This window comes from Antedon mediterranea, chromosome 7 (genome assembly GCF_964355755.1).
Source record: "Antedon mediterranea chromosome 7, ecAntMedi1.1, whole genome shotgun sequence".
Classification (NCBI taxonomy): Eukaryota; Metazoa; Echinodermata; class Crinoidea; order Comatulida; family Antedonidae; genus Antedon; species Antedon mediterranea.
In genome coordinates, this window is record NC_092676.1 from 3,171,291 (window position 1) to 3,315,469 (window position 144,179).

Consider the following 144,179-nt stretch of genomic DNA (forward strand, 5'->3'; position numbering starts at 1 on the left):
ATATTTCATCAGGAATCGTCATCCAACCCGTCTCGGAACCAATTGCCATTACTATAATCGGGGCCCAGCAACAGAAATCAGTGAAAACTATCAGGCCTAGTTTTCTCGCCATTTTTAACTGTTCTTTTCTCTGCTGTCTTCTGTTGACAGTGGCCCCCGATCTCTTCACTGACAAGAAAATTGTCAGATAACTAAGTACAATTACAAAAAAGCCGACGCCATTAAAGGCAACAAAAATGGCAACAGCATACTCCCAACCTGGCCACCGACTTCTGGTTAAAGGTAGTGCAAGGCACACACTTTCCTTTCCATAATAATTGTCACCAAAATACGATAAGTTTAATTCCTTGGCTGTCACTGGAAGAAAACTCAGCACAATCCAGAATAGCCATCCGAAGCTGATAATGATTCGACATTTTGTACGATTGAGGCGTTTCGTACTAAATGGATTAACAATGTTAATAGCTCGATCCACACTCAGCAGCATCAGTGTAAACACTGAACATTGCCCAGAGAGTGTAGAAATAGCCCCTGCAAAACTGCAAAGAACACTATTTCTCCAAACTCTGGAAACCTTTCCGTATCTTCCTCTGTAATGTATATCCACACTCGCAATGATGATCAGATAGACTGCCATCAGCAGGTCAGACACGGCGAGGTTGGTGATAAGTGTAGTTTGGACTTTGTTAACATTGTTAATATCATTATCTTTTTTAAACTTTCGTGAAACGATAACAACAACATTCCCAATGACCGAAGATAACCCGATAATCATCATCAGCACACGGAGAAGTTCATTTTTTAGCAAGTCTTCACACGATGCAAATGCATCTGAAGGTTCGCAGACATCGATGGCGCCCACAAGGCAACAGAGACTAGAGTATTCCGAGTACCTAAAAGAATCAAATATAGCAACATAATAAGTGATAAGTTATTATTTTTTTGTATCTTAAAAGAAAATGTTATTATATTTTGAGAAATTTTTAAAAATACTCAAGAACCAACATTCTTAAGTTTTGAAATTTGTCCACATTTTTAAGTCACCCACCTGCATTCTTGAAATACCCACATGCAACTAATTCAAGTTTACGTGTCTCCCTTTTATTTTCCAGTCCCGAACTGCGACTGGATTAACAGAATGCTCCTGTGACTTAAGCACAAATTTAGTGGCGCATTTGTGAATTTCAAAAACATGCAAAATTAAATTTTGAAAAACAAGAGAGATCTTTATCGTCGTAAGTTTCCACTATCATCATGTTGATTGTAAACTAGTCCGTGTGGTGGCAGTCTTTCACAGATGGTTTTGGGGATTAGTAAAATACTTTTATTTCTATTTTTATTTTTTTTTAAACTAGATTTTTTAATTTATTTTTTTCAACAATTAATTTATTTTTACCAGGGAGTTACTTGGATTGCCCAAATTGTGAAAAATCATTACTTACAATTCGTTTAAGCTTATCAATTGTTGAAAGGTCCTATCCCTGTAAACCTGTATCTTGTTGCCTTTTAATTTTCTAAAAAAACAATAAATTCAAACTCAATAAGTTTGTTTTAACACTTCTTAATTCCTTCATTACTTAATATATATGCTGTACATATTAACATTTCTTATTTTAATACTGTACAGAAGGAATAATAAGTTTAGATTTGTGTGTGTGTGTGTGTGAACAACACAAATAGGTTAATGCTAAACTATCAAACTTTATGTGAAAACCATATGGACACAATGATATCATATTACTAGCATATTCAGCACATCACACATTTTGTCCTTGTGTAGATTAGTGTTTAGTTACACATTGCACTGATTATATAAGCATGTGTTCGCAGTTGCGAATCCATGATATCCGAACTGTGGAACACTATTGAATTAGTGGTAAATCACACGCACTAATATTGTTAAGAATAATTCAATTGAGGCAGTCAAAGGGGAATGTTCCCCCTGATCCTGATACAAACCAAATCAATTCAGGTCATCGTAATTATGTGTTGTGTACATTCAGGAAGGCAACCACATGCAAATTATATCTTACATAATGTTAACTTACAAAATTAAAAGTGATGAAGCAAAAGAAGAGAATGCCTCAGGATCTATGGTAGTTATAGCGTTGTTATCTAAGTTCCTGTTTAAAGATAAATTAATAGACATTTAATAAATATTTGTTTATTGAAAAATATGTTTTATTTAAAAATGTTATGTCCCCTATCAAATCAGACTTTGAATAGGCCGTTTTGTTATTTTAATAAAGTTATTCACTTCCATAGAATAAAAAAATTAAAACAAATAATGTTTTCATTTATAAAAAGACAAAGTAAATGGTTAAATTCAACAATTTATATTTTGCTTAATATATATATATTTTTTTGGTCAAAGTGAATTTGAATATTTATGTGACAATTAAAAACATTGTTTTTTTTAAATATTTGGACAATGTATCTTTAAGACTATATTACGATTTAAAATGTTATACTGAGAGTAACAAGCATTCCTGCTTGAAACTACGGTAGTTATTATACAGTAGAGGTAATGATGAAAGAAAAGTCTATCTGGAGCTGACTACACCACAGACTCATTCATTCATTCATTCATTCTTTATTTAGCCTTTAAAATCGAAATACATTTAAAACAAGGTAACAAAAACAAGACAGGGTGGAAATCTAAGGAGGCAAGGATAAGCAAAAGCAATTTAAATCGCTGTAGCTCGCAGGCTTGCTTATCCATCCTTAGACTAAAAATAAAATAATTTATAGTAATTAAAATCATATAATAATATATAATTTGTTTGATTCAGTCTTATGGTAAGATTTCATTCTTTTTAAAGTCACGGAAATATCTTTAAATCAATTAATCAATTATAATTAATGTTGTTCATTCGAATTCCATTGACTGACACAGGTGTTTACTCAATGTTTGTTAGGGCAGTCCATGAAATTCAGTATTAACTGGAATAATTATATATAATAACCATAATTTAGGAAGTATTGAAAAAAATCTCGAAATGATTTCAAACATTGGTACCAGTGTTACAGCAATGTTAGGGCAGTCCATGACATCCAGTATCAACTGGAATAATTAGAATAGTTCTAAAACCTTAAATGATAAATAATACAAATTATGGTCTTGCTAGTTTGAGCAGTAAATTAAGTTAGTTGCAAATCATCTATTGATTTAATATAAACACTGCATTTACTCCTTTTATTTTTGTTTGTTTTCAGTTTATAAGTTCCATTTACAGCTTTGTTGGCAACAAAAACCACTCCGCTACTAAGTCTCAAGCTTTACTTGCCCACCCTGTAAATGTTTTGCTTTATCCTAGAGAATAGTAACCCTTTTATAGTACAAAAGTGTTATTTCAGGCAAGTCGACCAGTGGCTCCAGGTTCATCATCATAAAATAGGCATAATTTTACAAACATTTAATTGAAAGATTACACTATAAAATACATATTGTACAATGTAGTGATTTGGGATAAATTTGTTAAGATATTATACTCACAGTTCTGTCAATGCTGTCAAACCATTAAATGCATTTGCTGGCAATTTATTTATTTGGTTATTTTCCAACCTCCTAAAATAAAGAATACACAGTCAAAAGAAATTAAAATATATTTTGTACGATTTTCTTTTCCTATGACTTGTTTTAGATATGGTCCATAATACAGTTGAAATCTCCTGTGGACACCACTTGTAAATGGACACCTCATAACGGATACTCACATAAAAGTCTGTGTGTCCTTTTTATTCAATATAGTGCATTGGTAAGTACCATTAGGGAAGAGTGGAATTACTTTCCCTGTTACCATCTTAAATCATCTCAAACATTTCCATAAGAGGACAGGAAAAACATTTTATTTGTATAGATAACTTCTAAAAACTGTTTATTTTCTAAAAATAATTTTAAATACTGAAATCTATGTTACTTTACTTTAAAATAGCCTTTATGTTGGAGAATTAGACGCTATACATTATTTGTTATAGTACAAGATTAAATTCATTCATTCATTCATTTTATTTGGTCCAATATAAAAATACATCAGAAATTCCTCAACAATCAATATAAAAAATCACTGATAAAATATCAATTCTAATTCTCCGACTGGGCAATTATCACAAAATTTAATGCAATATTGTGTTTTGTCTGATTGTGAAATCTACTTTTGACTTACTGTATAACAAAATTTAAACATGAACTCATTTTTTATGTAGTAATTCAATCATAATTATAAAGTACATATCAATAAAAATACTCACAGCAATGTCAATGCAGTTAAACCAAAAAATGCATTTGCTGGCAATGTGCTTATCTTGAAATCTCTCAACCACCTTCAAGATAAAACAATTTAGTATTAACCAAGTAGCTACGGTGGCTGATTTCCGCCAAAGAAAAAAATTATTTTATAATAATAACGCCGTATTAGGGCGTTATAACGCCGTAATAGGGCGTTTAAACGCCGTAATTAGGACGTTATAACGCCGTAATAGGGCGTTATAACGCCCTAAATATACAATCTGTTCACACGTACATGCGCGTAGTACTTCTCGGTGCATTCACAGATTTTAGAAAGTCACGTGGTACATTACTTTTATTATGTGTATGGAGTCGAGTCATGTGCTTAAAAAATGTATAACATTCACAAGGTTTTAAATATCAAAACAATCAATTTGTTTAAAGGTTTTGTTAAGATAACGCAGTCTTAAAGTTACTGCAAAGATGATTTTAAACAACAAAATGTAAAAACAATGCATTAATACTATAGAGAATCGCTGTACAAAATAAACGCGTAGAGCCAGCCAGAGCCGTTAAATTAAATAGATTAAAGCTATTTTTTTTTGGTTTAAAATCATCAAAAAATAGTGTTATTATTGTTTTAACAAAAACCTTTAAACAATTGATTCAATCCATTCAAAGTCGCAACTCTAGGGTGGCTGATTTCCGCTAAAGAATTTTTTTTTTATATAATAATACGGCGTTATAACGCCCTAATACGGCGTTATAACGCCCTAATTAGGTCGTTATAACGCCGTATTATTATAAAAAAAATAATTTTCTTTGGCGGAAATCAGCCACCGTAAGTAGCAGACCATGTATTACGAAATAATTTTCATGTTTTGCGATATGTATTACATATTATTATGTCTATTTCGTGAGATCCCTACCTGTATAGACTCTACATGCCATTATTCCCAATATGGACACCCCTCGAAAGGAAAATGGAATAGTCCAGGCGCCGTAGAGGGCCGTACAAACGTCTCTCACGCGCGCGCGCATGCATGACATCGTCCTCATATTCCAAGATCCACGTGATCACGGCGAGGGGAGGCGGGAGGGATTGCTATACAGGTAGGTAGGTATCTCACTCATACATAGACTACACCACTGTTGGTTTGTGTAATCATATACCATCTTGTAAGTGGCCATGTTTTTTTGTTGGTTTTAGTTTGGAAAAAAAATTATTACAAAAAGTTTCTAAAATTTTGTTTTATTTGAAATTTCTAGAAAGTTTGTAGGAATTCAGGGTAAAAAAATACTCACAGTTGTGGCAGTGATGTCAACCCATTAAATGCATAGGCTTCCAGTGTACTAATTTGATTAGTTTCCACCCAGTAAGGACTAAAGAAAAAGAAAGTTCAGTAAGAATAAATTGCAGTATTCAAAACTATATATACTACTATAAACTATAATTTAAAACCATTAGTTACCATTAAAGATTAGATCTAAGAATTCTAATTCTCCGACTGGGTAATTATCACAAAATTTAATTCAAAATTGTGTTTTGTCTGGTTGTGAAATGTTACTTTTCTTTGTTTTCCACGAGATTACGCTGTATTGAGATAGGTGGACTACATTATACATCGCAATTCAGTTATTTTTGTAAACACACATATCCCCACCCCCCCCCCCCCTCTGTTTTTTAATGGTGGTGGTGGAGGGGGATCCTGTTGTCACCGCTGTAATTCAATAAATGAAACAGGTACTGAAATGGTACTGAATGAAGCTTCATTTTATGAAAACCACATAAAAATAATCATGATTATTGAAAGAAAATTAGACATTGGTATAAGAAATGCATTAAAAAAGTAGAAATAACAAAGCAATTTCAATAAATATGTAAATAATGTTTAGGTAAGTTTTGATTTTTAAAGAATAGGTTTAAGCAGCAAGACAAGAAATATGATATGAACTAACTTTAATTTTATAGCCTTGTTTTGTTCACATTCATTTATTCATTCATATTCAATATCATAAGTAAAAAATAGAAATTTTGTTCTCAGAGCCCACTGTTTAAGCTAAATTATGTTACAAAATAAAATATAACAGTTTATTATATTCAACCATAGGTTGTAACAGTAAATAAAAATATAATTATATTTTATTTATATTACCAACCGAATGGATCTTTTAAAGGGTAAATTATGTTTGTTGTAGCCATTTTTTTATAGGCATGTTGCAAGTCATGACAAAATATCTTCTATTTTTTAACAGCAAACTGTAGTGATAGTAGGCCTAGTGTCACTAAACCCTGAACGGAATGATAATAATGAAATGGCAAAGATTACAACTGTGTAGCATTTTTTAATTCATTTTTGCTGTACATACATTGAACTAATGAATTATTAATCAAAAGAAATTCATAAGAGTAACTATAAAAAAAATACCTGTAATCAGTGATTTGGCCGACGTGCAATATCCTTCAAAGTAAGAGAAATACAAAGTAATTGTTATTATAAAAAAAAATATTAGGCTAGTCAATCTAGCATTTTGAGTGAAACAAATTGCAAACAGAGATTTTTTTTTTTTTAATGGTTACATATGATAAGGTGATTATTTTTTTAGCATCACACCTCTGACACTCATCCCGAAGGTATGCAAATTAGCTTAAATATGCAAATTAGGGTGAAATTACAGGGTTACCATATCTTAAAAACTACTAATCGTAGAGAGTTCATTTTTGCACAGTCTGGTTCAGAATATATATATTTATATTTGCTCTAATGAGACATTTTACATAAAAATGTCCGGAAGTACCAAATTTTGACCCTTGACCCCATTTCTCAATATTTACATAAATATGTGATTAAAATGTCTGTAGAGACTTTATTTTGGCCTCAATGACTTGGATATTGTTTTTCAATACCCACCATAGAACTGTATTATAATTCCTAAAATCACAACTTCGTCACGCACCTCGAAAGTATGCAAATTTAGGGAGTGAAATTACAGCGTTGCCATATCTCGAAAACCGCTAATGCTAGAGTGTTGATTTTTTCACTAAAATATTTAAAATGTATATATTTATATTTGCTGTAATGAGATATTTTACAAAAAAATGCCCGGAACTATGACATTTGACCCTCGACCCCATTTCTCAATATTGCATATAAATGAAAACTAAAATGTCTGTAGAGACTTTGTTTTGCCCTCAAATGACTCGGATACAGGTTTCTAATAGCCAACATAGGAATGTTTAGTAAATCTCAAAATCACACCTGTATCACTCACCTTCAAAGTATGCAAATTATTAGTACAAGTTACATGAAATATGCAAATTAGGGGGTGAAATTACAGGTTCCTATATGTATCGAAAACCGCTAAAAACTTGTTCAGAATGTACATATTTATATTTGCTCTAATGAAACATTTTACGAAAAAATGACCGGAAATACAACAATTGACCCTTGACCCTATTTATCAATGTTTGCATACATAATGCGACTAAAATGTCTGTAGATATTTTTTTTGGACTCAAATGACTCGGATACAGTTTTCCTATCGTCAGCATAGGACCTCTTTGTAATTCCCAAAATCACATCATTGTCACATACCTTGAAAGTATGCAAATTATTAGTACAAGTTACATGAAATATGCAAATTAGGGGTGAAATTACAGTCTTCCCATATCTCGAAAACCATTAATGCTAGAGAGTTGATTTGAATTCAGAGTTGATTCAGAATGTACATATTTATATTCGCAGTAATGAAACATTTTACGCAAAAATTGTCTTGATTGAATTATGACATTTGACCATTGACCCTATTTCTCAATATTTTCATATAATTCAACTAAAATATCTGTACAGACTGTTTTGGCCTCAAATGACTCACAGATACAGGTTTTCTATAGCCAGCATAGAACTGTTAGTAATTCTCAAAATCACACCTTTGTTACTTCCCTAGAAAATATGCAAATTAGTAGTACAAGAGGTGAAAGTTGCCATATCTCTCTATCGGTCATTAGCGTTTTTCGAGATACATAAGGCTGTAATTTGCATATTTCATTTAACTTGTACTAATAATTTGCATACTTTCGAGTTGCTTGACTTTTGGAATTACTAAACGATCCTATACTGGCTATAAAACCTGTATCCAAGTCATTTGAGGCCAAAACAAAGTCTGTAGGCCTACATACATTTTAGTTGCATTATATGCAAATATTGAGAAATAGGTTCGAGGGTCAAATGTCATACTTTCGATAATTTTTTTTTTCAATAATGACCCAGATACAGGTTTTCTATAGCCAGCATAGAACTGTTTAGTAATTCTCAAAATCACACCTCTGTTACTTCGCTATATAGCCTGTACTCCTAATTTGCATACTTTCGAGGTGCTTGACTTATACTGGCTATATAAAACCTGTATCCGAGTTATTTGAGGCCAAAACAAAGTCTGTACATACATTTTAGTTGCATTATTTGCAAATATTGAGAAATAATAATAATAATATCCTGGATTTATATAGCGCCTAATGTTGTGAAACCTCTAAGCGCTGTACATAAACTAATACGAAAAAAGGGAATTCCAACCATGCCAAAACGAAGACGTGATTTTGGAAATTACAAAGCGGTCCTATGCTGACTATAGGAAACATGTATCCGAGTTATTTGAGTCCAAAACAAAGTCTCTACAAAAATTTTAGTCGCATTATGTATGTAAACATTGATGGTTTTCGATATATAGGAACCTTTAATTTCACCCTCTAATTTGCATATTTCATGTAACTTGTACTAATAATTTGCATACTTTGGAGGTGAATGATACAGGGGTGATTTTGAGATCTACTAAACAGTCCTATGTTGGCTATTAGAAACCTGTATCGGAGTCATTTGAGGGCAAAACAAAGTCTCTACAGACATTTTAGTTTCATTTATATATGCAATATTGAGAAATGGGGTCGAGGGTCAAATGTCATACTTCCGGTCAATTTTTTGTAAAATGTTTCATTGGAGCAAATAGAAATATGTACATTCTGAATACGGCTGTGAAAAAATCAGCTCTCTAGCATTAGTGGTTTTCGAGATATAGGACAACTGTAATTTTTTCTCCTTATTTGCATATTTTATTTAAATTGTACTACTAATTTGCATACTTTCAAGGTGTGTGACAAAGGTGTGATTTTGGGAATTACAAAGTGATCCTATGCTGGCTATTAGGAACCTATGTCTGGGTCATTTGAGGGCAAAATAAAGTCTCTACAGACATTTTAGTCACATTGTATAATGCAAACATTGAGAAATGGGGTAACCCTGTAATTTCACTCTAATTTGCATATTTAAGCTAATTTGCATATCATCGGGATGAGTGACAGGTGTGATGCTCAAATTTTGATCTCTTCATCATATATGACCATTTAAAAAAGAAAAATCTCTGTTTGCAATTTGTTTCACTTTGGGCTGTTTTTTTTTGCTAGATTGACTAGCCTATATATACTGTACGGTATATATATGTTTTTTGATAATTCAAAACAAAATAACTACATAAACAAAATGTAGTAAATCTTACTTAAATGATATTTAAATTGTAAAATATTATTTAATTTTGATTTATTATATTATCTTACAAAAAATAAAAAAAATTCATAGTGAATTCATTAAAAAGAAGTTGTTTATTTTTGGGGTTGGTGTGTGGGGAGTGGTTTAAACTTATAATCACATAATAATATAATTATATATTAATTATTTTGTTATAGTTGTCCTACAATGTAAAATACAATTTCTAATTTAACTTTTTAATTAAACTAAATTGTAGTACAGTAAATACATTATACTGCATGTAATCCATCTATTGTATACTTTAGTATGTCAAAATATAATATGTTAAAATAAAAATTTGGTAAATATATTTTAATAGTTTATTTCCTAAAACAAAATGTTTACACCAAATTCAAATCATTAGCAACCATAATAAATGTATTATCTAATATGTAATACAGATTCAGTTTCAATTGTTATATCTTACAAAAATAAATAGTTCAATCATGGTGTATACATTTAAAAAATGTTGATTTTAAAATTATTTGAAATAATTTGATAAATTTAAAAATGTTGATTTTAAAATTCTTTTTCTGTAAATAGTCGTAATTTACACATTAGTCCATTTTTACAATTGAACCTACAATGAATGCACTCCATTGTATAAACATTTTAATGTCAAAATATAAAATATATATGTAAATTTTAATTTCAAATCACTACATAAACAAATACTAATTATTTAGTAACATTTGTTATAATGATATTTATATTGTGACATTTACAATAAAAATTTATTTTGAATTATTTTTATTTAAAAAAAATAAAATTTGTGGATGGGAAAAAAAACTATTGATTTTTAAAGATATTTTTTATAAGATCACAAATTGTGAAATTATGTAATAATTTTAATCCATTATCATTGTTTAACCAACAAAGTAAAATAATTTGTAATTTAATTCTAAATTAAACCTTCAATTCAATTCAATAATACATTTATTTAAGATGGTCACAATATATAACAAACAATATTACAATAAACAATCATAAACAATTAATATAAGACCATCTTAGGGATCAAAATTAGAAGTAGAACTTGTCTCACATTGACCCCTAAAATAATAATAATAATTCAAACAAAAATAAGAACGGTACAGTATAAATATACAAATACAACGCATACAATTAAATAAATTATACAGTGCGCAACATATTTAGTAGGTTTGGTAACAAGATAAATAAAGGATTTTTATATGCTTTCTAAATGAATTTACAGTATATAAATGATTGATGGCAGTTGAATCTAGATTATTCCAATACGTTGGTCCTAAATGGCTTTTTCTAAGTTTAACAAATGGAACATACAATTTATGTGGATTTCTTATGTTATAGGTATGATCTAATAAACGATTTGAAAATAACATTGAAACAGACTTTGGTAGTAAACCAGTAACATATTCAAACATAAAAGAAGTAACTTGAAGTTTATGAAGGTCATATATTTTTTAAATTTTAAGTTTTTTAAACAAAGGTTCTGATGCAGATGTAAATTGTTCAAAGTTTAATAATCGAACAACACGTTTTTGTAACCAAAATGGTAAAAGTAAGCAAACATAAGCAATACACTTACAGTGTTTCCAATGCTGTCAAACCAGCAAATGCATTGGCTTGTAATGTACTTATTTGGTTCCTGTACAAATCCCTTAAAAGTAAAAAGAATGCACAGTATAAGTATAATCACAATATCCAAGCTGTTTTTAAATTATTTTATTTTTTCTGTCACCTCAAATGTTGAAATGTCTACATTCCTGTACATTATACAGTAGTTATACTGCATGTACTCTATTGTATGTACTTTAGTTATGTCAAAATATATTATGTTAAAATAAAAATGTGATAAATATATTTAAATTCACATTTTTGAATTGTTATATTTTACAACAATAGATAATTCAATCATGGTAGATAAATAAAAAAAAATTCTAAATTAAAACCAACTAAATAAACTGATTGAAACAACATAAAATTACTCTAAACCATCAGCTGTAGTTCAACATTAACAACTGCACCCCCCCTCCCCCTCTGGTCACTATTATCATGGACCTTTAAATTAGCATGAATCTATATAAATTCTTTCTTTCTTTGGTTGCAGAATATTTGTTGTATCAATCAACTTATGTTAACCCGATTAAATTTCAATTATTATCATACAAAAATAAATAATTCAATCATGATGGATACATTTTAAAAATGTTGATTTTAAAATAATTTTTTTTTGCTATACATACAAATATAAAATATATATTTATATTTTAATAATTTTTTTCTCATAAGACAAAATTAATACATAAACAAATATTAATTATTTAGTAACATTTGTTATAATGATATTTATATTGTGACATTTACAATAACAATTTATTTTGAAATATTATTATTTAAAAAAATAAAATTCATTCATGGTGGATGAGAAAAAAACTATTGATTTATAAAGTTATTTTTTACAAGATCACAAATTGTGAAATTATGTAATAATATTAATCCATTATCATTGTTTAACCAACAATGTAAAATAATAATAATTTGTAATTTGATTTCTGAATTAAAACCAAATTGTTAAAAGTAAGCAAACATAAGCAATACACTTACAGTGTTTTCAATGCTGTCAAACCAGCAAATGCATTGGCTTGTAATGTACTTATTTGGTTATAGTCCAAATACCTTAAAAGTAAAAAGAATGGACAGTATAAGTAAATCACAATATCCAAGCTGTTTTAAAATTATTTTAGTTTTTCAGGAATCAAACCTCAAATGTTGATATGTCTACATTCCTGTAAATTATACAGTAGTTATACTGCATGTACTCTATTGTATGTACTTTAGTGATGTCAAAATATACTATGTTAAAATAAAAATGTGGTAAATATATTGAAATAAACTAAATGTCTACACGAAATTAAACAATTTTTTTTTTAGCAACCATAAATGTACTATCTAATATACAATACAGATTCACCCCAATTGTTATATCTTACAAAAATATATAGTTCAATCTTGGTGGATACATTTAATTGTTAATTGTAAATAATCATGAGATCATAAGGTACATATTAGTCCATTATTACAATTGATCATACAATGCATTGTATTGTATCAACATTTTAATGTATACAATGTATATTTAAATTTTAATCATTTTTATTCTTATAAGACAAAATTAATACATAAACAAATATTAATTATTTAGTAACATTAATTATAATGATATTTATATTGTAAATATTTACATTTAAAGATTAATTTTTAATTATTATATATTACAGAAAAAATAAAGTTCATTCATGTTGGCTGAACTAAAGACTAGTTTTAAAGATATTTTTTATAAGATCACAAATTGTGAAATTATATAATAATATTAATCCATTATCATTGCTTAACCAACAATGTAAAATAATTTATAATTTAATTTCTAAATTAAAACCAAATTGGTAAAAGTAAGCAAACATAAGCAATACACTTACAGTGTTTTCAATGCTGTCAAACCAGCAAATGCATTGGCTTGTAATGTACTTATTTGGTTACCGCTCAAATACCTTAAAAATAAAAAGAATGCACAGTATAAGTAAATCACAATATCCAAGCTGTTTTTTAATCATTTTGTTGAAATGTCTACATTCCTGTACATTATACAGTAGTTATACTGCATGTACTCTATTGTATGTACTTTAGTTATTTCAAAATATACTATTTCAAAATAAAAATGTGGTAGATATATATTTTAAACAAAATGTCTACAACAAAGTCAAATTGTTTTCAATTGTTATATCTTACAAAAAAATAAATACTGTAGTACAATCATGGTGGATAAATTTAGAAATTGTTGCTTTAAAAATGTTTGTACTGTAAATAATAATGAAATGATAGAATATATTTTATTATTAATGTAAAATAATGTGTAATTGTATTTCTAAATTAAAACCAAATAAATAAACTGATTGAAACAACATAAAATTACTCTAAACCATCAGCTGTAGTTCAACATTAACAACTGCACCCCCCCTGGTCACTATTATCATGGACCTTTAAATTAGCATGAATACACAGTCAAAAGAAATTAAAATATATTTTGTACGATTTTCTTTTCCTATGACTTGTTTTAGATATGGTCCATAATACAGTTGAAACCTCCTGTGGACACCACTTGTAAATGGACACCTCATAACGGATACTCACATAAAAGTCTGTGTGTCCTTTTTATTCAATATAGTGCATTGGTAAGTACCATTAGGGAAGAGTGGAATTACTTTCCCTGTTACCATCTTAAATCATCTCAAACATTTCCATAAGAGGACAGGAAAAACATTTTATTTGTATAGATAACTTCTAAAAACTGTTTATTTTCTAAAAATAATTTTAAATACTGAAATCTATGTTACTTTACTTTAAAATAGCCTTTATGTTGGAGAATTAGACGCTATACATTATTTGTTATAGTACAAGATTAAATTCATTCATTCATTCATTTTATTTGGTCCAATATAAAAATACATCAGAAATTCCTCTTATATACACTGCAGAGATAATAACAATATACGTACATGCAGAAAACAATCAATATAAAAAATCACTGATAAAATATCAATTCAAATTCTCCGACTGGGCAATAATTATCACAAAATTTAATTCAATATTGTGTTTTGTCTGATTGTGAAATCTACTTTTGACTTACTGTATAACAAAATTTAAACATGAACTCATTTTTTATGTAATATTTCAATCATAATTATAAAGTACATATCAATAAAAATACTCACAGCAATGTCAATGCAGTTAAACCAAAAAATGCATTTGCTGGCAATGTGCTTATCTTGAAATCTCTCAACCACCTTCAAGGTAAAACAATGTAGTATTAAGCAAGCAGCAGACCATGTATTAAGAAATATACCTGTATAGACTCTACATATGCCATTATTCCCAATATGGACACCCCTCGAAAGGAAAATGGAATAGTCCAGGCGCCTTAGCGGGCCGTACAAACGTCTCTCACGCATGACATCGTCCTCATATTCCAAGATCCACGTGATCACGGCGAGGGGAGGCGGGAGGGATTGCTATACAGGTAGGTATCTCACTCATACATAGACTATACCAACACCACTGTTGGTTTGTGTAATCATATACCATCTTGTAAATGGCCATGTTTTTTTGTTGGTCTTAGTTTGGAACAAAAATTATTACAAAAAGTTTCTAAAATTTAGTTTTATTTGAAAATTCTAGAAAGTTTGTAGGAATTCAGAGTAAAAAAATACTCACAGTTCTGGTAGTGATGTCAACCCATTAAATGCATTGGCTTCTAGTGTACGTATTTGATTAGTTTCCACCCGGCCAGCCCTAAAAAAAAATAACGTTCAGTAAAAAAAAATTGCAGTATTCAAAACTATATATACTACTATAAACTATAATTTAAAACCATTAGTTACCATTAAAGATGAGATCTAAGAATTCTAATTCTCCGACTGTGTAATTATCACAAAATTTAATTCAAAATTGTGTTTTGTCTGCTTGTGAAATGTTACTTTTCTTTGTTTTCCACGGGATTACACTGTAGTGATATAGGTGGACAACATTATACATCGCAATTCAGTTATTTTTGTAAACACACATATCCCCCCCCCCCCCAGTTTTTTAATGGTGGTGGGGGAGGGGGATCCTGTTGTCACCGCTGTAATTCAATAAATGAAACAGGTACTGAAATAGTACTGAATGATGCTTCATTTTATGAAAACCACATAAAATAATCATGATTATTGAAAGAAAATTAGACATTGGTATAAGAAATGCATTAAAAAAGTAGAAATAACAAAGCAATTTCAATAAATATGTAAATAATGTTTAGGTAAGTTTTGATTTTTAAAGAATAGGTTTAAGCAGCAAGACAAGAAATATGATATGAACTAACTTTAATTTAATAGCCTTGTTTTGTTCACATTCATTTATTCATTCATATTCAATATCATAAGTAAAAAATAGAAATTTTGTTCTCAGAGCCCACCGTTTAAACTATATTATATTCAAAATAAATATAACAGTTAATTATATCTCAACCGAATGAATCTTTTTAAAGGGTAAATTATGTTTGTTGTAGCCATTTTTTTATAGGTATGTTGCAAGTCATGGCCAAATCTCTTCTATTTTTTTCAAAAGCAAACTGTAGTGAACAGAATGAAAATAATTAAATGCCAAAGATTATACATATGTGTTATCCAAATTGCATGGCATTTATGCATTGATTTTTGCAGTAGATATATTGAACTAATGAATTATTAATCAAAAGAAATTCATAAGAGTAACTATAAAAAAAATACCTGTAATCAATGATTTGCCCGACGTGCAATATCCTTCAAAGTAAGAGAAATACAAAGTAATTGTTAATATAAAAAAAAAATATATATATATATATTTTTTGATAATTCAAAACAAAATAACTACATAAACAAAATGTAGTAAATCTTACTTAAAGGATATTTAAATTGTAAAATATTATTTTACAACTGAAAATTTATTTTGATTTATTATATTATCTTACAAAAAATTAAAAAAATTCATAGTGAATTCATTAAAAAGAAGTTGTTTATTTTTGGGGTTGGGTGTGGGGAGTGGTTTAAACTTATAATCACATAATAATATAATTATATATTAATTATTTTGTTATAGTTGTCCTACAATGTAAAATACTATTTCTAATTTAACTTTTTAATTAAAACTAAATTGTAGTACAGTAAATACATTATACTGCATGTAATCCATCTATTGTATACTTTAGTATGTCAAAATATAATATGTTAAAATAAAAATTTGGTAAATATATTTTAATAATTTATTTCCTAAAACAAAATGTTTACACCAAATTTAAATCGTTAGCAACCATAATAAATGTATTATCTAATATGTAATACAGATTCAGTTTCAATTTTTATATCTTACAAAATTAAATAGTTCAATCATGGTGTATACATTTAAAAAATGTTGATTTTAAAATTATTTGAAATAATTTGATAAATTTAAAAATGTTGATTTTAAAATTCTTTTTCTGTAAATAGTCGTAATGTACACATTAGTCCATTTTTACAATTGAACCTACAATGAATGCACTCCATTGTATAAACATTTTAATGTCAAAATATAAAATATATATGTAAATTTTAATTTTAAATCACTACATAAACAAATACTAATTATTTAGTAACATTTGTTATAATGATATTTATATTGTGACATTTACAATAAAAATTTATTTTGAATTATTTTTATTTTTAAAAAATAAAATTTGTGGATGAGAAAAAAAACTATTGATTTTTAAAGATATTTTTTATAAGATCACAAATTGTGAAATTATGTAATAATTTTAATCCATTATCATTGTTTAACCAACAAAGTAAAATAATTTGTAATTTAATTCTAAATTAAACCAAATTGGTAAAAGTAAGCAATCATAAGCAATTATATACTTACAGTGTTTCCAATGCTGTCAAACCAGCAAATGCATTGGCTTGTAATGTACTTATTTGGTTCCAGTACAAATCCCTTAAAAGTAAAAAGAATGCACAGTATAAGTAAATCACAATATCCAAGCTGTTTTTAAATTATTTTATTTTTTCTGTCACCTCAAATGGTGAAATGTCTACATTCCTGTACATTATACAGTAGTTATACTGCATGTACTCTATTGTATGTACTTTAGTTATGTCAAAATATATTATGTTAAAATAAAAATGTGGTAAATATATTTTAAATTCACATTTTTGAATTGTTATATTTTACAACAATAAATAATTCAATCATGGTAGATAAATAAAAAAAAATTCTAAATTAAAACCAAATAAATAAACTGATTGAAACAACATAAAATTACTCTAAACCATCAGCTGTAGTTCAACATTAACAACTGCACCCCCCCCCCCCCCTCTGGTCACTATTATCATGGACCTTTAAATTAGCATGAATCTATATAAATTCTTTCTTTCTTTGGTTGCAGAATATTTGTTGTATCAATCAACTTATGTTAAACCGATTAAATTTCAATTATTATCATACAAAATTAAATAATTCAATCATGATGGATACATTTTAAAAATGTTGATTTTAAAATAATTTTTTTTTGCTATACATACAAATATGAAATATATATTTATATTTTAATAATTTTTTTTCTCATAAGACAAAATTAATACATAAACAAATACTAATTATTTAGTAACATTTGTTATAATGATATTTATATTGTGACATTTACAATAAAAATTTATTTTGAAATATTATTATTTAAAAAAATAAAGTTCATTCATGGTGGATGAGCAAAAAACTATTAATTACTAAATTAAACCAAATTGGTAAAAGTAAGCAAACATAAGCAATACACTTACAGTGTTTCCAATGCTGTCAAACCAGCAAATGCATTGGCTTGTAATGTACTTATTTGGTTATCGTACAAACCCCTTAAAAGTAAAAAGAATGCACAGTATAAGTAAATCACAATATCCAAGCTGTTTTAAAATTATTTTAGTTTTTCAGGAATCAAACCTCAAATGTTGAAATGTGTACATTCCTGTGCATTATACAGTAGTTATACTGCATGTACTCTATTGTATGTACTTTAGTTATGTCAAAATATACTGTGTTAAAATAAAAATGTGGTAAATATATTTAAATTCACATTTTTGAATTGTATATAAAATATATATTTATATAATTTTTTTCTCATAAGACAAAATTAATACATAAAAAAATACTAATTATTTAGTGACATTTGTTATAATAATATTTATATTGTGACATTTACAATAAAAATTTATTTTGAAATATTATTATTTAAAAAAATAAAATTCATTCATGGTGAATGAGCAAAAAACTAGTTATTTATTTTTATTATTTTTTATAAGATCACAAATTGTGAAATTATATAATAATAATCCATTATCATTGATTAACCAACAATGTAAAATAATTTGTAATTTAAGCAATACACTTACAGTGTTTCCAATGCTGTCAAACCAGCAAATGCATTGGCTGGTAATGTACTTATTTGGTTACTGCCCAAATCCCTTAAAAATAAAAAGAATGCACAGTATAAGTAAATCACAATATCCAAGCTGTTTTTAAATTATTTTAGTTTTTCTGTCACCTCAAATGTTGAAATGTCTACATTCCTGTACATTATACAGTAGTTATACTGCATGTACTCTATTGTATGTACTTTAGTTATGTCAAAATATACTGTGTTAAAATAAAAATGTGGTAAATATATTTAAATTCACATTTTTGAATTGTATATAAAATATATATTTATATAATTTTTTTCTCATAAGACAAAATTAATACATAAAAAAATACTAATTATTTAGTGACATTTGTTATAATAATATTTATATTGTGACATTTACAATAAAAATTTATTTTGAAATATTATTATTTAAAAAAATAAAATTCATTCATGGTGAATGAGCAAAAAACTAGTTATTTATTTTTATTATTTTTTATAAGATCACAAATTGTGAAATTATATAATAATAATCCATTATCATTGATTAACCAACAATGTAAAATAATTTGTAATTTAAGCAATACACTTACAGTGTTTCCAATGCTGTCAAACCAGCAAATGCATTGGCTGGTAATGTACTTATTTGGTTACTGCCCAAATCCCTTAAAAATAAAAAGAATGCACAGTATAAGTAAATCACAATATCCAAGCTGTTTTTAAATTATTTTAGTTTTTCTGTCACCTCAAATGTTGAAATGTCTACATTCCTGTACATTATACAGTAGTTATACTGCATGTACTCTATTGTATGTACTTTAGTTATGTCAAAATATACTGTGTTAAAATAAAAATGTGGTAAATATATTTAAATTCACATTTTTGAATTGTATATAAAATATATATTTATATAATTTTTTTCTCATAAGACAAAATTAATACATAAAAAAATACTAATTATTTAGTGACATTTGTTATAATAATATTTATATTGTGACATTTACAATAAAAATTTATTTTGAAATATTATTATTTAAAAAAATAAAATTCATTCATGGTGAATGAGCAAAAAACTAGTTATTTATTTTTATTATTTTTTATAAGATCACAAATTGTGAAATTATATAATAATAATCCATTATCATTGATTAACCAACAATGTAAAATAATTTGTAATTTAAGCAATACACTTACAGTGTTTCCAATGCTGTCAAACCAGCAAATGCATTGGCTGGTAATGTACTTATTTGGTTACTGCCCAAATCCCTTAAAAATAAAAAGAATGCACAGTATAAGTAAATCACAATATCCAAGCTGTATTTAAATTATTTTAGTTTTTCTGTCACCTCAAATGTTGAAATGTGTACATTCCTGTACATTATACAGTAGTTATATTGGATGTACTCTATTGTATGTACTTTAGTTATGTCAAAATATACTATGTTAAAATAAAAATGTGGTAAATATATTTAAATTCACATTTTTGAATTGTTTTACAACAATAAATAATTCAATCATGGTAGATAAATTTAAAAAAATGTTGATTTTAAAATTCTTTTTACTGTAAATAATTAAATTATGGAATCATAATGTACACATTAGTCCATTATTACAATTGAACCTACAATGCATGCATTGTATTGTATCAATATTTTATGGAAAAATATACAATATATAGGTAAATTTTAATAGTTTTTATTCTCATAAGACAAAATTATTACATAAATAAATATTAATTATTTAGTAACATTCATTATAATGATATTTATATTGCAAATATTAAAAATCAAAGATGAATTTTGAATTATTATATATTACAGAAAAAATAAAGTTCATTCATGGTGGATGAACTATGAGACTAGTGATTTTTAAATATATTTTTATAAGATCACAAATTGTGAAATTATATAATAATATTAATCCATTATCATTGCTTAACCAACAATGTAAAACTATTTGTAATTTAATTCTAAATTAAACCAAATTGGTAAAACTAAGCAAACATAAGCAATACACTTACAGTGTTTCCAATGCTGTCAAACCAGCAAATGCATTGGCTTGTAATGTACTTATTTGGTTCCTGTACAAATACCTTAAAAATAAAAAGAATGCACAGTATAAGTAAATCACAATATCCAAGCTGTTTTTTAATCATTTTGTTGAAATGTCTACATATACTGCATGTACTCTATTGTATGTACTTTAGTTATTTCAAAATATACTATGTCAAAATAAAAATGTGGTAGATATAATATTTAAACAAAATGTCTACAACAAAGTCAAATTGTTTTCAATTGTTATATCTTACAAAAAAATAAATACTGTAGTCCAATCATGGTGGATAAATTTAGAAATTGTTGCTTTAAAAATGTTTGTACTGTAAATAATAATGAAATGATAGAATATATTCTATTATTAATGTAAAATAATGTGTAATTGTATTTCTAAATTAAAACCAAATAAATAAACTGATTGAAACAACATAAAATTACTCTAAACCATCAGCTGTAGTTCAACATTAACAACTGCACCCCCCCCCCCCCTGGTCACTATTATCATGGACCTTTAAATTAGCATGAACCTATATAAATTCTTTCTTTCTTTGGTTGCAGAATATTTGTTGGGTCAATGAACTTATGTTAAACCGATTAAATTTCAGTTATTATCTTACAAAAATAAATAATTCAATCATGGTGGATACATTTAAAAATGTTGATTTTAAAATAATTCTTTTTGCTATACATACAAATTTAAAATATATATTTATATTTTAATAATTTTTTTCTCATAAGACAAAATTAATACTTAAACAAATACTAATTATTTAGTAACATTTGTTATAATAATATTTATATTGTGATATTTACAATAAAAATTTATTTTGAAATATTATTATTTAAAAAAATAAAGTTCATTCATGGTGGATAAGCAAAAAACTATTAATTACTAAATTAAACCAAATTGGTAAAAGTAAGCAAACATAAGCAATACACTTACAGTGTTTCCAATGCTGTCAAACCAGCAAATGCATTGGCTTGTAATGTACTTATTTGGTTCCTGCTCAAAGACCTTAAAAGTAAAAAGAATGCACAGTATAAGTAAATCACAATATCCAAGCTGTTTTAAAATTATTTTAGTTTTTCTGTCACCTCAAATGTTGAAATGTCTACATTCTTGTACATTATTACTCTATTAGTGATGTCAAAATATGTTATGTTAAAATAAATGTGGTAAATATAATTATTTTAATAATTTATTTTTATAAATCAATTGTTTGGTCAACCATAATAAATGTATTATCTAATATGTTAAACAGATTCAATTTAAATTGTTATCTTACAAAATAAATAGTTCAATCATGGTGGATAAATTTAAGAATTGTTGCTTTTTAAATTTGTTTTACTATAAATAATCATGAAATCATAAGGTACATAATTATTAGTCCATTATTACAATTGAACCTACAATGCATGCATTGTATTGTGTCAACATTTTATTGATGTCAAAATAAAAATTATTAAAAGTAAATATTCATCTCAAAACGTATGAATGTATAGTTGTACATGATATTGTTCACTATAGGTTTAATTATGTTACTCTGCACCTTATATCTTAATTTGTGTTTTATTTAGGGTTATCCCTTTGTTCTTATAATTATGTGATGCCACTGCCCTTTTTTAACACTCAAACAAATAAAGACTTGGTTATACTGATCGGTTTGATAAATGTGTATTTATTGAAGTCTGTGACATTTGTTGAATTTGAATATAATTATCAATTATCAAAGACAAAATTACTACATAAACAAATACTAGTTATTTAGTAACAATGATTTTGATATTTATATCGTGAAATTATACAATAAAGGATTTCGAATTATTATATCCTCCAAAAAAAAAGTTCACTCATGAACAAGAAAATGAATTGTTTTTAGAGTTATTTTTATAAGTATAAAGATAATAAAATTATATAATAATATTAATTCATTATCAATGTGTAAATGTATTTATAAATTAAAAACAAACTGGTTAAAATAACCAAACATGTAAATTTGCCTTTGTTCCACACACAAAAGAATCACAAAAAGCTGGTAAAAATCACAAAATACAAACAATATAGTATAAACTAGCAAATGTGAAAAATTAAAACATTAAAAATAATACAGAGCACTCTACTCTCATTCAGAATGTACACGTCACATTACTTATTTTAACTACCTTATTTATATATATTCCAAATAGATGATTGACTGATTGGGAGTATGCACATAGCTGACCATGTTATAATTTTTGGAAAACTAAGGCCTACCTACCAAATACCTACAATCGTTTTAATCATTTTTTTTTTAGTCTATCACATTCTTACGTAAAATGTCGTATACGGATATTGACCAGATTAATGATGAGCACGTAAACTGATTGAAACGACCTAAATATACTGTAGACCGCCACAAGACCAGTAGTTTCACATTAACAAATTCCACCCACTCCCCCTCTGTTCAATATTATCATGATCCTACTGTATAAAGCATGGACCTATTATCAAAGAAATATAAATTTTGCTCACAGTATGACATAAATTTAGTTAAATTTCAAAATATCGGCAAAAGATGTTCTACTTACAATGTTGTTATTGGATCATACACATTGTACTTAACAAGCTCTGTATGTATATTTGCATTCCATGGATTACATCTAGTGTTATTATAACAATCATCCCAGGAACACGTCGGGACATTACATGTGCAAGATGCTGGGCATCCGACTATAGGCCCTAATGATTTTGTAAAAAAAAAACAAGCAGTAACTAAAAGTACTGTACTTTGTTTCTATTTTACATAGTAGAACACTACGATAATGATGAATACTGGTGGTGTGATAACAATGAGTATTTAAAGATGAACATAAATTCTTATAATTCGATACAGGTGAAATAAAATCATGTCTTATTTAAGTTTCAATTTTACACTGTTTAATTTAACGGTATTGTTTATTTCGTCGTGTTAAACAATTGAATATTATGAAAGGAGAATAAACGACGCCAAAAGTAGTTTAATCTCTTTTTTCTCTAACTGGGTAAACTCTTGAAAATAGAACTTATTTTTATATAATTTATAAAACAAAACACTCCCTCTTAGTCAATAGTGTATTGTAATACCGCCTGTTAGTACTGAAGTTTGTAAGTGTGAAATTGTCCTTACATTGACAAATAACACTAGCATCCTCATCGTGTCCACAATCGTGTACACTCATTCCATTACATTGTAAAATTACAATACAAGTTTAAAACATTTCTTTATTTACATGCATACTGTTATTAATCCTAGTTGAGTGTTAGTAGCAGCGGCAGTATATTATCAGGGCATCGGCAGCGGCAGTATATTATCAGGGCATCGGCAGCGGCAGTATATTATCAGGGCATCGGCAGCGGCAGTTGCAGTAGTAGTAGTAATACACGGTATTCTTGGAGTGAGGGGTAATAATATTCTGCCTTACAAATAAGTAAATAAATAGTTTGCGGAAAATGTTTACTAAAGCCAAAAAATGAAATTATTATTAATTAATTGTATTAATTACTGCTATTATTTTTAAATTATAAAGTACGACAAATAGAAATCGTATGTGATAATAGGCATACAGAATGGAAGAGATGTCCGGCGATTAAAACCAGTCAAATCTTATAAAGTGTGACGTAACAATCGTATGTGATAATACGCATACAGAATAGAAGTGATGTCCGGCGATTCAAACCAGTCAAATCTTATAAAGTGTGACGTAACAATCGTATGTGATAATACGCATACAAAATGGAAGCGATGTCCGGTGATCAAAACCTGCCGAATGTTATAAAGTGTGATTGTTATAATAAAGTGAATGAAGAATTGAAGTGATGTCCGGCGATTAAAACCAGTCAAAACTAATAAAGTTTAGACAAAAATGTTATTAAAAACGATTATTTTTCCATATCGGGCCTCTCTTTATGGAAATCCAAAAAACACTTAAGCAAGATTTAATTTAGCATATAATGAGTTAGATGTTTGGGAAATATTCTGCAACAGTAACAATAATGATAAAATGTTATATATTCTGGGAACTACAATAATACTTTAATGTGTTTTGACAAATTTAGGGAAAACGAAATGATCTTAAAACTGTACAGCTCGCAGAGAACATTGGTGCTGCATTTTTCAGTTGTTGCTCCCCCAACATTGGAACCTTTTTCAAGCTTATTCGCGAATCGTTTCGGTTTGACGTTTGACGCGCGTGTAAAATGCTCAGTGGGAACCGGTCTTAAGTGTGTGGATACATCGAAAGATGAACAAAATAGTGCAAAATATTAGTTCTTGAACAAATGGAAAAAACTCTCGCAATTTTACTATTTGTTCATTAAAAGGTAAACTATTGACAACATTAACTAAAGAATTTGATCACAGTACCGTATATAAAAAATCTAAAATGTATAGTTCGAAAAAATATTTTCATTTCATTTCAATAAAACATTATAGAACAATGTTGTAAAATAAGGATTAGCCACAAATTCTGAAAAGGTCATCAAATATTATAATGCCTTACAATATTATAATATCTATTAAAAATGATAAATATTAAGAGAAGTAATCATACCGGAATTTGAACCAACATCAGCACAACTAGAAAACGATAACTCCACCAATATTATTACCACTTTAAAGACAAACATCTTTTTATGCAATTCAGTACCGTGATGTGCGTAGTAAACTTTATCTCCGAAAGTCATCTCAACGTTTGACATAATATTGTTTCTTTTAGTATTGTTGCAAAAGAGTTTTAAATAATTAATATAAATCAGTTCACCAGCTGTATTACTTTGCTTAGTGGTTGATATTAATATTTAATTGTTTTGTTCGAATAAGTAATTACATAGATTGAAGATAAACAGTAATGAATGTGAATTTACTATGTGTACTGTTATTATGAATACAATGTGACTATAACAGGAGTATTAGTTAGACACTGGTAGTGTACTAACCCTTATTTACTTATGTATATAACAGGAGTATTAGTTAGACACTGGTAGTGTACTAACCCTTATTTACTTATGTATATAACAGGAGTATTAGTTAGACACTGGTAGTGTACTAACCCTTATTTACTTATGTATATATCAGGAGTATTAGTTAGACACTGGTAGTGTACTAACCCTTATTTACTTATGTATATAACAGGAGTATTAGTTAGACACTGGTAGTGTACTAACCCTTATTTACTTATGTATATATCAGGAGTATTAGTTAGACACTGGTAGTGTACTAACCCTTATTTACTTATGTATATAACAGGAGTATTAGTTAGACACTGGTAGTGTACTAACCCTTATTTACTTATGTATATAACAGGAGTATTAGTTAGACACTGGTAGTGTACTAACCCTTATTTACTTATGTATATAACAGGAGTATTAGTTAGACACTGGCAGTGTACTAACCCTTATTTACTTATGTATATAACAGGAGTATTAGTTAGACACTGGTAGTGTACTAACCCTTATTTACTTATGTATATAACAGGAGTATTAGTTAGACACTGGTAGTGTACTAACCCTTATTTACTTATGTATATATCAGGAGTATTAGTTAGACACTGGTAGTGTACTAACCCTTATTTACTTATGTATATATCAGGAGTATTAGTTAGACACTGGTAGTGTACTAACCCTTATTTACTTATGTATATAACAGGAGTATTAGTTAGACACTGGTAGTGTACTAACCCTTATTTACTTATGTATATAACAGGAGTATTAGTTAGACACTGGTAGTGTACTAACCCTTATTTACTTATGTATATAACAGGAGTATTAGTTAGACACTGGTAGTGTACTAACCCTTATTAACTTATGTATATAACAGGAGTATTAGTTAGACACTAGTAGTGTACTAACCCTTATTTACTTATGTATATAACAGGAGTATTAGTTAGACACTGGTAGTGTACTAATCCTTATTTACTTATGTATATATCAGTAGTATTAGTTAGACACTGGTAGTGTACTAACCCTTATTTACTTATGTATATAACAGGAGTATTAGTTAGACACTGGTAGTGTACTAACCCTTATTTACTTATGTATATAACAGGAGTATTAGTTAGACACTGGTAGTGTACTAACCCTTATTTACTTATGTATATAACAGGAGTATTAGTTAGACACTGGTAGTGTACTAACCCTTATTTACTTATGTATATAACAGGAGTATTAGTTAGACACTGGTAGTGTACTAACCCTTATTTACTTATGTATATAACAGGAGTATTAGTTAGACACTGGTAGTGTACTAACCCTTATTTACTTATGTATATAACAGGAGTATTAGTTAGACACTGGTAGTGTACTAATCCTTATTTACTTATGTATATATCAGTAGTATTAGTTAGACACTGGTAGTGTACTAACCCTTATTTACTTATGTATATAACAGGAGTATTAGTTAGACACTGGTAGTGTACTAACCCTTATTTACTTATGTATATAACAGGAGTATTAGTTAGACACTGGTAGTGTACTAACCCTTATTTACTTATGTATATAACAGGAGTATTAGTTAGACACTGGTAGTGTACTAACCCTTATTTACTTATGTATATAACAGGAGTATTAGTTAGACACTGGTAGTGTACTAACCCTTATTTACTTATGTATATAACAGGAGTATTAGTTAGACACTGGTAGTGTACTAACCCTTATTTACTTATGTATATAACAGGAGTATTAGTTAGACACTGGTAGTGTACTAACCCTTATTTACTTATGTATATAACAGGAGTATTAGTTAGACACTGGTAGTGTACTAACCCTTATTTACTTATGTATATATCAGGACTATTAGTTAGACACTGGTAGTGTACTAACCCTTATTTACTTATGTATATATCAGGAGTATTAGTTAGACACTGGTAGTGTACTAACCCTTATTTACTTATGTATATATCAGGAGTATTAGTTAGACACTGGTAGTGTACTAACCCTTATTTACTTATGTATATAACAGGAGTATTAGTTAGACACTGGTAGTGTACTAACCCTTATTTACTTATGTATATAACAGGAGTATTAGTTAGACACTGGTAGTGTACTAACCCTTATTTACTTATGTATATAACAGGAGTATTAGTTAGACACTGGTAGTGTACTAACCCTTATTTACTTATGTATATATCAGGAGTATTAGTTAGACACTGGTAGTGTACTAACCCTTATTTACTTATGTATATAACAGGAGTATTAGTTAGACACTGGTAGTGTACTAACCCTTATTTACTTATGTATATAACAGGAGTATTAGTTAGACACTGGTAGTGTACTAACCCTTATTTACTTATGTATATAACAGGAGTATTAGTTAGACACTGGTAGTGTACTAACCCTTATTTACTTATGTATATAACAGGAGTATTAGTTAGACACTGGTAGTGTACTAACCCTTATTTACTTATGTATATAACAGGAGTATTAGTTAGACACTGGTAGTGTACTAACCCTTATTTACTTATGTATATAACAGGAGTATTAGTTAGACACTGGTAGTGTACTAACCCTTATTTACTTATGTATATAACAGGAGTATTAGTTAGACACTGGTAGTGTACTAACCCTTATTTACTTATGTATATATCAGGACTATTAGTTAGACACTGGTAGTGTACTAACCCTTATTTACTTATGTATATATCAGGAGTATTAGTTAGACACTGGTAGTGTACTAACCCTTATTTACTTATGTATATATCAGGAGTATTAGTTAGACACTGGTAGTGTACTAACCCTTATTTACTTATGTATATAACAGGAGTATTAGTTAGACACTGGTAGTGTACTAACCCTTATTTACTTATGTATATAACAGGAGTATTAGTTAGACACTGGTAGTGTACTAACCCTTATTTACTTATGTATATAACAGGAGTATTAGTTAGACACTGGTAGTGTACTAACCCTTATTTACTTATGTATATATCAGGAGTATTAGTTAGACACTGGTAGTGTACTAACCCTTATTTACTTATGTATATAACAGGACTATTAGTTAGACACTGGTAGTGTACTAACCCTTATTTACTTATGTATATATCAGGAGTATTAGTTAGACACTGGTAGTGTACTAACCCTTATTTACTTATGTATATATCAGGAGTATTAGTTAGACACTGGTAGTGTACTAACCCTTATTTACTTATGTATATAACAGGAGTATTAGTTAGACACTGGTAGTGTACTAACCCTTATTTACTTATGTATATAACAGGAGTATTAGTTAGACACTGGTAGTGTACTAACCCTTATTTACTTATGTATATAACAGGAGTATTAGTTAGACACTGGTAGTGTACTAACCCTTATTTACTTATGTATATAACAGGAGTATTAGTTAGACACTGGTAGTGTACTAACCCTTATTTACTTATGTATATAACAGGAGTATTAGTTAGACACTGGTAGTGTACTAACCCTTATTTACTTATGTATATAACAGGAGTATTAGTTAGACACTGGTAGTGTACTAACCCTTATTTACTTATGTATATAACAGGAGTATTAGTTAGACACTGGTAGTGTACTAACCCTTATTTACTTATGTATATAACAGGAGTATTAGTTAGACACTGGTAGTGTACTAACCCTTATTTACTTATGTATATAACAGGAGTAATAGTTAGACACTGGTAGTGTACTAACCCTTATTTACTTATGTATTTTATGCATATAATATATGTATATACATATATATACATACGCATATTATGTATATGAAGTCAAACCAAAGAGAGAGAAAAATATTTAATTTAGTTTCATACTTAATTAATGGGAAACAAGTTGATGAGCACTAGTCTAGGTTCCAGACGGGATTATACTGAATATTAATAAAAAGATACAGATACGGATAAGGATACAGATTCATTTATTGTCCAAAAATGGAAATTACAGTGCTCATAAATTATAAATTATCAATTATTAATTATTAATTATCTTGACTTGCCTAAAATAAATAAATATATAAGGGGGGAATATCTAATAAATGTTTTGTTATAATGCCTTATCCCATCTGGGTAGAACGAGTACTTGTAACGGTCCGTCTGCGCATTCACCGTCCTCATCCTACCACTTCTAACGATAACGGAGCCGATAATGTCGTTATGAAGAGGATGGTTGGTGTCTTCCAATATAGCATGGAACACATCGGCAAGACGTTCGTTGTAGAAAGAGTCAAGCGTTTGCACAGACGAACCAATTACTTTCCCCGCTCTACCCAGCACCTTTTTAATTCGATCGTTATCACCTTTACTGATATTCCCAGCCCAGCCCAAAATACAATAACTCCAAATAGATAACATAACTGATGTAGATATTTTGGCACATAAGGCGTTTCATACGTATTGACTTGAAACTATTTCACACAAACATCTAAAGAGCCAACTGGTGGACTAACATAAAAAAGAAGGACTTGGGGCAAGTCTAGTTACACACTTACTATTTACAAAGATCTTATGCCAGACAATAAATTGTACACACCTTTACTTAAATATTGTCATATTATCATATTATTATCATTAGCCGGCCTATAATAACCAGACACAAAAAAAAAAAGCCTGATTCGGAGTCATCTCATTCATAATGAAAACCACAGTTGTTGTTCAGTGTAATGTAAAAAAGTAATAATTCAATATATATTGCGTTATCATCATCTTATAGAGTCATAGTAACTAGTTATGTCAAACAATAAAAGGGTCGAAATTTGGTAATTTTTCGAAAAAAGGGATTTTTTTTTTAAATGGCCAAAATACCAACCTTTTAAAATTCAATTATTATGCCATATATGCACATATATTGCGTTATCATCATCATCAGAGTAACTAGATATGTCAAAAAATAAAAATGGTCAAAATTTGGGCATTTTTCGAAAAAAAAAATCCCTGTACAGGGATTTTTTTTTCAGAAAATGGCAAAATTTCGACCCTTTTATTTTTCGACAAAACTGTGTAATATGGCTTTATAAGTTGTTGCAAAGCAATATATGCGCACATATAGCCATTTGATCGCATAAATATTGAATTTTAAAAAGTCGATATTTTGGGCATTTTACAAAAAAATTCCTGTACTATAGTAAGGGATTTTTTAAAAAAATGGCAAAATTTGGACCTTTTTATTTTTCGACAAAACTGTGTAATATGGCTCTATAAGTTGTTGCAAATCAATATATGCGCACATATAGCAATATTATCGCATAATAATTGAATTTTAAAAAGTCGATATTTTGGGCATTTTTAAAAAAAATCCCTGTACTATAGTAAGGGATTTTTTAAAAAAATGGCAAAATTTCGACCTTTTAATTTTTCGACAAAACTGTGTAATATGGCTCTATAAGTTGTTGCAAATCAATATATGCGCACATATAGCAATATTATCACATAATAATTGAATTTTAAAGGTCGATATTTTGGGCCTTTTTCCGAAAAAAATCTCTGTACTATTAGTACAGGGATTTTTTCCAGAAAATGGCAAAATTTCGACCTTTCTATTTTTCGACAAAACTGTGTAATATGGCTCTATAAGTTGTTGCAAATCAATATATGCGCACATATAGCAATATTATCGCATAATAATTGAATTTTAAAAAGTCGATATTTTGGGCATTTTTAAAAAAAATCCCTGTACTATAGTAAGGGATTTTTTAAAAAAATGGCAAAATTTCGACCTTTTAATTTTTCGACAAAACTGTGTAATATGGCTCTATAAGTTGTTGCAAATCAATATATGCGCACATATAGCAATATTATCGCATAATAATTGAATTTTAAAGGTCGATATTTTGGGCCTTTTTCCGAAAAAATCTCTGTACTATTAGTACAGGGATTTTTTCCAGAAAATGGCAAAATTTCGACCTTTTTATTTTTAGACAAAACTGTGTAATATGGCTTTATAAGTTGTTGCAAAGCAATATATGCGTACAAATAGCGATATCATCGCATAAATATTGAATTTTAAAAATTCGATATTTTTGGCATTTTTCAAAAAAATCCCGGTACTATAGTAAGGGATTTTTTACAAAAATGGCAAAATTTCGACCTTTTTATTTTTCGACAAAACTGTGTAATATGGCTCTATAAGTTGTTGCAAATCAATATATGCGCACATATAGCGATATTATCGCATAATTATTGAATTTTAAAGAGTCGATATTTTGGGAATTTTTCGAAAAAATCCCTGTACTATAGTAAGGGATTTTTTTCAGAAAATGGCAAAATTTCGACCTTTCTATTTTTCGACAAAACTGTGTAATATGGCTCTATAAGTTGTTGCAAAGCAATATATGCGCACAAATAGCGATATTATCGCATAAATATTGAATTTTAAAAAGTCGATATTTTGGGCATTATTCGAAAAAATCCCTGTACTATAGTAAGAGATTTTTTACAAAAATGGCAAAATTTCGACCTTTTTATTTTTCGACAAAACTGTGTAATGGCTCTATAAGTTGTTGCAAAGCAATATATGCGCACAAATAGCGATATTATCGCATAAATATTGAATTTTAAAAAGTCGATATTGTTGGCATTTTTTGAAAAAATCCCTGTACTAATAGTAAGGGATTTTTTCAAAATTATGGCTCTATAAGTTGTTGCAAAGCAATATATGCGCACATACAGCAATATTATCGCATAATAATTGAATTTTAAAAGGTCGATATTTTGGGCCTTTTTCCGAAAAGATCTCTGTACTATTAGTAGGCCTACAGGGATTTTTTCTAGAAAATGGCAAAATTTTGACCTTTTTATTTTTCGACAAAACTGTGTAATATGGCTCTATAAGTGCTTGCAAATCAATATATGCGCACATATAGCAATATTATCGCATAATAATTGAATTTTAAAAGGTCGATATTTTGAGCATTTTTCGAAAAAATCCCTGTACTATAGTAAGGGATTTTTTACAAAAATTGCAAAATTTCGACCTTTTTATTTTTCGACAAAACTGTGTAATATGGCTCTATAAGTTGTTGCAAAGCAATATATGCGCACATATAGCAATATTATCGCATAATAATTGAATTTTAAAGGTCGATATTTTGGGCCTTTTTCCGAAAAAATCTCTGTACTATTAGTACAGGGATTTTTTCCAGAAAATGGCAAAATTTCGACCTTTTTATTTTTCGACAAAACTGTGTAATATGGCTCTATAAGTTGTTGCAAAGCAATATATGCGCACAAATAGCGATGTTATCGCATAAATATTGAATTTCAAAAAGTCGATATTTTGGGCATTTTTCGAAAAAATCCCTGTACTATAGTAAGGGATTTTTTACAAAAATTGCAAAATTTCGACCTTTTTATTTTTCGACAAAACTGTGTAATATGGCTCTATAAATTGTTGCAAAGCAATATATGCGCACAAATAGCGATATTATCGCAAAAATATTGAATTTTAAAAAGTCGATATTTTTGGCATTTTTAAAAAAAATCCCTGTACTATAGTAAGGGATTTTTTACAAAAATGGCAAAAATTTCGACCTTTTTATTTTTCGACAAAACTGTGTAATATGGCTCTATAAGTTGTTGCAAAGTAATATATGCGCACATATAGCGATATTATCGCATAATTATTGAATTTTATAAAGTCGATATTTTGGGAATTTTTCGAAAAAATCCCTGTACTATAGTAAGGGATTTTTTCAAAATTATGGCTCTATAGGCCTAAGTTGTTGCAAAGCAATATATGCGCACATACAGCAATATTATCGCATAATAATTGAATTTGATATTTTTGGCATTTTCCGAAAAAATTCTTGTACTATAGTAAGGGATTTTTTACAAAAATGGCAAAAATTTCGACCTTTTTATTTTTCGACAAAGCTGTGTAATATGGCTCTATAAGTTGTTGCAAAGTAATATATGCGCACATATAGCGATATTATCGCATAATTATTGAATTTTAAAGAGTCGATATTTTGGGAATTTTTCGAAAAAATCCCTGTACTATAGTAAGGGATTTTTTTCAGAAAATGGCAAAATTTCGACCCTTTTATTTTTCGACAAAACTGTGTAATATGGCTCTATAAGTTGTTGCAAAGCAATATATGCGCACATATAGCGATATTATCGCATAATTATTGAATTTTATAAAGTCGATATTTTGGGAATTTTTCAAAATTATGGCTCTATAAGTTGTTGCAAAGCAATATATGCGCACATACAGCAATATTATCGCATAATAATTGAATTTGATATTTTTGGCATTTTCCGAAAAAATTCCTGTACTAATAGTACAGGGATTTTTTCAGAAAATGGCAACATTTCTACCATTTTATTTTTCTTGTTAAAGCCTCATTTTACTTTGTTCATAATATAAACTATTTTCTTTATATTATATCTATTTACATTTCAGTTTTTAAAATACATGGCCAACCAATCATCGATTGTTATTTTGACCAATTAGATCCTTTCTAGTATGATTATGTTATTTATGTTTGTTGGTGTTGTTACACATAATAAGAAAGAAGGAATATAACATGAATGGTTTCTGATAGAAAATTGCGTTATTTTTACATTATGATTGTGGAGATAAAACGGAAATTCAACTGTAATTTTTTTTAATGCAATTATTCCACTTATTTTAAATGTAAACTGCTGTCCATATAATAATAATAATAATAATAATAATAATAATCCTGGATTTATATAGCGCCTAATGTTGGAAAACGTCTAAGCGCTGAACATTATTACCCTGGTCATTTCTGCATCAATTATGTATGGAAACATACTCCCATAATGCAGCTAGTTACCAGCGCAAAGTTTTGTCTTGATCTAACCGGACACCCATTTATACACCTGGGTAGAGAGGCAAACGTAAGTAAAGTGACTTGCCTAAGGATAAACACAATGCGGCAGAGTTGGATTCGAACCATGCTCTCACGATCAGTAGTCCACTGCGCCACACACCCTCATAACAGGGGAAAAAATTGTGGAATAATTCCGAAATATCTGGTGCATCAGAAGCGCAGCTTAATATTGTAAAGTCAAGTAACATATCGATTTACAATTAAGTCCCCACTTGACTTACTTAAACAAGAATGTACGTATGACAGATAACTTGACCAACCACTACAAATCACACGAGAACGCGACAGTTTGGATGATCCATCGTCTAACTGACAAACTGACTGACCGATACGCTTTTGAATGATGCATAAAACACTCTCTATTATGTATTATGAATAAATCAAATATATATAGCGATATTCTAACGGTAACAAAAAGATTATATATAAATAGCTGCTGGACACTCGTCTCTTTGGGGAGACGCGTGCGCACTGGATCGTCTCTTGAATCCATTTTGTTCTAATATTTCTCCATTCGCTCTTTTGTTAAACACTGCTGTACTCTCGGGTAATGCGGTTACTGGTAACGACAGACGCCGGTTAGAATTGATTTCTGTGAATGTCATTGGTCTACGCTTACCTAATTGTTGTTTTCCAAAATAGTTGTCAGAAAAAACTTCCGGGTCGGGAAGCTTTTGCTCATTAAAAACTTCCGGGTCGGGAAGCATTTGCTGGCTTGTGTATGGGCGCATGCTCATTGGTTTGCTTTTAGATTTGATGTCATCGATTGTCGAGTACACGTCTTCTCTGGTGTATGGCTGCATACGATATGAATCAATTTCCGTTGTGGATCTATCAGGCTGAGATTGTGATCTACGGTAAAGTGACGATTTAGCTGGATTTGTTCTTTTTACGGTTGCATAAACTGGTGTAGTCATCTGAGTAGGTATATTAACTAAATCGATTATGTCATCTGGTGTTGTGTCAAATCCTTCTCTTACGGCCCATCCATTGGTATTGTCGTGTTCTCTGATGTCATACACATTGCCCTGCTTTCTGATGTCATCACTGCCCATACTACTCCGTTCAACATGTAAAACTTTTCCATCATCAGGGTGTTCAGATATAGCTGTGAGGTGCTTGTTTATGTTTGTTCTGTTAACTAATCTTGGGACAGGGATAGGTTTAACAGAGTCGGTAGCACCGCCCAAAGCAGGCTCAGACACTGAACGACTTATCGTGCGTATAGGTTTGTCATCATCAGGCACTGTCCATTTTAGCTTAGCCGGCGCCTTTTTGTCAACGCCATGTTGATCAATGGAATCTGCAGACGTTGATGGCCGTTCATCACTTTCACTACCGATTTCATGAAGGCTTGTGGTGCTACCTTGCACAGGCATTAACCACTTCAATTTACTAGTATTTGTTGGAGGCGCAGTACTAACTACTTTTACAGCGTCTACCTCATTTTCAATAACAGGTACTGTTGGTTTAAATTTACTAATCACTTTGACGTCGTCTGGTTTAGGTAATGTTGTCACAATGTGAACATTATCAATGAAAATAGGAATAACCGTTTTAGACTCTTCTGGGTTTATTCCATTTGTCGACTGGCTAACGTTATTGACAACCTTAGATGAAGGCTTCACCACATCACCATTTGCCGATGAAGCATCATCAAAACCGTAATTAATCTGGGCCAATGAATTCCTATCCCATGTTACTCGTTTCTTTTTGTTTAGATCATTCTTGATTTCTAATTTCTTCTCATCGTCGTTTTGCCAGTTTGGCCGTGCGGCTACAAGCGTTCGCCAACATATTAAGTTGCATATTACACTGACTGTTTTTAGAGCTACAGTGACTCCGAAAAATGCTAGCCTAAAATCATCCAAGTTGTAAATTGAACACGAACCTTTCTCACCGCACGTTTTCTCCCAGAAAATACAACTAGAGTCGATTGCAGCTCCGAATATAAGAGGCGCTGGAATCATACCTATAAGAAAACAATCAAAGATGCAACTTGAATGAGTGTGTCACAATTGTAAAAAGTATTTATATATTTTTTTTATTGAAATGAGGACGGCAGGAATGCATCGTTATATCCATCTACACTGTTCTTTGGTTCCCACACAAGGACGCCGTATGCGCAAAGACATATAATTTATCTAACTTTTCTGATAAACTGTGATTGGTCTAATTTCTGGCATAGCGTGTACTGTACGTCATAGCTTTGCCTAGAAAGCATAACCTCAATCTGAAACTTACCGAATAATCGCATAAAGATTTCTCGCATACCAATTGCCATAGCCTTGTCATCTTCATCTACAGATCTGAAAGACAACACACCATAGACCTAATTGTTACAGGCGTTTATTTTCAAATTATTATATACACCAGTCATATGCTCACTATGTCGGTCGGTCTGTAAACACTAACTTGAGCACGCGACTGCAGCCATGTATATGGCCTTGTTTGAAGTGGCTCTTCTTTGTGAAATTAGATAAAACATTTGTATAGGCTTACCTTAAAGTTACCATAGTTTGCGGCACCTCTTCCATACTGTTTGTACAGGCTATGACAAATAACAGCACAACAAATGGTGCTAGTGCATTACACGTCTTGCTGCACTGAGATGAATCCACCACACCTCCTGATTCAATGCAAGAACACGACTGCAATGACTATGGCGACAAAATAGAAAATACTATTGGTTATGGGCAGCAATTTGGGCCAAAATTAATGTGGGCCAAAATTAATGTAGGACTCATGTTTAAAAAGCTCGAAAAGTGTGCATGCCATGTCAATCCACGCCTAAAGGTCAAAAGACCACCAAGTTAGGAAACGTTCGTCGTAAATGAGAATTTATCTTAAAGAAAGATAAGCAATAAGCAGCTCATACAAGACAATTCTCAGTTCTCTCACAATGAACTGTTTGTGAAGTCTCCAAGCAACGTCATTAACCAAATGGCTGGATTCGAGAAGGAAACATTTACAGTTAAAGACATTTAATTTAAAATGACAACAAAATTGTCGACAAAGTGTCCTCTTACCTGTTCTGCTTCGTCGGTACAACCAGCGTGACATGGTGAGAAATACGTCACACCGTCATCGCCACAAACTGGATCATACACTTCATGACAACTACAATTTGCATTGCATTCAGCAGTAAGCGTGACGCTATCACTATATAACAGAAACAATGGAAACAAATAGTAAATCCACAATATAATCCGTAAACAAAAACTCATAGAATTGTTTTTCCCTTTCACAACCAAAATTACGTCAGGCCACGAACAGTTTAGGACACTGGAAAACTTTTGTTTGCAAACTCGAGCAAACCCGAGTTTGGCAAGAGTGTAGTTTTCCAGTGTAGTTGTCTAGTGTAAACCAGTTTCGAGTTGTAGAAAACTTATTTGCAGAAGACTAGGCTAGGAAATAATCTTTGTAGCGAATTTTTTGCGTGTGGTACTGTTGTCTAGTGTACTTTTTAAATAAAAAATTAACGTCATTGCGAAATAGGGAAGCATATCACCAACAACCGTTTATCTAAACTGTAATTGGTCAAATCACTTTGTGCTGCGCTTACGTCATCCTTGCGTTGAGTTCTAGTGGAAACAATGTCCTCACTCACCTATTCTGATCGTACGCAGATGATATTCCAGCTATAGGTCCGCTACTGCACCCTAGTCCCAGCATAATTAACAGACCCGTTAACGTGATTAAACTTGTAATGAATAACACTTTTGCAGATTCTGTGATTCCAGCCCTTATCTTCTTTATCAAGTAGCCACCGACAAGCTGGCCAAGTCCGAATGCTGGCACAGGTACTAAACCTTAATAAAAAAAATATAGATATATTCTTAGTAACATGGAATTGTATATTTCACGGAATTGTATATTTCACGGAATTGTATACAACAAAGGAAAGATTGACTGTAGAATGAACGAAGAAATAAGCCTAACTTCGGAAAACTTTATAATACCACATGTTCGCCGAGGAATCAAGATGACTCACCAGGAGAATTGAAACGCTTGTCGAGGAATCTCAGCGTGTTTTATGTAACTACACCTGAGTTGATCATCAGATTGATCATCATGTGACATACCAGTTCCAGTTTGAGAGCCTGGATGTGAAGTTTGTAACTTCATTAAAAGTGCCCCCCCCCACCCATTTTTTATTTATGCCCCCGTATAAACTCTAACGTGTGCCGCTGATATTCCGGGAAGGGACATTCATTGTCTTTCGTAGGCTCGTTCCACTTTTATTCTCATATAATATTCTTAATATAATAATGAATTAATAATAGATATATTCATATAGTGCAAATAAAGGATGTCTCTATGCGCTCGACAATAAAGAGAAAGAGTGGAAACCAAAAGGAAGAGAACAAAAAGACAAGCTAGCACCCAAACCGGAGTATGGGGATACATCATCACCGCTAACTGGAGATCAGTGTGTAAGTACCCCAGTAAGCATCGGTTAAGTCTTGATCTGTTCAGGGATCCGGTGCCTCCTAGCCTAGTCAGAAAACAACAACAGGCAAGAAATATACATACAATACTTCATCTTACTCTCTGTAGTAAAATCGTTCACATTGTGTATTTACTTAACATTGTAACAGTTGAGGGAATGCTTTTGAACAGTAAAAGAGAGCTGACGTTGGGATTATTCCTTAGAGTTTTTGTACAGGTAATATATTTATGGCGGTCAAGGTCAATGGAAATTGGGTTAACATAGAGTAATTACATTAATGTCATGACGACAATATACAGTAATATAACTGTGGAAACCTAGTGGAAATTTCAAATAGTTCAAATTTATTAGAGTAAAGGGACTATAAAAATAAACGGAAACCAGTAAATAAACGTCGATGACAACTACTTGTTACATATATTGTAACCGAATACTAACGTTATTATCTGTTTACTATCGAATAATTTCTTATGACCTCAAATATTTTACTACTGTACCACACATCAATTCATTCATTTATTTAGAAACAGTTCCAAGAAATAAAAGAAGTATACATTTAAAATAACCTAAATGGTTGCAATGAATAAGAACTGTTTCTGGGAGCAGAAAAAGAAGTATTGATACGAAAAAGAAGGACATTGATACTATGACGACAGTTGAATCAATGTACACGATATTTAGCCACGGAAACAACGGGTGAAGCAAAGAGTTAAGCGTTTAGGGAGAAAGGCGTATCCTTCCATTTCTCGTCCCGTTTTTATGGGGCCTAAAGGAAATCCACATTGCTGATTTGTTTTTCTTTATATTGTGTAACCTTGTACTTTTGTCGTTTTCTTTGTAAAGGTTCTTACAACTACAAAAAAAAAAGGCCATTTTCTTGGTATAATCCACACACTTTCTATAAAAAATATATACTTGAATTGAAAAAGGAGAGAGGCGATTTCCAGATAGATGTTATTTTTTTAAAAAAATGGTGACTACTTTGATGCGGATTGATACATTAATGCGCTATATCAAACAGCATTTAGTTATTTTGTCAAAAATAAAATTTAAAAATAATATATACTAGAAAAAGACATGAAAAAGCAATACATTAGAAAACGTCAATGAAATTAAACATTAAAAGCAGAAAAACATGAGATTCACTTTCATATCTAATTAACTTGTGCAGATTGATTCGAAGACAACATTATGTTCCCAAATTTTGATTGACGTAATATATTTACAACTTACCAGTAAGAAGGTTAGCAGTTGCTGTCGACAGTCCAAATTGAGTTTCAAAATACTTCGGAATAAAACTTGTTATTCCAAAAACAATTGCCACTGTTGTTACAAAGCCAATGTTTACTGTCATAAATGGTAAATTCCTTAACAGCCGCCAAGTAGAACGTGGTAAACCTAGAATGATAATGATTTATGGAAATAATTGTTTAAAGCTCTGTCTACACTATCAAACTAGTTTGACAACAAAAAGTGTGAAAGTGCAAAGATATGGTACTGATATGACGTCATCATGTCTATATATCATCACATCACATAAAGTGTGATAGTGTGGGCAGAGCTTTAGACGTAGACCTACTAGATCACATTTTAAATACGTGTGCAAACATCAAGATGAAGTTTTAATCAACTTACCACAACTCGTGGAGATCTTGCGTTTTGTATTAACCGTTTTTGGTGGCCTCTCTAGCAGCTGTTTTGGAAAACTGAAAAAAGGCAACGCAGAAACAAAGATGATAAAACCAGTGATAATGATTCCAATCCACCATGCTCCTGCCCAGTCTTCATCGTCTGACGTCAGTGGAATGGTATCGGTGTCAACACGGTAGAAGTCAATCCATAGCTTGATAAAAAAAGACGAGGCTACGAAGGACAAGATTGAGCCTACGCCGTACATACTGTTGATGATGCCTTAAAAGAGAAACAATGCTATGTCTGATTTGGTACTATTTTAAAAAAAAGATTAAAACCACAGTATTTTTATTTCTAATTTATAAAACTGCAAAACTAACAATGAATAATTCTACGGTAAATTTTACAGTACATTCTTGTTTTTATAGCAAGCGTTTTTCTGATAAATTTCAAATGAAACTTTGTTAAAAGGTACATACCAATATAGAATGCTGAGTTGCCACTATTTGTGTTATCGTCAATGTAGGAGAAGCCCAGGGGCTTAACAGGCGTCCATGCCGCTCCTGCTATAGCTGCGCCAACAGCTAGCAAAATGTAGGCTTTCGAATTATCATCATTTTGATCTTGTTCATCTAACGAACAATCTAAAGATAAAGTGTTATTATAATAACTATATTTTCCGAAATAAAAGAAATTGTAATACAACGAACATGTAATAACGTACGGAATAAATATAATATATGTCTGTTGAATTTATTAACCCAGTTAAACTAAACGAAAAAATAAAACCCACAAAATTTTAAATAACACAAACCTCAATTTATCTAATCACTTCGTTAATGTAAAAAATAAATAGATTAGTTTTGAAAATCATGCGGCCTACCTTCATAATCACTCCTATTCAAACGGCAGCGGTTTTCGTTCGGGTGCGTATATAAAGCATACTCTCCGTAAATGAATTGAGGTAGAAAGATTATGATTGTTCCAATAGTTATAAAAAGGAGGCCGATACCAATCCACTGTGGTCGGTTTCTTGAACGTTTACCGCCAAAATAAACTACGAATAACTGAACAGCCAGAGCACCTAAGTTGTATACGGTACCTATCAATGCAACCTGGAAAAGAACAAAACAAATAATTTATTCAATTTAATTTTATTTCGGAACTAGTCCAAATAAACAATACAAATAACAACAACACAAATAAATAGATGCAAAAAGAGATTGGACTAAAAACAAGGTTAGAAAATAAACAACGAAAAAATAGACAATTAAGAATATTTTGGCCTAGAGTAGTTGGGTCCATTTTCTATATACAGTTTTGAATTTTTAAGCATTTACATTAAGCTTTAAATTTCCCCTTATTTAAAGAAATAAATAGATGCAAAAAGAGATTCGACTACAAACAAGGTTTGAAAAGTACTGTAAAAAGAGATAATTATGAATTTTCTATACAGTTTTGGATTTTAAAGCATTTACATTGTTAAATAAATTATATTAATTTCTTCGTATCTAAAGAACTGAACAATGCACGATGTTCAATTACTGGAAAGGATGGCGCTGGTTTAGACAAATCTATTGTACTGTTATATATTATTTCATTCAAATTACTGTTAATTACAAACAAACATTGTTATTTGCCTTTACACAGACGAGCGGTAACGGTAACAAAAAATAATGGATTCTATGTTATTCCTTATGACGATTTTCACACAAAGCGGAGCGGACGGACGGTTTCCGCTCAGGATAGATACAGATTCTACGTAGGACAAGCTACGCGGTTTTCCGCTTACCGTTACCGCTCGTCTGTGTTATTTGCCTTTTAAACCTTGAAAGCTATAACAGTAGATTTGCAGTGAACCGTTTCCTCCTCCATAAATCTAGTATCTTTTATTAGGTAGCCGACAAAAATAAAGCCGGATTACGCCGCCAAAATAAAACTATTTTGGAAGGGTTACGTGGGTAATTAACTATCCGATACTGTATCTAGGCAACATTTATAATTCCTGTATTATCATAGACAAATTCGTAAGCTCTGTCGACACTGACAACAAAATGTGATGTGCTCATATATGGACATGATGATGTCATACCACTACCATATTTAAGCATATTACGGTACCATACATATTTGGGCACATCACACTTATATTCGGCATTACATATTACTACTGGATATGAAGATTTACTATGATTATAACTTATCGTAATTGTAACTTTTTTTATAAGCTAGCAATTTAAAAGAAAACTATATGTTATTGTAAACCTTTATTTTTCATTATTTGTTGTAATAAACTATTTTGTGTTACGCTAGCGACCAGACAGGACAACAAACAAACACAGATAAACTTCATTTATTATAATGACAAATATTTAAACGTGTATATTGTTAAATTTGTTGTAATAAACTATTATTTGTAATACTGATCCTTCATATTTAAAAAATTCTTTGTTGCAACTCTCGAAATTCCTTGTTTATGGTCAAGTACTGTAGGCCTACTGTACAAGGATGTTTTGTACGATACGATAGTATTTATTGTCATTTAAACAACATTATAAGAGTTTTAATAAAGTTAACAACTTCCGTAGAAAAAAACCGATTATAAATTCAACAAAAACTCCATTGGCCAATTTTACTATTTGTTTGCTTTAAATTACAGTTTTTTCATGTAAAAAAATTTGTTTTGTAACTAATTTTTGGTCAAACTGGCATAATGGCATATTTAAAAAAAAATGTCAATAATTATTTGTTAAGGGGGACAATACATCTTTAAAATGTTGCAGAAATCCTAAACAATACAGAGGACATTTAGCACATTTTAATGATCATAGTGGATATGAAACTGAACACTATGTAAAATAATGTGGTAAACTATACAGGGCAGGGTCCCACGGAGAACATTCTCAACATAACAACGTAAAGTTGGAATGTGGTGCTAATAATAATGTGGGTTTAAACAGAGAGGATACAAAGAGATAAAAATGTTTAAAGATGTATTGTCCTCCAAAAACATGAAAAATGAAGATGAATTAATCTGACTATGAATAGGTTATTTGTAGTTTTAATAAAATGAATCACTTCCAAAGAAAAAAAAAACAAAAAAAAAAATGTTTTCACCTATAAAATAACATAATAATAATAATGGTTAAATGTAACCAAAAAACTGGCAGCCAAACACTGTTTGCTTTAAATTTCATTTTTTCCAGGTAAATAATTTTTTTTCCGATCCAATTTTTGGTCAAAGTGGATAACTATTATGTGGTATTAAAATGGCATATTCAACAACAAAAATTAAAAACATTTTTTTTAAGGGAACAATTATACATCTTTAAGGAAATACCAAAAAAAAATGTGCAGTTCATGTTTTGTAGTGCGGTATCAAAATTAGTATTTTACTGGCAAGGTTTCAAAGTACATTTGAATTGACTCGAGGAAGAGGTCATACGAATGAGAGATGCTGGTGCATCAGACGGACTTTCTTGTTTTTGTTTAATAATGATGGCTAAGATAATGATTACGATGAAGATGATTATAATAATAATGTAAACGATTTAAATAATTATGAGGTTAACTGAGATGCTAAAGAAAAGAAAGAAAAGAGAAGAAAGAAAAAAGGTGAAAATAAAAAAGGAGAACGAAAAGAGAGGTTGATGATGATGGCATATTACGTAATGGCATTTGCATTTAGCGATAACATTATTTTTAAGATACAAATAAAAAACTTACCTTGGATAAAGAAAGATTGTAACGCGTTTCCAGCGTGGTAACACTACTAGATATGGATCCAACGAAGAACGCGTCAGCAAAACTAACGGCACACATACAGAAAACGAATGACCTGATGCTGTTTAGACACTTAGGCCATCGCTTTGGACACTGCTCTATCCAACCACAATAAACTCCACTAGAAGAATCGTTCTTGTCCGTCATTTCAAATGGTATGGCGTCAATTTGTTGTCAACCCTAAAAACTTGATAACCTATACTACTGTATATCAGACTTTTATCATCAACGTATAAAACTAAGAAGTTATGCAAATAAATTTACATACAAATGTCCCGTAACATACAGGTTTCATAGCTGGCTAGATCTAACGTGTACCAGTATGGGGCACTGACAGTGCACTGACGCTCTAACAATAGACATGAGAATTTACGATGCAACGATACCTCAAGTTCGAACCAATGGATTCTATGGTCCAGTGAAGCGAAAGATTTACACTTTCAAAAAGGGCTAAGTTTGGTGAAGGACAAATCGCGTTGTATTTGAGTAGGTAATTGTATATTTTGGTGTTTAGTAGATTTACGAGCTTCAGTTCAGGGAACACATACGCCGGTTAAATACACTTTTGATATCATAAAAATCTTTCATTTTACTTCTTGTCTGGTACAACGCCTTCTCATAGTTTTTCAAAATATGCCAATCATATTCATTGGTCCATTTAATAGAGGAAATTTAATATACAATCAACTCAACCTATACAAGTAAAATGAATGGAGTAACTAACTTAAAATATACGGTACCTTTCGACACATCGCGACTGTGGTTGTTGAACTGGGAATTCACTAGTATTATTGTGTGGTAAACATAAACGATAATATAATTGAAGAAAAACTACAAATATCACTTCCAACTAATACAATATAATACAATATATAACAATAATTTACTAAAATAGAAATTTAAAATTAAAAAATGTATTCACTTTTCGTAAAGTTTGGTTCCACGCAATGCAAAATAAGTAATAAAGAGTTGACCAATCACAAGCGAAAGAATGGATATAATAAAACAATATAATAATTCATCGCTTGCGATTGGTCACTTTCGGTGCGTGTAAGTCCTTTAGTTGCACCATACGTTAAAAAAATTCGTTAGGAATCACAAACATGGAATATTAAGCATTGGTTTTGGCAAACACAGTGTTTCAGTGTTTCGTTCATTGAAGAATAGATAATAAAAAACAATGACAAACAAAATTGTTTCTTTTTGACATGACTCATCGTCCACCGTAATCTAGTTATCACTGCATCTTTTAATCATATACATAACTTCTATAATTCTATCCATCCGTTTACCATTCTCATACAATTCACTTTATAAGAACACTCTTTTTGTGTATTAAACGTCAATTATTTTACACAAACAATACATAAAATAGCGATAGATTTACACAGTTGCGAGTTCTTTTGTTTTGGATAATACTCGAACTTGAACTTGGTATATTATCGGCGGCACGCGAACTTTATGAATCTGCAAAGCTTTTCATAGTAGAGGAACGCAAGATGGAAGAACTTCTCGGCGTTTATTGTGCTTATTTAACGAATTGTTTCCAAAATAGATTGAATCAGGACAGAACTTTACTTTTTCCTGATTCAATTGAAATGAATGAATTAAAATGAAATAACTTTATCCTAAAACTTGGTTGTCTTTATTTTCAACCAAAACAGTGTAATTTAATCATTAATTTCAAGAAATCCATTATGAACACAAGTGAAACGTTGTGTGTATTATACGCCTCTGTTTTGAATTCTTAGTGGGAACAGAGCTTTAGTTTCATTAACAAAACGGCGGCCGTCCATGGTACGCAACTGAATGTGGCTATCAAGTACTGTATATAGGAATCAAAATTATCTATAGTTATTATAACAAGTTGATTGTAATTGTTTGTAACTACTGTACTGTGGAGTATGTATTTCAAGCTAACGGTTAAATTTAGGAAGACTTTTGTAATAATTATACAAGCTATTTGAGAATAATGTTTCTAGTTTTTCAAATATACTAGGCCTATTTGATCGTAACCTGTAATGTTGAGTATAGCTTATTCTCACAGGCGAAACTAGTCTGTTTGAAACTTCCATTCAATAAACTAGGCTTAGTTTTTTGGTTGTAACCCGTAATTTGGTTGTAATTTCATAGTTTATGGTCACATAGGCGAGACATACTGAGTTTAAAGCTTCCATTCAATCATTTTGTTACTAAACTCTAAGCGACCTTCGAGTTGATCTACTTTCAGCTGATTCCTTAATAAAATGGATCATAATTAATAACGAACGTTAGATACATTAGACAATAATGCTGCGTGTAAGTTCAGATAGCGTTCATCGGTTTTGAAGTTTTCGTTAGCGATACATATTACAATCCAGGATTTGACACTTGTATTAGACGACTACAAAAGAAGTCGCTACCGGTTTTGTGTTTAACATTTTGTTATAATCTCTTGAAATAACGGATATAAATTGTTTCATGGTCTAATGTATAACAATTGTCGTTAAAACTAGGATGGTTCAATATTACACATATCGAAATCACGTAAACACATTTTTATTATTTAAAACATAAATACTTGTCAAATTATTCTACTTTTTTTCTTTTAAAAATATTTTTCTCTTACTTGTAATTTTCTTCTCAACCGGACAAAATGAGAATAATACGAGGTTAGAATATTGTGTTAACGGAACGAAATCATAATTTTGCATAATTCTTCTGCTAAGTTTCATTAATCAATATTGCCATTTGTTGTTGAGGATAGTTAATGCAGGGAAAAGTGTAATTTCACTCTTTGCCAGGTTAACGATAATGACAATCTATAGCAATGAGCATGTTGACATTGGACGGGATAGAACGATGACGTGATGATACACACATGATAATAGAGATTGTTAACGACGGTGATGAATAGGGACTTTACGAAACAGGACGGTGAGAGGGGAGGTCGACGGATGTCCCGTGGCTGTTTCTTAAAGTCCCTAATATGTTGGCGGAGGCGACGACAATGATGAGATAATCATGACGTCAACAGAGATGGAAATGATGACGATGACGCCAATGGAAATGATAAGACGATGATGATGATGACGAAATGATGTAAGATATAAATGATACTTCGAAGATTATTACAACGTATGATAGAAATGTCAACGATGATATTATACATAATGACGACGACTATGATTATATTTTATTTTAATTATTATTATTTGTTTCGCGGCAGTTGGCGGTAATATAACAGATCGTGACGACCGGAACGTGTCCTTCCACGTTATACGAGCATTCAGGTTACGTTAAATTACCGTTTTCTTCGGTTATCGTCCCGAAAAAAAAACAACCGGCTAATGACGACAACGAGACGATGATGAAAATAACAATTATGAAAACGGCGATTATGTAAATGATGAGCACAATGATGATAATAATACGATATAATATATCATGACTGAAATGATGAAGATGAATATGTCATTAGTATAAAGACAATGAATAATATGCACATCATTGAATGTTATATAGTGACTGGTGACCGATTTACAGATCAATGTAACTAATGTATTGATAAGAGTTTAAACAATTTTCTTCCAAGAATAACAGTTTGTACCTGACTGGCGTGTAAATCACAAGTCCCGGAGCGCCACCTTGATCACCCAACAAGGACCAAATCAGGGGGGTCAAATCACCAATGCTTTATTACCAGTAAAACTATATACAACTTAATTGGGACTAACTTACTATGCCCTGTTTACATAAACTAATATATTTTATATAGAATTAGGTTAATCATAATTCGAAAGACCTACTAGTCTAGAAAGAAAAAAGTAATTTAGGAAATCTACCACCTCCTCTGCGATGGTTAACAAGGACGCGAGCGTATCACCATGACAACTAAATACTAAATAATTGTATTATTAAGGGTGCAGTCTTGAAATGACGTTGGTGTTTATAGGGTAAACTTGAGTACCATAACAGATATGATACTAAAATATCATAGTAAAATTTCAACTGTTGAGAGTCGTACGTCAAAACAATGTAAATAGCCCAAAAATGTCCATCAGATTTCAACAATCGACAAACTAGTCTTGAGCAGTTTGTGATTTAACTCCTCGTGAAACGAACCTGAAGTAGTGTGTTGCCTTAGTAGGCCTAGTACTGCAATTGTACATAACTGTAATGTAGTTATATTTTTAACACCCAATGAAGATTATTCTATTAATTAATATAATGATTGTTTTGTTTTATTTAGTGGAGTCGACGTTTCTAGCTCAACTAGTATACGTATGAAACGCCATATGTGCCAAACTATTGATCTTTTTTAACTAATATTAAGTCAAAACTCCGCCTGGAACCCAGACTAGTTACAATATAATCCAGTTCCGGTGAATACCGGGCATTGTTAGCACAGTACAATTTAAATAACACAAACAAATTAATCTACGTCAATCAAGTTTATTCTCTTAATTAAAAACAGTTTTCTATTTTAATTGACAGTTATCAAGTATTCACTCGATCTTACTTTATTTTATTGCACTTTTATGTGATTTACTTCTAATAATTCGAAAACAAAATTGTGTGAACCCTTCACCTACCGATTTCATTCGGTTTTTATAAACCTTTTCTAAATAAAATAGTCCTACTTTAACACTACATTATCAACGTTAAATCTAATAAATTTGTTTTTACCATCTACAGACAAGACAATGAACAATCATAAACGTGTTTAGGCCTACATCAACATGTCATTATATACGACACAATTATGACAATATATTTATATTATATTTTATATTTGATATGATCTTATTGCTGTATTTGACGTATTTCCACTCCATAAACGACATCTCTCCCCACTTCATGACGTACCGTATTTATTCGAATAAACGCCCAGAGAGTACAAGGGCTAGACTTTATTCAAGGGAGGAGTTTATTCTTTTGGGTGCAACATGGCAACAAGTATACTCAATTAAATTATTCGAATAAATACGGTAATTTCAACCTATACTCCCCGTGATTCTTAATGCGTAGTTCCCATTACAGACGCAACATAACGACGTAACGCAACGTAAATAATTTGCCCAATCACAAGCAATGGATTATTCGAACTGTCGCTTGTCATTGGTCAACTCCCTTGCGTTGCGTCTACGTCCTTACGTTGCGTCCTAGTGGAAACCAAGCTTAATATAGGAGAGTCACCGTATTAGGATGAATTTCTCTAATAATGAGTACCGTATCCCTTGTGACTTTATTAGTGTCCAAAAGCAAGGGTCTTAACACTGTAAGCCTACTAATACGGTTCCATCCATTAGGATTAAGGACAAAATGGTCCAATTGTTTGCGAATTATACCGATATCATCCCGTTTGAATACGATAAAGAAATTATTATATCAGTGTACCACCCTAGTGCATCACCTGTCTGTACGACATATACAATATTGCAAAGGCTTATACCGAGATAAATAATATATATATATGTCAATTATTTTGTATACAATATTACACTTGAGTTGAATTGACATTAAAGCATGTTGCTGCTTGTATAATTAATTTGTCTTAATTGAAATAATTATTTATTGATATCTTACGTCCGCTTCTAAGCACGCACACATTAATATAGAAAACATCCTCGCGTCGTATAAGTTACATGAAATCTATACTAAGATCTAAAACCGGTGGTGGGGGCGCGTGCGTATATCTTGACGTCATAGGCAGTGGAATATTAAATGCAATACAACAGGAATCTCTAAAGCTCTGTCTACACTATCAAACTAAATAAATGTGATGTGTCCATATGGACATGATGATGTCATATCAATACCATATTTGGGTATATCACTACCATATTTGGGTATATCACTACCATAATGGGCACGTCACACGTTTTTTGTTACTAGTTTGATAGTGTAGACATAGACCAGTCGTATTTGAGGTGTAGGTGTCACTTTTTGCAGAATTTACTTCATGTACTTTTTCTGGGGTAATTTTGGCTGTAGAATACGAATATGAATGTTGATCGCGACGGGAAGGGGGCGTTTTTGAGATATGAAGGGTCAAAGGTCAAATTAGGTCAAATAAGTCATTTTATGAAGAGGAAATCGTTTAGATATGTTAAATGCAACAGAAATGTGTTGTCTAGTTGATATAGTCCAAATAAACATCATATCCAAAATTTATCGAAATCGGACACCGGAAAGTGGGTTAATTGGCATAAATTCAAAATGGCCGCCATTTACCATTTGAAGTTCCCATATCTCCTCAACGGTTGGTTTTAGACCACCTAAGTGCATTACGAGTAAATATAAATGTGACATTAAACTTTCAAACTAGCATATTTAAATTACCATATGACGTAACTATGACGTCATAAGGTAGTTGTGACGTCATATATTATGTTATAACTGCTTAAATGACATTATCCTATGCTAAAAAAAATGTAGAAACCGCAGGAAAACAATTTTCTAACATTTTCCTGTTGAAATGAACATGATACGGTCAGACATCAAAAAGGTTAATTAGTATAAATTCAGAATAGCCGCTATATAAATGTGGTATTAAACTTTCCAATTAATATTTAAATTACCATATAACGTACCTATGACGTCATAAGTTAGTAAAGCATGATGTCAAAAGAATGCGCAATTGGCATATTCTAAGAAAAAATATGTTTTAAATCTCATGAAAATAGTAAAACATCCAGGTTAAGATCATCAACTGTGTATCCGCATGGGCTCTATCCATCCATATCTGGGAACACAGGTACTTTTTGTCGAGTCGGGGAATACTGTAAAAATCGTTGGCGTTCACTTCGTAGCCTCAGCGCCTAGAAAACCGCGACGTTCCATTGACCGCGAGTACGTCGGAGGGCTATTATGCATTCATTATTGCCAGCTATCCAACTATTAAACAATAGGTACGCACTTGTCTGGCGGTATCCCTTTGTACGAATCGTTCAACGTTGTGTCCAAACGCGTGATATCATATTCCATCCAGGGACCAAAATGTGTCGTAGTATTACTTTCCAGGCGAAGTTTACTGACGGTTACGTTATGTACTGTGTATCGACGTATGCTACAGCAAAAACGAATTATGTTAATCTGATACGTTTGTAATGAGTTTAATGTCGTTTAATTCCACCCTTACCTAAAAGCCATCCTAAATCTGGAGGGGCGAAGCAAATTTGGTTAAATGACACCTCTAGATGGCCGGAAATGGTATACTCTCGCACATAACATTCATGATAAATAGCACCTCTAATTAGTCGGAAAAGACACTCTCATGCAGCATGCTACCAATGAGCAAAACGATCGTATTCGTACCTTTGATCATTCACTTGCGTTCAAGTTCAATGTGAACGTACGTACGTCTAGGGGAATCCCCAAAAAAAGCACTTTGTGTGAGAAGGCAAATTCAATGCTTATTATAGCTCTACCTATATTTATTTACAGCAATTTGAAGAAATTAAATATTAATCAATCTTCTAATAGTAACCCACACTCTAATAATAGTAACCCTCCTTTTAATAGTAATAGTGTAACCCAGTCAATAGTCAATCTATAATAATAACAACCCACTACTCTGATAGTAATAAGGAGATAATGGATGTTGATCTCGGGTGTGGGGAAGGATTGAGTGTTTTTGAGTTTATAAGTTAGTTAGATAGTTAGTTCTGTTCAAACAAATGTGTTTATCCGTACTGTTTTATTATTTTGCTATGAGCTGCTGACCGGAATAGTTGGGGTGGGTTACTATTTTCAAGTAATAGTAACCCACTACTCTAATAGTAATCCCCTTCTAGTAGTAACCCACCCTAAAAAACAATCAAAGAATAATATAATAACCCAGGGTTACAATTAGAAGATTTACGGTATACTTTATGCATGCTGACTGCCGTGATCTAAACAATATAGGTACGTACGCTATTGTCTGGCGGTGTCCTTTGTACGAATCGTTCGTGCCCCAGCTCACTTTATGAGTACGATACACGCATCAATATCATGTTACATCCAGGGATTTCAGGTGAAAATCGGCAATTCATTTGCAACTCGTAAATTTACAGACACGTATCGCTCGACATACGCTCATACAGTGAAGAAGGTATCGAGTTATTCACGAACGAATTTTTCAAATTAACCTTTTGTACTGTGTGGGGCACGTATTTGGAGGATTTTCAGAGATGAGGGTGAGGTATTGGGCATGTCGGGAATGGGGGTTCGCCCGAACCATAAAAACCCCTCTGGCTACGCGCCTGTACATATACATAGAAAATGCAATAGTTCATCATCAAAATACAGTATTACTATTATGGAATCAAACCACCAAACACGCAAATTCCACATTTATCAGTTGGTCTTTGACATTTTAAACCATAATTATTATATGATGCTGGCTGTTTATTTTGTAGAATACATTTGGTATGATATAGCCATGTTTATTGGAATTATGTTGGTTCAGGGACAGAGAAACATTGTTTTATGTGATTTTCTACAGCTAGTTCTTTAGGGCAACCTTATTTTCTTTTATTGTTTAAAACATGATCTCAGTCAGAGAGGAAATATGTTCATGCTAGATGCAGCTTTCGTAATAAATAATACATTCAATATCGTTGTAGTATTTTCACAATGTTTCCACCTGAACAATGATGTCACCTGTGAGAAATCGTTGGTTGATAGGGTTGCTGAATGTATTGTTATAATCAGCTGAATATACGGGTAGTAGTACACAGCATTTATTAGATTTATGTATACAAAAATAAATGTTTTAGCTGTAAGACTACACACACGACACCATAATACATCTACACCTACGCTATTATTATGCCAGCTAGTTACTACACCAGTACTAGGCCTAGTAGTATAGTAGTAGCCTACTCTAGAAGCCTGTCAGTAATAATAATATAAGTTCTAGGCCCTTACACCACCTAAAAATCGGGGGGAAAAATTTAAAAACAGTAGTACACATGTTTATGTAAAGCTAGCGCTGCATGCAAAATAAGCTAGAGAAAGATGTTTCATGTATACGGTCACAATACGCTAGGCTAGTAAAAGCCTACCCACTATTCACTTGAGCGAACTTTATATGCGGTCATCGCGGTTTAAACGTCCTTTGTTTACATACGTCGTACGCTGGAAGCATTCATATTCGGGCCTAGACAATATCATTTTTGATCACTGAAAACGCGAAAATGAAAAGTTCTAACTAACTTTATACTACACAGTGTATTACTAAAACAATTTCAGCATATAAAACCGATCAGATTTATAAATTATTTTCACATTTACGTGAATAAAAATAACAGCAACGAAGTCTTTTTTAATCCAATTTACTCATAATTATGTAGAAAGTGCGCCCTCTATTGTCTAAATTTGTTTTATTTTGATTAATTTCGGCTCTCAAAAATCAAGATTTTAAACGTTTATATCTTTAAAAAGCCCCCACGTTAGTCCGATCAACAACCAGATTCGTAATCTACGTCAAAAAATGCACTAGAAAAAGTTGGTTTGGAAAATTCTGCAGAAAAGTGACACCTGCCTCCAGATCCGACTGGTCTAACAGAGCTTTATACTGTATTAAACGTAAATAATAATGTACCAGGGCACCAAGATTGGAAGTTTAACAAAACGTGCCGAGCTGCACCCAGCATAAACATGTTCTAAAGCGTGGTTCTCACTAGCAACGTAACGTAACGCAAACGACGCAACGTAAGAAAATTCCCTTCCAATAAATGTGTTTACCCCCGTCTCCGTGAAATCAAACCTGTGATGTTTGCAGCACTATTGCGTCTTCGATTCCCACTTGTGATTACGCAATACAGCACTTTGCATCGATACGTCGTTGCGTTGCGTCCTAGTGTAAACCACGCTTAAGAACATATTCGTGACAAAAATACAATGAATTTTACGGAAAAAAAAATTAATTGCGTCAAACCTTTAAAAAATTGTTTTACACCGGATTTGAACGAGTAAACTCTTGAACCAGGAAAACACATTAACAATACTAATACGGCGATTAACAGTCTGTACAATTTGTTACAGCCCTATATTTTGTATCTTTTTGTCTCTCTACAAAATAGCCAGACTTGCATGGGAAATATGACCCAGATGTTCGTAACGTCAGACATGTATTGTACAACTATTGTTCCATTACTGTTTTTACAACGCTGTCTTTCCTATTCGCAGCTAGAACTATTTTTAAAATATCATAATCGGTAATAAAATCATATTTGAACACGCTTTGTACTTTTACGATGGAAAGAATAACTATTAAATGTCTTTGAATTTGACACGCTTCTTAATTTTTCGTAGTTGCTATAGTTGTTGTTAGACTGTAGTAGCAAATATTGGATTTATGTATGAATTAGTAAACGTATATTGTTGTGATGTGACTTTACTCTTTTATGGTACGAAATGACTTATTTGCATATCTTCCACCTGCGGGTTGGTTTAAATAGACAGGGGAGGGAGGGGGGGGGGGGGGTTTCCGGACGGGAGGTTGTGCACAATGGATGAATAAAGTGAACGGTACTGAGTAAAATGTGTTGCGTATAATGTTCAAGTAGGCAACTCCCTGGTCTAAGCATAACAATATTTGTAGTTCATTAACGAAACGCTGTTACATGTTGATAACACGGCATATTAAGGCCTATGTAAAATTAGATACGGGGCCTAGTTTTCTTTTTCGGCGGACGAGGTTACAAACAGTTGAAAGGGTAATTATTAAAAATTGCTCTCTCATTTACCAATTCCGAAAAAAAAATAGACCATTTTTGTACCAAAAACAAATGTCGAACGCATAAAAAGGTCAAAACTGTACCGATAAAAACAGAAAAATAAAGTAAAGATCATAATAGTCCTGCGTGTCACTTTCATTTGTTAGTAAATACAATTAATTAAATGAAATTCTTTCTGCTTGATGTTGAGATTACTTCGAACAAACAAGGTATCATAACGGGTTAGTTAAGGTAGTATACGTATAGTACATGATGGAACCACCACAAAGCGATTCGTTACCATGGTGTAAAGGAGGATTACACCATTTTTTTTGGCACTTGTAACACAATAAATGTCAGTGGATATTTATATCTCCTCGGATCCGCCTACAATTATCTGTCGTCGTCGAACAAAAAATATAGGCCTATCATAAAATAAAACAAAACGTGTTTTTAAGACCACCGAAAAAATTCAACCCGATGACGTACAACATAAATTCCATAATATTAAATGGTTGAATGTATTAATATTTAAATATTTTGCGAATGTGTACATCTGCGTCGGATACTAAACCTAAAAGTACAATAAGTTTACCATGCGTTCGCAACAGATTCGATTGCGTTTCCACAATCTGAAAGCGTTAGCGGTTGACGCGTGCGATCATTTTCGACGGACGATTTGATTCGTCGTCTGTTAATCCACTGTAACAAAAAAGGTCTGCTTTAATTTTGTTCAAGCATATGTTTTTGCATAGCCTAGTGGGTGCGTGGGCATTTAAATTTCTTCTATATCTACAATAACCTTTCGTTAATAGTATAGTTATGTTAGCACAAATACAGCACACACCAAAACCTAACCTTATACAATAATAATTGCTGACTGTACTGTATGTGTAAATTACCCAGTATTATTGGCAAATTCTGTAATACAGTATCACATGTGTCGTCTGTATCATAGCTTTGTCTAAACTTAACATAATATAGGCGTCACATGTGATACCTTTTTTGTGTTTTGTGTAAAATTATTGTACTACCAAAGCCATTCTACTGTACGTAACCTTTTAAGCTCTGTCTACACTATCAAATTTTATGTGACAAAGAATGTAATATTATGGACATAATGATGTCATATCACTACCATATTTGGGCATATCAACACCATATTTAGGCATATCACTACCATATTTGGGCATATCACTACCATATTTGGGCACATCACACTTTTACTGCAGTATCTAGATTAGGAAGACTGAATTGACTGTTCAATGTTTAGCTACCAGTAATCTTACTTATAATAACAACTTCATTTATCATATTATTACTAAGATCAATTTTAATATTTATCTATAAAAAAATTATATCAAGGAGATTTATGTTCTCTATTGTAAAATATTTGAACAATCTTAAATAATTTATTTTAAAAAAAAGGGAATTTTAAAACACAATATTTGTGCACCATTCCTAAGAAATTTACATAAAAAAGCACCAGAGAGAATTAAGTACTATTGGATAAAAAATAAAATTATAATTTGTTAAAATTATATAAAAAAAAATTTAAAATAGAATAACTAAATTTGACAATAATATTAATATATAGAATATAGTGGAAAAATATTATGCCTATAGGTGTATTAATTATTTCTTAGTTGCCATTAACCGTCGTAATAATTCAGTAACCTTACCCTGGAGGGCCTCCTTCTGTCGATCCGCAGCAAGGAGTTCTTCTTGTAAGTGTTCTAGTGTTGCTAGTAAGGACGCCCTCTCCTGTTCTAGGGTACTTATACCTGAACTCATCAGCTGTGCTTGTTCCTTCAACTGTAGGTTCTCCATCTCGAGCTGGTTGTGGTTCCTCATGAACTCCTGATCAATAAAGACAAGTGGTCCGTCACATCGGTCACTGGTACGATCATGAACCTCATCTAAAACACAAAGAATTATTATTCGTTTTTTTTTATTCCCCTGGTTATTTTAAAGCTTTGTCTACACTAGAAATGTGATGTGCACATATACGGACATGATGATGTCATATCACTACCATGTTTGGGCATATCACTACCATATTTGGGCACATCACACTTTTTTTGTCAAACTAGTGTAGACAGAGCTTAACTCACTCTAGGTTATCATTCATTGGTGACCAAATAAATATTATTATTATATTATATTATCATTACTATTATTATATATTATTATCATTTATTTTATACTTCGCTCGCGTACCCTCTAGGTCGTGCCCACAAATGGTTCTCAAAGACGCAGTAATTTCAGCGTAAAAAAAACTGATGATTTCAAATGTACGTACCGCAGGACTATAATACATTGTCGTTTACAGAAACGAATAAATAGACATTTATTAATTGTTTGTTTTTTTTCTACTGTTTGCAACAATTTTTTTTATCAAACTTAAGTTTATTTTAATTTTATTATGCTGTCGGAAGTTCGGCAAAATAATTTATGACATCACCTTAAACACTTCGGTGTCACTCAAGGACTTATGAAAGTTGAAAAAGCTCTCGAAAAAAAACGTAAAAGCAGCAGCTGAAATAAACTATTTAAAAAATTGCTAAAACGTTCGGCATGTTTCCAAATGTAAAATATTAATATTATAAATAAATAAATGAATATACCTCGTATATGAAATACTCCGTCAGGAGACCTTTCTATCGTCATTCGTGTTATATTTACATCAAGTGGAATCGGAGGAGGGCTTGTAATGTACACTAACGGCATGTCGTCCTAAAAAGTATTAAAAATATAATAAAATAATTTAATATTGCAAATAAAAAAAACAAATCAAAATTGTTTTATATACAAGGATCGTTTATATATACTGCATTGATACGGTAAACGTGTCGCCGCGGTTAATGCAGGCATACGTGGTGCGTGACTGAGAAGAGGGCGCTGTCAAGACTTCCCCATTGAGATAAACTTGATGGTTCCTCTTGATGACTTGCTTATAGAGCTATTATTGTAGTAGGCTCTCTAGTCGGATATAGTGCCTCTATGGTAATGCCGCTATATGATGGCTGGGAGAAAGATGTTGGGGTTAAGGGTGTATATTGGGGGTTGGGTGTGGGTTGTTGGTTATGACAGGAGGGTGCATGAACAGTTGTAATGACTTAAGCTCTGTCTACACTATCAAACTTTATGTGACAAAAAATGTGATGTTCCCATACATTTATGGACATGATGTCATATCACTACCATATTTAAGCATATCACTACCATATTTGGGCACATCACAGTTTTTTTGTCAAACTAGTGACTAGTGTAGACAGAGCTTAAAAGGGATTTTGTCCTTCGTAGAATGAGGTGATTTTGTCATTTTACTGATTTTTTTTTGTATGTTGAATACCAATTAAAATACCTGTAATTGTATTTTTGTGTTTTTCAGTTCAATCTTCATCGGCATTGCTTCTCCAACAATCTCGTCTTCAACAAACCCAGTCAAGTTGGAGATGGTTGACTTTTGAAATTCAGAAATAAATCCATCCACCTAAATAGTAATAAAAACTTCTTTCACACATTTCATTTACAAACGAAAAATAAGTATATGTAGAGTACAATCATAAATATTTTGATACCTCACTTTAACACCCATACTCCAGTTTTAATTTGCGACCTTGTAACACCCTCCTTAAACCCATGTAGTTTATACCTATAATTAATACACGAGTCCCCTGCTAGTGTGTTCAAGCTATAACCTTGAAGGCATGTACACTGGGTATTCCTTGTTGTCCTATTTTAATTAGCTACTTTACATAAGGTATGTAGACAGATTCATTTTATAAAGAATGCAAGCCAGAAATATACTACCAATGTAGTGATTATTTAGTTCAAATATTATGACCTCTCCCAGGTGGCCATCCCAATAGTTATACAATAATTTTGTCAATTTAGTAAATAGGTTGACGTAAATAGAGGCCTTGTCCTACGATGATAAACAAATAATAAATGTTTATGAGCCAAATATAAATAAATATTTTGATTCATTGAAGAAATATTTATTGCTTAAGACACAAACCTTAATTTTATTATATAATTAATTTGTAGACTAGAGCTAGGTATACAGTAGTAATAGCTAGAGAATGTGCATTGTCCAATGACCAACAACATTTAGCTTCAACCGTACTGTATATACTGTACTGTATCATAGACACATTATCATTACAGTGTCACATGTGTGGATTATGTTAGGTTAGTTACAGCAGTAACTGCATTAGATAACCCATTTTCTCCATACCTGTAATACTGCATACCCCCTATCTGTAGCAGTCTCACAGAATTTCTCAGCTCCTGGTCCGCTGATAAACCTGATCTTAGCGACTGGAGATTGTAGTGTAGCTTGTAGTAACATTTCGCGTTCACTTGCGTCGCTCGTTTTTCTACTCAACTCTGTAAAATTGAATTTATATGAATGCAAAAATGGTGTGCTCAAGACAGTAGAACATCTATTAAGGGGACACCTTTCAGACCTAACAGAGTGTCCCGTTATTAGTGGTGTCCCCTGAACAGAGGCTGGATGTGGTGTTAAATCATCCTCATTTGTTTCACAGGAAAGTGTTCTCTTATTAAATAGGGGTGTCACAAAGGAGGGGTTTTGCTGTATTCCCATTCATTAGCAGATAATTTAAACTGGGTATTTTTAAAAAGCTTGCTGCGAAAAGAATTCAGATACAGTGCCAAGAATATAATTGTTTATATATTCCCGCTCAAAGAATTTCCATAAGTGAATTCACAGAACAAACATTTACACAAGATGCTCTACTGCTAAACAAGGTCTTAATCAAACTATTTGGCAGTGGAATTGAACCCAGGACCCTTGGCCCGGTAAGTGAGCGCCTTTACCACCAAGCTACAACCTGCAATCAATGTACCTGTTTGTCTTTTAGACATATACTGTTCATAGTTCATGTTGCCTTGTTCCTCACGTTCAAATGCACCAATCTCAATTCTAGCAGCCATGTCGTTGTTGTCCAAGTCCACGGCAACATTCACACCGTTTAAACTTACTTTTAAAACAGACACCTGTAAAACAAATTAGGTAATTAACATATTATTAAAGTGCATACTGTATGTTCAAAGGTTCAAAAGATAGCTTTTTAAATTAACTTCTTGCTCAATTCAATTCTCTTCATTAATATATCAAAACAAAATTGATCAAATTTTACGAATTATCCCTGACCATCTCCCACACCCCCACCAAATCCTATAAAATAAACTTACCGTATTTAGTTTATGCTTGCTGTTGCTATACAGTTCCTCCGTAGTAAGTTGTGCCTGTTTAGACTGCTCAGCGCCATCTGCAGATTCTGTGATGTTAATAACAATAACGTTTTTAAGTGTTGTTTCCATATATTCTAATGTTCCAAGATATGACAACAGACCTACATCCCTCAACCTATTTTCTTTACTTTAGATGACGACGTCATGATGATTTAAAATTAAATTTTAACCAAACTGTGCTTGCTTTAACCCATTGACCCCTAAGTTTATTTTGCTCCCCTGGGACCCAAAAAGCATATGTCATATAATTAACCCTAACTTTTTTTCTAAACACAGACATTAAAAAAATTAAAAAACAAAAATAATGCAAAGGACATTTTATTTCCAAATATGTTATCAAATTTGTGTTACAACTTATTTTGGCGGAGTATGGATTATGCAAATTTTAGAAATATTTTAGGAAAATTATTAAAAATTTGTAATTTATCTTTGACTACCAAATGCACAAAAATTAATAAATATTTCATAATAAAACTCATCTCTTCATCAGAACCTATTTCTTCTCTTCAAAATAAGACCAAACTTGACCATTATGAATGACCGGTTTCGAAATTATGAAGAAATTAGTAGACTGACTCATCCGACGATGACCATATGGGGCCTAGGCCTATCGGGAGCCGCCCCGAGAGCGTCCTCGCCGCTGTTTGTTCACCGGGAATGTTAAAAAAAACATCCCGAAAGCGACTTGGAATTCGCGATTCCCACGCGCACCGGCATCCCTCGGGAGCTTAGTCCGGTGTTTTAGACGTGTAGCTTGCAGAAAATTTGACGAAAATGCGTCGAAAACTTATGAAATTAAAACAAGTTTGGTATCAAAATGTTTGTCAAAAGTTATGCTTCAATAAACTGACCTTTGCGCAGAGTTTGAACAAATATTTCATGCCCATAATGCATCTGACATGTCAGGGTTCATATTACAATCAAAGGTAAACAATATGGCGCGGCCCTTGTGAGGACATCTTCACGACTTTTCTCCGGTAGAAAAATCACATTTTTACATGGAAATATGACGATTTAGACACTGTAACTGATACATAATCTTTATTTATTATACATTTATTGTATACAAGCTTCAAAATAGTGATTATTAGAAATAAAGATGGATTTTAGACGATTTTACGTTGTATGTCTAGGCCTAGATTCATTCAACGCGCCTGTCGCGTTTCGAACAGCGTGCTTCGAAAAACGGTTATATTTTCGAATTTTATTTTCAAACTAACTTCAACAATTGTTTTTATATATTTAGAAGCATATTTTTTAAAAAAAAGTTGTGAGTATTTTGTATAATTTGTTGTTACGATTCATGCACAGCAAACTGCGCATGTAAATTCGATTTACTTTTTTTTTGTTGAAAATTTGTTTACAATGACCTTGACTTTTAACCTTTTGAGCGCTTTAAGCGCTTATCGTGGTGAATCGGTTAAAAAGTATTTTTGGCCACTTACCATTTTCTAGTTTTTCATCATGTGACTGTTCGACTACAGCAGCTGATTGCTCAATAATGTCAGGTGATTGGCTACTTATGTCTGGTGACCGACCGTTTAACACTGGTAAAGATTGGGATAGTTCACTACCTATCATTAAACACATTTAAAAATAGTAATGTTATTTTATCTGTTTTCAAGTTTATTTTTCCTGGATGGCCAAATAAATTCATTGTCTATCCAAATACAAAAAATTAGTACTACTTTTAGATGCAAATGAAAATAATTACAAATATATTTACCTAGTCCACTTTCTGAATCCATTTCTACATTTTGCCGATTGACGAAAGTGAAACTGCTATCGCTCGAGTCGCTCTGGATTGAGAGAGTTTCAGTCTCAAACCCTCCTAAGGAAGAGACTTCGTCAAGAGACAGTGCAGACCCCATCAACATCTGTTGTTTCTGCGTAAACGATGCAGAAAGGCTTGATGCCGATATCTTAGCCAGGTCCGAGTGTGAAGCACTTCGTGGTGGCTGATTAGTCATCATGTAAGAGACGTTTAAACTAGAGTTTATCATGATAGGACTTGTCGAACGATTTGTCGAACTCGTGTACAAGACACGCCCATCTGGAAAATCTCGATTTGATATGTCGGTATTTGACAGAGTTCTACTGTGTGTTGGTTTGGTATTTAAATGATGCTGATTAGAGGAATCTATTATGACTTCTGGGTTGTCAGTGGAAACTTTTGGAAGGATTTGAGAATAATTTCTTGTAGACGGTTGAGTCGCCGCTCTTTCTCGAAACTCTGAAAATTCTGTTGGAATATCAATCGTTTGTTTTGTCGTCAAGGTTTTTACACTTAGAACTTCTCCATTTTTCTTTTCTTCTATGAAAAGGTTTTGTGATGTGGTAGTGATGTTTACGGGGATTGAATCTGATAAAGTGTCTATACTTGGACTACTTGGTAAACTGCTAGAAACTGATGCCTCCCCAGGGCACGATCCAGTCGGACTATTAACTGGCTTGGCAGAATTTACATCTTCTACACTCTCTCCACTAACTAAACCTGTTAAGTCTTTATCTTCTAATCCTCCAGCACTATTACCAACAGATATATCCTCACTTGGAGTATCTTCAGACGGAGCTGGAGCCATGAGTAATGTGGCTTCAATATCTGGACAACGGAAGGCGACTATTTTGCTTGATGATGGTATTTCCTTCTGGGCACTAAGCATTAACTGATCCTCTTCCATTTCTTGAAGAAGTCTCTGCACTGAAGTCTGAAGACGGAGTAGAAACAAAACTTGATAGTGTTGGATTACAAGACGCACAACCTCACTGGTGTGTACAACCAGATGCATATCTCCATGCTTAGGTTTACTCAACTCCATCTGGTTGACATCTTTGACATCAGTTTTGTTATTTAAGATAGTATTCTGATCTTGTTTCCTTTCTGGTGAACCAACTCCGTTAGAAGCTTGTTCAGAGCCGTTCTCTAACAAGCTGGTTCTTAGCTGATCAATCTCCATCTGGCACTTCTTTTCATCTGGTGAAAACGGCATATTTTCTGATTTCTGTGGCGTTTCTTGAGATTCTGATATTTTATTTTTATCGTCATTCAATTGCATAGGAAAACTGACCCAAATTGTCAATGGAACGGCATCTATAAAGGGAATTTGTCTGTCTTTGAACTCTACAGGCTTGACAAAGTCTGCCCATATCTGGTCAATCTTCACACACCAGACATCTTTTCTAGAATCTTCTCTAAATGTGTAAGTAGATAACTTCATATGCTTCAAATTTGGATTCACTTTTTTCTCGTCTGATTCCTGTTTTGATTCAAAATTGGAATCAGATTCAGTTCTTTCAGATTTTTCTTGTTGATTTAAATTTTCATTATGTGTTCCGGGAAGAAAGAAATTCGGCTGAAAAGCATGATCCCAGAGGAGCTGCGGTAGACTTGTAAAGTCGCCAACATGGTTTGGAAAGTAGAGGTTGTTGGTAAACAGTCTTGACTTGTACAGCTGTTGCAGTTTAGTGGACAGTTCTGAGCGAGTGGAGTTAGTACCAATCCGACAATTTGACGCCGTTAGTTGAGATAATTGTATCAACAGAGATTCCGGTCTGTCTGGATGTTCTGGAACCGTTGATGTGGTAGGAATAATTATCTATATATTAGACAAAGAGATAAATGTAAAAAATAATGGTATATTAAAGCTTACTTTTATTATTTGTGTTATTAAAAGTTGCATTCACGTCACTTTTACTTCCATAACGCAAACTCTTGCCTTTTATCCTAAACCCAAACCTTTGTCTTTGATTTTCCCTATGGAAGGAATCGTGCTAATAAATATCATTATCAACAATATCAAGTTTATCATTATCTATTTCATCTTACAATAATTATTAATATCATCATCATTATCATCAATATTATAATCATCACTTATATAGTACAACAATAATAAATAATATTGAACATTTTTAAAGTGCTCTTTACCGGAGTCTCACAGCGCAACATGAAAAGAATAACTATTGAAATAGGTGAGTTTTCAGGAGAGATTTGAATTGAAAAGAGGATGGAGTTTAACGGATGGAATGAGGAACGTTCCAGATCTCTGGTGCCTGAGCAAAGAAGCCATTTTAGGTTGGTTCTAGGTGGTGTTAACATATGAGGATCCGTTTTAAAAGGACGACCTCTGCGTAAAATAATTATTAATATTATCACCAATATTATCATCATCACTAATTTGCTTTTGCACATGTGCATATAATATAACAAACTATCTGTTTGCATTAAAAAGGTTAGCATACCTTAGGCATCAAAGCATCAACTCTAATGTCAATATGATCCATACCAATTGTTGGACTAGGATCAGCCTGCAAGTCTTCAGGCTAAAAATAACAATAACAGTCTCATAATGAAATCTTAATCAACTGAAAAATGGCAAAATAATTAATAATGACAATGAAACTAAATTGAACAAAACTTGCTGTTTAAGCTTTGTTCTCACTAAAAAAGCAAGGACGTAGATGCAAAGCAAGCGAGTTGACCACATGCTCGAATAATCCATAGCTTGAGATTGGTCAAATCACTTTGTGTTACATTACGTCCTTGAATCTAATGAAAGAGATTTCTACACAAATATAGTGACTACAAGCATTAGAGCAATGGATCCCTTGTGGAGCCGTGAAATGTGCAAAAAGTCACATTTGTGCAAACAACCACATTTGTGCAAACATTTTACCTTCAAATGTGCAAACAACCACATTTGTGCAAACATTTTACCTTCAAATGTGCAAATCTGTAAAAATGTATAACCTGCAAATGTGCCAACATCACGACGTTAAATGTAAAAACGATCAGTTTTGACGATAAATGTGCAAAAGGTATTCTACAAATGTGCAAATCATATATTCAGTCAAATTCCTATTACATTTTATATTTTTGGTTCGTAGGTCTTTCAGAGTAGAAATAACAATAGGAAAAAGAGTCTAATAAATTTAAAATGCTCAATATCATAATAACTAATTATACTGTTGTATTTTATTATGATCAAAGGCTTTAACCCGTCTAAGTCAAATTCAAGTCGACCCCAAGCCAACTCGCCCACAAGTCAACTCGCCCTGAAGTCAACTCGGCCTCACGTCAACTAGGCCACCTTAAAGTATGAAACGCAAAAAGTGCAAATGAATGGGACAAAATAAGTCTAATGAACAGAAGAAAAATAATAAAAACGAAATACGCATGTTATAAGGATGAATATTAGAATGAATATGAATGTTAGTTGACCGATTAGTTTTTGGCCGAGTTGACTTGAGGCCGAGTTGACTTGAGGCCGAGTTGACTTCAGGGCGAGTTGACTTGGGGCCGACTTGAATTTAGCCGAGGCGATTTTGAGCCTTTGATTATAATAAAATACAACAGTATAATTAGTTATGATATTGAACATTTTATTATAGGCCTACTCTTTTATATTGTTATTTCTACTCTGAAAGACCTACGAACCAAAAATATAAAATGGAATAGGAGTTTGGTTGAAGAATGCTTTGCACATTTGTAGAATACCTTTTACACATTTAACGTCAACACTGATCGTTTTTACATTTAACGGCGTGATGTTTGCACATTTGCGGGTTATGAATTTTAACAGATTTGCACATTTGAAGGTAAAATGTTTGCACAAATGTGGTTGTTTGCACATTTGAAGGTAAAATGTCTACACAAATGTGGTTGTTTGCACAAATGTGACTTTTTGCACATTTCACGGCTCCACATCCCTACTTACCTAGAAGACAGGGACATTTCCTCCTTTATTCTTATCATTTAATAACAAATACAAATATCTTTAAATATTCAGTATTGTTTTTTCGTTTAATATATATTTACCAGTGACTGCTTAATGTTGAAGACAAATTGATTGATCCACAAGATGGTGGTGTAATCCAGAGTGAACTGAAAGGGGTTCAGTTGTACAAAGACATTTGGTGCTGGAACTGAAAGAGCAACACAAGTTTTACAAAGAGGTCATTTTCATATCATCGTAAGTTTCACAATTAACCTATTGATTATTATGGAACTTCAGTATGAGCCCACAAAGCCTATAGTACTTAAATACGCTAAAAAAACAAAAACAAGAAGAATACTATGTACTGTATGTAATTTAACAGAGGGACTCAACTGTCATCTGAACATTGATGTGGAAAAACGAACTAATGTAGTTACAGTTCAAAGAGCATTTGACTGAAGTGAGGGACCACTGCACTACATCAGCCTATCAGATACATCAGTTTGAAGTCAAGCAGACTATACCCGAGTTGCAGCGTATTGAACGTATCAAAGTATATTCTTAAACAGTGCGTAAAGCTCTGTCTACACTATCAAACTTTATGTGAAAAAAATGTGATTTGCCCATATATGGATATAATGATGTCATATCACTATTTAGGCATATCACTACCATATTTGGGCACATCACACTTTTTTTGTCAAACTAGTTTGATAGTGTAGACAGATCTTATGACTTTTACCATGAAATTGAAATTGTTTGCATAAGTTTGCTGTTGTATAGTTTGTACTCTGGAAGTTTAATTTTCTCTTTTTTGGAAAAACAAAAACATACCTGGAAAATCTAATCCATCAGGGAAATAATAGGAAGTATACTCAATATGTACAGACGACATTTCCGGTGGGAGGAATAAAGCTTTTTTGTCGGATGAGAAAAGTCGAGATTGCGATCCTTTCGACGCCCTATCGGAGGTCGATAAATTATAAATTTCAAAGTCACTGATGCGTATAATAGCACAATGCGCCAACAGTTTAATGGACTTTGTTGCAGGAGAAGTTCGCGGTACTGGTGGTGGCTTTGGTTGAACTTTAACCTCATCGGATAAACTAATACTTGATTTCCTAGTGTTATCAAATTTAACCTGAATGTTTGTGTTTTTAGTGTCTGTTGTTGTGTTTGCTCTCACACTCTCATTCAATAGTGTTGTTCCATTTCTGCTATCAGGTCCATTTTGCTCAATGTTGGTATTAGCAGTTTCTCTCTGTTCAGTTTTTCTAGCAGCGGCCTTTGCCTGTTCCTGAGCTTTGGCTATATGTTGCCTAGCGTGTGTATATTGCCGTTTGAAATGTCCAAGGATTGCTTGAACCCATTTATCAGCTGCTTTCATTGCTTCATCATATCGTTCCCAATGCTCCCGACTTGCACCTTAAAAAAAAAATCAGAAATTTGTAACAATACAGGTACGTTTCCATGGACATCTAGAAGGGTTTGGGGTTGTCAGTAAATCACCTTCAAAGAAACCATATCATAAAGTTGTGTGATATGTATGTGAAAAGTTTATTGCAAATACATAATAGGAAAATAAAGCTAAAAAAAGAATGACTTTTCAACTCTATCATGGGGTCATTATGAAGTCCAATGAAGAACTAACTAATTATATAACACGAACCAAGTGTCAAAGTTCAATTATCTAATAGATAATATCCAAATAAGGAAGTAGGCATACCCCAGTAATAATCAGAACATAGAAATTCAACAATAATAAAACATTATGGTGGGCGTTACCATTATATTTATGGGTGTTCAAAAAATGGTATTCATCTTTCAAAACTACAATACTAATTCTGAGAACTGCACCGTTTAAAGTATTTTATAGTTTTATCTAAAATAAAAACAAAGAACTTATAACACAAGAATCTCCTGTTCTTCAATTTGCATTCAAAACACAGTATCGGAAGTACAGGGTTAAAAGGTCAAACTGAGCGACGCCATTTCACAGCATGGAGCAGCTCCCCCTCCAAACTAGGAAGTCAATTACTCTACCCCCCTAGAGTATTAGCAGATCCCCTCTATGATTTTGACTTTCTAATTTGATGCGGGCGCCCTACTCCTCAGTCAATTACTCTATCCCCCCTAGAGCATTAGCAGATCCCCTCTATGATTTTGACTTTCTAATTTGATGCGGGCGCCCTACTCCATGGCTCACAATGGCGCCACCCATAGCTCTATTCTATCCCACAATGCCTTTCGAAATTGTTACGCGCTTCGGACGAACAGGAGATTCTTGTGTTATAAGTTCTTTGATAAAAAGTATATATTCTACTCACTAGCTGTATGGAATGGATAGTAGTCAACAAACAGTTTATGTAGAGTTAGCTGCATAGCTCCACCATCAACACGCCGCTTAAACGATTCTAAGAAAGATAAGAAATTGAACACATTTAGCATGGATTGGAAACATTCTGTATGAAAGGAACACAACACAAAAGGTCTGCAGATATTGCTCTTAAGCTAACTAATTTGACAAAAAAAGTGTGATGTGCCCTAATAAGGTAGCAATATGCCCAAATATGGTAGTGTTATGACACCATCATGTCCATATATGGGCACATCCCATTTTTTTTGTCACATAAAGTTTGATAGTGTAGGCAGAGCTTTACAGAGTTGTGTTTTGTTTTGGTGACATAACACCAGTTATATAACAAAATTTGTATTATGTTCACATATACAAGTATCTCATGTCTTGTTATAAGCATTTATGCCAAATAGTTGACTGGGCTAGTAGTTGTAAAATTACTTGCCCATATCATCTAGAAGGAAGTAAATTAATTTTCACTGGATGATAGTATAATAATAATAATACAAACAAAAAACAATGCATAACTTAACATTCTACAGTCAAAAATATAAAATTAATTTTATATTAAAATAATAAATAAAAGTTAAGTTAAAAGTTAAATGGCAAACAAAAATTATAAAATCAATTGTTAATTTACTATAATAGTCACCAAGGGTAAGTCTTACACATGCATACATGCAAAGTATTAATAATAAACATCTGTAATAATATTGTATCATGCTACAGAAAAAATGTGTTACAACTGCTAAACAGATGTTGGCTGGAAGGGAGTATAACCTATGTCTTAGGGTGGTCTACTGGTAACACTGACATAGTTGTATATTTTTTGTACCAATTACATTACCATGTAGGCTTCTATTAAAACATTTTTAATAATAATAAAACATTTCCATGTATTTTTGTGTTCTATTTTTAGACAAAATTATATTTTCTACATAAATAAAATGGTAAAAAATTGAATGTTGTCATCATAGTTTTTAAGAAACTAACAATAAACACAAAATTGGTTAATAAACCAATAAAATTATATAAATAAAAAAGTTAGTGTAAAGACAAATTATAGATAGGTTTTTCGAATTTTATTTGTAAAAGAATATAAAATCATATTTAAAGATACATTGTCTCCCTAAAAAATATTAAAAACATTTTTTTTTAATATGCCATTTTAATGTCAGGTAATAGTTATTCACTTTGAAATTTGGATTGAAGGTAAAACATATTTACCTGAAACAAATTTAAAGCAAAACATTCTAAATTTGTCTGTCAGCCAATGGTTTTGGTTAAAATTATACGTTTCTTTTGTCTTTTTATAAGTCAAATAATTGTTTTTTTCTTTTTTTTAACAGAAGTGAATAACATTATTAAAACTGCAAAATGGCCTATTTAAAGTCTGATTTTATTAATCTTAACTTTCCATGCTTTTGGGGGACAATACATCTTTAATAAAAACAAGCTATTATCAGTATACAAAGTTAATAAAATAAATATTTAATAATTATAATAATTATATGCATATATATATTTTATTGATTGATAATAATTTAATAAATATTGGAAAACATACTGTTTTTATTGATTAATAAAGCTAGGTTATTGTACAGTATATATATATCAACAAATTATATACAGAACAAACTTAGTTTGCACAAGGAAAAAAAATGCAAAGACACAACACACAATGCAAGTAATTTGACAATTCGTGATGGATTATCTGAACTGTGGCTTGTGATTGGTCAATTACTTGCGTTGCGTGTACGTCCATTTCTTGCGTCCTTGTGGGAACCAATCAAAAGGAGGGATGTACTAAAAACATTTAACTACTGTATACCAATACCTTCATTAGGGTCTTGATTCCACACGGTATAAATAAATCAAACAGATAAAAAAAATAATTAAATGTAGAATCATACGCAGAAGTTTAATTATAGTAAAGCTATGTTTACACTATCAAAATATTTGACAAAAAAAGTGTGATGGCTCAAATATGGTAGTGATATGCCCACATAGTGATATGCCCACATTATGGTAGTGATATGCCCACATATGGTAGTGTTATGACATCATCATACATCCATATGGGTACTGTACATCACATAAAGTTTGATAGTGTTGACAAAGCTTTAGTAGTAGTAGAGCCTCTATTAAGGGGACAACGTCAGGACCAATACATTGTCTCCTTAATAAATTGAGTAGGTCTACTGTACTAGTTCCTATATTGATAAATTACAAACAAACAATTATTGATTGATCTACGTAATTAATTAATAGCTTGATTATTTAATTAATTATTTTAATTCAATATTAGAATGAATCAATTAAGGAAAGAATTAATTAAATGATAAATGAATCAAGAATTTAATTGGCCAATCAATGTTATTGCTAGCTAGGTACTGTATTGTAAAGTAATAATTTATTAATTACAGTACATACAATAGATACTATTAACAGTCAAAACTAAAATATTCAATTTACAGAAACGTAAATGAAATTGATGATGACAATGCAAGTTAAACCAGTCTAAGATTGGGCAATAAATATCGGGAATATTTTTACCACACAAGAAAACATGATCAACATAACGATTTAGCCTGTTTGGGATTGGCCCTAAATATCGTACTAAACATTCGAGTCTGTATTGTATAGAATAAGTGAACATTCATTCTATTGCATGTCTACGTTCATGCAAGACTTTGGAATCGATAGAATGTCGGCATACAGTACAAATGCATACCTACTGTACAGTACTGTACAGTACTTGTTTTTAAAGGAGATTTATGACCCAAACCTTACAGTGTTATATCAAGTTTGTAAAAATATACAAAATTAAAAAATATCGGCCAAATAGTTAGAAAGAAATGTTATAACTGAAAACTTTTCCTGCAAATATAAATAAAAAACAAACCAAAAATAGTAGATGTAAGCATATACAAAACCAAGCAGTAAAAATAAGAGTAGACACATTGTTAATATTACTTTATGTAATACAATGATTCTGATATAATCCCTATAAATACAACAGCTAGTTGAAAGAAAAAAAGAGATCGAGATCTTCTATTAGCTACAAGAAGTACATAAACAAAAATAGTTATCAAGCAATTTAAGAATGGAGAATATTTGAAAGAGATTTCAATAGGTGTGTGAACAAAATGGAGTCTGGCAATTGGTTTAAAACTGCAAGAAAATCCTCTGTGTTTGTTTTATGTATTGTTACACTCTATATGCTATCATTTTTTCTTGTGTACAACAGAGTCATGTTGCATGTACTGTAGAACCAACAGCTAAATATCTCATCTAAAGAGTGCAACATTATCAAGTGTTCCAAACCAAACGGTTGAAACACAAGCAGAGGGGGTGATAATCATTACATATAACAGCAAAGAAACTCTATGGTTTGAAGTGTTGGCATGTTAGATTGGACACCCTGCAGTGATGTCATCTCAAACTTTATTATGATTGGTTAGTAGAATAAACTGACGGCACTTTATCTGTTTACAATGGTATTCAACAATAGAGGTTCTGATGACAAATTAGTAGTGAGAATTAGGATCAAATGCAAGTTAGACATTCATGCTGGACCGTAACATTACACTATGCTAATTAATGCTAATTTATGCAAATTTATACAAAATACAAACCACTGTTTCTTATTCCCCACACTTTAAAGACAGTCTCTGATTTGTGGCATTACAAAAGAAGTGAAAATGTTAATTACAATCTAAACTATTTTAAGTTGCTAAAAAAACGAAATTACAGTATAAGGTGGATAATAACTGCAGGTTCTATAATTCAAAAGATATCGTACTAAACTTTCTTTTTCAACTATACCAACAGACCATGCTTATTGATTTTCCAAAAAAATGTATATATTAATGTAACTACACAATATTGAATAGCGCCCTCTGTATTTTTCTACGTATTCTCTCTGATTTCTGAACGCTAGATTTACTTTCTGTGTTTCTAAAAATGTTTAATTAAGGTTATCCTTGGCTCACCTTTTTCGGGCCGGTTCATTTCGTCACATAAATGAAGATCGATTCTTTGGGTACAGAAATGGTAAGAAGTTTCGTGAAGATCATATTGTTCAAAGTACTGTAACTGGGCAAGCTCTTTAGCATTCTTGATGTTGTGAGGGCGCTTTGCATCAACCTCTTGCTTTACAACTGACGTGGTCTATCAAGAAAAAGAAAGACGTAACATAAAGATCGACAATAAAGACTTTGACATAATTGTCTCTGCTCATGAAAGAACACCTTATAAAATTGCTACGGTGGATCATCATCAAACATACAACAAAATACAGCACCCTCACCAATCAAGGTAATGTCAGACCAGACTGTATTTAATTTCAACACAGAGTATTTGCAAAACATAAAAGTACTTTTTTAAATTATGCAAATATGTAAATAATTATATTTATTTAAATTAAGCAAATATGTTTATTATTTATTTAAATTATGCAAATTATATTTATTCAAATTATGCAAATATGTAAATTATATCTATTTAAATTATGCAAATATGTGAATTATTAAACCTGTTGTTTCTGGTTTGCCATTGCTTTGCTCTGTTGTGTTGATTTTTGAATGACTGGGTTCAGACTTCTGAAATGCATAATGACCGCTTTGATCTGTGAATCGGTGAGCACCCATAGAATATCGTCCAACAGCACACTTAATTTGGAAGCCAAAATATCACAGTCACTTAACTTCTTTTTCATCGTTATATGAATCTGAAAATTTCAAAAAGAAGTATAACCAAAATGTCAACCATACATTCCTTCATGTTGAAAACACATGGCGCAAACTGTACGATAGTTTATTTGCCATCCAAACTTTTAAACGAGATAAACTTTTTCATTTTCTGGCAAAATTAGTTGCAAGGTTATCTTACCTGTCCCTGATTGGTGATAATTCTAATTGGTGTGTTAGGTCTACCTCCTTCATGATCTAACGCATCAATTGTTAAACGAATTGTCGACCACTCAACCATTTTAAACAGTAACGTTTCCCCACGCGTCTGATCTTTAATCCGCGTCATTCTTAAATCGGTAGGCTGCCAAGTTGAGGGAGAAACACTTTGAACGACAAACCGGGAAATCTATAAAAAGAAAGAAAGATTGTATCAACCTGGTTATTATCAGAATTTAGTTTCAAAAATATAAAAACAATTGTATTAACGGTGTTTAATATTATTACTACTACTATAGATTTTACTTTCAAAACAAACTGTCAGATCTATAAAAAGAAAAAGATAATTAACAATGTTAATTAATACTAATTTAGTAAATTTCAGTTTCCATTGTATAGTTTCAAAACAAATAATGAAAGTAAGTGAAATTTTACAGAGAGTAAAAGAATGCAAGTTCTTGCATACATAAGAATACTGTACTTTGTATCTAGTTGAAGTTAAAACTCTTTTACCTGTATATCAGCTTTGAATACTGTACTTTATATCTAATAAAGTTAAAACTCTTTTACCTGTATATCAGCTTTGAATACTGTACTTTATATCTAATAAAGTTAAAACTCTTTTACCTGTATATCAGCTTTGAATACTGTGTACTTTATATCTAATAAAGTTGAAACTCTTTTACCTGTATATCAGCTTTGAATGCTGTACTTTATATCTAATAAAGTTTAAACTCTTTTACCTGTATATCACCTTTGAATGCTGTACTTTATATCTAATAAAGTCAAAACTCTTTTACCTGTATATCAGCTTTGAATGCTGTACTTTATATCTAATAAAGTCAAAACTCTTTTACTTGTATATCAGCTTTGAATGCTGTACTTTATATCTAATAAAGTCAAAACTCTTTTACCTGTATATCAGCTTTGAATGCTGTACTTTATATCTAATAAAGTCAAAACTCTTTTACCTGTATATCAGCTTTGAATGCTGTACTTTATATCTAATAAAGTCAAAACTCTTTTACCTGTATATCAGCTTTGAATGTATTTGATACAAACTGGCCATTGATTGCATTGATTGAAACAAAAACGCCATCTACTGTCTTTTCTACGAATCCATATTTACTCGTCGCTCTAGAGTAATAAAGAATTTTTAATTTAAAGCATAATGAAGGTATATTCAACAAATTTTAATTGTACGTGACTGGGAAGGACAGGTATTTAAAATCTGATCTTAAACAAATATTTGTGTTCACACCATAAGAGCAAAGAATATTGCAATCATTATCATCGTTTTTCTTAGGGCCGTCCAGAAAGTAATTTCTTGCGAGTTTCACACTAATTCATTATCCTTACTCGCTTAACATACATTGAATGTTTGCAAAGACTGGAAAAGATCAAATACTGTAAGCTCAGTATAGAACTTAAATCATACACATAATTGTATCAAATAAAAATAAACAATAACTTAAATGTTAATCTTAACTTAAGTTCAGACAAGTAGTAGTAATGATAATTTTTATTTATTTGTTGTTATTTATTTATTATTTTTTTTAATTCCTATTTTTCTTTTGTAATATGCAATGTTATACAGCACTGTATCTAATTTTCAAAATTCAGAATTATGAAAATTTGATAATATTAAAGATGTACTCTCTCCAAATTGAATAAATGAATTCTTTATTATTATTCTTCATTAATATTGATGAGCTTACGCAGGTGTCTGCTTTGCATCAGGTGTACTTGGCGTGGACGTCCTTGGTTCCTCACATGTCCGCAACTCTACTTCTACTTGATCTAAATACTGTAACATTAACAATACAGTAAATCAATTATTAAAGATGTATCGTCCCCCAAAAACATGAAAAATGAAGATTAAAAAAATCAGACTTTAAATAAATAGGCCATTTTGCAGTTTTAATAAAGTTATTCACATCCGAAAAAAATCTAATTTTTTGTCAAAGTGAATAATTATTATGTGACATTAATAATAATTTGGCATATTAAAAAAAATGTGAAAAAAAAATTTAGGGGACAATATATCTTTAAGTAATTTTTATGTGATTTATAGTGTTTTTCATTCTAATTCATTACTGTTGTACTCCGATGAATGGATGACTAGTTGAGAGCAGAAATATTGACAAAACCCAGTACCATTTTGATTTTACAATTCGTTCAGGAAAATATATAGAAAGTGACCATGAACGTTCCTGTAATTAATAGACAGTAGGACCCCTCCTTAGGACACCTCTATACAAGGGACACTCCACGTTCAGGAAAAAATCTAAAGTGACCATGATGTGGAGTGATGGGAATGTTCCAGTAGAACCCTTACTTTGAACACCTCTATAAAGAGACACTTTCCTGTAACACGAATGAGGGAAAATATTATGCTTTTAACACTACTGATACTTATTGTTGCTACAACACGTACTGTATTAGCCGGACATTCTATTTGGTTGCAAAGGTGCCCCACCCCTTTAATAGGAGTTCTACTATTAGTAACTACTGTATAGTTTATTTTCCATGTTTATTATTGTCCATAGTTTATTTTCTATAATTTATTTTATCTAAATCCAATGCCAATTTTTCTTTTATGACTCAGTAATAAATTAAGTTTGAATAATCTACAATCATCAATACATATATTCATTAAGAATAATGAATAATAATTAAGTGACTGTTAGAATTTCGTCAGATAATCAATACATATTAAAAAGAAGAGAAGAGAAGTCTTAAAAATCACCAGACTCCTCTCATTTCATAATAATTAAAAGCCGCCTCCCACCTAAATATACAATTTGATAGATTTCTTAATGTTTTTATTCAATAATAAATTTCAAAATCATAATAGGAATCTCACAAAACCAATATTTTAAGAGATGTTATAGAAATAGTAGAAAATTATGAATGTTGTTGTTATGTTATGAAGTGAAGTCGATTTAAGTACATTATTATCAATATCTTAGTATGAATCATACAAGCAACACGTGATAAAAATAAAAACTGCTATTGTATACTGTACAATCACTATACAGCTCAACGAAAGCATACCTTGCTGACGACGATCCGAGTGATGATAAGTTCGAAACATCTTCTGGGGTGCGACAGGGTGGTATTGAGAGTACCAGCATGTTTAACCAATATTTTGATTACGTTATTAGAGTGTTCAAACAACGCTGTAAAGATGCTAGTTTGGATGGCCTAATGATACAATACCTAATTCCTATTGAAGCTACAAATCGTGCTCAAAGATGTAAAGCACCATCAAGGGGCATCTATGACGACTTTGAAAGTGGCTATGCTGACGACTTTGCTGTAAGCTCCTGGTCACAAGAAGAACTGCAAACCATTGTGAACATCTTGAATAAAGTTTGTCTGGAATTTGGTCTAAGAATTAGTGCCCCCAAAACAGAAACCATTATATGGAACTGGAAAGAGGAAGTTAAAGAATACCCAAGATGCATCATACAAATTGGCGGCGTACACATTAACAACGTAACACACTTTAGATACCTTGGTGTATGGGCTACCTACAATGATGTTCATATTGGAGATCAAGAAGTAAAATACAGAATCAATTCAGCCAAAGGAGCATTTGCAGAGAATAGGGCATTGCTTACCAACAGAACGATCCACCTACAAACAAGAATAATGTTTCTTAATGGTCTACTGTAGTTAGGAGTAGACTCACCTATGGTTGCCATGCTTGGAGGGCAACAGGAAGTGAAATGTCCAAACTTAGCACAACATACAAAACCTTCCTAAGAAGAATGCTAGTGAATGGCTTTCAAAGAGTCTGCCCACCAAACCATGTAGACATATCCTCAGATGAAGAAACAGATGAAAACTATATAGACTGGCGTTACGTAATTGATAATGACGATCTCTACAAAATTACTGGCTGTCAACCGCTAGAAGAATATGTCTACAAGCAACAATTCAACTGGATCGGACATGTAATTAGAAAAGAAAATGAAGATCCTACAAAAATTCTTACTTTTCACACAACACAAAGTAAACGAAGAGGTCGGAAGATACCATCAGTACTTGATAGAGTTGTACAACAAAGTCAACTTACTAGATGCAACTTCATTAGAGCCTGCTTCAACAGAAATTTATAATTCCCAGCAATGTTTTAACTGTATATATGAACTGTTTTATAAGTTGTTTTGTGACTGTGTAATTTGGTAGTAGTCACTCTCATACTGTAGGCCTACATTTAAAAGTAACACATCCAAATGCCAACTTCAAGTCAATGGCTACCAGATGTCTCTGTGAGACGGTTATTTGAACCAGTACCAGTAGTACCAGCTATAAAATTAATAACATATTTTTATCAGACTTGTTTTGATATTCTTTAAAAAAAGAAAAAAAAGTACTTACTATACATATTGGGTGAGTTTTTAATTTTGTCCATGGAATCTGTAAATAAAAAAAATATGTAATAATTCAAGGTAATTAAGGGTGTGTGTTGGATGTTGGACTACTGATTGTGAGATCGAGGTTCAAATTCAACTCTGCCTTATTGCTTGTATCCTACTGTAATAGGTAAGATACTTTACTTACGTTTGCCTCTTTCCACCCAGGTGTATAAATAGGTACCCGGTTAGATCAAGACAAAACTTTGCGCTGATTACTAACTGCATTATGGGAGTATGTTTCCATATATGTGTTTGATAAAAAAATTACTGGGGTAATAATGTTCAGCGCTTAGAGGTTTCACAACATTAGGCGCTATATAAATCCATGATATTATTATTATTATTAATTAACAGTGTATTAAAATATACTATAATTTTCGTATGTAAAACGAATGAAATTAGAAAGGCTATGTGTGTATATTCTACTTTTATTTATGACTTAAAAAAGTAAGTATTGCTTTCTAAATGCTGGTACTTGCGACAGTTCAATAAACTTATACTGCATCAAGCCAGATACAGTACTGTAGTTTATTTTAACTGTGCAAGTAATGCACAGCGTAGAATATGCATGCTGTAAAATGTATACCGCTAAGTTCAGTTTAAATATTCGTTCACTGTAGAGATACAGTAAACTTCACATCAGTCTGAATAGATGTTTAATTACTGAAGGACATAAGACATAGCGAGAGGTTAAAAACAGACGGGGCAAAGATGCTTTAAATATAATTATTAATATAAAATATGACGATCTGTGCTGGGGAATTGGGGTGGGTGGTGAAAATTTAAGACGAGGCAAGTACCTCATCTGCCTTATGCTGGCTTTGGCTACCAATTTATTATCAACTGACAATTGATCAGCGTTGCCAAATAGCACAATTAACTCCGTTAAGGCCAATTTACACAGACGAGCGGTAATGGTAAAGCGAAAAACCGCGTAGCTTGTCCCATGTAGAATCTGTATCTATCCTAAGCGGAAAACCGCCGATCCACTCCGCGTTGTGTGTATGGTCATAAGGAATAACATAGATTCTAATATTTTTATTACCGTTTACAATACAGCTTGTCTGTGTAAATTGGCCTTTTCTAAAAGATATTTAAAAATACTCTTTAGTCTGTCAGGTGCACAATTGCAAAATAATTGTTCTTGAATGGAAAAAAACTACAGCATCTATACATGGTGAAATTAGCAAGTGATCGCCTGATGATGTCAGGCCTTGTTTTTAAATTTTGTTTTTAATTATCTTGTTTAAAGTGCCATAGAAATGAAATTATAAACAAATTTAATATTATTCAATGCTGCTATTGTCTACTGATATGTTAAAATTCATTCATAGTAAATTAACGAAGATTCATATATTATGCAGTCAAATATAAAACAAAGCAACTGAAATTTAAACACCCACTCACTTGGCATTAATGAATTAGCCTGGTGGCGGCATAATAATTACACAGATAAGTTGAGATTAAAATTATTGGTGATGATAATGACTAAACTATTAACAAGCGGCAAAGAAATGGATTGAAATAATATGCTTCATTGATTTCGTGCCTAGGTTGCTATTGATCCGAGCCTGACGAAACGTGTAAAACCTATTCAAGGAAAATCACATATTGCCAGTCCAACCTAGCAAGTGATAACGGTTTTGAACGTTAGGCTGTGAATTTTGATGGAATTACTATAAAGTCAATATAGTGTAAAAGAAATGGAATAGGGGGTGGCGGGTTTGGTGGGGGTGTCATGTGACACAGGATGGATAAGAAAAAGTATCTAATTATTATTAATATTAACCAGTCTTGTTTTAAAGTCGTCTGAATAGGGGTGGATGTATTGTATTGTTAAAACAAATATTACCCCTAATAGGGGTGTACTCTGAATAGGTGTCCTCTGAATAGGAGGGCTTCTACAGTGTGGTAAACATCATCATTGTTAAAAATGTGTATACAATATTTTTACTATTTAAAAACATTACTGATGCAAATAAGAAAACATTTTCCCCGCACAACACAAGAGGATTTAAACAAATTAAACCAACAACTAAATGACCTCTCTGAAGGATGAGATTACTATTAGAGATGCATCTTAAGAACATCAAGTAGTTAAAGGGATGCGGTGGTTTATACAGTGTCAACATGTCAGCATGTTATGATCTTTAAGTTTAAGATAACTCAACAGCAATTTGTAAAATATTCTAATAATAATAATCCATCAAATAAATTCAAATAACATAAAATAAAATCCAAATGAAAAGAGATAGAACACGATTGAAAACTTGTCCTTTTGATCTACTGATAATCATTTTTTAGAATCTCAAATGTTATGATAAATATCTGACCAAAAGACAAAATTTCAGATATAAAACTAAACTGTACAAATTATAATGATACAGTAGATGAAATTAAATTTCATAATTCTTTAAAAACAAACCAAACGCACACACGTAATAATTTATAATTCAATAATTGAATTCAAGTATCACCATATAATCTCAATAAAGCAGTGCTTCTGTAAAATATACTTCATGATGCATAGAAAGAATTTAATTATTTTTTTACTTTAAATACCTATAAAGTCACTTTCGTCAATGTTCTTGTTTTTAGAATTAAATTCTACAGCGAAATTGACATTAAACATTACAATTATTATTTGAAATCATAAACTTAATGTAACTTTTATGGCTGTCATGAAGAATAGTATTATTAATAATGGCCAGCGAGTATGTGACATTTACAGCTAAGCATACTAAATGATTAATAGAGAATTCCCTTGTTGATTATATAGCCTAAACATTTTCCCATTAACAATAATGTTAGCTTTTAAAGTCCCTTTCAGTATTAGTACAGTTACTGTTTAACAAAACAAATATTTCTTTTTATGTTCTTTGTCTGTCTCTCTTCTCTGATCCATATTAAAAGCATATAGCAACTGGGGATTGTCAATGTTACTTACACTACAGGCATAGTGGTTTAACATGGAAATTAGGATCCAAGCCTGTAGCCAGGGGCTTGTAAGTAGCGTTTGAGCAAACCCCATTTTTTTGGTGATCCCAAATAGAGGCAATCAAGTGAATAAAATAGCAACTAGCACAGGCAAATCTAAAAAAAATGTTCAGTACTACAGTTAGTAGGCCTACTGTATAACTGTATGTTAAGTTTGAGGTTGCTGATACCTTTAGATTTACCAATTGTGACCCTGTCCCCCACCCCCATTCCTGCCATAAACCCCGTTCTCTACCCCCATAGTTGGGGTCAACTGGATCTCTGGGCAAAAACCCTAATTCATTATACTTTCCGAGTTGATTTTATGTTGCTTTGCTTGTTTGGGCTTAGGATCGGTGATTGTAGTACAATGTATTGGTTTAATAAAATTGAGATTGGTGAATTAAGCGTTTTAGGTGTGTGGCATGAGAACTTAAGGTTTGTTTGAAAAAGCGCCATATCTCACGCCAGATAAATCAGACTTGTCATGTGTGGTACCTATGTACAGGTTATAAATACATACAAAAAAATCCTATTGTTTAAATTACAATATTCAAACAACTATACTACATTGTCATGATTAATTGCATCACTGGGTATACATGTAAAATTGTACAGGCAGGTCAATAGATAGAAAATTAACCAAATTAGTAACACATAGGGAACTTGTACCCTTAAATTAAAAGTGAACAGTTTTCAGTTCCTCTGTGTACAAGTGCACTCTGAAAAGCAGTTTGTTAATAAATAACAAATAATGAAAGAAAGAGGTCAGAGCATATCAGATATTAGTACGGATGAGTAGGTACACAAATTATGTGTAAACAAAGTTTGTCATAATATTATCAGTGAATAAACGCAATTGAAAACCTGATAATAAGTAAGAAGTTACACCATTTTGTGTAGACTGACTGATTATGGGAAAAACCACACTGTTCTGAATTACAGTGTGAATGTGGGTCTAGCATCTAGTGCAGTGGCAGACAAGAGAAGTGAGGTGCATAGATACGAACTGGAATTGTGGTTTGGTGGTTATGATGCTTGGCTACCAATACAAGGGTCCTGGGTTCAAGTCCAGTCATGTCAGGATTTTTCTAATGACAAATTACAAATGTACTCCCAAAGACTTGTAATAAGACTTTGTTTATGTAGAGCATTTTGTGTATATGTTTGTCTTGTGAACAGGATTGCCACCTTTTCAGAAGGATAGTGAATGAATTCGCTTATGGAAATCCTTAGAAATTTGCCTAAATATATAAACAAAACAAATATTATCCTGGTATCAACGCTAGCTTCTCGCTTAATTTCAACCAAATGCACTATTCTTTCATCTTGATCCGAGTTTAAATTAAATACATACCCATACATAAAAATTTTTTTTTAATTTTAAGGAACAGAAGGATGGGGTTTGGATTAAGCAATTCTATGAAATACGCTCACAATATACAGTAATAACAAACCGTTTTTGGAAAATTAACAAACAATTTAAAAAATACTGTGAACCTACTTTGACAGAAACTTTATTGCAGAAGGCCTTAGTTAGCACCATCCATGAGGGGAGCTCAAGCAAGTCCATAAGGGCTTCTTCATCTAGCTCCAAGTTAGTTAAGTTGCCCTCGCCTTTCAGGGTGCTTAAGCGTATACGATCCCCTGATAAGTTTTTGGCAAACCTGTTATGAAAAAAAGACATTTGAAAACAACTTCAGGAATTGTACAGTTTCAAGAAAACGCACCTGTTTACAGTAGTTTTGCTGGGACCTGGATACTGTAAACCAACCGCATCCTCAGATGGGGCGCTGTAACTTGAAAAAACTTTGAATTTGGCTCGTAAGTAAACATGCAGTCATCACTAAGCTGAAACAAACTCTATTATTATTAATATTATTACAGTATTATGTTAGTCTGTCCACATAAAAGTTCAATGAAGACAGTTGTACTCCATGGATTTCAGAAAACTTTCTTTTTTTTACGTATCAAGGATGTGGACCAATTTTTAGGCTCTTGTTGCTTGCATGCGAGGAGGTGCTTTGGGTGGTAGGGCCGGTGGCAAAGGGTTGTTCACAACTTTGTCTCAACAATATTATTATTATTATTTATTATTAAATAAATTACACTTTTTGATTTTTATTAATTAGGGGTGATAGTCTATGTTGGTTGTCTGAAAATGAATAGGCTAAAGTAGACACACATAGGCCTAGATATGTAGGCAGACTGTATACTGTAGTATGTATCATGGTCTGTCTTGAGTAGCTACATGGCCTAGCCCCTAGACTATGAAATGACTGCTGCAAGCTGTGCACAACAACAAGCCACGGTACTGTTACTGTCCTGATTGTCGTCCTCCTCCTGGCTGGGGGCCTGGATTCACGAGTGTGATGAATGAACTTACTTCGATAAATGCTTTATTATCTGTCCCTTGATTATGGCTGTCATCTTGTGTTGGTACCGGCTTCTTTATCAATTGATTTTTAAGTTTATATACACATTAGAATGTTTATAAATCTGTTTAAAATACATCTTTTCAATCAAATCTCTTCTAACAACCACAGAGGAGTGACATTGTTTTGGTTTACTGATTTCTACTAAATTGACGTTTACTTTGAGTCTAAGTTTTTCTTAAACTAATGAGGGCGGAATTTTCATTGACAACAACTGACTGACTGAGTAGTAAAAATATTGTTTTCATAACAGGAAAGGTTTTTATTTACCCCTAAAAATTATATCAAAATGTCCAGGGATGGACCAGCTCAACTCTTTGTAGGTCGTTTGGGTAAATCTACAAGATACAGGGATGTCGAAGAGGTTTTTGGATCTTATGGAAGAATGATGCGTTGTGATATTAAATACGGTAAGAGTCCGACTGTTTTCCAGGCATTCGGTTATGATATTTTATTATTATATAATACAGTTAATAGTTCCCCTAGCTAGCTAGCTAGCTAGCTGCTGCCTCTTTTTTAGTCTAGTGCATTGTTAGTTACTAAAGTTTTTGCTAGCAAGCCTATTTATGGGCCAATAATATACACTGTGCATGATAATATAGTGTTCTTGTGTATGTGAAATAAATTAGGAAAATTTGATTATGAAAATCATTTTTTGCAATTTTTGTTTTGTTTTATGTATTCTTGGGACAAGGCACTGCCATGGGTAAGTATTTTTTGTTCATTATTTGTATTTGATTCTCTAATTACTTCACAGCCTGAGTTTAAAGAATCTAGGCCTGGGCTGAACAAGTTTGTTAAATTATTTCCATTTGGGAATTCCCCATACATTACGAAACCCAATACTATGTACCTCATGAAATCTCCATTATTTATATTGGGAATTAAGACATCTTGTACATTGGGAATTCCCATACCTTGGGAATTCCCATACCTTGGGAAACCTAGACATTTTGGAATTCCCCATACACTGGAAAACCCTGCTGCATTGAAATCCTGCAGGATTCCCCATACAATGGGAAATCCAGGAAATTGGGAATCCCCCATACATTTGAAAACTCTGTACACTGGGATCTTGCAGGATTCCCCACACGTTTGGAAACCCAGGAAATTGGGAATCCCCCATACATTGGAAAACCCTGTAAATTGGGATCCTGCAGGATTCCCCATACATTGGGAAACCCAGGACATCAAGGATCAATTGGGTAATTTTTCTGTACCTTGCATGGAGTAAAATATCTTAGTACTGTATCTCAAAATAAGTTATTATCAAATTTATGATTTTGAATGTATACAAATTTTATCTTTTAAACAGCGTATGCATTTATTGATTACGAGGACCGCCGTGATGCCGAGGTTAGTAGGCTGCTTTTTATTATAATATAAGTATATCACAATGAATGTTTCATTAATCTAAAAGCATAACTCAGTTGAAAAGGTAATTGTAAATGAAAAATATTTCTTGTCATTACCCACTAAAGCTCTGTCTACACTATCAAAATGTGATGTGCCCATATGGACATGATGATGTCATATCACTACCATATTTGAGCATATCAATACCATATTTGGGCACATCACATATTTTTTGTCAAACTGGTTTGATAGTGTAGACAAAGCTTAACAAAACATTTGTACACTGTTTGGCTCACAGTGTAATTGATGTGGTGTGGTGTTGTAAAAAGTGGACCTATTCTTATGTAAGTAATACGTCTCAGAACTGTATCAGTAGTCAAAATTCAATTAAATATATTATTAGTCATTTTGTGAATCAGTTTAGTAAGTACACTAGTAGCTTTAATAACATATTTTTAATTTATAAATGGTTTTAATTTGTGCAGAAAGAACAAAAGACGTGAAAGAGAGAGAATATGTTTTCCCAAAGAAATCGAAGTATTGAGTCCCTTTATCTACCGCCCTCAACGACACACCGCATATCGTAGGCTACTGCAATGAAACCCTTACAACCAAAATGACGTGCAGTGAAGTGCGTTCGCCCCTTTCACTACCGCCCTCAACGACAGAATAACCTACTGCAATGAAATGACGTGCAGTTTCTTCTTCTACCTAGACAGAATTGAAATTATACCATAATGTATATGACGGCCGCAGGATGTGCACAGGGAGGTTTATAAAAATAATGCATCCAAAACAAACTATACTTTCATTTAATTAATTTTCTATAAAAATTTGGTAAACTTTTTTTGTGGAGGTATTTTAAAATAAAACAAGAATCGATAGATGCAACTGTTCAAGATTGTCAAAATGATGACATTTTCCATTACAATTAAACTAATAACTAATTAAATTGTAAGTTCAATTTAATTATTAAATATAACAAACATGTATATTTTCTTTTTAAGGATGCTCTGAGACATGAAAATGGCCGTGAAATTGGAGGACAACGAATTGTGGTTGAATTTGCATATGGACCGAAGCGTGGTTATGTTAGTTGATGTGTTTTTATAGTTAAATTAAATATTTTCGCAATTTTAAAATGTTCTGGCATTGTTTGAGAAGTATTAAATTCACAATTTTTAAACCATAAGCTCTATATCGTACACTATCTAACTAGTTTCATTTCATTTTCATTTAATTTATTCATTTAGCATCCATTCAACAATACATTTAAAATACATAACAAAGAAAAAATACAAACAATCGGAATATTAAAATTGAATAAAACCAAAGTGAATTGATGCAAGGACGACCCATAAAATCGACATGTCAATTTATTTCCAATGGGGTCCATTGACAAAAAAAGTGTGATGTGCCCAGATATGGTGGTGATATGCCCAAATGTGGTAGTGGTATGACATCATCACATCTATTTGGTCACATAAAGTTTGATAGTGTAGACAGAGCTTAAACTAAATGCGTCATTGTCTTGTACTCTATAGGCAGACGATGAGTGCTACAAATGCGGTCGTTTCGGTCATTTTGCCAGAGACTGCCGTGACCCAAGATCCCGTGGTAATTATGATATTTATTTTATGATATTTATTTTATTTTATTTCACATGCATCCAACAGCGATCGCCAATTACAGGATGCATTAAATACTCAAATATAAATACAAAAGTTTAAATTATATATCTTTACATATTCGAAAGGCAATACTTATCATAATTCTGTATTTGTTTCCTTTCCTAGACTATGGGAGCAAATACCAAATGACATAAAAGATTCACAAACAATTTCAATATTTAAGGCTGCTCTAACAAAACACTATATTTCATGTTATGTATAGTTTATTTGTATTTTTCTTGTATATGGTTTTGTCTGAACTGTTTATATTGTATGGAGTGAGTGCAGAATCTGTTTGGGCTTTAGCCTGTTCTCATTCCTGGTTATTTTTACATTGATGACCAAATAAATAATATTATTATTATATATATTACTCATCCATATTTGCACTGAAAATATATTATTAATAACAGTAATAAAATAATAATATAATTTAATAGTTAAATCTGCATTATATACAGAACACATACAACTGATGACATTTATCATAAGCAATTGTAATTTCCATAAAACTGTTTTTATGATTTTGGAATAACAAAAGAATGATTATTTTTCAGATCAGCGTGATAGGTCAAGGTAAGAATTTGTGTTTTTTATGCAAATTTTATGCAAATTATGATATACCTACTGTATCTGCTGTGTTAAGCTCTGTTTACACTATCAAACTAGTATGGTAGTGATATTCCCATATATATATAGTATCCATAAAGTTTGATAATGTAGACAGAGCTTATGGGAGGACAGACAAAGGGATAGGTTCACTGAAAAGACACATTGACATTACTACAGTGTTAAAGAGAATTTCGCCGTAAGTGTATAATATTAGAGATATATAAATAAATAAATTTTCACCAGCCGGTTTAGAATTTCTTCTATGCCCATAATTTTAATAATAATTAATAATTATATATATTATTATTATATTCATTATTTTACAAATTATATTGTTTAATATTATTAACATTGTACAGTAGTAGTTGAAAGCTCTTACAATTCTTTCATAAAAATTCAATTAAAATTATTACTATACAGCCAGTCTGTCAAATTTCTGTTTTCGAAAGCTTGTATTTGATCTCAAATTGTTTAAAACTGCCAATTTCTCAACATAATTCACAGAGATGGTTATGGTTATGAACGAAACAGAAGAAGATCCTACAGAAGCCGGAGCAGAAGTTACGAACGTCGCCGCCATCGTAGCCGCAGTCGCAGCCGCCGTAGAAACGTAGATCACAGAGAGCGTAGACATAAACATAGTCTGAGCAAATCCAGAAGTAGAAGCCCTGTATCTAGACGAAGAAAAAGTCGTAGTCGTTCTAATTCCAGCAGCCGATCACGCAACGACAGCCGGAGCGGAAGTCGAAGCAGCAGCTCACAACACGACAGTAAAAGAAGGTACAGTAACGACAGTCAAAGTGACAGTGAATAGAGTCGTATTTTTACAAATTATTAAAATCTGTGTACGATCAAATTTATGACAGAGTTTTGTTTTGCATTTTCATATCAAAATAGCTAAAATGTGTTTTTGTTGTAGTTTTATAGATTTTAAAAACATAATTTTAATTAGAATTTTAAGGATTTAATCTATTTAATATTATACATAGTTTGATAAAGTTTTAGTTAGTTTATACATTACAATGACATGAGAAATATCAATACTCCAAGTTGTAGTGTTTGTTGTATGAGGTCAAAGGTTATCTAGCCTAAATATAGATATAGTGATAAATACATTTCATTAAGAATTAAGTCCATTTTGAGGATTGTCATTTTTATTTTTTTGTATTTTGATTAAGCCTCTGTATACTTTTGCCTCTAATGGTACAACTTTATCAGATGAGGTCAAAGTTCATATTATTTACTTATGTTTATTCATAGCTTACAGCAATTATGCAAATTACCGAATAGCATCATAAGTATATATGTAAATTACTAACCAGCTAAAGAAAATCTTAAGCCTAAATTATTATTATTATGTAAATATATAATATATTTATAATTTTTTAAAATATGCTTACAGTATTTAAATTTAATTGTACCATTCCACTAAAATAATAATAATAAAAAAACCAACTTTATTTTACATTTGTATACATATATAATTTTGCACCAACCTAGAGGTGGCCATAATAGTATTGTAAAAAAGGAAGTAGTGCAAACTTACCTGGATAAAATGTGTCATGCCCTCTCTCTCCTAATGAGTCGCCATAATCTAGTGTTGTATACATTCCTAAAGTGTTAATCACAAACATAATATTCCAATGCCTCCATTTTGTAAGTTATGGTATAGTTTATACTATCTATCAGTATTATGTTACATAATTGCTATTGCCAACTTACCTGGATAAAACAGAATATGCCATTCGCTTATATTCGAGTACATTCGTGAATCAGCAATCTATGAATGTTCTTGTTTCAATTTCTTCATTCTGTTTGGGGAATTGTGCATTACTCTGTATAAACGAAAGTATTATTTAATGTACTGTATTATAACAATTGTATAATACCAAATAGGTGATTGATGGATATAAGTTTTGCAAATTTAAAAGTATTTTAATTAGTACATAAACAACTTACTTTAGTCCAGACTATAGCTGATAGCAGTGATTATGACAAACGTTCATTACTTAGTTGTTGATACTCCCTGTTTTTATTAACAGTAGGCAGACATTTTAATTTTATACTGTTTGTACATTAGCAAACTTTGGAAACCTTTCTTGACAAACTATAATTGTATAATACCAAATAGGTGATTGATGGATATAATTATTGCTAATTTAAAAGTATTTTAATTAGTACATAAACAACTTACTTTAGTCCAGACTATAGCCGATAGCAGTGATTATGACAACCGTTCATTACTTAGTTGTTACATTAGCAAACTTTAGAAACCTTTCTTGACAAACTCTGAGTTTGTTCGAGTTTACAAAAATGCAGACTAGGCTTCAAGTTTGCTAGAGTAGACTTGTGCAAACTTGTTTTTCTTTGACTTTGACTTTTGACAAACTCGGAGAAGTTTGCTCGAGTTTTCAAACTAAAGTTTGCTAGTTGTTGCTAGTATAGAAATTTAAAAACATGTTTTCAACAGTTTGCCGAAGTTTTCAACTGGCTACTATCAAAATTTGGAGAACTTTTATTGACAAACTCAGAGAAGTTGCAGAATTTTCCAATTCAGAAGAGTTTGCTCGAGTTTTTAAACTAAAGTTTGGTAGTATAGACTTCTGCAAACTTGTTTTCTGTAGTTTTCCGAAATTTGTCAACTGGTCTACATTAGCAAACTTTGGCAAACATTTCTTGACAAACTGGGAGTTTTCAATCAAAAGTTTGTGAACTCGGAGAAGTTTGCTGAGTTTTTAAACTAAAGTTTGGTAGTATAGACTTCTGCAATCTTGTTTTCTGTAGTTTTCCGAAATTTGTCAACTGGTCTACATTAGCAAACTTTGGAAACATTTCTTGACAAACTGGGAGTTTTCAATCAAAAGTTTGCCAACTCGGAGAAGTTTGCTGAGTTTTCCAACTAAAGTTTGCTAGTGTAGAAATCTTCAAATGTTTTCTACAGTTTACCGAAGTTTGTCACACTAGCAAACTTTTAAAAACTAGTGGGTGTCTACTTTAAATTAAAAAAATAACACAAATTTTAAGTTGTGTGGAGTAATGGAAAGAATGAGTACGACACATCAATGAACAATTTCAATTTTGAGTGCAATTATAATGTTGACCCAGACAGCTTTACAAAACAATGCGCATTTTAATATTTATCGCATTACGCAATATACGCCCATCAAGTGTTAATAGCTTTTAGTCGATGTTAGACTTTAAAACAAATCTATATAAACATTGTATATTTAATGGTAATAATACACAGATTGTATCGTTTTCAACAAAATAAAACAAGTAAAACTTGGTCAAAATCTGTAGCAGTTTTGTTATTGTCTTATAGAACCTAAAAGGGATCACTTATTTTCAGAAGATAACTACTACTGTCCCTTATGCTTGGTTCCCACTACGACGCAACGCAAAAACGTAAGCGCAACGCAAGTTATTTGATAATTTGTATTTAATGGTGTGTGTTCAACAAACTTGTCATTAGACAACGGCTCTATTTGTTCAGGGATGCACTCGACCATTACGTGTTATAGCTTCCCACTAGAACGCAACGTAGTGACGTATTGACGCAAGGTGATGTATTGCGTAATCACAAGTGGGAACCGACGACGCAAAAGTGCTGCAAAAATCGCAGGTTTGATTTCACGCAGGCGGGGAAAAACACAATTATTGGAAGGGCATTTTGTTACGTTACGTCGGTTGCGTTACGTTGCGTCGCTAGTGGGAACCAAGCTTAAATGTGCACCAAATATAAAGACACAAAACAATACGATGACAAGTTAATTAATTAATAATTGTGTTAATCACATTAAACATTGTTAAGATTTGTTCCCACTGGTACGCAACGCAATGACCTAAGCGCAGCGTAATAATCAAAAGCGCAACGCAAGCAAGTTGACCAATCACAAGCGACAGAGTCTGAATAATCCATCGCTTGTGATTTGTCAAATTACTTTTGCGCGTCCTAATCAACTAATCCCGAAACGATGGATGATACATCGCGTCGTAATTGGTTGGTAAAACTGCTTACGTCATTGCGTTTCGTCTTAGTGGAAACCAAGATTTACCATAGAATAGAACATCAAATGTTATTATATTAGAATAATTTCCTACGTAATTTATTATTTTAATCAAGAAAACAGAAATATAAATAGAAATGTGTATAGTATTATAAAATAATAATGACGTAAATAATAGTAGTTGTGTTCACAGTGCAGAGAAACATAAACTCATCACAAATTAAGTGTTAGATATTGTCATTCCGTTATCACTTATCTCTAGTGTGAAATGTATCCACAGCTCCTTATAATAAAAGCAAACTGTACAGGCCTAAACATATGAGCACTGTCCAGGTAGTAATAAATGATGACGTCATAGCACTGTTGCATTCATGTGGTGAGCTGGTTCCCTCATACGTAATAGTTATCCTAGACTCTAGTCCAGTCGTAATCGGTGATTTATTGCCAATATAATCGATCATGATGTCCATATCAAGTCGACCTGAAATGTAAAAATAAATGTATACTGGTGGTCACATCACACACGTAACCTTTTCGTTGATAAAGTTATTTATAATTTCTTTGATATTATCAATGTGATGTATATTCTCTTTCGTCATCAAAACACCTGCTATACATCACCCAATATAAATTACAGAATTATTCAAACCTTTTGTTTGGCTCAGCTTAGTTTCTTTAATGACGTCAAAACCACCACCGCCACCTGCTATGTAACTGTTGGTAATTATACTGTACACCTCTTCTGTATTTAACTGAACGTAAGCTGGTTCTGTACATCGTGAACAGCGCACTTGCACGTCAGTAATGCGCTCACCGGGACTTCTAGTGACGTCATACGCTACACGTATACCTTTTATAGAAATAGACATAAGTATAACGCTTACAGTAACACATTTTTAGCAAGTATATTCTATGTTGTACTTTACTTAATGAGAATATTTAAAAATGGAAGCGAAATATTACGAAGAACGACCAGAACACCCGATTCTGCAGCTGTCTCTAGTAGGTAAATCTTAACTGACTATTGACAGTCAACTGTCTCTCATCTAGATGACTGCCAATGGTCAGTTAACGTCTATCGAGTGACCAGAATATATTGTGACTCGGGAATTGGTTGCAAGCAAGGCAGATGTGTTGCTACTGGATGTTCCTATTACTTCCTTCAAGCCTTCTCTTCGTGATATTTAACGTAACGTAACTACATTACGGGTGACGTCAGAGTCACCTATTTTAAGAATTTTACCTGAAACTTGTAGAAAGTCACCACTTCCTGTCTGGTTATTATGTTCAATAACAGAATGTTCCAACGTCTGCAGTAGATGCTTTCCCTTTAACTCTATAACATCAATGGTATTGCCGTATGGGAACGTTGAACGTATATTTGCAACTGTGACTTGACCTGATGAATGGAAAATGGAAGTACAAAAAACGACAACATCAATCTGATGATAGCCTACTCTAACGATATCGTACTAACCAGGTTTAGTGACAGTTGTAATAACCAAGTTTAATAATCATGACAGACATCGTACTATGCAGATTGGAATTTCTATTTACTATTTAATTATAACAGGTTTTAATCAGAATCGTACTACTATAACCAGGTTTAACGATTCTTACCTTTCTAACCCGTTTTAAGGATACTGTAGTTATCGAACAGTTTAATTCATAGAAAAGTAATTGTATTACTAACCAGGTTTTATGATAGTTATCGCCGTAACCAGGTTTAATACTATAGTTATCATACTAACCAGGTTTAACGATTATTATCGTTCTAGCCAGTTTTAATGATAAGTGTAATACTAACCCGGTTTAATTGAGCTCTGAATACTTCCAGCAGTCGTCATTGCTATGCTAGCGTTACTCCATGTTTCTTGGTTGGGAGTTTTTAAGAAATCTGCTACCATAGCGTCTGTTATTAAGTTTCCATAACTGCATTCTCTTACTTTACATGCGTCTGCTTCAAGCGTTACAAAACTTTGACCAATGACGTCTTCGCTGACTTCAGTTACCTTCTTCGCCCAGATACTAACTTCTGACGCAATTGTGGGATCTGTGATGAAACATGCGTCAATGTAAACAAGTACTTTCCTTATGTTTCTATGCCACAAAATGAGTCAAATTTGGTACGACCTTCATTCATGTGGAGTTTGTTGCTTTTTATGATATAATAATTGTATACTGAACGCGCGATTGATATTCTTTCTTTTTAAATACTAATAGCTAAAAATAAAACAACAACTTCTGCTTCACAAAACGTTTATTAAGAACTTACCAGGTTGAACAATGTGATCTAGCAAAATAGGATTGCCCGTGTACGCTTTTACGTCACCTTCTTCTGAAAACGTCACATCCAGTCGACCAAGATATTTTCCGTAAGCGTACGCAGAGACGACTAGAACCGTCCTGGTGGTATCGTAATCAGGGCGCACGGTTATTGGATAGACATCAAATGGTGTTTCGGAAGATGGTGGTGGTGAACCTGTAAAAGAATGACTGACAACCAGAAGATCCTGTGGATGGGTTTGATAGGAATGGTTACTTCAAAGCTCATCTTGGTATTATGATATGGGGCGCCATACGCAGCAAAGATGCTATGCTAAAATACAAGTGTAACATTAGAATTGAATAAAATAACAATCAATTATACTGTATGTTTGAAGAAATTAGACGTGTGTTTAAAATTTACACATGTATTTAAGCATGATACTTTTGTTGCGTTTGGCGCCCCGTAGCAGATTGACCCGGCCGTTTATTAACCTGTGTAGAGAAACGTATTTGTATGTCCACCGATGACGACATCAAGTCCTGTAACTCGATTAGCTATATCCAGATCTACTTCAATTCCCGAGTGCCCCACTGCCACTATTATGGTGACGTTACTGGCCAGCAGACGATTAACTTCACTTTGAACTGCGTCAACTTCATCCTCAAAAGTTAGTTTTCCTTAAAATTTTAGTGATAGTATATATTATTATTATTAGAGTTTCTGATATTTTGTTTCATTTTCTGCAAGGTTTATGTTTGGCAATAGGCCTACAAATAAAGAATGTTTACTTTTTAAGTTTGCAAAATACGAAAAAAAAACTTTGTTCAATCTATCTCGAACATTCTGCTCGAACAAATTAAAGACTTATGGACAAACAGAAAGTATAATCATTAAAGTATTGTTGTTTCTAAACTTCGTTTAAAAACAATAGTATGTATTATTATCATAACCTTTCATCATGATAAGTAATGCAGTTCTATTTATAGGCAGAGTATTTCCCGCCAAAATAATGTAGGCCTACAAGAATTTCTTCAGTATAAGTCTATGGCGAGCCTTCGAAGCCTTTAAAAATGAAGTGTTTTGGAACAATACATTATGCAAATTACTCATAGCAATAAAATATGTACACATAATCAATATATTACCTGTTTTACTGAAGTCGGGTGTGGTAGACAAGGTGTATCCAATTATCCCCATTTTAGTGCCTTCCACCAACAGAATAACACTTTTGCTGATCTTCTGTTGAAATTTGACTTCGTCATCGGCGTTTATGTTCGAACTGAGAATAGGGAATGTGACGTTTTCAAGGAATGGTAACAATCCGCTGATACCATCATCAAACTCATGATTACCCAAACTCTACGAAATGAATAACAACAGGTTTAATGATAAATTATCGGCATAACCAGATTAACAACAGTTATCGTACTAACTAGGAAGGGTAAAAAACCGCTGATACCATCATCAAACTCATGATTACCAAAACTCTACGAAATGAATAACAACAGGTTTAACGATAAGTTATCGGCATAACCAGATTAACAACAGTTATCGTACTAACTAGGAAGGGTAACAAACCGTTGTTACCATCATCAAACTCATGATTACCCAAACTCTACGAAACGAATAACAACAGGTTTAAAGATAAGTTATTGGCATAACGAGATTAACAACTAACTAACTAACAATTAACTACTTAGTTTAACAATACATTTAGACAGTTCTAGTTTGCTAAAAACAGAATTAGGCACCGTCCTGTGACATTCAAAATGTGACATTGTTTAGGATAAGGGGGATGGTAGGACACACAAAGGCTGGATTGCGAAGACTATAATGTTGATATTTAGTGTTTAAATAGACTAAACAACTAAAAGCTATAAACAGGTCTACTTCTTTGATAGCTATATTGTATACAATAGCGTTTATATGTTTACTCAAAACAGTGCTGCACTCGGGACAGCCCGGATACACAGTACGACACGAAAGATACGCATACAAATGAAACACGCGCAAACAGATTAACCCACCTTACCAAGATGATGAGACGCATAATATGGTTGAACAATTTCTTGATTTAAAAAAAAATGCTTTAGTTTCCATGCATTATGAAACATTAAACATACCATGGCGTCGTACTGTAACATGTTCATGAAATGTGACGTAGCCAATCCTCTATATACGTAATACCACATAGTTCCTTGAAACTCGTCTCCAGCGTCTAGCAGTAACACGTTAGTTTCATTCTCACGTCGTATCTTTGAAACCACAGTGGCGCGCCGAGCAATGCCGCCGAAACACATATCGTCTGCTGCCATTTCAGAAGTACACGTTGAACCAGTCAAACTTGCTTGTTCAATTCTTGTGTGAACGTCGTTCGTATGCAGGAACGTGATATTAACGGCAGTAGCTAACAAATTACAGGTTAAAAGTAAAACAATAACACAATATTGTGGTATATCCATGTTGACTAAAGTTTTGGAAAGGATCAGTCCAGAAGTCAACCAAACGTATTTCAAGTTAGCAGAACTAATTTCTCACTTTATGAAAGATAATGCACTATTAATGACAGTACTTTCTGTACCCTACCAGATTATAATGTTTACACAGGCCTAACTCAAGTGAGACGGTGTTATCATATTGTTTTCTATAGATAAATTGGTTGATTTACTTTGACTGAGGGTGGATATAAGTTCCTTTTTTATTGTGTATTCCCTACTACAAGGCAAAGAATAAAGTGGTCAAATAAAACAATAAAACAAGAAAATGGTATATTTAATTTGGTAAAATCTCAGCCAGTTTCTGATGAAGTATAATTGATTGCAATATTCAATGATGATTTGTGTTGTTTCAATGACTTCAGACCGGACATGTAGTTACAATAAGTGTGAATAAGTACACGCTTGAATAAGATCAAGTGATCGAGTGACGTCTACTTGAAACTAACGATGCCCAATCAATATATCCGACGTACAATGCTCGTGCTTGTTACGTAAAATGTTGATTTTAATAAGGAAACAAAATTAAACTGATCTACAGTTGGAACTCAACCATCGCAAGAAGCTGTAGATAATGGATAACACTCGCCTGCTTGGCCTGGTTATATTGTATAGTATTTTCTTCTGCTGTTCTGCACAATCTTATACTTTTACAAAACATCCGCAATCGGTTCTCATTGCGGAAGGACAAACAGCAACGTTGTCGTGTGAATGGACACCAGAATTAAAGGAAAAACATGCCGTTTTGTGGTCAGCATTCCTTCATGTTGGTGAGATGCAAGCAATTGCAAGGTCAACTTTAAAGTACAATTTAACAACTAAAGCGACATCTTCATATCTTTCCATTTTCAATGTTGGTTACAACGATGTAGGAAACTACAGGTGTGATATCTTCGATGATGATTTACACACTTCTGAACTTGCTTTTCTAGGAAACATTACGTGCGATCCGGAAAATGATAATGGTGAGATTGGAACAACGCTGACATGTTCTTATCTTCTTTATTATTATTCACGTGATATCGATTTAGTATGGTATAAAGAGGGAAATTTAATTGAATCAAGATCTTTGACTACCGAAGACGATGGATGGATGTATTTACTTGTAAAGCTATACTCGAAAATCAAGTGATAGGAACTTGTGAAACTACTCCGCTAATATTGACTATAGATGCAGAGATCGAACAATCACCGCCAGGTCCACTTCATGTTGGTGATAGCTTTAATCTTACCTGCTCAGGGAAAGGTAATCCTGATTTTTATGAATATGAATGGACCTGGAATGACAAACCGGTAGAAACAAATAGAAAAGAAAGATTCGCAATTGGTAATGTTCTTGTAGTAAAAGGTGTATACAGAAATGCTAATAACAAACAAGTTACTTGTACTATTAGTCGTAGTGGTCGCAACAGCAGAGTAGTGAACTATACAGTTAACATTTCAGAACATATATCAAAACCAAATTCAAACACAGGAAACACCATGACGACTAAACCAATCTTATTAACATCAGACAGTGAACAGGTTATGCTAGACAAGTTTACAAGAGTGCTTATTGTAATTGGCGTAGTTACAATATCAGCTCTTGTGCTGTTGACAACTGTAATTATATTCGTATGCAAAATGAGAAATAGAAATCATCACAAAGACAAGAGAAACATCGTGAGCTTACCAGTAAAACAAGAGTATGACATTGAACGAAGCACGACAAACAGTAGGCCTATAAAAGAAAGCTTGAACACAGATGTAAATGCTTATGTTAAGCCCAGAACGTCAAATTCAAAAGCACAAGATACTTCGCAGACTATGGGGAATCAACATGCACTGTCAAGACAAGACCGAATAGAAAACACTGATGAGTATTATGATGTGGAATCAGCAGATATTCATCACGGTGAACTATCTACATCAGACAGTGATAATGAATATGACTATGTCGACACATCAGAAATCAATGTCAACGTCAATGCACAATACATCACGAGAATGGCAGCTTCTGATAACACGATTATCAAATACGAAAATATCAAACGTTTTCCACGCGTGAGGGATGAAATGACCATCACAGTTAAACGTGCGGAAGATGTCGCAGGCAGAATTGAACTACCCGATACCAACGTGTACGAAAATGTACCAGTAGGCAAAAAACCAGTAAAGTTTACTTTGAACTAAGAAGCAAAGATCCTCTACTGTAAATTACTGCATATGTTAACAAATGTTTACTATGGCTACTGCGAGTTAAGATGTTATAACAAGTCTATAACAAACACCACTGTCCCCTTGGGAATTTTTTTAAATCTTTCAAATAATTTTAGAGGAATAATGATTAAATATTAAATCTTATCTTAATATCTGTTAAACCTAGTGTGAACAAAAAAGAAGTGTGATTTGCCCAAATATGGTTAGTGATATACCCAAATATGGTCAGTGATATGACATCATCATGTCCATGGGTACATAACATTGTTGTCACATACAGTCTGATACTGTCGACAGGGCTTTAGCATAGCATACAGTACACGACTTGTTTGTTGTTTAACTCTACAGCTTTTACGCTTTCTGTGACTTAGAATTAGGACATTTTCTTTTGTATCTACAAAATGACTTCAAATGTACCATTGTCTCCAAGTGGATCTTGTTTAAATCTTATCAAGTTACAGGAATAATAAGTTCATGAAAATTTAACTTTTCATATTTTGTAAACCATAAGTTATGCAAATGTACATGATTTTTTAGATTGTACCTACTGAATTGTTTACTTTTATACAATCATAATTTTTAACTTTTATACAATCATAATTTTTAACTTTTATACAATCAGAATGTTCAGATAGCAATTATATTTTTAGAAAACTTTGATTAACATTTTATTATAGAATATTTTTCTATGTATGTTTTCTATATATTTTTTTATAATCTCGGTTTTATTGTATTGTCCTAGTTGACAGGGGCTGGTTAAGCACATCACAAGAAGACAGTTTTATTACTTTTGCTTTTCCGCTACACTCCCCTGTTATACTACCTGTTTTTTTTTGGTTACGTAGAAAGATTGAAAATTTACCTATAAATAAATAAATAACTTAAATATTATATATTGTCTTCGTATCATTACATACATGATGATGTAACAACTATAATTGTTTGTTGTTTAAGGAAGAAAACTGAAATAGATTATTAGTACTACGTACTATTAACGTTAACGAGAATAAGTAGTGGTAGTGGCATATGAATAATAGGAAATACTTAAAGATATTGAAGTCGTACCAGGAACAAGGAAAGAAAAATCGCTCACTACTACAAAAACAAAATATGAGGTACATTTTGATTATCAAAATAGTACTTAAATAATGACGTTCTAAAATATCGATTCTATACTATATTCTATAATAATTAATTAATTTATTTATTAAAACATATTTAGGTAGGATAACATAATTCAGAAAAGGAAAGATCACAAAATTTCAGATTTTCAATATGGTCCTAAATAATTAGTAATTATTACATTCATGTTCACAATTTGAGTAGGTTTATAATTTGTTTATAGTGAATGAATACATAGTACAGTATTATAATTGAATTGAAATTGAATTGAATTGAAATATTGTATTTATACTGGTCTCTCAGAGGGCCCAGTTATGATCAGTGGATGTGATGTACTAGTCAGGGTTCGTACACCTGTGAGCTAGTAAAATTCCAGGACATTTCAAGGACATTCAATGTCAACATTTTAAAATTTCAAGGACATTATTATACCTAAATATTAAGTTCAACAGATTAATGAAAAAAATGAATTCGTAGTTACGATGTTTTTCAGAAATTCAAGTACTAACTGTAGCCACTAAAAAAACATACAGTACTGAAAACATAGGCGTGGGAAATCGAGTAAAATGACACGTAACGGTAGTAAAGCGTAAAGAGTTGTAACAACTCCCTGGTAAAGCCTTTGTGGAACCGCGCCAGACTTCCGCGCCTATCGAGGGTAGTCACGGCGTGTTTCCATAGTCACTGCACTGTCGACGATATTTGGTAATTTGATACTACTATAGGATGACGTTCTACAATTCGTTCGGAATTCGGAGTTTAAATGCCGTTTCTGTATATCGTATGTTTTTTTTAGAAGGTATAAATAAAAGAAATCAAACCATATTCTAATTCACTCTGAACTTTATTCAAAACGATCATAAACACATGAGATTTTTACATTGTTTATTTTTTACAACTTAGCAATTTCTGCTAATTTAATCTACACAATAGCCTAGCTATTTTTGATTTCCTCTAATTTATGTCTAATGTCTTCCTCTAGTTGAGCTAATTGCTCTTTTTTTTCAGAAGCGGTTCTACGCAAGCTATTAGCTTTGGCAATGAGGGTAAGACTACCTTTACTTTCAGCTTGATCGGAAAACTTTGCAGACGATTTTTCTAAACCCATAATATCAGCAATACATCTTTTTTTGGCTCTCTTTAAGTTATCTAACTCATCGATCGTCGATTTTCTCTTAATAGCCTTTGAAGATTCTGCCGCTTTACGTTTTTCATTATCAAGATGGAGATTATAGCGTTGCCTAGCCCCACTCACAGAAGTAATTAATTGGGGCGTTATCTTTACAGACAAAACACCACCAACTGAAGCTATGTGACCGCATACAACGCGCTTCGAAACATATGTACTCTCTGACATATTGACAGCCGCTACCTCCTTGTTTACACTAAAACCTCTCTCAACAGTCGCCTGGCCATGGGAAAGCATTAGAATCAATTTTACTACCCCCCCCCCCCAGAATGCGTGATACTTAGTGGTTTTGCTAAGGCGGTCATAGTAAAATTCGTCAATTCTACATTTAGGATCGTATTCAGTGAAATCTGATAAATTATTTAACACAACAAAATCATAGAATTTGTTTGCCTGATTAACAATTTCATCACACATGTCATGGTTGATTTTTTGGTTGTCTGCTAATATTTTTAATACAGCCTTTAGTCTACCAACATTAAGAGATCGCGCATTACCACTTAAACAAAAATTTCTTGGATCGAGAAATTTCGCTTTTTGAACGATTCTGAAACCAAGTGGGCATTTAGATAGCACTTTCTTAACAATTGTAAGAACCATGGTCTTGCACTCATTTTTAAACGTGAGTTCTTGTAACTCGGACACCTTCTTTTTCTTCATCAACTCCTTTATATGCTCTGAAGCTAATATTCCACAGTCTACTTTGTTAGCAAGTAAATGGTTTTACGTTTCATCTATATTAAAGTTAGTGAAACTTTGGCCATTCACGAGCCCGGAAAGGACGTCTGGTTTAATGACCAATCTCAATAGCCCTCTCAAACATGCCACTAGATCTTTCTCAAGAAACGGTATCATTGGTTGATCTGTTTGATATTTTTTAAGAAACGTTTCCATTTGTGTGGCCACCATCACAAAAAAGTGCATTCTGGGCACCGTAAATAAGTCTACTGAAGCAGCCTTCAGAGTGTCATACGACTTTGTTTTTGGGTCATTTATTTTCTTTTCGGTCACCTGCTTGATGTACGTTTTAAGGTGCGGAAAAACACTGAGAAACCGCTTCGCAACTGCAGCATTCTCCACCCATCTGTGTTTACAAAACTTAAGGCCAAACACATGTGTGCCAGTAGCGTTCTCAAAATCTTCCAGACGAGCAGGGGTGTCTTTGAACAGTATTTGTAAACTAGACAGTATGTCGTAGACCTTCCAATCAATTGACTGCACACCACTTTGAAACCCATTGTGCATACATGAAGGCCACACGACCCAATGTTGAGAACTGATGTATTGTAATTCGTCTTTATATCGGCAGAGAGAAGTTTATAAAACTTCCAATTGACGTTTGGACCATCCATACCGATTTGAAGTAATTTTGCGAGATTTAGTTTGTCTGCACATATCCTAAAATCGGTGACGACTTTCTCAGCAGTAGCATGACCCATGAATGTACTATCAAAGAATCTAGTTTCCACGTGGTTGTTAGCCCAAAATCGGACATGGATATCCATTTGCTTTAGTTGTGTACCTTTGTTTAGACTTTCATCAAATAGTAGAACGTAATCTGACTCATCCGTAACACGTTTCAGAAGTAATGACCTAAAATGAAAAAACTTAGACTAAAAACATTTGTTTTTCATACTCACCAGGCTATTACTCAATACAGAAATGCCTATTACAATTATTTATTTAATCTAAATTGTAGGCCTATATCAATCGATATCAAACAAAACTTACCTAAAATATGGCGCTAACCCATAATTAACAACATAAGCAGACTTTTTTTCACCACAACTAAATTTTGCAGCTATTCCACTATCTCGAAACATCGCCTGGAATACTTCATTTATTTCATCCATCGACTTGTTCGAATAGTGCCGGTTAGTCATGAATAAGGCCCACAATATTTCTGCTTTACGAATCTCCTCACTACTACTGAAATACTGCATCGTCGCCGGGCCACTTGGGTTCGTACGTTTCGGTATACTATTATCAACACTAGTTCCTGGTATGTCTTGTTGTTCAATAATACTGGTGATGGTACTATTAGATTTACTGGTGGATGTTGTTGGGTTGGACTTACTAAAAAATTGATTAACTTCTTGCGTCGTATTGTTAAACCTCAACTCCATTTGTTGTTTATGCTTTTTTCCGTTTTGATGAGATATTAACGCCGACCGTCCCATGTTGGAGATATCGAATGTTTTTCTACATAGTTTACACTTTGCCTCCGTTTTTATTGACGCACGGTTAATCCACGGGGAAAATTTGCTATCAAAAAGCCAGGACTCTTGAAAAAAGCATGTACGCGGCATGTTGGATAGATTTCCACTGACGAGAAAAGCACGATAAAAAACTCATCGGCAGCCATATAGAGACCGCTAATATACGCGCTTGCGGTGTGAGAGAATAGAATGCGAGTATAGTCACTAATTAAAGTGTAATGCTAAAATGCTATGCATGTTTGCAATATTACATTCGTTAAATTAATGTTTAAACAAAATCGGAACACAAAAAGGGCCAAGTATTTATTTCAATAGTAATAGCTATTATGCAATAATGTACTGTGGGGGAACAAAAGAATAGTTGGGCAAAGTTTTTTCAAGGTGATTGTCATCTGAACATCACTGGCCAGTGGCGTTCTGCAGTCAACAACCAACCTGATAAGAAAGCCTATTTCATGTACGAGCATTTATCGGCGGCGGAAAAGTCGGCACGTACAAACGTTGTTATCTTCCATGTACTTTCATACTTAATACTTTTATTGTTCAGTGTTTTCAAAACTTTATTAAAAAGAATTCATATAACTTTATTGTATTTTAACAATTTTCAGGACATTCAAGGACAAATGCCAATTTCAAGGACTTTCCAGTACTTGAAAAAAGAGATTTATTTTTCCATGACTTTCAAGGAATTTAAGGACGCGTACGAACCCTGACTAGTACACCGGGGTGAACCGGGGTGAATCCCCCCCTCCCTCATCCAGTCGTCTCGAAAGATGTACTTACCATAGGTTCTTTATAGTGCATACGAGCTAGATGTGTACACTGGACCTACAGTTTATAGTCCTTATCCGAGAAGACTCGTTCTACCACCAGAACTAGGAGCGAGTGAGCCTCAAACCTCCGTCGATGTTGATAAAAACAGCAACCCAAAGATAAATTCTTAATCATTATTCAATTGGTTGTTATTGATTATGTATTAATTGCCATTGATCATATTTTAAGTTAATCTTGTAAGGGTTTTTCAAAATACTGCAGTTTTGTATTTTTTGTTTATTGGTTGAAGAAGGAGGAAAGATGACAAGATTATATAGACTACAGAGCTAGCTATAAATTAGAATTTCAGCTTGGTGCGGAATTAAGCGAACACCAACCGAGGAGGCACAGGGCTATTTTAAATCTAGGACATCGGAGAAATAACAAGATTCACAATGTTCTTGTAAATAGGTCTTTGCATAAAAGAACGACAACAGAGGCCTAGAAAAATGCAATAAACAAAAACATATTAATTGATTTGTTGTTTTCAATGTACAATCGATTAATTACAAATACGCGTATCATACTAGAACAAAAGTACGCCATCTAGAAGAAAAAACGCGTCATATAGAAGAAAAAACGCGTCATATAGAAGAAAAAACGCGTCATATAGAAGAAAAAACATGAATTGCAAATGTACAATTCCAAAAAAAATACGATACAGGTTTTCAATCAATTGACTTAAGTTATTTTTAAAATCAATTAAATTTACCATTAACGAAAATAAGGAAGGGTTGGAAGTATGAACAATGATTATATTTAATTAAGTTTCTCTTTTGTATATTTTGATTAAGACAGGACCACAATGTAAAACAGATACACTGTTATCTGATTGTTTTATCCTGTATAAATATATTTATTATTATTATTATTATTATTATTACCAGGAATGAGGAAATTCTAAATTTAATTGATTGTTAAATGTATAAACTTTGTCAAAGATCCAACATTAACTAATTCGACAGAGGGAAAATTAGTGTACTGTATAACCGACGAATATTTCCAATTAAATTCAGTGAGAAGGAAATCATTAACAAATCGGGTGAACGAAATATATAATGACGAATGTATGTCATTTATCAGAGCTTGTTACTAAGAAAAATGCCTACCACGAAAACCACATTAAAAAAAAGGCGTGGTCTATTAGGCCTACGTACGATGCTATTTTACTGCCGCAGTAGATATTTCCCCGGTTTTACCTTTTACGGTATAAAATAATGGAATATTACATTAACTTTAAGATACGCAGTTATTTCTGTATAATATTATACATGACGTACTGGTTTGATGTTTTTTTTTCTACAGTTAGGTCTACATGAATCAGATCAAGTGCTTACCCTTTAGTACCACCGAAATCGTTGTTTCGTCAGAATTTACTAAACTATTTTGTAGGATTTTGTTTCTATTTTGATCAGAAAATTATTTTTATTTAATCTGAAACATTTATTCAGAACTTTACCTACAAGTTGTATAATGGCTTATCATCAACATTGGACATTGCTGTTGTACAAGTGTCTGGTTATATTGTATAGTATTTTTTATTGCTGCTGTGCACAATCTTATACTTTTACAAAACATCCACAATCGGTTCTCGTTGCTGAAGGAACAGCAAAGTTATCGTGTGAATGGACACCGGCTTTGAAAGAAAGTCACGGAATTTCATGGGACCACGGTCAAGTGGATGTACTATATGACTTGAACGATCTTACTTCAACATCTTCGTCTATCTCCATTTTGAATGTTGGTTCTTTTAAAGTTGCAGAAATGTTAAGCTGTAAGATCGGTGGCGGTAGTGATGATGTTACATACACTGTTTCTAATTATGCTTTTGTAGGTAAAATAACGTGCAATCCAGAGAATGATAATAATTATACTGGAACAACGCTGACATGTTCTTATCCTTCTTACCCTTCAATTAGTATTGATTTACGGTGGTATAGAGGCGAAAGTGTAATTGTATCAAAACCACAACAAATTAATGTTTTACAATCAAGGACTTTGGCTGCCGAGGACGAAGGAGCTGTATTCACTTGTAAAGCTATACTCGAAAATCAAGTGATAGGAATTTGTGAAACTACGTCTCCCCTAATATTGCCTATATATGCAGAGATTGAACAATCACCGCCAGGTCCACTTCAGGTTGGAGATAACTTTAATCTTATCTGCACAGGCAAAGGTAATGCTGATTATTATAATTATGAATGGACGTGGAATGGCAACCCAGTAGGATCGTCGCAAAGCAAAATTAAATTTGCAATAGGTAATGTGCTTACTGTGAAAGATGTATCAAGCAATGACAATGGCAAACTAGTTACTTGTACTATTAGTCGTAATGGTCGTAACAGCAGTACAGCGAGATATACAATAAACGTTCAAGAGAACATTTCGAGTAGGCCTCTAACTACACATTTGCAAACAACACCAGGTACACGTACGCAACAAGTCGTTACAGACAAACTACTACTAACTACACGTTTACATACTACACGTTTGCAGTCGACACGTACGCAACGATTCACTGCAGACCAACTCTCACCAACTAATATCTCGGCGGACGAGCCCCCAACACTAATGGTTGTGCTTGGTGTACTTACAATTTTACTCATTGTTTCTATATTAATAATAATTTACACGTGTTTGCAAAAAAGAGACGTAACTAGGAGGAACAACACAAATCCCTCACAACGACCGTCGGATAACATTGGACACAGCTACGATTATATTACGTCTTCAGACACACGCCATCACACTACGACCGGAAATGACGCGGTTAAATATGATTATGCAATATACCCGTGCACAAGCACCCCGGAAAACGTCCCTGATGAATATATTGAAATGATCGATATTTCCTATGAGGTCCCCAAAAAACAGAACAAAATATGACAGCGGACGAAGAAAATGATGGTACCTTATCACCGACAGTTACATAATAGTTTAAGAACATTGGAAACAATAATCAATTCAAATATACACTTCAAAATCCTCTTCTGAATTTAACTTATGATATAATTACGATTTGCTTTTCATTAAGATTATCGATGCATGTTTTTTTTTTTATGTCGAGGACCCCTATGTAAACACCTCTAGAGCTTATAATATTATCCTCTTGCTCTCATCCTGTCATTTGTATGTACAGGGAGTTGTAAAATGTATGGTATGTATTTGGAATATTATGTTTGATCATGGAGAATCCTAACTGATTTCTCCATGGTTTGATGAATGAGCAACAAACACAAACAAACAGACAAGACAGAATTTTGTCTCTAGGAGGCGGTATACAATTGTACCGATTTTAGCTACCCTGGATATAATGCAGCCTAAATTAATTATGTGTTTCAGCGAATACGTATATGTATAGCATATTACTAGGCCTGGAGCTGGATAAGCCTACAGTGCACATTTATCAGATCGAGTGAGTGTTTAAACCAAGAACCAGTTCTATCACAACAATTAAAGCTGATTTGGAAAGTAATCAACATCACAAGAAAACAACAAAGTGTATAATGACTCGTCACCAACATTGGAAATTGCTGTTTTTTAAGTGCCTAGTTATATTGTATAGCATATTTCATTGCTGTTGTGCACAATCCTATACGTTTACAGAAGATCCGCAATCTGTTACCGTTGAGAAGGGACAAACAGCGTCGCTGTCGTGTGAATGGTCACCAGCATTGAATGGAACACATAATGTTGAATGGTCAGCATTCCTTATTGGTGGTACTTATCATAACATTGATAGTTCAACATTAAAATACAATCTAACAAGTAAAGCAACCTCATCATATCTTTCCATTTTTAATGTGGATTCTGATGATTTAGGAAGTTACAGATGTGATATCGTGGAAGGTGATTCATACAGTCTTTCTCGAGAGGCTTATGTGTGGCAAGAAATAACATGCAGTGATAGTAATAATAGTGAAATAGGAACAACACTGAAATGTTCTTCTGCTTCTTCTTCAAATGACATATATTTAATGTGGTATAAAGGCGAACAACGGATTAATTCAAAAATACATCCAAATAATACTACGTTAGAATCAAGGCCGTTGACTGCTGAAGACAACAGAGCTGTATTTACTTGTTATGCCATAGATCGATTCCAATATAAACTTGTAGGAACTTGTAAAACTACTCCGTTATTGTCGATTCACCAATGCAGAAATTGAACAATGTTAAGTAATGTTAAATTCAGGATTAAACCTAACAGTTCATTGTCGAATAGACCGGAGTTTTCATTTCATTACACACACGATATCGTGTACAAAGTTACGAGCAAAGGTATAATTACAACGCTAACAACTGAACTTTACTAAGAATATTTACTACAAAAAAAAATTGTTTAATCAAGGTCTTTATATATTGCCGGTGAAATTATATATATAACCATACTGGGATTAATCTTTTTTTTAAACTATTTTATAGCTGTTATTAAACTCATATACACTTACATCTGTAAACATATTTTATATCGTAAAGTTAAATTTGTTAATTTTAAAATAACATTTGTTTTTGTTGAAACGTATTATTAGTTCTTTACATTATTTTATGTCATTATTTCGTATCATTAATCGTATTATGCTAATACTAATGTATATACACAATGAAATAAGTGTACTTATTTCAGTCCGTAGATAGAGACGTGTTCGAAACACGGAGGTAGAGTTCGATAAAATAAAACGATACGAGATGAACTAAGATGGTTTCATATTTTATTCACTACATGCTTGCTTCTTTGTCGATAATAACAAGTCATTCCCCTGTTTTACTAGTACAAATTGTAAATTGTGATTTGTTACAATATTAATATTTTCCATTACAACAAGTTTAAATTACTGTATAATCTGTTGTTGTATAATTAATTTTTCTTAATTGAAATTATTAAACGTTTAATATAGAAAACATCTTCAATGCAAGATAAGAAATCTAAAATTAGTGAGCGCCGCAATTGGCAATGAAATATTGTAAATTCAATAATTATTTCAATCCATTATGTATATACTCCATTAACAGTAGCTGAGTTACAGTTTCTTCAAAATGGAAAAGAGACAGTGTCGTCAGCAAGTCTATGACCATTATTTTCTGTTTGTTTATCGTAGATATATTTTAGACAATAATAAAACCTATTGAAGAACCGAATTAAATAAATTTAATACGATACGAAATAGTATTGTTTTCTAATACGTATCCAACAATGAGAAACTCACATAATATAACGACCATAATTAATTATCTTAGACTTTTCCTGAGGGCGCTCTTAGTATTGAATTGTTTCCGTTTTGTGTCTTGTTTTTGCTTTGTATTTCAATGTGTTCTCTCCATTTCTGGAGGCTTTCTGAATAAGTTGAATTTAATTGAAATAATTTCGTTAAAGTATATTATTAATTTATGCAAATCGGTCATACCAGATCATGCAGTCCACTCTAATCATGTTATAAATTGGACTTAACATAACATTATTGACAGGAAATCGGACAACGGACATCAGACGCATGAAAGAGGCAATTTGGATACGAAGAAGACAAAAAAAAAAAACCATTAACCGAGACGAAGGTACACACACCAATAGTCACATATATTTTATAACCCTGTAATTAGACAGGATTGGCGCTCTAGATAAGTTAAAACAAATTGTTTTCTTTTCTGCAGTAATCAAGGTTTTTCTTTGTCACAACAACTTACAAAATAAATAATAATGCCATAGCGTTTACATTTTGTCTCTAGGGGGCGGTATACAATTGTACCGATTATAGCTAACCCTGGATTTAATGCAGCCTAAATGAATTCTGTGTTTCAGCGGATACGTATATGCAGGGAGTTGCAACTCCCTGGTATATTTATAGCATATTATTAGGCCTGCAGCTGGATACAGTGCACATGAATCAGATCGGGTGACAAAGAACCAGTTCTATCACAACAATCTACTACAGCAAGTTAGGCCGAGTAGGAAAGAATTCAACATCGCAAGAAACTACAAAGTTTATAATGGCTCGTCATCAACATTGTACACTGCTGTTTTTCAAGTGCCTGATTACATTGTATAGCATATTTAATAGCTGTTGTGCACAATCCTATACTTTTACAGAAGATCCGCAGTCTGTTATCTTTGAGAAGGGACAAACAGCGTCGCTGTCGTGTGAATGGACACCAGCATTGAATGGAACACATACTGTTTTCTGGGCAGCATTCCCTAGTGGTGGTACGTCTCATCTAATTGGTAGTTCAACATTAAAATACAATGTAACAAGTAAAGCAACCTTCTCGTATCTTTCCATTTTTAATTCTGATTCTGATGATGTAGGAAAATACAGGTGTGATATCTCAAAAGGTGGTGATTCATACATTCTTTCTCGAGAGGCTTTTGTATGGCAAGAAATAAAATGCAGTGGTAATGGTGAAATAGGAAAAACGCTGAAATGTTCTTTTGCTGCTTCTTCTCCAAGTGACATATTTTTAGGCTGGTATAATAAAGACGGATATCGGGTTGAATCAAAATTACATCCAAATAATATTTTGGAATCAAGACCGTTGACTGCTGAAGACAATAGAGCTGTGTTTACTTGTAAAGCATGGGATCGATTGGAACAAAAAGTTGTAGGAATTTGTGAAACCACTCCGTTTCTGTCGATTCACCAATGCAGAAATTGAATCATCGTCTGGTCAATTCAGGTCAGAAATAGCTTTAACCATGAAGAACGTACTAACGTAAAAATGTATGTGTTAACAATGATGTTAATGTAAAACTTATTTGTGATTAACATCGTAGACAATATTTAGGAATATAGACTTATCTTATTACTGTAATGATATCAGTAATGTTAAGTTCAGGATTAAACCTAATAGTTCATTGTCGAATAGACCGGAGTTTTCATTTCATTACACGCACGATATCGTGTACAAAGTTACGAGCAAAGGTATAATTACAACGTTAACAACTGAACTTGACACTCTCTATAGCATTTATTGTTCATGTTTAAAAGAATATTTACTACAAAAAAAAATTTGTTTACTCAAGGTCTTTATAGATTGCCGGTGAAATTGTATATATAACCATACTGGGATTACTCTTTTCTTAAAATTATTTTATAGATGTTATTAAACTCATATTTTACATCTGTAAACTTACATACTATTATGTCATAAGGTTATTAAGTTGTTTTTAACATAATTTTAAAATAATATTCCTTTTTAGTCGCGTGCAATGCGACTCTACAGCTGACTATGTCGGTCGGTAAACACTAACTTGAGCACGCGACTGCACCCTTGTATATGGCCTTGTTTTTTAAATCATTATTACGAACATGTTATCTACCATTACATCCGTTTACACGTATTAATATACTTCATTAACATTATTTTCTGTTAAATCATCAATTAATATCATTAATCGTATTAAGTTAATAAGGTAAAGGTAAAGTCGAAACCTAAGCTAATGCTAACGGCCGTGGTGCCCATCTCCATTTCTTGAGCGTTTGGGCCAGACTCCACTAAGTGTGTATGTTTGTGGGGGGTACGCCAGCCCTCCCGCACAAACGAGTCTGATTTACCTTCCCAGTACTTTTTACATACCGGTACCCATTTCTATCACCTGGGTGGGGAGGATGTGGATAAAGAATCTTGCTCAAGGATTCAACACTGCAGTGACCGGGCCGGGGCTTGAACCGGCAACCTCTTGATTGCAAGTCCAATGCTCTAACCACTGCGCCACAGTGCTCCAATGTGGCGCAGTGTGGCGCTACTACTAGTACTAATGTATATACACATAAATATAATGAAATAAGTGTAATTATTTTAGGTCATAAATAGAGACGTACTTAATACACGGAGGTAGATAGTTCGATAAAATAAACGATACGAGATTTACAATGTATGTACGGTATTTTACAATTTGTCAAATTACTTTATAATCTGTTGTTGTTGTATAATTAATTTTACTTAATTGAAATTATTAAACGTTTAATAGAAAACATCTTCAATGCAAGATAAGAAATCTAAAATTAGTGAACGCCGTAATATGCAATGAAATATTGTAAATTTAATAATTATTTCAATCCATGTGTAATACTCCATTTACTGTAGCTGAGTTACAGTTTCTCCAAAATGGAAAAGAGACCATTATTTTCTGTTTGGTTATCGTAGATATTATTTTAGACAATAATAAAACTTATTCAAGAATTGTATTAAATAAATATATATACGGTACGAAATAGTATTTAACATGAGAAACACACATAATCGACCATAATTAATTATTATCTTAAACTTTCCCCGAGGGCGCTCTTAGTATTGAATTGTTTCCGTTTTGTATCTTGTATTTGCTTTGTATTTCAATGTGTTCTCTCCATTTGTGGAGGCTTTTTGAATAAATTGAATTTAATTGAAAATACTTATTATTACTTATTATACTTATATTAGTAATGTCTGCAGTCCTAACGTTCAGTATCTTTGTTTCTATAGCTCTTTCTACACTATCAAACCATGGAGGAAATATATATATATATATATATATATAGAACTCAACGGCCTTTGCTACGATGGATATATAGTGCTATTTCTCAAATGGCCTTTGCTACTTTGCATTTTGACTTGTGACGTATATGTTTTCCTATTCAATTACATTGCTCATCGATAGGAGCAAACGGCCAAAAGCGTCTTGAGAATTTAAATTTTTAAATTACGATAACTTTTGTAAAAATGATCGAAATTTGATCGGATAACCACATTTATAAAGACAATTTAATAGAGTTTACCCTATCATCAGCTTATTTTTTCTTATCACGCACTTTTTGAAATATTGGTTTCTGAATCATGCCTACTTATCGGGTAGTAGTTTTGATAGGCCTGATTTGACAACAACCAACCTAAACCGTCTTGAACTTCTAATTTTTTTTTTACTTATCCGATTTGAAATTTCTTTGTTGTATACGATAGAAGATTATATAAAGAACGTGTATACGAAATTTCATCGATTTATCTTAATTTTAAGTTACTTTAAAAAAATAATTCTATATTGAATTTTTTCGCGAAAAATTGGGATGTCATTTTGCTACGTACCAAAACTCAAATAGTCATTGCGTTTAACGTATTTACTCAATAAATGTAATTTTTGTACAATGTGTTCATATATATTGTTGGATTATGTGTGCCAAATTTGGATTTATAAAACTAAAAAAATTCGGAGATATTAAGAAAATATTGCTCATTTTGGCCGTTTGCTACGTATTTTCTTAATTTTTAAAATGCTTTTACAACGTGGTTACTTTACGAAAACAAACTATTTTTAGGTATGTTAGTCTATGTTTAACATACTATCGATCTGCTATTTTGATTTTTTGAATTTAAGCGTGTTTATATTTTTAATAAAAACCGACTTTTTTTAGATTTTGTGGTCGCTAGAACTCAAATATAATTGTCTCGTTCACTCAAAGTTTATTATAAATGTAAAATGACTTATTAAAATATCTTTATTATCATTAAATTGCAATTTACATTATGAAAAGCTTTATTTTCATTATTAGTCATCATTTAGTTAGCAAATGATTATTTTAAAAGTATATATTACAATTTTTCGGAATTTTGTTATCATTTTAAAATTGGAAAACGTTTCAAATTTAAGGACTTGTGGCAGGTCTTGTATTAAATTACGATTTATTTTGTTTAACATTTTAGAAACAAAAATTCCTTTAATATGTGTAATCATTAAAACATTCTGCATCCACTAGACGTTGATTTTATTGATTTATATAGTTTTAAAACAATTAAATTGGCGATTAAATGTTACGAAATTTAAAAATCCTAAGCATTTTCACTGGAACCACAGCATCCTAGGCCCAACAGCATCGACAGCCTACAGCAAACTATAGATAAACCAGGTATACCGTAAGTTTTTATTTATTTTTGTTGTAATATAGATTTTTAAATAGTTATAGTTCAATGTTATATATTTAATGTTGTTATCTGACTCTCTGGCGGTAATCTATGAGAGGTAAATTAGGGGCCTAGGCCTTAGGTCTATGATGCACATAAAATGCCAAACCTTGTGTGCAGCCCAGGGGGCTGCTGCGCCCGGCCCAGGCGGCCTAATAATAGGCTTACCGCTTAGGCCTCGGTCTACATTAGGCCTAGGCCCTAGTGTCTGTTTACGGGTTTGTAAGTCCATAAACAGAGTAGGCCTAGACCTAACTTTTCTGGAATCTAGGCATAGGATAGGCACTGACTAGGCCTATGTCTAGAAATAAGCATGGCCTATTATTTACAGCTTTAGCCTGGAAGCCTAAGCCTACTAGGCCTAGCTAGTAGGCCTAGCCTACTCCTACCTAGCCTGTCTTAGGCTAGGCTAGGCCTAGAGGTAGTACTCAGTGCTAGAAGCCTGCCTAGGCCTAGATGTAGCCTACATCCTAAAACTAGACTAGGCCTAGGCTAGAACCTCTAGTAAAGGCTTTGACAGTTTTCTAGGCCCTACCTACATTATGTATGTTAGGGCCTATCTGACTTCTAGCATAGGCCTAGCCTAGACATTTACAGAAGGTGTACTGTAGGTTTCCCTTCTACATCATTAACAGCTAGCTTAGAACAATCCCTTCATTAAATCAAGCATCCATCCCAAATATTTTTAACATTCACGAATTAAACATACTATTATGATTTACAAAGCAAATTAATTTTTAGTTTTAGTGTCCGGTTTGGAGTATTCAATCAACTACTCAATTTCTGATGACTCAATAATCAACTTAACTTCAGGTATTTTAAGTCCCAAGCTTATTCAACTTATGTTTAATGTGACTAACAACATATGAAAATAACAATTACTCCTTAAAACTATAAATAAACATTAATTCAATCCAAATAATGGTAGCAAAAGAGATGTTATGAAATAGTAACTATTTGACTGTATTCAGTTTTTTTTTTCAGTGAAACACATTATGGTACAAATGGAGAAAAATATATCTAGAAGAGAGGAAAATAACAAGATGAAGGAGCAGGAAAAATATGGTATACTTATCTGTATGGCAATTTTCATACACATTAATTCATGTTAAAACAAAATGACTATTAAACTATTTTAAGCCCAATTAAATACAACAAAGCACCCAAGTCAATGCCATGAAATGTAATTTAACAGGTTTCTTAAATTAATTCTAAAGCCAATACAAAGCAAATACATTGACAATTAAAATGAAGTGAGAAAAGTGTAATGTAACAGTCAGAATTGTTAGAAATGTAATATAAATAAAATACAAAATTAAAACTTTTATTTTAGACAACTTCTAATGTTTATTAAAATGTGCTTTTTCATTTTTCAGTTACTGCTGTGGTTTCAAACATCCTTCACTTTACATACAAGTTAATGGCTTATTAATAATTAAGGTAATCAGTAAACTCATTATAAATGTTTTGCTTTAATTTACTAACAATGTTTCATTTATCTACTAACCATACATAAACACACTCACATACCAACATACACAAAACACCTTTTAGAATAGCTTGTATTTAATGTAGGACAAAATTAAACATAACAATGTAGTTGTAGGACAAAATTAAACACAACAAAAGTTTGATCTAGGCTTATTAGTTGTAGGACAAAATTCAACATCAATAAAGCTTAGTTAGTTGCTTAAAATTAAACGGAGGAATACAGTTCAGTTTAGTTTATATTTACTGTATATAAAAATTAAACGGAGCAATGTAGTTTAGTAGTTGGTTGTAGAACTAATTTAAACAGGAGAATGCAGTTCAGTTGAGTTTAGTTATTTACTGTATAGGGAAAAAAAATAACAGAGGAATGAAGTTTAGTTTTAGTTGGTTGTTGGACAAAAATGAACAGTTTGGTTAATTGTTGTATTACAAATGCAGACACAGCAATACAGTTCAGTTTAGTTATTTACTGTAGGAAAAAATAAACACATAAACATTGCAGTTTATTTAGTTAATTGTAGGAAAAAATTGGTTTAGAAATCATTTATTGACACAACATTAAACTAGTTAGACATGTATAGGGGTACAGTTATTATAGAACACAATTAAGAGTACATATTTAGACAATCTGAAAGAATAATTGGTTGAGAAATCATCTATTAAACAAACCAATAATACAGGACATTCAAGTAGTTAGACATGTGTAGTGGTACAGTTATTATAGAAGACAATTAAGAGTACATATTTTAGACAATCTGAAAGTGTAATTGGTTGAGAAATCATCTATTAAATCACTCAACAATACAGGACATTCAAGTAGTTAGACATGTGTAGGGGTACAGTTATTATAGAACACAATTAGGAGTAAATATTTTAGACAATCTGAAAGTATAATTGGTTGAGAAATCATCTATAAAACAACCCAACAATACAAGACATTCAAGTAGTTAGACATGTGTAGGGGTACAGTTATTATAGGACACAATTAGGAGTTTGTTGTAGGACACAATTAAACACAGCAGTTTAGTTTAGTTAGAACAAGCCCCGCATTAAATCAGTAATCAAGCATCCATCGTAAATATTTTAAACATAATTTTGTAATACTATTTTCATGAATTAAAAATACTATATGACTTATATTATAATGCAAATACATTTTTAGTTTTAGTGTCCGGTTTGGAGTATTCAATCAACTAGCCTATTCAATTTCTGATGACTCAAAACTCAACTTAACTTCAGGTATTTTAAGTCCCACGCTTAATCAACGTTTTAATGTTACTAACAACATATGAAAATACAATTATTTTTAGGTCATAAAAATAACAATTACTCCTTAAAATTATAAATAAAGTAATAAATAATAATAATTCAATGCAAATAATGGTAGTAGGCCTAGTGGTAACAAAAGAGATTTCTTAAAATAGTAATTATTGAATGCTGTTGGTGTTGACTGTATTCAGTTTTTTTTTCAGTGAAAAACATGATGGTACAAATGGAAAAAAGGTCTAGAAGAGAGGAAAATAACAAGATGAAGGAGCAGAAAATATATGGTTGAATATATGACTAAAATCATACCTTACATTAAAACAATCAATTAAATTAATATTTTATATTACAATAAAGGATGAAATCAATGGTAGGACATGTAATGAGGCCAGTCAAACTAATAACATATAGTATTGAAATAGAGTAAATGTAAAATAAAGAGGTAATTTAGGTGGAAAAATGATAATAAAAAAAAATGCTAGTACTACAAGTAAAAATGTTTATTCACATATTTTTTTTATTAATTATATTTTCAGCCTCTGCTATGATTAGTACCAAGGATTGTTGCTTTCAACAAGTCTTACTTCACAATTTGATGTCGTTTAAAGGTAATTGGTCATCTCAATATTGCTTTACGCTTTAAACCATCAGATAATAGTAATAATTGTAGCAGTACAATTAGAAATTAAATTTACATTACATTTATCAAACAAAATGTCTTATGTGATTAGTTGACAACACGATTACAAAAGACAGTAAAAAAGTAGTTAATTTGAAATGCCCAAATTTAATTTAGCTTTCCCTTCTCCATCAGCTGTTCTTGTTTGGGTACATTGTTAAAAATCACAATATATGATACACAGAAATACAGTCTGTTTAGGTCATAAAAATGAATAATGCACTAAAAATGTTATTAGTTTTATTAGTACTGTATACTAATGACTGAATATAATGGGTTTTTTTTAAACAGTGATAATGGATAAGAAAGAGGATAATCTAGAAGTGGAAGTGGAAACAAGATGAATAATACATTTAGGAAGAAAAAAAGAAGATGGTTGAATATAACTAATAGTCTTATTTTCATACACATTAATTCATGTTAAAACAAGATGACCATTAAACAATTTTAAGCCCAATTAAATACAACAAAGCACCCAAGTCAATGACTAGAAATGTAATTTAACAGGTTTCTTAAATTAATTCTAAAGCCAATACAAAGCAAATACATTTACAATTAAAAATGAAGCGAGAAAAGTGTAATGTAACACATCTGAGAATTAGTTAGTAAAGTATTACATTTCAAACCCAAAATTAAAACTTTTTTTTAGACAACTTCTAATGTTTATTAAAATGTGCTTTTTCATTTTTTTTTTCAGTTACTGCTGTGGTTTTAGACATCCTCCACTTCACATACAAGTTAATGGCTTATTAATAATTAAGGTAATCAGTAAACTCATTATAAATGTTTTGCTTTAATTTACTAACAATGTTTTATTTATCTACTAACCATACATAAACACACTCACACACCAACATACACAAAACACCTTTTAGAATAGCTTGTATTTAATGTAGAACAAATTAAATCTTCTTGTACTAGACTAAAGTTAAACACAGAAATGCAGTCAGTTTAGTTAATTACTGTAGGGAAAAATTAAAAACAGCAATACAGTTCAGTTAGTTGTTGTAGGACAAAATTAAACTAAGGAATACAGTTTAGTTTAGTTATTTACTGTAGGGAAAAATTAGAAGCAGCAATGTAGTTTAGTTGGTTGTAGAACATATTTAAACAGGGAAATACAGTTCAGTTTAGTTATTTTCTGTATAGGAAAACAATTAAAAACATCAATTCAGTTTAGTATAGTTTAGTTAATTGTACTGTAGGACAAATTTAAACACAGCAATGGAATTTAGTTGGTTGTGAAACAAAAGTGAACATAGTTTAGTTTGGTTAATTGTTGTAGGACAAATGTAGACACAACAATGTAGTTTAGTTAAGTTGGTTGTAGAACAAAATTAAACCGAGCAATTCAATTTATCTATTGAACAACCCAATAATACAGGACATTCAAGTAGTTAGACATGTGTAGGGGTACAGTTATTATATAACCTATTTAGGAGTACATATATTTGACAACTCTAAAATTATAATTGGTTGAGAAATCATCTATTGAACAACCCAATAGCCATTCAAGTAGTTAGACATGTTTAAGAGTACAGTTATTATAGAACACAATTAAGAGTAATTATTTTTAAAAAATCTGAAAGTATAATTGGTTGAGAAATCATCTATTGAACAACTCAATAATACAGAACATTCAAGTAGTTAGACATGTGTAGGGGTACAGTTTTTATAGAAGACAATTAAGAGTAAATTGTAGTTTTTATCAATTGGTTGTAGAAGAAATTTAAACACAGCAATGCAGTTTAGGTTAGTTAGTTGTTTAGGGCAAAATTAAACACAGTATTGCAGTTCAGTTTAGTTGGTTGTAGGTGAAATATAAACACAGCAATACAGTTCAGTTTAGTTAGTTGTTTAGGGCAAAATAAAACAACAAATCTAACAGTGTAATTGGTTGAGAAATCATCTATTGAACAACTCAATAATACAGAACATTTAAGTAGTTAGACATGTGTAGGGGTACAGTTATTTTAGAACACAATTAAGAGTACATATTTTAGACAAATCTAAAAGTCTAATTGATTGAGAAATTATCTATTGAACAACTCAACAATACAGGACATTAAAGTAGTCAGACATGTGTAGGGGTACAGTTATTATAGAACACAATTAAGAGTACATTGTAGTTTGATCTATTGGTTGTAGGATAAATTTAAACACAGCAATGCAGTTCAGTTTAGTTAGTTGTTTAGGGCAAAATAAAACAACAAATTTAACAGTGTAATTGGTTGAGAAATCATCTATTGAACAACTCAATAATACAGAACATTCAAGTAGTTAGACATGTCTGGGGAGACAGTTATTATAGAACACAATTAAGAGTAAATTGTAGTTTTTATCAATTGGTTGTAGAAGAAATTTAAACACAGCAATGCAGTTCAGGTTAGTTAGTTGTTTAGGGCAAAATTAAACACAGGATTGCAGTTCAGTTTAGTTGGTTGTAGGTGAAATTTAAACACAGCAATACAGTTCAGTTTAGTTAGTTGTTTAGGGCAAAATAAAACAGCAAATCTAACAGTGTAATTGGTTGAGAAATCATCTATTGGACAACACAATAATAAAGGACATTCAAGTAGTTAGACATGTGTAGGGGGACAGTTATTATAGAACACAATTAGGAGTACATATTTTAGACAAATCTAAAAGTATAATTGATTGAAAAATTATCTATTGAACAACTCAACGATACATGACATTAAAGTAGTCAAGACATGTGTAGGGGTACAGTTATTATAGAACACAATTAAGAGTACATATTTTAGACAAATCTAAAAGTCTAATTGATTCAGAAATTATCTATTGAACAACTCAACAATACAGGACATTAAAGTAGTCAGACAAGTGTAGGGGTACAGTTATTATAGAGCACAATTAAGAGTACATATTTTAGACAAATCTAACAGTACTATTTGTTGAAAAATCATCTATTGAACAACCCAATAATACAGGACATTCAAGTAGTTAGACATGTGTAGGGGTACAGTTATTATAGAGCACAATTAAGAGTACATATTTTAGACAAATCTAACAGTACTATTTGTTGAAAAATCATCTATTGAACAACCCAATAATACAGGACATTCAAGTAGTTAGACATGTCTGGGGGTACAGTTATTATAGAGCACAATTAAGAGTAAATTGTAGTTTTTATCAATTGGTTGTAGAAGAAATTTAAACACAGCAATGCAGTTTACGTTAGTTAGTTGTTTATGGCAAAATTAAACACAGGAATCCAGTTCAGTTTAGTTAGTTGTAGAAGAAATTTAAACACAGCAATGCAGTTCAGTTTAGTTAGTTGTTTAGGGCAAAATTAAACACAGGATTGCAGTTCAGTTTAGTTGGAATTGTAGGTGAAATATAAACACAGCAATACAGTTCAGTTTAGTTAGTTGTTTAGGGCAAAATAAAACAACAAATCTAACAGTGTAATTGGTTGAGAAATCATCTATTGAACAACTCAATAATACAGAACATTCAAGTAGTTAGACATGTGTAGGGGTACAGTTATTTTAGAACACAATTAAGAGTACATATTTTAGACAAATCTAAAAGTCTAATTGATTGAGAAATTATCTATTGAACAACTCAACAATACAGGACATTAAAGTATTCAGACATATGTAGGGGTACAGTTATTATAGAGCACAATTAAGAGTACATTGTAGTTTGATCTATTAGTTGTAGGATAAATTTAAACACAGCAATGCAGTTCAGTTTAGTTAGTTGTTTAGGGCAAAATAAAACAACAAATCTAACAGTGTAATTGGTTGAGAAATCATCTATTGAACAACTCAATAATACAGAACATTCAAGTAGTTAGACATGTCTGGGGGGACAGTTATTATAGAACACAATTAAGAGTAAATTGTAGTTTTTATCAATTGGTTGTAGAAGAAATTTAAACACAGCAATGCAGTTCAGGTTAGTTAGTTGTTTAGGGCAAAATTAAACACAGGATTGCAGTTTAGTTTAGTTGGTTGTAGGTGAAATTTAAACACAGCAATACAGTTCAGTTTAGTTAGTTGTTTAGGGCAAAATAAAACAGCAAATCTAACAGTGTAATTGGTTGAGAAATCATCTATTGGACAACACAATAATAAAGGACATTCAAGTAGTTAGACATGTGTAGGGGGACAGTTATTATAGAACACAATTAGGAGTACATATTTTAGACAAATCTAAAAGTATAATTGATTGAAAAATTATCTATTGAACAACTCAACGATACATGACATTAAAGTAGTCAAGACATGTGTAGGGGTACAGTTATTATAGAACACAATTAAGAGTACATATTTTAGACAAATCTAAAAGTCTAATTGATTCAGAAATTATCTATTGAACAACTCAACAATACAGGACATTAAAGTAGTCAGACAAGTGTAGGGGTACAGTTATTATAGAGCACAATTAAGAGTACATATTTTAGACAAATCTAACAGAATAATAATACAGGACATTCAAGTAGTTAGACATGTGTAGGGGTACAGTTATTATAGAACACAATTAAGAGTACATATTTTAGACAAATCTAACAGTACTATTTGTTGAAAAATCATCTATTGAACAACCCAATAATACAGGACATTCAAGTAGTTAGACATGTGTAGGGGTACAGTTATTATAGAGCACAATTAAGAGTACATATTTTAGACAAATCTAACAGTACTATTTGTTGAAAAATCATCTATTGAACAACCCAATAATACAGGACATTCAAGTAGTTAGACATGTCTGGGGGTACAGTTATTATAGAGCACAATTAAGAGTAAATTGTAGTTTTTATCAATTGGTTGTAGAAGAAATTTAAACACAGCAATGCAGTTTAGGTTAGTTAGTTGTTTATGGCAAAATTAAACACAGGAATCCAGTTCAGTTTAGTTAGTTGTAGAAGAAATTTAAACACAGCAATGCAGTTCAGTTTAGTTAGTTGTTTAGGGCAAAATTAAACACAGGATTGCAGTTCAGTTTAGTTGGAATTGTAGGTGAAATATAAACACAGCAATACAGTTCAGTTTAGTTAGTTGTTTAGGGCAAAATAAAACAACAAATCTAACAGTGTAATTGGTTGAGAAATCATCTATTGAACAACTCAATAATACAGAACATTCAAGTAGTTAGACATGTGTAGGGGTACAGTTATTTTAGAACACAATTAAGAGTACATATTTTAGACAAATCTAAAAGTCTAATTGATTGAGAAATTATCTATTGAACAACTCAACAATACAGGACATTAAAGTATTCAGACATATGTAGGGGTACAGTTATTATAGAGCACAATTAAGAGTACATTGTAGTTTGATCTATTGGTTGTAGGATAAATTTAAACACAGCAATGCAGTTCAGTTTAGTTAGTTGTTTAGGGCAAAATAAAACAACAAATCTAACAGTGTAATTGGTTGAGAAATCATCTATTGAACAACTCAATAATACAGAACATTCAAGTAGTTAGACATGTCTGGGGAGACAGTTATTATAGAACACAATTAAGAGTAAATTGTAGTTTTTATCAATTGGTTGTAGAAGAAATTTAAACACAGCAATGCAGTTCAGGTTAGTTAGTTGTTTAGGGCAAAATTAAACACAGGATTGCATTTCAGTTTAGTTGGTTGTAGGTGAAATTTAAACACAGCAATACAGTTCAGTTTAGTTAGTTGTTTAGGGCAAAATAAAACAGCAAATCTAACAGTGTAATTGGTTGAGAAATCATCTATTGGACAACACAATAATACAGGACATTCAAGTAGTTATACATGTGTAGGGGGACAGTTATTATAGAACACAATTAGGAGTACATATTTTAGACAAATCTAAAATTATAATTGATTGAAAAATTATCTATTGAACAACTCAACAATACAGGACATTAAAGTAGTCAGACATGTGTAGGGGTACAGTTATTATAGAACACAATTAAGAGTACATATTTTAGACAAATCTAAAAGTCTAATTGATTGAGAAATTATCTATTGAACAACTCAACAATACAGGACATTAAAGTAGTCAGACAAGTGTAGGGGTACAGTTATTATAGAGCACAATTAAGAGTACATATTTTAGACAAATCTAAAAGTCTAATTTATTGAGAAATTATCTATTGAACAACTCAACAATACAGGACATTAAAGTAGTCAGACAGGTGTAGGGGTACAGTTATTATAGAGCACAATTAAGAGTACATATTTTAGACAAATCTAACAGTACTATTTGTTTAAAAATCATCTATTGAACAACCCAATAATACAGGTCGACATTCAAGTAGTTAGACATGTGTAGGGGTACAGTTATTATAGAACACAATTAAGAGTAAATTGTAGTTTTTATCAATTGGTTGGAGAAGAAATTTAAACACTGCAATGCAGTTTAGATTAGTTAGTTGTTTATGGCAAAATTAAACACAGGAATCCAGTTCAGTTTAGTTAGTTGTAGAAGAAATTTAAACACAGCAATGCAGTTCAGTTTAGTTAGTTGTTTAGGGCAAAATTAAACACAGGATTGCAGTTCAGTTTAGTTGGAATTGTAGGTGAAATATAAACACAGCAATACAGTTCAGTTTAGTTAGTTGTTTAGGGCAAAATAAAACAACAAATCTAACAGTGTAATTGGTTGAGAAATCATCTATTGAACAACTCAATAATACAGAACATTCAAGTAGTTAGACATGTGTAGGGGTACAGTTATTTTAGAACACAATTAAGAGTAAATTGTAGTTTTTATCAATTGGTTGTAGAAGAAATTTAAACACAGCAATACAGTTCAGTTTAGTTAGTTGTTTAGGGCAAAATAAACAGCAAATCTAACATTGTAATTGGTTGAGAAATCATCTATTGAACAACTCAATAATACAGACATGTCTGGGGGGACAGTTATTATAGAACACAATTAAGAGTAAATTGTAGTTTTTATCAATTGGTTGTAGAAGAAATTTAAACACAGCAATGCAGTTCAGGTTAGTTAGTTGTTTAGGGCAAAATTAAACACAGGATTGCAGTTCAGTTTAGTTGGTTGTAGGTGAAATTTAAACACAGCAATACAGTTCAGTTTAGTTAGTTGTTTAGGGCAAAATAAAACATCAAATCTAACAGTGTAATTGGTTGAGAAATCATCTATTGGACAACACAATAATACAGGACATTCAAGTAGTTAGACATGTGTAGGGGGGCAGTTATTATAGAACACAATTAGGAGTAAATATTTTAGGCAAATCTAAAAGTATAATTGATTGAAAAATTATCTATTGAACAACTCAACAATACAGGACATTAAAGTAGTCAGACATGTGTAGGGGTAAAGTTATTATAGAACACAATTAAGAGTACATATTTTAGACAAATCTAAAAGTCTAATTGATTGAGAAATTATCTATTGAACAACTCAACAATACAGGACATTAAAGTAGTCAGACAAGTGTAGGGGTACAGTTATTATAGAACACAATTAAGAGTACATATTTTAGACAAATCTAAAAGTCTAATTGATTGAGAAATTATCTATTGAACAACTCAACAATACAGGACATTAAAGTAGTCAGACATGTGTAGGGGTACAGTTATTATAGAACACAATTAAGAGTACATATTTTAGACAAATCTAAAAGTCTAATTGATTGAGAAATTATCTATTGAACAACTCAACAATACAGGACATTAAAGTAGTCAGACATGTGTAGGGGTACAGTTATTATAGAGCACAATTAAGAGTACATATTTTCGACAAATCTAACAGTACTATTTGTTGAAAAATCATCTATTGAACAACCCAATAATACAGGAAATTCAAGTAGTTAGACATGTGTAGGGATACAGTTATTATAGAACACAACTAAGAGTACATATTTTAGACAAATCTAACAGAATAATAATACAGGACATTCAAGTAGTTAGACATGTGTAGGGGTAATAGTTATTATAGAACACAATTAAGATTACTATTTTAGAAAAATCTAACAGTATAATTGGTTGAGACATTTTTGGTTGTAGGACACAATCATAGCAGTTCAGTTTAGTTTAGTTGGTTGTAGAACAAAATTAAACACAGCAATTCAGTTTAGTTGGTTGTAGGACAAAATTAAACAGAGCAGCTTAGTTTAGTTTAGTTGGTTGTAGAACACAATTTAACACAGCAGCACAGTTTAGTTTAGTAATTAAACAGAGAAATTTAGTTTAGTTGGTTTTAGGACACAATTAAACACAGCAGTTCAGTTTAGTTTAGAACAAAATAAACAGAGAAATTCAGTTTAGTTTAGTTGGTAGTAGGACACAATTTAACAGAGTAATTAAGTTTATTTTATTTGGTTGTAGAACAACATTAAACACAGCAATTCTAATTTAGCTTAGTTGGCTGTAGGACACAATTAAACAGAGTAATTCAGTTTAGTTTAGTTGGTTGTAAGACACAATTAAACAGAGCAATTCAGTTTAGTTTAGTTGGTTGTAAGACACAATTAAATATAGCACTTCAGTTTAGTTTAGTTGGTTTTAGGACACAATTAAACATAGCAATTCAGTGTAGTTTAGTTGGTTTTAGGACACAATTAAACATAGCAATTCAGTTTAGTTTAGTTGGTTTTAGGACACAATTAAACAGAGTAATTCAGTTTAGTTTAGTTGGTTGTAAGACACAATTAAACATAGCAATTCAGTTTAGTTTAGTTGGTTGTAAGACACAATTAAACAGAGCAATTCAGTTTAGTTTAGTTGGTTGTAGGACACAATTAAACATAGCAATTCAGTTTAGTTTAGTTGGTTTTAGGACACAATTAAACAGAGTAATTCAGTTTAGTTTAGTTGGTTGTAAGACACAATTAAACATAGCAATTCAGTTTAGTTTAGTTGGTTGTAAGACACAATTAAACAGAGCAATTCAGTTTAGTTTAGTTGGTTTTAGGACACAATTAAACAGAGTAATTCAGTTTAGTTTAGTTGGTTGTAAGACACAATTAAACATAGCAATTCAGTTTAGTTTAGTTGGTTGTAAGACACAATTAAACAGAGCAATTCAGTTTAGTTTAGTTGGTTGTAGGACACAATTAAACAGAGCAATTCAGTTTAGTTTAGTTGGTTGTAGGACACAATTAAACACAGCAGTTCAGTTTAGTTTAGTTGGTTTTAGGACACAATTAAACACAGCAGTTCAGCTCAGTTCAGTTTAGTTGTTTGTAGAACAAAATGAAACAGAGCAATTCAGTTTAGTTTAGTTGGTTGTAGGACACAATTAAACAGAGCAATTCAGTTTAGCTTAGTTGGTTGTAGGACACAATTAAACACAGCAATTCAGTTTAGTTTAGTTGGTTGTAGGACACAATTAAACATAGCAATTCAGGTTAGTTTAGTTGGTTGTAGGACACAATTAAACACAGCATTTCAGTTTAGTCTAGTTGGTTGTAGAACAAAATTAAACACAGCAGTTCAGTTTAGTTTAGTTGGTTGTAGGACAAAATTAAACACAGCAGTTCAGGTTATAGGACACAATTAAGAGTAAATATTTGAGACAAATCTAACAGAATAATTGGTTGAGAAATCTATCAATCTAATCTATTAGACAACACAATATTACAGCACATTCAAGTAGTTAAACATGTGTAGGGGTAGAGTTCTTATAGAACCCATTTGGGAGTACATATTTTAAACAAATCTAACAGTATAATTGGTTGAGAAATCATCTATAGAACAATCCAATAATACAGGACATTCAAGTATTTAGACATGTGTAGGGGTACAGTTATTGTAGAGCACAATTAAGAGTACATTGTAGTTTGATCTATTGGTTGTAGGATAAATTTAAACACAGCAATGCAGTTCAGTTTAGTTAGTTGTTTAGGGCAAAATTAAACACAGGAATGCAGTTAATTTTAGTTGGTTGTAAGAGAAATTTAAACAGAGCAATGCAGTTCAGTTTAGTTAGTTGTTAAGGGCAAAATAAAAAATAGGAATGCAGTTCAGTTTAGTTGGTTGTATGAGAAATTTAAACACAGCAATGCAGTTCAATTAAGTTAGTTGTTAAGGGCAAAATTAAACATAGGAATGCAGTTCAGTTTAGTTGGTTGTATGAGAAATTTAAAGACAGCAATGCAGTTTAGTTTAGTTAGTTGTTAAGGGCAAAATTAAACATAGGAATGCAGTTCAGTTTAGTTGGTTGTATGAGAAATTTAAACACAGCAATGCAGTTCAGTTTAGTTAGTTGTTAAGGGCAAAATTAAACATAGGAATGCAGTTCAGTTTAGTTGGTTTTATGAGAAACTTAAACACAGCAATGCAGTTCAGTTTAGTTGGTTGTATGAGAAATTTAAACACAGCAATGCAGTTCAGTTTAGTTGGTTGTATGAGAAATTTAAACACAGCAATGCAGTTCAGTTTAGTTGGTTGTATGAGAAATTTAAACACAGCAATGCAGTTCAGTTTAGTTAGTTGCTTTAGGACAAAGTTAAACAAAGAATTCAGTTTAGTTAATTACTTACGACAAAATTAAACAGAGGAATGCAGTTCAATTTAGTTAGTTGTTTAGGGCAAAAATAAAACACAGCACATCTAACAGTATAATTGGTTGAGAAATCATCTGTAGAACAACTAAAAAATACAGGACAATCAAGTACTTAGATAGGTCTAGGGGTACAGTTATTATAGAACACAAGAGTACATATTTTAGACAAATCTAAAAGTATAATTGGTTGAAAAATCATCCATTAAACAACCCAATAATACAGGACATTCAAGTAGTTAGACATGTGTAGGGGTACAGTTATTATATAACCCATTTTGGAGTACATATTTGACAACTCTAACAGTATAATTGGTTGAGAAATCATCTATTGAACAACCCAATAGCCATTCAAGTAGACATGTGTAAGGATACAGTTATTATAGAACACAATTAAGAGTACATATTTTAGACAAATCTAACAGAATAATAATACAGGACATTCAAGTAGTTAGACATGTGTAGGGGTAATAGTTATTATAGAACACAATTAGGATTACATATTTTAGAAAAATCTAACAGTATAATTGGTTGAGACATTTTTGGTTGTAGGACGCAATCACAGCAGTTTAGTTTGGTTGGTTGTAGAACAAAATTAAACAGAGCAATTCAGTTTAGTTTAGTTGGTTGTAGGACAAAATTAAACACAGCAGCTTAGTTTAGTTTAGTTGGTTGTAGAACACAATTTAACACAGCAGCACAGTTTAGTTTAGTAATTAAACAGAGAAATTTAGTTTAGTTGGTTTTAGGACACAATTAAACACAGCAGTTCAGTTTAGTTTAGAACAAAATAAACAGAGAAATTCAGTTTAGTTTAGTTGGTTGTAGGACACAATTTAACAGAGTAATTCAGTTTGTTTTATTTGGTTGTAGAACAACATTAAACACAGCAATTCTAATTTAGCTTAGTTGGCTGTAGGACACAATTAAACAGAGTAATTCAGTTTAGTTTAGTTGGTTGTAAGACACAATTAAATATAGCAATTCAGTTTAGTTTAGTTGGTTTTAGGACACAATTAAACATAGCAATTCAGTGTAGTTTAGTTGGTTTTAGGACACAATTAAACATAGCAATTCAGTTTAGTTTAGTTGGTTTTAGGACACAATTAAACAGAGTAATTCAGTTTAGTTTAGTTGGTTGTAAGACACAATTAAACATAGCAATTCAGTTTAGTTTAGTTGGTTGTAGGACACAATTAAACAGAGCAATTCAGTTTAGTTTAGTTGGTTGTAGGACACAATTAAACAGAGCAATTCAGTTTAGTTTAGTTGGTTTTAGGACACAATTAAACAGAGCAATTCAGTTTAGTTTAGTTGGTTGTAGGACACAATTAAACAGAGCAATTCAGTTTAGTTTAGTTGGTTTTAGGACACAATTAAACACAGCAGTTCAGCTCAGTTCAGTTTAGTTGTTTGTAGAACAAAATGAAACAGAGCAATTCAGTTTAGTTTAGTTGGTTGTAAGACACAATTAAACAGAGCAATTCAGTTTAGTTTAGTTGGTTGTAGGACACAATTAAACAGAGCAATTCAGGTTAGTTTAGTTGGTTTTAGGACACAATTAAACAGAGCAATTCAGTTTAGTTTAGTTGGTTGTAGGACACAATTAAACATAGCAATTCAGTTTAGTTTAGTTGGTTTTAGGACACAATTAAACATAGCAATTCAGTGTAGTTTAGTTGGTTGTAGGACACAATTAAACAGAGCAATTCAGTTTAGTTTAGTTGGTTGTAGGACACAATTAAACATAGCAATTCAGTTTAGTTTAGTTGGTTGTAGGACACAATTAAACAGAGCAATTCAGGTTAGTTTAGTTGGTTGTAGGACACAATTAAACAGAGCAATTCAGTTTAGTTTAGTTGGTTGTAGGACACAATTAAACATAGCAGTTCAGTTTAGTCTAGTTTGTTGTAGAACAAAATTAAACAGAGCAATTCAGTTTAGATTAGTTGGTTGTAGGACACAATTAAACACAGCAATTCATCTATTAGCCAAAACAATAATACAGAGCATTCAAATATTTAGACATATGTAGGGGTACAGTTATTGTAGACAACAATTAAGATAATATATTTTAGACAAATTTAAAAGTATAATTGGTTGGGAAATTATCTAGTAGACAACAAAACAATACAGAACATTCATATATTTAGACTTGTGCAATTCAGTTTAGTTTAGTTGGTTGTAAGACACAATTAAACATAGCAATTCAGTTTAGTTTAGTTGGTTGTAAGACAAAATTAAATAGAGAAGTTTATTTAAGTGGTTGTAGAACAAAATTAAACAGAGCAATTCAGTTTAGTTTAGTTGGTTGTAGGACAAAATTAAACACAGCAGTTCAGGTTATAGGACACAATTAAGAGTAAATATTTGAGACAAATCTAACAGAATAATTGGTTGAGAAATCTATCAATCTAATCTATTAGACAACACAATATTACAGCACATTCAAGTAGTTAAACATGTGTAGGGGTAGAGTTCTTATAGAACCCATTTGGGAGTACATATTTTAAACATATTTAACAGTGTAATTGGTTAAGAAATTATCTATTAGACAACACAATAATACAGAGCATTCAAGTAGTTAGACATGTGTAGGGGGACAGTTATTATAGAACACAATTAAGAGTACATTGTAGTTTGATCTATTGGTTGTAGGATAAATTTAAACACAGCAATGCAGTTCAGTTTAGTTAGTTGCTTAAGGACAAAGTTAAACAAAGGAATTCAGTTTAGTTTTGTTAGTTCTTACAACAAAATTAAAGAGAGGAATGCAGTTTAATTTAGTTAGTTGTTTAGAGCAAAATAAAAAACAGCAAATCTAACACTATAAATGGTTAAGAACTTTTAGACAAAACAATTATACATGGTACAGTTATTATAGAACACAATTAGGAGTAAATATTTTAGACAAATCTGAAGTATAATTAGTTGAGAAATTCTATATGAACCAACCCAATAATACAGGACATTCAAGTTGTTAGACATGTGTAGGGGTACAGTTATTATAGAGCACAATTAAGACTCGAATACATATTTTAGACAAATCTAACAGTATAATTTGGTTGAGAAATCATCTAATAGACAGCACAATAATACAGGAAATTCTAGTAGTTCACATTTGTAGGGAGGGGTACAGATATTATAGAACACAATTAGGAGTACATATTTTAGACAAATCTAACATTAAAACTGGTTGAGTAATCATCTATAGAACAACCCAACAATACAGGACATTCAAGTAGTTAGACAGGTATAGGGGTACAGTTATTATAAAACATATATACTAGACAAATCTACCAATACAACTGTTTGAAAAATCATTTATTAGACAATTAAACAATACAGGACACTTAACTAATTTCTTGGAAAAAAACAATTACCAATTTAATTATACACCCAAATGCAAAAACCAAAAGTAACTATTGTTAAACAACTGTACTTTTAGTAGTATTATTGATACAATTTTAATGTTTGCAGTCAATTAAATGAACACTTAACATGCTTATTGTGAAACCTGGTTAAATCCTGCAATATTCTTCTACCCACAGTGTGTTGCTGTTTGGACTGTCATTGAAGGAGCATTTTCATAGAATGAGCATACTGAAGTAGAAGTCTAAATGTATTCACCTATTCATTTGAAACTCATCAACATTATACAGCAGCAGCTCCATAGTGTTTGGTTGCATGAATGATTGGCCAGGACTTGTATTCAATGACATTTTTTAACAAACGTTACATAGATGCTTACATAGGTCTTAATTCTTTAGCCTTTCCAGGTTAAACTATTAAATGTGTTACCTTTTATAAGAAATAATTATTTTGAATTAATTTAAGCTCTTCCCTTACAGTTTGTTTTTTAGTATTTTGTAAGTTTTATTTTAATTTTTCATTAAATTAAATCAAAGATGAAATAAAGTTATAAAAGTTGTCTTCAATTCTGTGTGCACCTGCTTTTATCTAATACATACAGCTACAGATGAAGGCTGCAGTGGGGTTCTAGTCATTCCATTTATTACTATTCTCTCCTTATTTTGCTCACACTGGGCAACTATTTAAAAAGCTCATCATCCTAAAGTTAAATGACTTGCATTAATTTTATTAATCTTCAGTGTTCATGTTTTTGGAAGACAGTACATCTTTAAGTCAATGTGATTGGTTTTTTTAAACTGGTTATATATACTTGTTAAACCTTATTTCTGATTTACTTTAAACTGAAACCTTTTGTTTTGCTGAAAAGGGTCAAGTCATGACAAGTGCTTTTGCACTTCTGGACTTGATCCTGACTGCCATAATTATGAGGTTTACTACATTAAACATGAATTAAAAATGAATTATGAGAACCCTAGCACATGATGATGTTTATGGATGGAGTTGTTGATTTTCTTGTCCATAATTCTTGTAACATCCAAAGTTGTATAACACTGCATCAGTGTTGTCCACAGCGTAGGTCTATTAGTGTCTGTCAACATATGGTTTTTATTATATAAAATGTTATCAACTACATGTTATTAACATGCTCCAATGTTATTTTCTATTTATTTTCGACCAAAAACAAGTTAAAAAAACAATCTTGTATAGTCAATGTATTCAATTATAATCTCTATTCATCCGTTTAAAAAGAAATATAACATCATGTTTGCATGTACTTGATAACATTTTGTCATACAAACTTACTTGGTGTAGATTACTGTAGAAGCTTACTAAACTTAATCTAGGTACTTGGAAATAGTAACCCACCCCACCCTCAGCTTTGTACGTCACTAATTTATTGAGAAAAATACAAAACTACAGTAAAGTAAACACATTTGCTGATTTACCTTTATTAATTAGTTTTTATTAATGATTTTGACACCTTGTTTCAAGTTAAACACAGGCCTACTACTATCATTTGCTATTTATTACTGTATTTTGTATTCTCATCATCATCTTTTATTATTAGTATTTCTGCACAGCGTCAGCTACATCATCTTCATTGATTCCAGACAAGACAAATGTTCTTCCACCAACATTATTAGTTGGTTATTATTCTCAACTAACTTTTAGGATGGGCTTTAAAACTTTCACATCTTTTAATAATATATTATAATATCACAACCTAAAAGAAATAAAATAATTATTTAACAATTTGCATAACACATTTAGAAATAAAATTAAACACAGGTATTAGTTATTACTAAAAGGTACTGTAGTGTAAAACACATACAGCATAAAAAAGCCTTGCATAAGGCCTACCTAGGCTAGGCCTAGTCCTGTATAGCCTACAGACAGGCCCTGCCTAGCTAGGGCCTACCTACCTATGTAGGCTACAGGCCTAGTAGGTTAGGCCTAAGCCTAGGTCCTCTATTAAGCTAGGCCTAGTAGCCTACTACTACTAGGCCTATAGGCCTAGGCTAGGCTTGCCTATGATAAGCCCTATAGGCCTAGGCCGGGCCTAGGGCCTACCTAGGCCTAGCCTAGCTAGGCTATAATCAAATGATTTATTTGATTTGAAAAGACTTCGAGTCTAACAACAAAGCCCCGATATGGGTAAAAACCCTACCTGCCTAGGCTCCTAGCCTATGTTTGGTACAAAAAAATACACAAAATTACGTACATTAATTATTTTTTATAAATAAATAAAGTTGTTGGAAAGCCTGAAATCCGTGGCAAATGGCAAATCATAATTTCATCGCACATCACATTTCCTTTCAATTTTCGAAGAAGAAATAACGGAAGTGACGTCACATGGGCAATGAAAACTCCAACGTAGCAAACGTCCATAGCCAACGTAGCAAAATGACAGTAGCAAACGGCCAAAAAGTCTTGAATTCGTAGCAATCGGCCATTTGAGTTCTTCAGAACGTAGCAATCGGCCATTTGAGTTCTTCAGAACGTAGCAATCGGCCAACAAGATCTGGATATATATATATATATAAATATATAATATATATATATATATATATATATATATATATATATTATATATTTCCTCCATGATCAAACTAGTTTGACAAAAACAGTGTAATGTGGCCAAATATGTCGTTAGGTGGTTTCCCGAATGATCGTAAAATCAAAACGGAACTTCGTGAGATGGTTTCCCGAAAGATCGTAAAATCAAGCGGTACTGGGTATGACTAACTAGCGTTCTTGTCACCAACTAGTCAACCATTCATAGAAGTAATGTTTGTTAGTATAAATAATTTTGAGTTAATAAGAATAAGATATAAGGAAGAAAAGCAAAGAGACTATGGAGCGGCTATTCCTGAATATACAATACTAAGTATCGGAGTTTGAAATTATAGATTTTAGGCGAAACATTACTATATATATGCCTAGTGTGTAAACATTTTGACATAATTTCATTAAACATCCACATACAGTACAACTCTTCTTAACACATTTTTTTTCAATCTTCTATCAACTAAAAGTCGTAGTTAGTCATGTCTCGGGTCACATTCTATGGTCACCGTACTATACAGATAGGCTACTACATCAGTACTTCTATGAATGGATGACTAGTTGGTGACAATAACGCTAGTTGGTCATACTCAGTACTGTTTTGATTTTACGATCTTTCGGGAAACCACATCACAACTGATAGAAAGGTGAATGAACTATTGATGAAATATGGAAAATCCGACGGAAACATTAAGCCACACAAGAAATAAGATTATTTTGTATCTATGACCTAATATAACTGTGGTGGGACTAGCTACTGTAGTTACATTCCGATATGGCTGATTAACTAATAGAATGACGTAATGCTTAAACAGCATAAATATGGAGGAAGATTTGTACTCGGCATACATTGTCGGTACGGTGTTATACATCATGATATTGTAACAAGCCAGCGATGTTGTAAAGTACAAATGAATTTAGCTGATTGTCGTTATTTTGTACTATTTTTTGTTTGTTTCGTACATTCTTGATAGAAAAAATAATTTAAACTGATCTAAAGATATAATTGTTTGGAACTCAACCGTCGCAAGAATCTACACAGTTTATAATGGCTCATCATCAAAATTGGATATTTCTGATTATATCTTATAGTATATATCACTACTGTTGTGCACAGTCCTACGTTTTTACTGAAAATCCACAATCAGTTTTCGTTGCAGAGGGACAAACAGCCACGTTTTCGTGTGAATGGACACCAACATTGAAGGAAACACATACCGTTACATGGTCAGCATTCCCTCATGCTGATACGCCTAAACGAATTGCAAGTTCAACATCAAAATACAATCTAACAAATAAAGCAACGTCATCATATCTTTCCATTTTTAATGTTGATTCTGATGATATAGGAAAATACCGGTGTGATATCTGGGAAGGGCAAGGTGATTCATACAGTGTTTCTCGAGAGGCTTATGTAGGAGAACTAACATGCAGTGATGATAGAGAAATGGGAACAACGCTGAAATGTTCTTATCATTCTTATCCTTCAGATATAAATATTGATTTAATTTGGTATAAAGACGGAAATTTAATTTTATCAAAAGCACACCACAAGGTTTTAGAATCAAGAGCATTGACTGTCCAAGACGATGGAGCTGTATTTACTTGTAAAGCTGTCATACAACATCAAGTGGTAGGAACTTGTGAAACTACTCCGCTAGTAGTTCCTATCGATGCAAAGATTGAACAATCGCCACCAGGTCCACTTCAGGTTGGGGATAGCTTTAATCTTACGTGCTCAGGGAAAGGTAATCCTGATTATTATAGGTATGACTGGACGTGGAATGACAACGTAGTAGCATCTTCAACAACTAAATTATTTACAAATGTACTTACCGTAAATAATATATCCATTATTAATGCCAATAACAAACAAGTTACTTGTACTATTAATCGTAGCGGTCGCAACAGCAGTACAGCGAGTCATACAATAATCATTTTAAAATCTAGTAATATCTTGGAAGGTGAGAATACAACACTAATGATTGTGATCAGTTTATTAATAACTTTAATCGCCGTTTCTGTAATGATAACACTGTACATGTGTTTTCAAAACAGAAACGTATCTAGGGACAACATAATTTCATCAAATCGACCACTGAACAATATTGGAAACAATTACGAGTATATTACAAAATCAGACAATAACACACATGAGTATGATTATACCATATATCCGGACCTCCCCACCACTAAGCACGTCACTGCTTCAATATTATTGAAGTAGTCGATTGTTCGCAACATGGGCAAACAAATACCAAAGCAATATAACGGATGTTGCATTACCACAAAAAAACATTTCCAGCGAAAAAGCCAAGCAGGAAAACGGTAAATTGCGGGATAAAGGTCACAGGAATGCGAAAATGAATAATTATTATATTATCCGTATGATCAGAAAAGTGGAGTTGAAGTCAGTCTAAATAACTACGATGACGTCATCTTGGTGTGCATGGGACCCACTGGATGTCTACTGATGATTCATGAAGGAAAATGAATCAGAAGCTAAACCAGTAAAGTCTACTAAACCAGTAAATTCTACTAAACCAGTGAACTCTACTCAACCAGTAAACTCTACTCACCCAGTAAACTCTACTAAACAAGTATACTCTACTCAACCAGTAAACTCTATACTACCTAAATGAACAAACAATTCGTACAATAATATTTAAAAACAACCCATGTTTTACTGTTTTAGTTCAATGTCCCTGTGCGTAATCCTTGTAAACCCCTTCTTTATGTTAAATTTTCTGGTGTTAATGTTTGTAAAAATTGTGTTTTCTGTAGACTTTCGTCGTTGTTGTATAATTCCTGTCGTTTATCAAATAATTATTTAGATGTTTTAACTGTAGCATTTTAAATGTATTTTGAATGATATTATTATATAAATTTTGCATTTGTGTTTTAAGTTTATATTTTAGTATCAACCTGCAATTGGTGCTCTGCACTGTGGATTGCCAGAAAAATGAATAAGAATAGAATATCAAAATTAATATTTAAGGGGTCTGGTTTATATATCAACAGTTTATCTACGTTAGTGTGGCTATCTTTTTTCAATCATTGTATATGAACCACTTCCGTGTCTGGTTTTAAACTTTAGAATAATTAAGTTTAGTAAAAACATGTAAACTGTGTATGCTGTTATCTTTTATCATTATATCGTAATATATCATAAAAGATAAAGATAAAAAAAAATATCGTAATATTTATCAAGGTATTTAATTTTATCTTATTGACATGTGTGACGTATCTCGGGTTTGTTTCTTGTTTATTTTACTATTGTAAATACCACTACTTTATTTAAATCACTCGAATGTATAACCAAATACAAGTCACACAAGTCACAAGTCACAAATCAGTTTATTTGATCCAAAAGAAAAAAAAAATACAAAGCAAAAAATATACAAAAGGACCAGGGAGACTTCCATTAAGGCCAAAAGCCGCATGCATGGAAGCCACCCGAACATTTTAAATAATATATAATTCTCATGTATATAATATAATTAAAAAATTAACAAATCATAACATTAACAGAATCATATCAGAACAGCTACAACCCATCTCTATTACATATATAATATATACAATACTGTACATGTACTGTACAATTAGGCGAAGAAATAAATATTAGTTAGTGGGATCCAAGCTTTATAATGACATGCTTTTTGGAAAAGTTTTAAATAAGCTCAAGATTTAAATTATCCAAAAACTGACTACACTTTTTCAGTTACCGAAAATCTTCTAATAGTAACCCAAACTCTAATAGTAATCCCTCCCTTCTAATAGTAACCAATGGGGGTTACTATTAGAGTCACAAAAACTTATGATGCAGCCGTATTTTGAAATAAGGAGATAATGCATGATCTCGGGAGTGGGAGAGGATTGAGTGTTTTTGAGTTTATAAAATAAAGTTAGAGTCCAACCAAATTTGGTTATTCGTACTGTTTTATTATTTTGCTATGAGTAGCTGACCGGAAAAGTTGGGGGTGAGTTAATATTTTCAGGTGCCTAATTTTAGATTAGTGGGCCTAATAGTAACTCACTACTCTAATAGTAACCCACTTCTAATAGTAACCCACCCTAAAAAAGAATTAAAGAATAATAACCCAGGGTTACAATTAGAAGATTTACGGTAATCCCTTTGCAATATAGCTTTTATCATCATATTTTTCTCCGATTCATTTTACACGTGAGACAACTGGATATTTGTCAGAAAAATATGTTAATTTTCATACTTGAAAAGGCAATAGAACTGCAATTATGTTTGATACAGTAACTTCATATTATGATACAGTAAATCTACAATTGTATTCATTATCTTGATTCCCTACACTAAAAACATAAATAAAAAGTTTATCGAAAATATGGACTTCATGCGCTGTTGTTTGTTGCTTAAATAAGACAAATTGGCAAATTATTGTTAATAATGTTAATCTTAAACTTAATGTTTTTATATATCTCAGACCAAACATAATTTATATTTATATTTCATATGCAAATGACAATGAATTAAATTTTTTTCTACTGAATAAATAAACAGTAAACGTGTCTGCTTTTCTACGCAATATGTTATTGTTTGATTCTTTACATATGAAACAACTTTGTCAGTCACGTGCTCAAGTTAGTGTTTACCGACCAACCGACCGACCGAACGACCAAATGACCGACTAAAAACATGTGGATGGCAAACATGAAATGGAAGTTTAAAGATATTTAAAATAATCTTGTAAACATTTTGAAATAATAGCTTTCCTGTTTGATGATTGCGAACATTTCAATCAATAATTAGCTATTCAGATAGGAACCTTAATAATAATATTCATAATTACACAAAAGTGACTTTCTAAATCAATAAGTAGGCCTACTCCGTGAAGTATTTTACAATATTTTCCTATACAGCGATGGTGATCATTTAAAACAACTATTTTCAATCTTTTCTGCAGTAATCGAGGTTTTTCTTTGTCACAGCAACGTACAAAATAAATATAATGACATAGCGCTTACATTTTTCTCTAGGAGGCGGTATACAATTTTACCAATTTTAGCTACACAATAAATGCAGAATATAAACGACGCGTGAGTGGATACGTACATTTAGATTGTAATCAAGCTTGCATAGAGTGCACATTAATTGGATCAAGTGATTGTTTAAGCCAAGAACTATATCACAAGAATCTACTACAGCTTTACTACGATTTAGAAAGTTAATCAACCATCGAAAGAAATAATGGCTCATCATCAATATTGGACATTACTGTTTTATAAGCGCCTTGTTATATTGTACAGTATAACGTACTGTTGTTTTGCAAAATCCTATATTTTTACAAAACATCCAAAATCGGTTTCCGTTGCAAAAGGACAAACAGCAACGTTGTCGTGTGAATGGGCACCAGCATTGGATGAAAAACATGCCGTTTTCTGGTCAGTATTCCCTGCTGATGGTAGGCCTACAAGAATTGAAAGATCAACATTAAAGTACAATCTAACAAGTAAATCAACCTGCTCATATCTTTCCATGTTCAATGTTGATTCTGATGATATAGGAACATACAGGTGTGATATCTGGGAAGGGCAAGGTGATTCATACAGTGTTTCTAGAGAGGCTTATGTAGGAGAAGAACTAACATGCAGTGATGATAGTGAAATGGGAACAACGCTGAAATGTTCTTCATCTTCTTTTTCAAATGACATATATTTAGAGTGGTATAAAGGCGAACAACGGATTAATTCAAAAATACAATCAAATAATATTTTAGAATCAAGACCGTTGACTGTTGAAGACAATAGAGCTGTGTTTACTTGTAAAGCCAGGCTTCGATTATACCATCATGAAGTTGTAGGAACTTGTAAAACTACTTCGTTTATGTCGACTCACAAATGCAGATATTGAACAATCACAGCGCGCCAGGTAAACGTCAGGTTGCAGATATCTTTAAACATAGAACTCATGCTTTAACCCCCACCAAGCTCAGGGAAACTTAATCACGATTACTATATTGAATAGGAATTGGATAACAACTCATTGGCAAGTTTAAAAGATCCATTTGAAATAGGTAATTTAAAGGATACATATCAACTGAAAATTAACGGATATGCCTCTACTAGTCGTAGTGGTCCGCAAAGAAGTTATAGCACGACCTATACAAGCAACATTTCAGAGCCTATTTGCAGTAAAACGCAAACTCAAGCAAGCTAGACAATGAAGACTGAATCTACCTCATTAAAATTGAAAAGTTTGCGTATGATAGAAGAAGAATACTGGTTGTAATGGTTACAATACCAACAATATTATCGTATTCGTACCTAGAAGGAGAAATAGATCTAATGAAATCAGGAAGAATATCAGGACTTCTTGAAGTCCTACAGGGAACAAGAAAAGAAAAAAAAAACTCAAAAAATCACATTATTAAAACTCAGATAATTTTTGTCTTTTGAAACAGTAGGCTTATGTGCATAATTTGGTATATAACCATACAGGGATTAATTTTTTTTTAAAATTTATTTTGTATCTTTAATATCATTACTCGTATTGTGTTAATATTAATGTAAGTGTAATTATTTCAGGTCATAGATAGAGACGTGTTCGATACCAGATGAACTAAGATGGCTTCATATTTTATTCACTAGATGCTTGCTTATTTGTCGATAACAACAAGTCGTACCCCTGTTTTACTAGTACAAATTGTAAATTGTGATTTGTTATAATATTAATATTTTCCATTACAGCAAAGTTGAAATTACTTTATAATCTGTTGTTGTTGTATAATTAATTTTTCTTAATTGAAATTATAATAGGTTAATACGGAAAACATCTTCATTGTAAGATAAGAAATCTAAAATTGGTGAGCGCCGCAATTGGCAATGAAATATTGTAAATTCAATAATTATTTCAATCCATTATGTATATACCCTATTAACAGTAGCTGAGTTACAGTTTCTCCAAAATGGAAAAGAGACAGTGTCGTCAGCAAGTCTATGACCATTATTTTCTGTTTGGTTATCGTAGATATATTTTAGACAATAATAAAACCTATTGAAGAACCGAATTAAATAAATTTAATACGATACGAAATAGTATTGTTTTCTAATACGTATCCAACAATGAGAAACTCACATAATATAACGACCATAATTAATTATCTTAGACTTTTCCTGAGGGCGCTCTTAGTATTGAATTGTTTCCGTTTTGTATCTTGTTTTTGCTTTGTATTTCAATGTGTTCTCTCCATTTCTGGAGGCTTTCTGAATAAATTGAATTTAATTGAAATAATTTCGTTAAAGTATATTATTAATTTATGCAAATCGGTCATACCAGATCATGCAGTCCACTCTAATCATGTTATAAATTGGACTTAACACAAAATTATTGACAGGGAATCGGACAACGACATCAGGCGCATGAAAGAGGCAATTTGGATACGAAGAAGACAAACAAAAAACATCAACCGAGACGAAGGTACACACACCAATAGCCACATATATTTTATAACCCTGTAATTAGACAGAATTGGCGCTCTAGATAATTTAAAACAAATTGTTTTCTTTTCTGCAGTAATCAAGGTTTTTCTTTGTCACAACAACTTACAAAATAAATATAATGCCATAGCGTTTACATTTTGTCTCTAGGGGGCGGTATACAATTGTACCGATTATAGCTAACCCTGGATTTAATGCAGCCTAAATGAATTCTGTGTTCATATACCTAGCTCATATCCTCTCATCATAGGCTTTAAACAGCTTATAGATGGCTATTCCATGTCTGACAAGAAAAGTTGGAAAACGCCGATACGAGTAAAACAAGATGCGTTGTCTAGGCAACAAAACAGTATTTTTAAGTCCTACAATTGCTAAAATGACGTCAGATTCACTTTCGCCTATTTTTAATAAAAGGACAGCAGCAGTTTCAAGTGCATTGTACCTAGATACCGGATACGTATATGCAGGGAGTTGCAACTCCCTGGTATATGTATAGCATATTATTAGGCCTGCAGCTGGATACAGTGCACAGGAATCAGATCGGGTGACAAAGAACCAGTTCTATCACAACAATCTACTACAGCAAGTTAGGCCGAGTAGGAAAGAATGCAACATCGCAAGAAACTACAAAGTTTATAATGGCTCGTCATCAACATTGTACACTGATGTTTTTCAAGTGCCTGATTACATTGTATAGCATATTTAATAGCTGTTGTGCACAATCCTATACTTTTACAGAAGATCCGCAGTCTGTTATCTTTGAGAAGGGACAAACAGCGTCGCTGTCGTGTGAATGGACACCGGCATTGAATGGAACACATACTGTTTTCTGGGCAGCATTCCCTAGTGGGGGTCCGTCTCATCTAATTGATAGTTCAACATTAAAATACAATCTAACAAGTAAAGCAACCTTCTCGTATCTTTCCATTTTTAATGTGGTTTCTGATGATGTAGGAAAATACAGGTGTGATATCTCAAAAGGTGGTGATTCATACATTCTTTCTCGAGAGGCTTTTGTATGGCAAGAAATAAAATGCAGTGGTAATGGTGAAATAGGAAAAACGCTGAAATGTTCTTTTGCTGCTTCTTCTCCAAGTGACATATTTTTAGGCTGGTATAATAAAGACGGATATCGGGTTGAATCAAAATTACATCCAAATAATATTTTGGAATCAAGACCGTTGACTGCTGAAGACAATGGAGCTGTGTTTACTTGTAAAGCATGGGATCGATTGGAACATAAAGTTGTAGGAATTTGTGAAACCACTCCGTTTCTGTCGATTCACCAATGCAGAAATTGAACAATCATCGCCAGGTCAACTTCAGGTCAGAAATAGCTTTAACCATGAAGAACGTACTAACGTAAAACTGTGTGTTTACAATGATGTTAATGTAAAACTTATTTGTGATTAACATCGTAGACAATATTTAGGAATATAGACTTATCTTATTACTGTAATGATATCAGTAATGTTAAGTTCAGGATTAAACCTAATAGTTCATTGTCGAATAGACCGGAGTTTTCATTTCATTACACGCACGATATCGTGTACAAAGTTACGAGCAATGGTATAATTACAACGTTAACAACTGAACTTGACACTCTCTATAGCATTTATTGTTCATGTTTAAAAGAATATTTACTACAAAAAAAATTTGTTTAATCAAGGTCTTTATAGAATCTTTTCTTAAAATTATTTTATAGATGTTATTAAACTCATATTTTACATCTGTAAACTTACATACTATTATATCAATTATCATAAGGTTATTAAGTTGTTTTTAACATAATTTTAAAATAATATTCCTTTTTAGTCACGTGCAATGCGACTCTACAGCTCACTATGTCGGTCGGTAAACACTAACTTGAGCACGCGACTGCACCCATGTATATGGCCTTGTTTTTTAAATCATTATTACGAACATGTTATCTACCATTACATCCGTTTACACGTATTAATATACTTCATTAACATTATTTTCTGTTAAATCATCAATTAATATCATTAATCGTATTAAGTTAATAAGGTAAAGGTAAAGTCGAAACCTAAGCTAATGCTAACGGTCGTGGTGCCCATCTCCATTTATTGAGCGTTTGGGCCACACTCCACTAAGTGTGTATGTTTGTGGGGGGTACGTCAGCCCTCCCGCACAAACGAGTCTGATTTACCTTCCCAGTACTTTTTACATACCGGTACCCATTTCTATCACCTGGGTGGGGAGGATGTGGATAAAGAATCTTGCTCAAGGATTCAACACTGCAGTGACCGGGCCGGGGCTTGAACCGGCAACCTCTTGATTGCAAGTCCAATGCTCTAACCACTGCGCCACAGTGTGGCGCTACTACTAGTACTAATGTATATACACATAAATATAATGAAATAAGTGTAATTATTTTAGGTCATAAATAATAAAACGAGATGAACAATGTATGTACGGTATTTTACTAGTACAATTTGTCAATTATTATGCATACAATATTAATATCTTCAATTACAGCAAAGTTGAAATTACTTTATAATCTGTTGTTGTTGTATAATAAATTTTTCTTAATTGAAATTATTAAACGTTTAATAGAAAACATCTTCAATGCAAGATAAGAAAGCTAAAATTAGTGAACGCCGTAATATGCAATGAAATATTGTAAATTTAATAATTATTTCAATCCATTATGTGTAATACTCCATTTACTGTAGCTGAGTTACAGTTTCTCCAAAATGGAAAAGAGACCATTATTTTCTGTTTGGTTATCGTAGATATTATTTTAGACAATAATAAAACTTATTCAAGAATTGTATTAAATAAATATATATATACGGTACGAAATAGTATTTAATATGAGAAACACACACAATCGACCATGATTAATTATTATCTTAAACTTTCCCCGAGGGCGCTCTTACTATTGAATTGTTTCCGTTTTTAGTCGCGTGGACGCGACTCTATAGTTCACTATGTCGGTCGGTCGGTCTGTCTGTCGGTCCGGTATCACTATGCGTTTTAGCACGCGACTTATGGCTGTTGGCCTTGTTTATTTTGTTTTTGCTTTGTATTTTAATGTGTTCTCTCCATTTTTGGAGGCTTTTTGAATAAATTGAATTTAATTGAAAATACTTTCGTATATTAGTAATGTATGCAGTCCTAACGTTCAGTATCTTTGTTTCTAAAGCTCTTTCTACACTATCAAACCATGGAAGAAATATATATATATATATATTATATATTTCCTCCATGATCAAACTAGTTTGACAAAAACAGTGTAATGTGCCCAAATATGTCGTTAGGTGGTTTCCCGAAAGATCGTAAAATCAAGCGGTACTGGGTATGACTAACTAGCGTTCTTGTCACCAACTAGTCATCCATTCATAGAAGTACTGATGTAGTAGCTTATCTATTCGGTGACCATAGAATGTGACCCGAGACATGACTAACTACGACTTTTAGTAGATAGAAGATTGAAAAAAAAATTGTTAAGAAGAGTTGTACTGTAAGTGGATGTTTAATGAAATTATGTCAATAATGTTTACACACTAGGCATATAAATAGTAACGTTTGTTAGTATAAATAATTTTGAGTTAATAAGAATAAGATATAAGGAAGAAAAGCAAAGAGACTATGGAGCGGCTATTCCTGAATATACAATACTAAGTAT

At 32.0% G+C, this 144,179-nt stretch overlaps 5 protein-coding genes and 1 long non-coding RNA gene across 9 annotated transcripts in view; 2 read left to right on the forward strand and 4 right to left on the reverse strand.

Annotated features, from left to right (window-relative positions):
- Positions 1-3,803, reverse strand: part of LOC140054793 (G-protein coupled receptor GRL101-like) — a 3,935-nt gene extending 132 nt beyond the window's left edge. The window contains exons 1-5 of the mRNA XM_072099885.1: positions 3,718-3,803; positions 3,497-3,568; positions 2,049-2,123; positions 1,443-1,514; positions 1-893 (exon numbers count right to left, since the gene is read on the reverse strand). The exon at positions 1-893 is cut by the window's left edge and continues 132 nt beyond it. Coding sequence (XP_071955986.1) covers positions 1-893; positions 1,443-1,514; positions 2,049-2,123; positions 3,497-3,568; positions 3,718-3,803 — 1,198 coding nt within the window. The remainder of the gene's footprint in view (positions 894-1,442; positions 1,515-2,048; positions 2,124-3,496; positions 3,569-3,717) is intronic.
- Positions 3,804-34,488: 30,685 nt separating this feature from the next.
- On the reverse strand, positions 34,489-44,699 carry LOC140054209 (solute carrier organic anion transporter family member 2A1-like). Its single transcript, XM_072099118.1, has 10 exons — positions 44,467-44,699; positions 41,624-41,855; positions 41,220-41,384; positions 40,744-41,019; positions 40,342-40,506; positions 38,266-38,467; positions 37,685-37,817; positions 37,158-37,315; positions 36,900-36,964; positions 34,489-36,627 (listed from the first exon to the last, which is right to left on the reverse strand). The coding sequence occupies exons 1-10, from the start codon at positions 44,668-44,670 to the stop codon at positions 35,075-35,077; spliced, it is 3,153 nt and encodes a 1,050-aa protein (XP_071955219.1). The 5' UTR covers positions 44,671-44,699; the 3' UTR covers positions 34,489-35,074.
- Positions 44,700-56,670: 11,971 nt separating this feature from the next.
- On the reverse strand, positions 56,671-83,444 carry LOC140055176 (bridge-like lipid transfer protein family member 3B). The gene is made up of 20 exons (XM_072100417.1): positions 83,270-83,444; positions 82,388-82,550; positions 77,870-77,908; positions 75,199-75,287; positions 74,509-74,617; positions 73,464-73,670; positions 73,108-73,302; positions 72,566-72,743; positions 68,542-68,628; positions 67,049-67,639; positions 66,316-66,422; positions 64,740-64,820; positions 62,224-64,093; positions 61,943-62,071; positions 60,438-60,523; positions 60,089-60,239; positions 59,455-59,606; positions 58,579-58,707; positions 57,839-57,947; positions 56,671-57,130 (listed from the first exon to the last, which is right to left on the reverse strand). Exons 1-20 carry the CDS (start codon positions 83,311-83,313, stop codon positions 56,847-56,849), a joined length of 4,800 nt encoding a protein of 1,599 aa, XP_071956518.1. The 5' UTR covers positions 83,314-83,444; the 3' UTR covers positions 56,671-56,846.
- A 97-nt stretch (positions 83,445-83,541) lies between these two features.
- LOC140053905 (uncharacterized) lies at positions 83,542-90,508 on the forward strand. Of its 2 annotated transcripts, XM_072098655.1 has the most exons (8): positions 83,657-83,728; positions 84,013-84,024; positions 84,634-84,674; positions 85,160-85,211; positions 85,682-85,765; positions 86,219-86,291; positions 86,902-86,920; positions 87,461-90,508. In XM_072098655.1, exons 3-8 carry the CDS (start codon positions 84,637-84,639, stop codon positions 87,768-87,770), a joined length of 576 nt encoding a protein of 191 aa, XP_071954756.1. In that variant the 5' UTR covers positions 83,657-83,728; positions 84,013-84,024; positions 84,634-84,636; the 3' UTR covers positions 87,771-90,508. The 2 variants fall into 2 exon arrangements, with proteins under 2 accessions (XP_071954755.1, XP_071954756.1); XM_072098654.1 differs by lacking the exon at positions 85,160-85,211 and having other exon boundaries at positions 83,542-83,728.
- Positions 90,509-90,626: 118 nt separating this feature from the next.
- Positions 90,627-104,396, reverse strand: LOC140054794 (snake venom 5'-nucleotidase-like; the record flags this gene model as incomplete). The annotated part of the gene is made up of 10 exons (XM_072099886.1): positions 90,627-91,444; positions 91,613-91,813; positions 92,207-92,362; positions 92,771-93,016; positions 93,239-93,445; positions 93,724-93,909; positions 94,378-94,591; positions 95,356-95,639; positions 100,111-100,356; positions 104,363-104,396. Coding segments are annotated over 10 exons (1,971 nt in total), but the record flags the coding sequence as incomplete, so codon positions are not given.
- An 8,495-nt stretch (positions 104,397-112,891) lies between these two features.
- Positions 112,892-130,947, forward strand: LOC140054752 (uncharacterized). 3 transcript variants are annotated; one of them, XR_011846569.1, is made up of 9 exons: positions 112,892-113,148; positions 113,938-114,009; positions 114,181-114,261; positions 114,573-114,636; positions 115,850-115,926; positions 116,160-116,561; positions 116,924-117,007; positions 117,330-117,393; positions 130,666-130,947. It is a non-coding gene; the product is annotated as an uncharacterized lncRNA (long non-coding RNA). The 3 variants fall into 3 exon arrangements; XR_011846568.1 differs by having other exon boundaries at positions 116,924-117,393; XR_011846570.1 differs by having other exon boundaries at positions 112,892-113,141; positions 116,924-117,393.
- The last annotated feature ends 13,232 nt before the right edge of the window (positions 130,948-144,179 follow it).

What these genes read in the sequence shown, in the direction of transcription:
- LOC140054209 (XM_072099118.1), bottom strand. Translation starts at nt 44,670, where the DNA reads ATGACGGACAAGAACGATTCTTCTAGTGGAGTTTATTGTGGTTGGATA. An exon ending in ACAATCTTTCTTTATCCAAG is followed by an intron (nt 41,856 to 44,466) that starts GTAAGTTTTTTA and finishes GTTCTTTTCCAG; the next exon opens with GTTGCATTGATAGGTACCGT. An exon ending in CAACTCAGCATTCTATATTG is followed by an intron (nt 41,020 to 41,219) that starts GTATGTACCTTT and finishes TTCTCTTTTAAG; the next exon opens with GCATCATCAACAGTATGTAC.
- LOC140055176 (XM_072100417.1), bottom strand. Translation starts at nt 83,313, where the DNA reads ATGACAGCCATAATCAAGGGACAGATAATAAAGCATTTATCGAA. An exon ending in TGATGGATTAGATTTTCCAG is followed by an intron (nt 66,423 to 67,048) that starts GTATGTTTTTGT and finishes TTGCTCTTTCAG; the next exon opens with TTCCAGCACCAAATGTCTTT. An exon ending in CGGAGTATTTCATATACGAG is followed by an intron (nt 57,131 to 57,838) that starts GTATATTCATTT and finishes TTTGTGTTTTAG; the next exon opens with ATGAGGTTCATGATCGTACC.
- LOC140053905 (XM_072098654.1), top strand. Translation starts at nt 83,608, where the DNA reads ATGTCCAGGGATGGACCAGCTCAACTCTTTGTAGGTCGTTTGGGTAAA. An exon ending in AGGACCGCCGTGATGCCGAG is followed by an intron (nt 84,675 to 85,681) that starts GTTAGTAGGCTG and finishes TTTCTTTTTAAG; the next exon opens with GATGCTCTGAGACATGAAAA. An exon ending in ATGGACCGAAGCGTGGTTAT is followed by an intron (nt 85,766 to 86,218) that starts GTTAGTTGATGT and finishes TGTACTCTATAG; the next exon opens with GCAGACGATGAGTGCTACAA.